Genomic DNA, 144,179 nt, shown 5'->3' with positions numbered 1-144,179 from the left:
TTATAAATCCCCATAACCAAAATCAAAGTTACTAAAGACAAGCTGGAATAAAATGGCCAAGTAAAATGGCAGAGCAAGTATGTATCAGCTTTATTTTCATACACTTGCATTCAGAACATGACTTCATTATCTAATGGCCATGTGAACTGGAGAAACTTACTTGTACTCTGAAAACATCATTTTCCCATAAGTAAAATGGGCTGAATTGTTTATGTAGCAGGGTCAGGGATAATATCTGTACATCATGACTACTTTCATCACTACAATTATGATTTTAATTGATTTGTTGCTCCATTCATTGCCCATCAATTTGAAAGGAAGTATAAAAATCCATTTTTGGCTAAGTGATATACAAGTGCACATATGTATTTAAAATTTCAACAAAGAACCAATTTGAAGATTTAATTTTACAGGGCTACATTTCAGAATTTAAGAAATCCTACTTAAGTAAGTAGTCTAGCTTTCTCAGTAAAGAGAATATAAAGAAAAACAACACAGAAAACCAAAGTGATCTTGTTGCAGGTGCAATGCAGATAGCAGTGGCAGCATCCTGCTTGTAGGATCACTCAGTTGTTTCAAGAGCCCTGGGACCGATGCTCCTACCTTGCCATTGGGTGAGGTGGAGAACCATGAGGAGAATGCCTCCAGGGTTAAGGTTGGCTACACAGACTCAATGCAGCATGGAACTGCCAGTCAACTAGGAAGAGCCAACATGAAAGTACCTGAGTGCAGCAAAGCTTGAAGTGAGGGCTCTCGACTTCACAGAATCAGAAATGAAAATTTATAGTTGATCAGGAATTAAGACCCATTGTTTAAACAGAATCCTTACATTTCCAGTGTCTAAAATAATTTTATCTATTTTGCAGGCTACTCCAATTTTAATGTCATGGCACCTAAGAAGGTAGGTGAGTCTACTCATCCTTGTCCCAATCCACTGATGCCAGATATGATTCAGAGTTTAGAATTTTTTAGGGTTTTTTGAATGGTGATATATTAATAATACTTTTCATGTACCTTATTCAACATCCCTATGAGTTCTGTGGCAGGGATTGGGTGTGAGAGGGATAATGACTAACAAGAGTTTCATATAAATGCAGTTCAGACCTTAAAAATTACCAAGGGGAGAAAGTTGGGGAGGGAGGGAGGAAAGAAAGCAGCCAGAGGGAGGGAGAAAATGAGAACTCAGTTTTCAGATTTTGCAGTATTTCAAATTAAAATTTGTTACTTACAAAATATTGTATGGAATATCGAGGAACATTTAAATGTTTAGAGAAATTTTATCCTAACTGTGTAAAAGCTGATGTGCCTTTGCCTGGAGAATTCCTTGGACAGGGAAGCTTGGTGGGCTACAGTCTACAGGGTTGCAAAGGCTCAGACACAACTGAGCAACTAACACTTCCACTTTCAATAATAAAATATACAAATACAATAACCAAAATAAATAAATAAAACTCCTCTCACCTTTGAAAGGAGAGAATTTACTCTTTCAGAGTTTATCTTCTAGATTATATATCGGCCATCCTTATTCTGTTACTATGTGTTTTTTAAGTTATGAAAACTTCAGTTTTGATACATTTTTCAGAGAACTTACAGTTTGTTAAAAACAAGTCACCATTATTGAATACTTAGAATGTACCATGCTCTGTGTTAAGTATTTTAAAGAAACTATCTTAAGTATCTCATAATTATCTTGTAAGGAAGGAATGGTAGTTTTGCACATTTACTAATAAGAAAATAGAGTTTGGGAAAGGCTACTGTACCAAGGTCATATAGCTGAATCCAGCACAGAATTATAAAATAAATATTCATCAACAACATATTTAACTGCTTCTCTAGTGCCCCTGTAACTAATCTCTGATCTTCCTTAAATGAATAAGAAAAAAATCTTGTTATATGAATTCCTTCTAAGGAAGATCAGTTTCAGCCTCTTCTTTATGTTGATTTTTGTCTTGTTTTGCATTTAAAACATGGCTTTTTCTAAACTTCACCCTCAAATCCTGAAGTTGCTTTTATCTCACAAGAATCCAATAACGGTTCTAGAACACTGCTCCTAGTTATTCTAAAACACCTAGCCACTGGATGACTCTCAAGCAGAAAGAGTTACACAAAACATCTTAGATATATATGATGGACCCAGACTACTTGAATGTCTGATTTTGCGAGAGCAGCAATCAACACCAGGTTACTCACATAATATTGTAGCCTTGATCCATATTGGAAAGGGTACTGTATTAGCCCCTTTCCATCCTGGAGAGCTGAACTGTTTGTCTTCACCAGAAGAGACATACTTGTAAAACTAGTCATCTCCTTTATGTCTGCCACTCTTCTGTCAACATCATTTTCTTGAAACTGCAGAATAACTTATCATCATATTATCCAATACTCCATATGCTGTAACCAAGGAAATCACCATGAAAGATGTAAGACATTGGGTACCATTTCTCTCGAAGGCAGAAGACAAGCATAAAATAAAACGTAGATCTCATTATTCTAGATAAAGACATACTTAAAATGCTAAAAAAATTTTCTGCTTTATTTTTATTCGCTGGACCTTATTGGCTTAAAAACAGCCACACTCAGGGGAAAAAAACAAAACAAAACAAAACTCTTCCACCATGAAGAAAAAAAAAAAGATTCCACTGAAATGAAGTTGAAGATAAGATTGCCCTCAGCCAGGTTCTCTGCCATTTCCTTCTCCAGGGCATCTTCCTGACCCAGGAATCAAACCCATGTCTCCTTTGTCCTCTGCATTACAGGCAGATTCTTTACCCACTGAAGCATCAGGGAAGCCTCTTTCAACCAGAAAATACAGACAAAATTGATGGGAGAATGTACAGTACTACACAGGGAGGTTGATTCCCTTCACCAATGGATTTAGGCTTGCTGTTACACAGCAGGAGCAAGAAAGACTGCAATGGATCTTAGAAGAACCCCATAGACATGAATACTGCTTTGTTCAAGGATAAATTTTAATGGAAGACTACAGGAATCCTGTATGTACAAAGTCATCAAAAGCTCACTTTCCACAGGAAAATTTCCAGTTGATGTACTTGCTGAGGGCAATTTGAATGTGGAGTCAGGAGCAGCAAAAGGTTACTGGAAGTACTAATTAGGCCCTTGGGGCTAGTTATAGAAATAAGAACTGTGACGCTGACCTTTTTTTGGTTTGTTTTGGTGTTCTCCCTGTATATACATCTAGTTAAAATAGTCATCTTTTTAAACTAATTTTCCACTTCATTCTTCCTTTGTGCCATTATTTGATGTATGATGGTATACTAATGACAGACTGTACAATATATTTCACAGGCTAGAGAACATTAAGACAGGATCATTATAGTGGCCATAAGAATATGCAACATACATTCCGAAGCATGGGAACTGTAACTAACCCAGCTGCTGTGTTCTGAAATACAAAACTGCATTTGTGCTGAGGCTATACTTTGCATGGACTGTCCCAAGCCAGTGACAGCTATGGCAGCAATACTAAAATAGCCCCTTTCCTAGGAGACACAGGTCTCCTCTAAGGCAGAAATTCAGCTCAGGACTCCTCAATAGCTCTGGTGAACTTTCTTTAAACTGCACATCAGTTCAGGGTGCCTCCACCCAACCTTCCTTCCCTCTTTCCTTCAATGGATGGGGAGTTGGGAGTTAACTATGACCCCTTCTCGTGATCATTCCTAATGTCTCCCAGTTGTCTCACTCATTTTACAGGAGTTTTATGGAAACTTCTTGCATTTTACACCCTGAATGATTTAATATACTTGAAATCAATGCATATTTAACCGCATCTTGTTCTCTGCTTTCCAGACTACTATAATCATCATAGAGTAAGTAGGATAAACATGGTACAGAGATGATGGATTTAGAAGTGGATGCAATAACTGATGAATTTGTGGGTAACTGTTTATTGTTTGTTTTGACTGCACCACATGTCATGTGGGATCTTGGTTCCTTGACTAGGGATCCAACCTGCGTCCCCTGCATTGGAAGTGCAGTCTAAACCACCAGGTAAGATTTCTCTGGGCTAATTTTTTTATAAGAAACTAAGAGAATGGATCACAATAAACTATGGAAAATTCTGAAAGAGATGGGAATCCCAGACCACCTGACCTGCCTCTGTTGTCAGGAAGCAACAGTCAGAACTGTACATGGAACAACAGACTGGTTCCAAATAGGAAAAGGAGTACGTCAAGGCTGTATTTTGTCACCTTGCTTATTTAACTTATACGCAGAGTACACCATGAGGAACGCTGGGCTGGAAGAAGCACAAGCTGGAATCAAGATTGCCGGGAGAAATATCAATAACCTCAGATATGCAGATGACACCACCCTTTTGGCAGAAAGTGAAGAGGAACTCAAAAGCCTCTTGATGAAAGTGAAAGAGGAGAATGAAAAGGTTGGCTTGAAGCTCAACATTCAGAAAACAAAGATCATGGCATCTGGTCCCATCACTTCATGGGAAATAGATGGGGAAACGGTGGAAACAGTGTCAGACTTTATTTTGGGGGGATTCCAAAATCACTGCGGATGCTGATTGCAGCCATGAAATTAAAAGACGCTTACTCCTTGGAAGGAAAGTTATGACCAACCTAGACAGCATATTAGAAAGCAGAGACATTACTTTGCCAACCAAGGTCCATCTAGTCAAGGCTATGGTTTTTCCCGTGGTCATGTATGGATGTGAGATTTGGACTGTGAAGAAAGCTGATCGCCGAAGAATTGATGCTTTTGAACTATGGTACTGGAGAAGACTCTTGAGAGTCCCTTGGACTGCAAGGAGATCCAACCAGTCCATTCTAAAGGAGATCAATCCTGGGTGTTCATTGGAAAAACTGATGCTAAAGCTGAAACTGCAATACTTTGGCCACCTCATGCGACGAGTTGACTCACTGGAAAAGACTCTGATGCTGGGAAAGGTTGAGACGGGAGGAGACGGGGATGACAGAGAAGGAGATGGCTGGATGGCATCACCAACTCTGTGGACATGATTTTGAGTGAACTCTGGGAGTTGGTGATGGACAGGGAGGCCTGGCGTGCTGTGATTCATGGGGTCGCGGAGAGTTGGACACAACTGAGCGACTGAACTGAACTGAACTGAATTGAAGAGAATACTATGAAAAATGGTACATTAAGTTACATAAGAATAGCCTTTTCTTTTGTCTCTTTTAAGAACCAGAAATTGGAAAGAAAGCTGTGCAGCTAGCCAAAATGACATACTTTACAGATGACTGCCAGCATCTTTAACCTCTTTTCCCTAGGTTTCAGTAAATCATCAGCAATATCCAGGTTTTGACATTAGTGGTAACAGCACTGCATGTGTGCATGTGCTAAGAAACAATATCACAAGACTTTTTAAGAATTTATCAGCAGCATGGTTGATACTCTTCTTACTGTTTAGCCATTCTAGCACCCTGAATGTGCAAGCTTAGTCATTATTCAGTTCAGTTCAGTTCAGATCATTTCAGTCGCTCAGTCGTGTCCGACTCTCTGCGACCCCATGAATCACAGCACGCCAGGCCTCCCTGTCCATCACCAACTCCCGGAGTTCACCCAAACTCATGTCCATAGAGTCGGTGATGCCATCCAGCCATCTCATTCTCTGTCATCCCCTTCTCCTCCTGTCCCCAACCTTTCACAGCATCAGAGTCTTTTCCAGTGAGTCAACTCATCGCATGAGGTGGCCAAAGTATTGGAAATCAGCTTCAGCATCAGTCCTTGCAACGAACAATCAGGACTGCTCTCCTTTAGGTTGGACTGGTTGGATCTTCTTGCAGTCCAAGGGACTCTCAAGAATCTTCTCCAACACCACAGTTCAAAAGCATCAATTCTTCAGAGCTCGGCTTCCTTTACAGTCCAACTCTCATAATCATACATGACCACTGGAAAAACATAACATCAACTAGACAGACTTTGTTGGCAAAGTAATGTTTCTGCTTTTTAATATACTCTCTAGATTAGTCATAACTTTCCTTCCAAGGAAGAAGCGTCTTTTAATTTCATGGCTGCAGTCACCGTTTGCAATGATTTTGGAGCCCCAAAAATAAAGTCTGTCACTGTTTCCACTCTTTCCCCATCTATTTGCCGTGAAATGATGGGACCAGATGCCATGATCTTAATTTTCTGAATCTTGAGTTTTAGGCCAACTTTCTCACTCTCCTCTTTCACATTCATCAAGAGGCTCTTTAGTTCGTCTTCAGTTTCTGCCATAAGGGTGGTGTCATCTGCATATCTCAGGTTATTGATATTTCTCCCGGCAATCTTGATTCCAGCTTGTGCTTCTTCCAGCCCAGCGTTCCTCATGGTGTACTCTGCATATAATTTAAATAAGCAGGGTGACAATATACAGCCTTGATGTAGTTCTTTTCCTATTTGGAACCAGTCTGTTGTTCCATGTTCATTTCTAACTGTTGCTTCCTGACCTGCATATAGGTTTCTCAAGAGGCAGATCAGATGGTCTGGTATTCCCATCTCTTTCAGAATTTTCCGCAATTAACTGTGATCCACACAGTCAAAGGCTTTGGCATAGTCATTAAAGCAGAAATAGATGTTTTTCTGGAACTCTCTTGCTTTTTCGATGATCCAGTGGATGTTGGCAATTTGATCTTTGGTTCCTCTGCCTTTTCTAAAACCAGCTTGAACATCTGGAAGTTCACAGTTCACGTACTGTTGAAGCCTGGCTTGGAGAATTCTGAGCATTATTTTACTAGTGTGTGAGATGAGTGCAACTGTGCGGTAGTTTGAGCATTCTTTGGCATTGCCTTTCTTTGGGATTGGAATGAAAACTGACCTTTTCCAGTCCTGTGGCCATTGCTGATTTTTCCAAATTTGCTGGCATATTGAGTGCAGCACTTTCACAGCATCATCCTTCAGGATTCCGTCACCTCCACTAGCCTTGTTCAGAGTGATGCTTCCTAAGGCCCACTTGACTTCACATTCCAGGATGCCTGACTCTAGGTGAGTGATCACACCATCGTGATCATCTGGGTCATGAAGATCTTTTTTGTATAGTTCTTCTGTGTATTCTTGCCACCTCTTCTTAAGATCTGCTTCTGTTAGGTTCATACCGTTTCTGTCCTTTATTGAGCCCATCTTTGCATGAAATGTTTCCTTGGTATCTCTAATTTTCTTGAAGAGATCTCTAGTCTTTCCCATTCTATTGTTTTCCTCTATTTCTTTGCACTGATCACTGAGGAAGTCTTTCTTATCTCTCGTTGCTATTCTTTGGAACTCTGCATTCAGATGCTTATATCTTTCCTTTTCTCCTTTGCTTTTTGCTTCTCTTTTTTTCTCAGCTATTTGAAAGGCCTCCTCAGACAGCCATTTTGCTTTTTTGCATTTCTTTTTCTTGGGTATGGTCTTGGTCCCTGTCTCCTGTACAATGTCATGAACCTCCGTCCATAGTTCATCAGGCACTGTCTCTATCAGGTCTAGTCCCTTAAATCTATTTCTTACTTCTGCTGTATAATCATAAGGAATTTGAGTTAGGTCATACCTGAATGGTCTAGTGGTTTCTCTACTTTCTTTAAGTCTGAATTTGGAAGTAAGGAGTTCATGATCCGAACCACAGTTAGCTCCTGTTCTCGTTTTTGCTGACTGTATAGAGCTTCTCCATCTTTGGCTGCAAAGAATACAATCAATCTGATTTCGGTGTTGACCATCTGGTGATGTCCATGTATAGAATGCTCTTGTGTTGTTGGAAGAGGATGTTTGCTGTTATCAGTGTGTTCTCTTTGGAAAACTCTATTAGCCTTTGCCCTCCTTCATTCTGTATTCCAAGGCCAAATTTGCCTGTTACTCCAGGTGTTTCTTGACTTACTACTTTTGCATTCCAGTCCCCTATAATGAAAAGGATATCATTTGTTTTTTTTTGGTGTTAGTTCTAAAAGGTTTTGTAGGTATTCATTGAACCATTCAACTTCAGCTTCTTCAGTATTACTGGTCGCCACATAGACTTGGATTAATGTGATATTGAATGGTTTGCCTTGGAAATGAACAGAGTTCATTTTGTCATTTTTGAGATTGCTTCCAAGTACTGCATTTTGGACTCTTTTGTTGACTATGAGGGCTACTCCATTTCTTCTAATGGATTCTTGCCCATGGTAGTAGATATGATGGTTATCTGAGTTAAATTCACCCATTCCAGTCCATTTTAGTTCACTGATTCCTAAAATGTCAACGTTCACTCTTGCTATCTCCTGTTTGACCACTTCCAATTTGCCTTGATTCATGGACCTAACATTCCAGGTTCCTATGCAATATTGCTCTTTACAGTACCAGACCTTGCTTCCATCAACAGTCACATCTACAACTGGGTGTCACTTTTGCTTTTGCTCCATCTCTTCATTTTTTCTGAAGTTATTTCTCCACTGATCTCCAGTAGCATGTCGGGCACCTACTAACCTGGGGAGTTCATCTTTCAGTGTCCTATCTCTTTGCCTTTTCATAGTGTTCATGGGGTTCTCAAGGCAAGAATACTGAAGTGATTTGCCATTCCCCTCTTCAGTTGACCACATTTTGTTGGAACACTCCACCATGACCCGTCTGTCTTGGGTGGCCTTACACAGCATGGCTCATAGTTTCATTGAGTTAGACAAGGCTGTGGTCCATGCGATCAGATTGGTTAGTTTCTGTGACTGTGGTTTCTGTCTGTCCTCTGATCCCCTCCCTCAGCACCTCCCGTCTTACTGGGGTTTCTCTGACCTTGGACTTGGGGTATCTCCCCATGGCCCCTGCCCCTGAATTTGGACCTGGGGTGCCTTTTCACAGCCCCCACTTCTGACCTTGGATGTAGGGTATCTCCTCATCGCCTCCATTCCTGACCTTGGACATGGGGTATCTCTCTAGGCCGCTCCAGCACCACACAGCCACCACTCTGTTATTTGTAAGTTAGAACCCTGACTATTTCCTTCCAGGTTTTTATGGAAAATAGGTTATGCATTCAATAGGATAAGTGAGGGTAGTTTAAAGAAATGCTGTTGATAAAGCTGTGGGCAGTATCAAGAGAAAACTGCTGATGCAAAGGACAGTGAAGTACTCTGCAGCTAGCCATAGCAGGGAGTTATCACCCTTAGTCTTCTGAGGAAGACAGAATAGGAAACATAACAAGAGCTGTAGCTGGAGGAGACGGCTATGAGGAGCCTGATCTTTGGGGGAGGAATACAGACAAGGAAACTCATAATGCATTGTCCTACTGGTACCTTCCACTGGGCAAACGCAACTGAAAGCTATTAAGGTGAGTGAGCCTGTTGATGTCATCTGTAAAAATTAGCAACCCAGGGTGGACAGAAGGGTGAAAATGGTAGAGATATAAAGGAAAAGAGCATACCCGGTACATTGACTGATAGAGAGTGGCAAAAGTTATTGCTTCAAGTTTAGCTTAATTTTAAATGTTAATAAGGCATTTGAAAACAAAATCCTCTAGCAGCACAGATATCATTGATTGATTATGAAATGGGCTTTTAAAAAAAATCATGCATACTTTATATCAGCGAACTCAGAAAGATTAATGATGTTATTAATTTATCTTTAATTTTGAAAAATACTTTTGCTGAATATAAAATTCTGGACTAGCTGTTTCTATAGCAAGATAAAGATGTCTTTCTCTTCTCTTTCAGTCTTCATGATTTCTGAGAAGTCAACTATCATTCATATTGCTTTTCTCCTGTATGTAATATATCATTTGTCTTCATGGTTGCTTTTAGTATCTTCTGTTTATCTTTGGTTTTCAGTATATGTAAAATATATATTGAAACATATATATATATACATATACATATAAAATTCAGTTTTAAAGTTGTTTTTGTCAGAAACACTTACCCAGGCATCCAAACCAAATTATTTTTTTATGGCAGAAGTGGAATATACATATATTTTGTAAGAATAAAAATTTTTCCAAAAATGTTAGAAGTTGCTCCAATATTGTTTTTTAATAAATCATCCTCTTTAAACCAGAATTGTATCAGATAAATAAAAAGAAAGAAAAAACTTATCTGACTCCCTTTTTAATCTCTAAACTTTGCCATTGGTATACTAATTGACTATACTCTTTTAATTACTGTCACTGTATAATTTTTTTAACATTTAATGCTTGAGTATCAAGCATTAAATAAAAGTATCATTACTCTACTTTTATTAATTTATAAATATATACTGTATATTTCTTCACAAATTTGTTTCTAGATAGTAAACATATATTCTGTTGCTAAGGTACCATTTGTGATCAGAAATCTGTGGAACATTTAGATTTTGGTGAAATTATAATATCATTCTGATTTTGATGTTTTTAACTGCATTACTTTGTTTCCCATGTGTATAATTATATCCTCTGTAGGAAATGACAGTTTTTCATTTTTTTCCCAATTTTAATACCACCTATTCTTTAAAAGGAGTCTTCCCTGATGGAGCTAGTGGTAAAAAACCTGTCTGTCAAGCAGAAGACCTAAGAGATGCAGGTTCAATCCCTGGGTTGGGAAGATCCCCTGGAGGAGGGCATGGCAACCCAGTCGAGTATTCTTACCTGTAGAATCTAATGGACAGAGGAGCCTGGCAGGCTATACTCCATAGGGTCTCAAAGAGTCAGACATGACTGTAGCAGCTTAGCATGCATGCATTCTTAATAAGAATGTAGCCTATGGAAAGGGAGAAAATATATGCAAACCATATACCTGATAAAGGGTTGGTATCTTAAAAATATAAGGAATTCTTACAACTCAATATTAAAAAACACATAACCCAACTAAAAAATGAACAAAGCAACCGAATAGATATTTCCCTAAAGAAGACATGCAAGTGACCAACAGATATATTAAAAGGTGCTCAACATCACTAATCATCAGGGAAATACAAATCAAAACCACAAGATATCACCTCACACTTGTTAGGTTGGCTCTTATCAAAATAACAAAAGATAACAAATGTTGATGAGGATTTGGAGAAAAGGGAAACTTTGCACAATATTGCTAGAATGTATATTGACGCAGCCACTATGTAAAACAGTAAAAATGTTCCTGAAAAAGTTTAAGAAAGAAATAGAGCTACCATATGATCCAGCAATCTTGCTTCTCAATATAAATACAAAAGAATTGGAATCAGGATCTCAAAAGGTTATATGTGCCCCCATGTTCACTGCAGCATTATTCACAATTGCCAAGACATGGAAGCAACTTGACTGTCCATGACTGTTAATGGATAAAGAAACTATTGTATATGCATACAATGGAATATTATTCAGGCTTAAGAAGAAGGAAATTCTGGTATGTGCAACAATAGAAATGAATCATGAAAACATTACGCTAAGTTAATAAACTAGAAGGACAAATAATACATAATAACACTTATACTAGGAATTTAAAATAGGCAAACTCATAGGAGCAGTGAGTGGAAAAGTAGTTATCCAGGCCTGAAGTGAAAAGGAGAAAGGGGAATTGTTAGTCAAAGAGCACAAAGTTTTGGTTATATAAAATGAGTAAGCCCTAGACTTACTGTACAGTATGCTGCCTAGAGTCCCAATAGTGTATTATGTAGTGTAGTTAAAAACTTTCTGAGACATTAGATTTTGTGTTAAATGTCCTTAGCAAAATGATAATAATAATAATGACAATAAATACAGGGACAAGAGGAAACTTTTGGAAGTGACGGATAAGTTCATGACATAGTTTGCAAGGAAGTTTTCACAGTTGTATATTTATCAAGTTCATCAACATATATTAAATATATATAGTTTTTGTATGTCAAAAATTTTTAGTTAAAAATCCTATACATATTTATGTAAACTGCTTTCTTTCAATGTGTTCTCAATTATTTTGATAACTTTGTATTTATTTATTCTATTCTTCTCTTCATATGGAAAGTTGGCTTTTGTTTCTATGTTTCATGTAATATATTTGTTGAGTTTTACTATCTTTATTATACTGGGCTTCAACAAAGAAATGAGGAAATTCTTCCTTTGCTATGCTCTGGAACAGAGAATCGGGGAAATGCAACTAAAACCATGGCATATCATTTTACATGAATCAGAGAAAACAGTAATTAGAATCTGTCAGCTCTCGGGTTTGGGAAAGATGTGGAAACTTGCACTCTGCTAATAGGAAGATAAATTTGTAACACTGATTTGGAGAACAATTTAGTACATTCTAATAAATACTAAGATGTACTTACACTACAAGCAATCAATTAAAGTCTTGGGAATATAACAAAAATTTTCATATTGTCTTGTAAAAAGACATGAAAAGGTATTTTTGGGTTATCCTGGTGGCTCAGTGGTATAAAGAATCTGCTTGCAATGCAAGAGACAGTCCCTAAGTCAGGAAGATCCCATGGAGAAGGAAGTGGCAACCTACTCCAGTATTCTTGCCTGGGAAATCCTATGGACAGAGGAAACTGGTAGGCTATAGTCCATGGGTTGCAAAGAGTCAGACGAAACTTAGCAACTAAACCACAATAAAAGCCATGTTTTCAGCATTACTATTATAAAGAAAAACATTTAAAGCACTTAAATATCTATCAACAAAAAAATAGATAAATCAACAGTGCCATAAGTTATATTTGAAATAAATAAGTTAAAGCTATAAATATCAACATAGTTTAGTAGGTTCATATATTTCGTTTCACAAATATAGTGTGGAAATAAAAAACTTACAAAAAGATATGCATAGTTTAATGTTATCTACATAAAAGATTTTAAGTATGCCCCAAATCATATATTTTTGGAATAGAGATGCTTTTAGTCTATAAAGATAAACATTAAATTAGTAATAGAAGATGGAAGTTATGCCCTGTTGAATTTTTAATTCCTTTTCACTTTTATGGAAATGACTTTCTTCCTTTTTGGACTAAACCCATGAAATACCTTAACTGATCCAATTTTGAAAGGTCATTGTGTTTTTGTTTTGAACCGTACATTAATGATCAAGCCTTATTTTAATGTTTCTAGACATTATCTGAATTTTTTGCATTGACTCACAAGAGAAATTAGCCTATGAGTGGTGTTTTAATGTATTTATCAAGTTTTAGGAATAGTATTACACCAACTTTATCTTTTAAAAGAATATAAAAATATTCCTTATCATCTGTGTTTCAATAAACTTAAATACACTTATTTATCTATTCCTAAAGTTTAGATCCAACCAGTCCATTCTAAAGGAGATCAATCCTGGGTGTTCATTGGAAGGACTGACGCTAAAGCTGAAACTCCAATACTTTGACCACCTCATGCGACGAGTTGACTCACTGGAAAAGACTCTGATGCTGGGAAAGTTTGGGGGCGGGAGGAGAAGGGGATGACAGAGAATGAGATGGCTGGATGTCATCGCCGACTCTGTGGACATGAGTTTGAGTGAACTCCGGGAGTTAGTGATGAACAGGGAGGCCTGGCGTGCTATGGTTCATGGGGTCGCAAAGAGTCGCACACGACTGAGCGACTGAACTGAACTGAACGGAACTGAAAGTTTCAGTAAATATACCTATAAAACCATTGATCCTTGCACTCTTTTAAGAATAGCATTTGAATAATTGTCCATTATTGTTCTCTTTGGCTTTGCATTTTATTCTCTGCTTTGGATAGATTCAGTAATTTATATTTGCTAGGAAATGCATTTAGTTTATGTGGATAGCAAATCATCGCACAGGCTTGAGCTGAGATACTTTAATTTACTCATATCTTTTGTATCAGTAGTTACATCCCCATTCCCACTTCTTACTTATGTGCTTGTGCTTTCCCTATTTTATCTTTAATTCAATGTATAATCTATTTTTATTTTGTTTTTATTTTTCAAATAATAGATTTATTATTTTTACTGCTTTTCTCTTTAGTAACTAATTTTTGTTATATCCTTATTAATGTATTTCTTCATCTTTTTATATGTTTTATAGCTGGTCACTTATAACTAAATGATATGAATGCTTAATTTACTTGTTTTTATTTTCTATTATTTAAATAAAATTATATTTTTTTCATTAGTTCAGTTCAGTTCAGTTCAGTCGCTCAGTCGTGTCCGACTCTCCGCGACCCCATGAATCACAGCACGCCAGGCCTCCCTGTCCATCACCAACTCCCGGAGTTCACTCAAACTCATGTCCATCGAGTCGGCGATGCCATCCAGCCATCTCATTCTCCGTCGTCCCCTTCTCCTCCCGCCCCCAACCTTTCCCAGCATCAGAGTCTTTTCCAGTGAGTCAACTCGTCGCATGAGGTGGCCAAAGTATTGCAGTTTCAGCTTTAGCATCAGTCCCTCCAATGAACATCCAGGATTGATCTCCTCTAGAATGGACTGGTTGGATCTCCTTGCAGTATAAGGGACTCTCAAGAGTCTTCTCCAACACCACAGTTCAAAAGCATCGATTCTTCGGCGATCAGCCTTCTTCACAGTCCAACTCTCACATCCATACATGACCACGGGAAAAACCATTGCCTTGACTAGACGGACCTTCATTGCTTTTGCTAATTTCATATGCTAGAATATAAGCCTTTCAAAATTTTACTTTCTATAAAATCTCTGGTTTCAGTTTTTATTCTCTCCATGTTCTCTTTTATAGTTTTATTAGTTTATTTATACACTGGTTTACTAATTTTTTACTGAAGGCTGTCATCTGTGCCATTTCTACTTTTTGGAATACACTGATATATTCATTATTATTTATTACAACATCAATGTTTTTAGTATCACAAGGAATGCAAACTGTAGTATATTATCTTCTCATGAAATGTGTCAGACTTCCTGCTTATTTAACTTATATGCAGAGTACATCATGAGGAACGCTGGGCTGGAAGAAGCACCAGCTGGAATCAAGATTGCCGGGAGAAATATCAATAACCTGAGATATGCAGATTACACCACCCTTATGGCAGAAAGTGAAGAGGAACTCAAAAGCCTCTTGATGAAAGTGAAAGAGGAGAGTGAAAAGGTTGGCTTGAAGCTCAACATTCAGAAAATGAAGATCATGGCATCTGGTCCCATCACTTCATGGGAAATAGATGTGGAAACAGTGTCAGACTTTATTTTTTTGGGCTCCAAAATTACTGCAGATGCTGATTGCAGCCAGGAAATTAAAAGACGCTGACTCCTTGGAAGGAAAGTTATGACCAACCTATATAGCATAATAAAAAGCAGAGACATTACTTTGCCAACCAAGGTCCGTCTAGTCAAGGCTATGGTTTTTCCAGTGGTCATGTATGGATGTGAGAGTTGGACTGCGAAGAAAGCTGATCACCGAAGAATTGATGCTTTTGAACTGTGGTGCTGGAGAAGACTCTTGAGAGTCCCTTGGACTGCAAAGAGATCCAACCAGTCCATTCTAAAGGAGATCAATCCTGGGTATTCATTGGAAGGACTGATGCTAAAGCTGAAACTCCAATACTTTGGCCACCTCATGCGACGAGTTGACTCACTGGAAAAGAGTCTGATGCTAGGAGAGATTGAGGGGTGGGAGGAGAGGGGTATGACAGAGAATGAGATGGCTGGATGGCATCACCGACTCGATGGACATGAGTTTGAGTGAACTCCAGGAGTTGGTGATGGACAGGGAGGCCTGGCATACTATGATTCATGGGGTCGCAAAGAGTCGGACACGACTGAGCGACTGAACTGAACTGAACTGAAACTAGTTTGATTATTTTAGGCCATACTAATTTTTTTTACTTTTTTAAGGTATATGGCCTCCCCTGGATATAGCTATCATTTGACATAATCTTAATGTGTTGACTGTACCCTTTACAATTATACAGAGGAAGTGACATATAGATTCAAGAGATTAAATCTGATAGGCAGAGTGCCTGAAGAACTATGCACGGAGGTTTGTAACATTGTACAGAAGGCCGTGATCAAAACCATCCCCAAGAAGAAGAAATGCGAAAAGGCAAAATGGCTGTCTGAACAGGCCTTACAAATAGCTGAGAAAACAAGAGGAGCAAAAGGCAAAGGAGAAAAGGAAAGATATATCCATCTGAATGCAGAGTTCCAAAGAATAGAAAGACTTCCTAAGTGATCAATGCAAAGAAACAGATGAAATCAATAGAATGGAAAATACTTGAGATCTCTTCAAGAAAATTAGAGATACCAGGGGAAATTTTCATGTAGAACTGGGCACAATAAAGGACAGAAATGGCATGGACCAAACAGAAGCAGAAGATATTAAGAAGAGGTGGCAACAATATACAGAAGAGCTATACAAAAAAGATATTAGTAACTCAGACAACCATGATGGCGTGATCACTCACCTAGAGCCAGAAATCTTGGAGTGCAAAGTCCAGTGGGTCTTAGGAAGCATCACTATGAATAAAGCTAGTGGAGGTTATGGAATTCCAGCTGAGTTATTTAAAATTCAAAAAGATGATGCTGTAAAGTGCTGCACTCAATAGGCCAGCAAATTTGAAAAAGTCAGCAGTGGTCACAGGACTGGAAAAGATCAGTTTTCATTCCAATCTCAAAGAAAGGCAATGCCAAAGAATGTTCAAACTACCACACAAATGCACTCATCCAACACACTAGCAAAGTAATGCTCAAAATTCTCCAAGCAAGGCTTCAACAGTATAAGAACTGAGAACTTCCAGATGTCCAAGTTGGATTTAGAAAAGGCAGAGAAACCAGAGATCAAATTGCCAACATCCGTTAGATCATCGAAAAAGCAAGACATCTACTTACTTCACTGGCTTAGCTAAACCTTTGACTGTGTTGAACACAGCAAACTATGCAAAATTCTTAAAGAGATGGGAATACCAGAGTACCTTACTTGATTCCTGAGAAATCTATATGCAGGTCAAGAACCAACAGTTAGAACCAGACATGAACAACAGACTGGTTCCAAATCAGGAAAGGAGTACGTCAAGGCTGTATATTGTCACCCTGCTTATTTCATTTCTATGCAGAGTACATCATGCAAAATGCTGGGCTGGATGAAGCACAAGCTGGAATCAAGACTGCTGGGAGAAATATCAATAATTTCAGATATGCAGATGACACCACCCTTATGGCAGAAAGCAAAGAAGAACTAAAGAACTTCTTGAGGAGAGGGAAAAGTGGGCTTAAAACTCAACATTCAAAAATCTAAGACCATGGGATCCGGTCCCATCACTTCATGGAAAATAGATAGGGGAACAATGGAAACAGTGGCAGACTTTTTATTTTTTGGACTCTGAAATCACTGCAGATGGTGACTGCAGCCATGAAATTAAAAGACGCTTGCTCCTTGGAAGAAAAGCTATGACCAACCTAGACAGCATATTAGAAAACAGAGACATTACTTTGATGTCAAAGTTCTGTCTAGTCAAAGCTATTGTTTTTCCAGTAGTCATGTATGGATGTGAGAGTTGGGCTACAAAGAAAACTGAGCACCAAAGAATTGATGCTTTTCAGCTTGGTGCTGGAGAAGACTCTCGAGAGTCCCTTGGACTGCAAGGAGATCCAACCAGCCAATCCTAAAGACAATCAGTCCTGAATGTTCATTGGAAGGACTGATACTGAAGCTGAAGCTCCAATAATTTGGTCACCTGATGCGAAGAACTGACTTATTGGAACAGACCCTGATACTGGGAAAGATTGAAGGCAGGAGGAGAAGGGGATGACAGAGGATGAGATAGTTGGATGGCATCACCGACTTGATGGACATAAGTTTGAGCAAGCTCCAGGAGTTGGTGATGGACAGGAAGCCTGGCATGCTGCAGTCCATGGGGTCACAAAGAGTCGGACATGACTGAGCAACTGAATTGAACTGAACTAAGTAGTGCTATTGGTAAAAGTATTTTTTAAAAATCATAATACATGTGATAAGAGGAAATAATGTGTTTTCTTTTTAGAGCAGCTGAGATCTGTAGTTAAAACAGTGTTCTTGTTATCTATGAGAATTATGTTCTATCTCTAGAAAATAAAAGACCAGTAGATCCAGTCATTTCTAGTATTTACTCTGGTGAGAGTAAGCAGACTTGTTACAAATAACAAAAATTAGCAGACACAATTGCAAACATACATTCCCAGGTGGTGAGTGGTAAAGAACCTGCCTGCCAATGCAGAAGACTTAAGAGAAGTGGGTTTGATCCCTGGGTTGGGACGATTCCCTGGAGGAGGGCATGGCAACCCACTCAAGTATTTTTGCCTTTAGAATTCCATGGACAGAAGAGCCTGCTGGGATACAGTCCATAGGGTCTCAGAGTCAGACACGACTGAAGCTACTTAGCACACACATACAGTTATCAATCCCCTGGATCTGCTCCCATTTGTATAATGCACTGTGTACTGGCTAGTCATTATTTACAAGACTGGCTTATGTGATGTTAGAAGTCAGAATAAGCAAGCTTTGAAAAGTTCCTTTGGTATCATGTATACAAAATGAATGAAATATATATGCTTAGATTCACTGTATATTTCCTTTTCAAGATGCACTCATTTGATCTGTGAAGGCGTTCAGATGTGGCTGCATGTTTCAAGCATGCCTTCAGTACCAACACATACTTTAGCTAATAATTGGAGAGCAAAAGTGGGGAGAACAGGATATTCAGTGTTAATGTGTTTAGGGAGGGAAAACTTTGAACTTATGAATCAGTAGAGGATAAATAACCATTTCATCACCATCTCTGAGTGACTTTGAAAAGCCACATGCTATACCTCTGTTAGTCTTGCTACCTGTATAATAGATGTGACTGCCATTTACCTATGCATGTTAACGAATTGGTTCACAAACAGTAAGATGAATTTTGGCAACTCTGAAGCCAAGAAATCTCTCAGTTCAAATGGTGGTATTGATATTATCTCCTCACCATCTCCTTAAGAACAGATAGATGTGTCTTCACCACCTGCCCCTCAAACACTTTGTCTGTTTGCATTTCTAGCAAAATAGTCTTGTGTTTATTGTTTCCACTGGAAACAGAGTTTATTTTTTTGGGCTCCAAAATCACTGTGGATGCTGATTGCAGCCAGGAAATTAAAAGACGCTTACTCCTTGGAAGGAAAGTTATGACCAACCTAGATAGCATATTAAAAAGCAGAGACATTACTTTGCCAACCAAGGTCCGTCTAGTCAAGGCTATGGTTTTTCCCGTGGTCATGTATGGATGTGAGAGTTGGACTGTGAAGAAAGCTGATCGCCGAAGAATTGATGCTTTTGAACTGTGGTGCTGGAGAAGACTCTTGAGAGTCCCTTGGACTGCAAGGAGATCCAACCAGTCCATTCTAGAGGAGATCAATCCTTATCTGAAACTCCAATACTTTGGCCACCTCATGCGACGAGTTGACTAACTGGAAAAGTGTCTGATGCTGGGAGGGATTGGGGGTGGGAGGAGACGGGGACGACAGAGAATGAGATGGCTGGATGGCATCACCAACTCGATGGACATGAGTTTGAGTGAACTCCAGGAGTTGGTGATGGACAAGGAGGCCTGGCCTGCTGTGATTCATGGGGTCAGTCGCAAAGAGTCGGACACGACTGAGCGACTGAACTGAACTGAACTGAACCAGGTCAAAATTGGGGGTTTATATTCCAAGTATATCTTCATAGAACCACAAAAGCATGTAAGGTAGCTAAAGTTACCTCCTCAGTCATATCTGTGCCTGACCTCCTTTGGCTGGTTTAAAACTTCAGATGTTTAAGAGTTAAAACTGAGGCAAGCTGCCTGTCTGTGCATATATGTCCATTCATTTCAACAGATACTCACTTCTCATATGGGAAGTGTTTGTTTTTTTAAATAAGTATTGTGTTTGGGCTCTGAGGATATATAAAATAGAGTAAGACTACACCATCCAAGAGTTTCTAGTCTATTACAATTAATCTTGCTATTTTTCTTCTCACAGAAGGCCCTATAACATAGAAGTAGTCAGGCAGAGACCTCAAGTGGGGGTCAAGAAGAAAGTGGAAGTTTCCAGGGTAATACTCACTGTGTGCTGTGCTTAGTCACTCAGTCGTGTCCAACTCTTTGTGACTGCATGGACTGTAGCCCTTCAGTCTCCCCTGTCCATGGGGATTCTCCAGGCAAGAATACTGGAGTGGGTTGCCATGCCTTCCTCCAGGGGATCTTCCCAACCCAGGGATCAAACACAGGTCTCCTGTATTGCAAGTGCATTCTTTACCATCTGAGCTACCAGGGAAGCCCAGTGTTCATTGTACCCAGCATCATTAGCTATATTTTAAAATAAATAAAACCTGCTGAGTCTTGGTGAGCCCACATGATAAGAGAAGCAAACACAAGAACTTGTGTTAAGGGGATGGCAAGGTAGCAGCTTCTGACAAGTTTTTTTCAAGGCAATGAACGGGATATAGGGAACATGAAGACAGAGAAAACTGGCATTAGGCGTGGAGTGAAGTCCCCCTGAGATCAAAACACATGCAAATAGGCATTCATCTTGTTAACTTAGTAGCTTAAAATGCGGGGGGAAAAAGCATTTTATTTCCTTTCCTATACTTGTAATTATTTGATCTGTAAAATGAAAAATACAAGAGAACCATATCCAATGATTGAGGTTCTGGTTTAAAGTGATCACCTATGTATCGTATTGTTGTAATATATTAATTTCAGTATAAAAATTTCCTCCTGAGGATATTAGCATTGTGATTGCCTAAGATGTACACTGGACCTTCATGTCACACACTAAAGTAAAATATGAAATTCTGTATGCCAAGAGCCCAGACATCCCCCCTTTCAAGTGGTATCTTCTTATATGTTCTACAGCTGTAAGTGAAAAATGGCAGAGTCTTAATTCCCTTTCCTTGGGATCTCCAGAAAGCTACAGGGCCACTCTGAATGTTCCCATCAGAGTGTGCATCACAGGAGAATTTATAAATATCAAGATATTTTCAGCTACCATGTCTGAGCAAAGATGATCTGGAAATACTTAGGTGGCCAAATGCAATGTTTCAACATCATTCTCAATATCTGTCCATTATGATTTGGGAAAATAAATCCCTTCCATTTCTGCGCAACTTCAGAAAAGCTATTTATTGTGAACAACTACTTAGGGACTCCATAATATCTAAGTGGCTGCTGTGTTCTCACATGCCTCAGCTGTTTACCAGTATCTGTGATGTGGGTGCTAAATTGGATTCTTAATACTTAGTCTCATTAAATCCACTTTTTGTGTTGGGGGTCACTGTGTTCCTAAGACTCTATTTTTTTAACATGGTTCACACATACCCAAAGCTGAGTGTTTAATGGAACACAGGAGACTGTTAACTATGTTACTCATTGAATGGAATAATCCATAAATAACTAACATGAAAACAAATCATTTTTACATTCAGATGCTTTTTTTCCCCTAACTCTCTCTCATTTCTGCTTATAGCTGCTGTTGAACATTACCCTGTCAACTCTTCAAGTATTTGACTACAAAATATGCTCAGTAAATAATGCAGGGAGATTAACTAAATGGCACATAATTACCACAAATTTAGAGTCCCGTAAAAGAATATATTTTATCCATGATTAGAAGGCTTACAGACTTTCCAAATCCATTTTAATATATTTGACAGTAAGCCATGGGAAATTTTAAACGGCAAAAGCTTATTCAGAATTCATAATAACTCAGCCTTAGATTACCATATTATTAAAGACTTCAGCACATGAAGTTACTAATTTGTTTCCTTTTCCTAAACACACATTCTCCAATCCAGCTCATTGTCACTGCTGCTGCTGCTGCTAAGTCACTTCAGTCGTGTCCAACTCTGTGTGACCCCATAGACGAAAACCCACCAGGCTCCCCCATCCCTGGGATTCTCCAGGCAAGAACACTGGAGTGGGTTGCCATTTCCTTCTCCAATGTGTTTAACCCCCATCAAAAACAACTATAAACTTTTCTATGTTGAAAGCAGCATGAAATTGAAATTTGAGTTGATTTTTAAACTTTGCCACTCTAACAAGATTCAGTTCTGGCACAGACTCAAACAGGTCAATTAAGTAAAGCAATGAAGCAGTACAGGAAACTCTAAATTTTTTCTTTTTTTCCCTTCACTTAATTGGTGCCAAGGAAGGCTGGCTGCACTATCTCTGGTAAAGGAAAATGACCATGTAGTAATTGTCTGAACAGCTTTAAAAAGTCACTAAAAAAAAAAAACTTACTCTCAGAACAGGGCTGGGATCCACAAAATTGGCATGGCAACTGGAGAGCCCCGTTAGGAACTTGCACTATTTTTTTTTTTTTTCTCAACTGATCATCAAAGGTCCCAGAACTGATGAAAATATCACGTTTCTAATTTTTTTTTTTTTCGGTACAAAAATGCACGCTTGTGTCGAAGAAGCCATCATCATCCCTAGCCCACCAAGACTGTCTGCGAGAGTTTCTTGGGCCATGGAACTGTGTTCTTTCCCATGTAGGGAAGACGACATGTTGGAGTGCTGACACCGTAAGAGCAACTCTCAGTAAATAGGAGCTGGTACATCAGCTTCCTTGCGGGTTGGGTGAAGGTGCTGGGTCTGACCTACACCATCTCCCTAAAGGGCCCAGCAAGGGGAGCAGTAACCTGCTCATTAATGCATCCTGTCATTGGCTTCGTTACCTTTCCTGACTCATTCCCCACTTCTGCTACCCGTGTTCCTTGGATCACTTACCAAACAAACTATTTGCAATCAAGTACTTGCCTCAGGGTCCCCCTTCTTAGGGAACCCAAGTCAAAGACAGAAGACTACTTACTATACAGAAGATGGATAAGAATATGGATTCTACAGTCAAAATATTTGGGTTCAAGTCTTTCTTTCCATTACAGTAGCTGTGTGATTTGGGGTAATATATTCATCTTCCTCTTTGTAAAATTCAGCTGTGGTTCTTCCATAGAAAAATGTGATTATCCCATAGAATAATGCACGTGAAGCACACTATGTACCTGGCACATAGCAAATGCCAAACAATTTTAAGTGACTATCCACTATTATTATTACTATTGTTATGCCAAACATTAGGCTAAAATTTAAATAAATAATAATAATAAATTAGCTAAATTAAAAAAAAAAAAACAACCCTGGTTTCCATCTTCAAGTTGTTCAGAATTTAAAGGAAAGGTAGACACACAAACAAAAGAATAAAATCAATTATGACTTCATAGTAGTTGTATATAAAGTACAGTTTCTTTTTAGCTTCTGTGAATATATAGATGAATTTCTACTTGACATACCTACACATGTGCCAGTCTCAAGGGGGGAATAGTTGAGTATAAACAAATTTGTGTTACTCAAGTTATACTATAGAATCCTTATAAAACTAACATGTAAAGAATCCCTGCTTTAAATTAAATATAGTAAATATAGTGTCCTAATTAATTGATTTGCATATTGTGTGTGTCAGATTCCCTTAAAATAATGTTAAAGTGAAAAACAGCTGCTCAGTTGTGTTCAACTCTTTGCAACTGCATGGACTGTAGCCAGACAGGCTCTTCTGTCCATGGAATTTTCCAGGCAAGAATATAGGAGTGAGTAGCCATTCCCTTATTCAGGCGATCTTCCTGACCCAGGGATCAAATCCATGTCTCCCACTTTACAAGCAGATTCTTTCTAAGCCCCTGCTTGAGCCTCCATTCATGTCACATCTCCCCCCACACATGAATCAGGTAAGTGAAGATGCTCCAAGCAGCAAATGATATGGGTGCTGTCTAGATTAATTGCTGTCCAGATTAATTAATTAAACCATTCTATTTTATCTGAACACTTTCATAATTTACTTCTGGAAATGCATACATAAAGGCAGTTCTCAAAGCGCCTTTCATGTTATCTCAAAGGACAGTATTGTTACAGGATGACAGGGAAGAAATGGACAGTGGAGCAAGATGACCCATACCAACCAAGATAATGCAGTGGAACAGACTGCCCCTCTGAATGTGTCCTTATGATAGAAACATACCTAGTGGAAATACCTTAATGAAGAGAGTTTGTTATCTGTTAGGCAAGACTCCAACTGACTTCCTACTGAACCTGTGCTTGGCTCTGGGATTGAGTCCAGTCTCAGATACCATGTGGTATATTCGGTATATTGGGAGAAAAGTTTAACTGTTCACTGGCCTGCATCCAGAAGTGAGTCTGATAATAGCAGCACCAGCTCTGGTTAGAAAGGAAACTTCTGTTCCTCTATTCTGTCTCCTTCACTGTGTCCAGGCACCTCAAATAATAACATTAATAATAAATTTTAAAAGAAAAAGATACAAAAAACAAAGATTTCGTGACCCTAGTTCTCATCAACACCTTGGAGCTGAGTGCCTGCAAGGTATCAGACACCAAAAAGGACACAGTATTTGCCCTTTAAGAGATGACTTTTTTTTCCCTAAGAATGTTTATAGATTGACTGTAGCTGGCATGAGCTCACAGTTGTGACTGGCTCTAGAGATGATCAGTCCCTTTAGTTCCTTTGAAAACATATGCATTTGAAGCTTTTCTTCCCTTTGAACAAGGAGCGCTGATGAAAGAAATTTTGTTGTTGGTAACAGGGAGACCTGCCGTGCTATAACTTGAAAGCCCACCTGCACTTTAAAGTTGAAACCTCAGCCCAGCCCTTAGGGAAAAAAATAAATTAAAAAGAGCAGTTCTGTTCTGCTTTGAGAAAAATCTCAAGTTCTAAGAGTGAATAATTAGAGAAAATCACAGTTCTGCCTTGCTGCTTTTTTCCATTTCTGTGTTCTCCTTGGCAAGACCTTGACATTATTGGAAACCATGGTCTATTTTTTCCTCTCAAGATTATGCAGTGCAGACTGTGGACACTCCCTAATGGCTGTGGCACAGAAGCCTCTGAGTTTGGCATCTGCACTGTGTGGCTTTAGAAACTCAGGATTTGGCAGTTCATTCTCAATGCGTGACATTCCTGGTGTGGATCACAAGGTGACTTCATTAGGATTTAATACAACTTACAAAATATTTTTTCTTATTATGACAGCATTTATTTTCCTGAGCTTCTCATTTTGAGAAAGAATTAACTCATCTTGGAACCATCCCAGATAGAACTACTTGGTATTCACTGACCAGACACTGTCTTTGCTTCTACTGTTCTCTCCATTAGAGCACTCATCTCAAATAACCTTATCCTTTTTCAACAATTTCAATATTCTATCCTTCAGTGTCTGAATCAACCGATCTTTTCCATAAAGCCATGTTGATTTTGTCAGCTAATCTTTCCCTCCTCACTGAATCTTACATCCTGCTTTTTCTTTTCTCTTTTAAACTGAATCCTATTCACTTTGCCTACACATAGAAGCTTCCCAAATTTGACTGGAAATTTATCTGTGACAGTATATCCTGAGCTACTTATATTGGCATCTGGTAACCAATAACTGATGGAATTCCTGTTGAGCTATTTCAAATCCTGAAAGATGATGCTGTGAAAGTGCTGCACTCAATATGCCAGCAAATTTGGAAAACTCAGCAGTGGCCACAGGACCAGAAAAGGTCAGTCTTCATTCCAATCCCAAAGAAAGGCAATACAAAGAATGCTCAAACTACCGCACAATTTCACTCATCTCACATGCTAGTAAAGTCATGCTCAAAATTCTCCAAGCCAGGCTTTAGCAATATATGAACTGTGAACTTCCAGATGTTCAAGCTGATTTTAGAAAAGGCAGAGGAACCAGAGATCAAATTGCCAACATCCACTGGATCATGGAAAAAGCAAGAGAGTTCCAGAAAAACATCTCTTTCTGCTTTGTTGACTATGCCAAAGTCTTTGCCTGTGTGGATCACAATAAACTGTGGAAAATTCTGAAAGAGATGGGAATACCAGACCACCTGACCTGCCTCTTGAGAAACCTGTATGCAGGTCAGGAAGCAACAGTTAGAACTGGACATGGAAAAACAGACTGGTTCCAAATAGAAAAAGGAGTACATCAAGGCTCTATATTGTCACCCTGCTTATTTAACTTATATGCAGAGTACGTCATGAGGAATGCTGGGCTGGAAGAAGCACAAGCTGGAATCAAGATTGCCGGGAGAAATATCAATAACCTCAGATACACAGATGACGCCACCCTTATGGCAGAAAACAAAGATCATGGCATCTGGTCCCATCACTTCATGGGAAATAGATGAGGAAACAGTGGAAACAGTGTCAGACTTTATTTTTTTGGGCTCCAAAATCACTGCGGATGCTGATTGCAGCCATGAAATTAAAAGATGCTTACTCCTTGGAAGGAAAGTTATGACCAACCTATATAGCATATTAAAAAGCAGAGACATTACTTTGCCAACAAAGGTCCATCTAGTCAAAGCTATGGTTTTTCCAGTGGTCATGTATGGATGTGAGAGTTGGACTGTGAAGAAGGCTGACCGCCGAAGAATTGATGCTTTTGAATTGTGGTGTTGGGGAAGACTCTTGAGAGTTCCTTGGACTGCAAAGAGTTCCAACCATTCCATTCTAAAGGAGATCAGTCCTGGGTATTCATTGGAAGGACTGATGCTAAAGCTGAAACTCCAATACTTTGGCCACCTCATGCAAAGAGTTGACTCATTGGAAAAGACTCTGAAGCTGGGAGGGGTTGGGGGCAGGAGGAGACGGGGACGACAGAGAATGAGATGGCTGGATGGCCTCACCAACTTGATGGAGGTGGGTTTGAGTGAGCTCTGGGAGTTGGTGATGGACAGGGAGGCCTGGCGTGCTGTGATTCATGGGGTCGCTAATAGTCAGACACAACTGAGCGACTGAACTGAACTGAACCAATAAATGGGCCTCCCTGGCGGCTCAGATGGTAAAGAATCTGCCTGCAATACAAGAGACATGGGTTCTATCCCTGGGTTGGGAGGATCTCCCCACAGGAAATGGCTACCCACTCCAGTATTCTTGCCTGGAGAATTCCATGAAGAGACGGACCTAGTGGGCTATAGTTCATGGGGTCACAAAGAGTCAGACACAACTGAGCCACTAATACTTTTACTTTTTTTCAACCAATAAATATTGTTTCATTTATATGTTAGAATATTAACTATGTGCGAAGGTCATGTTTGTCAAGTTTGGCCATGCAAAAGCTCACTGAAAAGCAGCTGATTATCAGGCAACAGCAAGAACCATGAGATATACACGATTCATCATCCTAGAGTTTATTTGATGGTCGGTTTGCTGGTTTTGTTTTTGTTTTTGTTTTTCATTTTGGATGGCTTAGAAAAGAATATTGTAATGTGCTCTTGGTGTCCAGCATCACATCCTCTTGGGCCACCTCTGATCTGAGTCACAGGGCTGGGAATGAGTCATGCAGGCTTGCAGCACTACCTCTCACGAAGCCATTGTGAATATCACACCCATAATTGATGGACTATCCAAACCCTTGAGAGGGGGCAACTCTCAAACAATGAGGGGCAAGAACCAACAGACAAGTTCCTGAGCCTCTCACTCTTTGTCAGGTAATTTGGGGAGGAACCTTGCAAAGGTTCCTATGGAATTGAATCTCTATTTACTACAGAAGCAAACTTGATCATGAAAAACATACAGGTTGTGTCACTCTCTCCATTCCCTCATTCCTGCCTTGAAGGATCACTATCCAAGTGAAATACTTGTACCTGACCCCTATCACAAGGAGAAACAAACCAGGACTATAGAAATGAGGCCAGGAAACAGACAGATGGCGATTATGACACTGGATCACTCTGATGCCAATAGATCTCCATTGCTAATAGTGAGTGCAGTCTTGATAACATTTGATGTGTGGAAATATCACAATTACTCTGATTTCAGCTTGTGATAGATTAGGATATAACACAGATGTAAGGGCAAACATTGGTGGATGTAACAGCTCTAGCATTTGGACAGTGCGATAGCCATTGTAAGAAGAGTGGAGTGGGTTGGCTTTTGCTGCCAGCTTCAAGCTGGGCTGTACTTAGTAGTTCAGTCATGTCTGACTCTTTGCAACCCCATGGACTGTAGCCTGCCAGGCTCCTCTGTCCATGGGGATTCTCGAGGCAAGAATATTGGAGTGAGTTGCTATGCCCTCCTCCAGGCGATCTTCCCAGCCCAGGGATCAAACCCAGGTCTCCTTATGGCAGGTGGATTCCTTACCATATGAGCCACCAGGGAAGACTGAGAGTACTGGAGTGAGTAGCCTATCCCTTCTCCAGAGGAACTTCCTGACCCAGGAATAATTGAACTGGGCTCTCTTGCATTGCTGGCGGCTTTCAGTTCAGTTCAGTTCAGTCTCTCAGTTGTGTCCAACTATTCACAACCGCAGCATGCCAGGCCTCCCTGTCCATCACCAACTCCTGGAGCCTACCCAAATTCATGTCCATTGAGTTGGTGATGCCATCCAACCATCTCATCCTCTGTCATCCCCTTCTCCTCCTGCCCTCAATCTTTCCCAACATCAGGGTCTTTTCAAATGAGTCAGCTCTTCGCATCAGGTGGCCAAAAAATTGGAGTTTCAGCTTTAGCATCAGTCCTTCCAATGAACACCCGGGACTGATCCCCTTTAGGATGAACTGGTTGGATCTCCTTGCAGTCTAAGGGATGCTCAAGAGTCTTCTCCAACACCACAGTTCAAAAGCATCAATTCTTTGGCGCTTAGCTTTCTTTGCAGTCCAACTCTCACATCCATACATGACTATTGGAAAAATCATAGCCTTGACTAGACAGACCTTTGTTGACAAAGTAATGTCTCTGCTTTTTAATATGCTGTCTCAGTTGGTCATAGAGCTTTAGCAAATTAAAGAAAATGGCAGGATTCCATCAATAGCTTCAGGGCACACTATGAAAGCAAGTTTTTGTGGGTTATTTTTTTTTTTTTTGGCAACATTCAAAAGACTTCCATTTCCTGAAGCTAGAGGGCAGTTTATTTTCTAAAATCATGGCAAGTGATAAATATAAGCCTGGCCTAAATTCTTCCAACAGTGAATCCAATAAATATGTGGATTCATGAAGTGGCCATTTCCCTGGTTCATTATACTGTCATTAACTTGATATGGAGGAAAAGGTGGACTTAAGTAAGAAATCCATAGACTTCACTTCCCAGCTGAGAAGGGGACGTGCAAAAAAGCAACTCTAGGAAAGAAACATATAGATAGATCCAAAGACATAGCAAAAAGTGTGCAGATTTTTGTGTCTCACTTCGATAGCCAACAGAGAACTTCAACTGTGGATGAGTCATTCAAATATAATGGCTCATTCAGAGGATGTCAGCCCATTTCTGTCCTCAGCCTTTCGAGGGCTTGTACAATAGGAGATGAAAGGAGCAGCCATGGTGGCAGGGATGGAGGCTCAACAAGGGCTCTTTCTCATCAAAGCTGATCTAGCCACTGCTGCTGATCCATGTTCAACCAGTCAATGTCAGTGGTTGATTGTTCAATATGGGAATATGCTTCAATAAAACCAGACAGCCATTTGGTGGCAAGGTGACTCCACTGGACTCATTCAACCCTGATGAAGCACTTATTCTTCCTTATTAAAAATAACAACTCATACAGATATGAGTTTGGCATCTTCCAAGAGTGTTCTGCCAGCCCTATCATACAAGGGCTTACAGGATTGTTAAGATGAGCCTGACTTAGTGGCATGAATCCTATAGTTTTGTTTTGGACCAATAAATTCACTTTAAAGCAAGTAAGATATGATAATGGACTCATGACCAGAGTATTGATTCTTCCTACCATGTGTTTTATCATCTCAAAGCAGATGTCCTGATAGAATTTTAATAAATTATTAAGGGCTCAGCTAAGGCACCAGCTTGCAGATGAAATGCTAATAGATAGAAGTTGTTCTCAAGACTTCTGTATATGCACTATAAAAATAATAGAATCAAAAGAGAGGCTATATCAGATTGGAAAGCAAGAGATGGATATATACTTGGTCTTTATTTTCATTTTTCCCAGAAACCAGTCCAGAGAGTTTGTGTTTTCTGGCACCACAATTTTAAGCTTTGTTGGATTAAGATTCCTGTTTTCAAACAAAGAATATTCCCACTGAGAGATGCAGTGAAAATTCCATTGGACCCAAAGTTAAAAATGCTGCCAGGTCACTTTGGGCTCTACACTTAGGAAGGCCAGCAGGCAAAGAATGATTGGTGTTCTCAACCCTGCTTATCACAAAAAGCTGGGTTGCTGTTACATCATGAGATGATAAGGATTATATTCGGAACTATGGGAATTTACTAATGTGCATTTTGGAGTATTATGTCTGGTCTGTACGTAAGTAGGATATTAAAGCCAACACAGCCTGACAAGGAAAATCAAGGAATTATCCCTAAGGAAGAAAGGTTGGCTTTAGTCACTGCAATGAGAATGAGCAAATAACCTCAGGGCTAAATTTCTCCTTGAAGGTGAGAAAAAACTAGGATGGGTGATGAGGAAGGTACAGAATGTATATCAATTTTATTCTCAGAACCAATTGCAGGAGGAAAGCTTGTAGCTCATTTTATTAAATTCCCTGCATTTTTGTACTACCCCCAGAGGTCTTCACCATGTTCAGTTCTCATAGCCAACCCCAACAACTCAATAGTACACCTTTATAATATGCCTTTATTGAATTTTCTACCTTCCCTGTCTCTCTCACCTCACTCTCCCTGATGCTTCTTGAAATGATTTCCTAAAGACACCACCCCAAATCAAGTCTTTATCTCAAGTTCTGTTCTTGGCAGAACCCAAGCCAAGCCAAACATATTTACATTTGATAAACACATACACTGTGAAATAAAATACACATGATAAGATTCCAGAATAAAATTGTATTTCTGGTCAATATACTGCATGATGGCAGGTTGCTTCCGACCAAGTCAGCCTCAATGTTTCCCTCAGCTTAGCTGAATTTTAGAAAAGTTTCTCCTGCCTCTAAGCTCCTGACCTCTTTTTTTTTTTTTTTTTTTTTAGAGCATTTACTTTAGAAACTTGTAATTACAAATTCTTTATCTGCTCCTCTGAGATGTAAATCTTCTTCCAGTCTCTTGCCAGTTTTATAACCCAGGAATGTCTTTCTCAAGGACCTGGGAGCTATCTATTTGAAATATAATCACCAAGGAAAAATAGTATCCCTATTACCAAGTCTCTGGGAGAGTAGGGGTCTAACTTCTGTGGGGGTTTTGTCATAAAACTGTCTGCTGTCACAAAGATAAGAGAAAGTTTATTTTTCCTTTCAGTTCAGTTCAGTTCAGTTCAGTCGCTTAGTCATGTCCGACTCTCTGTGACCCCATGAATCACAGCACGCCAGGCCTCCCTGTCCATCACCAACTCCCGGAGTTCACTCAAACTCATGTCCACAGAGTCAGTGATGCCATCCAGCGATCTCATTCTCTGTCGTCCCCTTCTCCTCCCGCCCCCAACCTTTAGCAAACACAGATGGCCTGAGAGTTTCCTCACTCTAGCTCTTAAAATCTCTCCAGCCTCTTGTTTCAGCAGTATTGAGTTCAGACTGCAGTCTGTTCTCTATCTCCTGATGCAATAGTGTTGAAAGTCTTCCTTGCATGTTTAACTTTGTCCAGTGCAACTTTTGCTTTGAGGTCCAAGAAAATCCTAGGACATAAATGTCCTCCCTTCTGCCATAGATCTGTTTTGGGAAATTTTACCAAAATAGCAAACAGATTTCCTCTGTAGGAAGGCACCAACACGATTTATTTCTCCAGTATGACCCAGGACAAAACTAGTGACACAATATGTGTGTGCTATGTACTTGCTAAAGAGTTTTACATTAGATCTGGCTACTACCATCTCTCCTGGGTACCTAATGGGATATTTCAGTTCTTCTAAGCCTCAGTCTTACTCAAACTAGAATCATATGCCTGGTACAATAGTTTGATGCCACCCTATCTCTTGCTCTTAAGGTAAAGCTCAAATTAACACGCTTTGCATGATTTTACATGCTCTGCCGTCATCTCACCTTCCAAGCTTCTTCAGTGATCAAATATGGTTCACTCAAGAAGAGAGCTGCACAAATGCACTGTCTTAGCACATATGGCTCTTTCCAAGTTGAAAACATTTCCTTTCCAGTCTTCATTTGTCCTCATCCTTCAGGTCTCATTACTTCCTTTGAGGAATTTTTGATCCCCACATCTGAGTTAATTGCCTGCTATGTATCATTGTACTTCACTGCACACCTTTTTGTCTTCACATCACCTCCACCCTTTCTTCCAGATTGTGAGGATCACAGAGCCCAACCTACAGCAAGCACAAAATAAATTTCTGCCGAATGAATGATTAAAACCTTTGTCTTTTTATCATGGTCATATGTTACCATGAGCTGATTAATATTTTATCCATTGGACAAGGCTTCTAAAATAATAGAGGGGAGAAAAAGGAGCTTTACTTTAGAAAATACAGCTCCATACTGAAAGAAACTGTGAGAATTTAAGGACATTTTATTTTTCTCCTATTGCTATGCCTTTCTAAAAATTACCACAACTATAGGCATCTACTTTCTGGTCTCCTCTGTATGTTCTTTCTCCTAATATACGAAAAGATTTTTTCCAAGAGACAATCACTCAATGAAGGAGAGAATCAGGACTCTCTTGCCCAACCTATCATATCCTTGGAAGCTGTTAGTCCCACCTGCAAATCAAGGTGCCTTTGATATAGGCAAGAAAAATCTTCAGTGCGTGGAGACTGAGCCTATTAGAGCATTGGTTCTCACAGAATGATAACCAGGGCTCTGAAAATCATAATACCAATCTGCTATGGTCAAGAGTCATAAAAATGACTTACATGGCACATTTACATACCTAATTTCTTCACAGTTCAACAATACCATGGGGTTTACATTATCATTCCCATTGAATAGATAAGAAAATAAGGCACAGAAAAGCTGTGAGACATGACTCTAGGTCAATGACCCCTCATCCCTGTGGCCACTGCCTGTTGGCACCTTGTCCTGAAATCTAGTTACAGTTCACTTTGGCCCTCTTTCTCAGTCTAGAATTTACATGTCATCATCAGTTCACAAGCAAGCTCTCAGTCTCAGTCCTTTGGTTACCTGGGATCAGCATTTAATTTATACCCCCTAACAGTTCAGCTTAAGAGGTAAAATCTCTCCTAAGAGATGGAAAGGTTTTGCCATCTGTCACAAGAAGCAAACAAAATGCCCCTATGAATGGCTGAAAGCAGCCCCAAATAATGTCCTTCTACTTGGTGTCAGATCAAATATCCTTATGTAATTGCTACTAGTGTTGAGATCTTTCCAAATGGCTAGAACCAAACTGCTATCCATGAAGCTGTTATTCATATCAATCAGTATGAAACAGAAGAGAAAAACGAGATGTATGAGAGTTAGGATACTCCGCAGATATTTAGGCTTATTTTCTGACATCATTATTTGCCATTTTATTTGATGACAAATGCTCATCCTCCCATGAGGTGGAGGCAGAGGAAATGTTGTATGACTGTGAGTTACAAAGGCACTATCTTTTTCTGGAAATAAGTATATACACATACAGTCCCACATATAAGTATATACACATTTATAGTATCACATATCCCTGTTATGTGCAAATTTCCTCACATATGAATATTATTATTTTCATAAGAGGTTTTCAGTGTGTTGGATACTCTGCTAAATATTTTATGTTATCCAATCGAAGTTCTCACAACCCTAGTAGGTGTTAACAAACCCCTCAGTTTATAGAAGAGGAAACTGAGGCTCAGGATGTTTAGAAAACTTGACCACATCAACATAATTAGTAAATATTAGAGATGGGTTTAGAATTTAGACTCTCCTCTACACTCATGTTATGATATTACCTAGGATCTGCTGTAAAATAGAAGAAACAAATCCTGTAATCATCAGTAATTACAAATGAATGTGTTTTTCCAACCAAATATGATTCCACTTTACAGGTTATAATGATTTTTCCTCCAATAAATAAATTAATTCTGGTAAAAATTTGGGGACTGCAGTATTAAGAGGCAGGTGTGCATGTTTAGTTGCTCAGTCATGCCTGATTCTTTGTGACTCTTTGGACTATAGCCCACCAAGCTCCTCTGTCTGTGGAATTTTTCATGCAAGAATAGTGGAGTGGATTGCCATTTCCTCCTCCAGGGGATCTTCCTGAATCAGGGATTGAGTCTGCATCTCCTGGGTCTCCTACATTGCAGGCAGATTCTTTACCTGCTCTGCCATCAGGGAAGCCCATTAGAGGCAGGGACCCTGTCTAATTCTTTTTAATATAACACTAGGCATATTGATGCCTCTTCAAATGGTAGGGGTCTAAAGCTCAAGTTGTGATGACCGAAAGCACTAGTCACTAGCACTGGGTCTGGAATTGGAACTGTTATCTAGATCTCAGCTCAGTGCTGTATGCACAAACACAAAACTGCATCTTTCAGTCAAGAGAGGTTTTCTGCAAAACTCACCTGAATGTGTGAAGTGCTGGGTTATGTGCTTTGGAGAATATACATAAGATGCAAATAAAGACCTTTTGGGAGCTTAAGGGAAAGCGAAATATCTACATACATAACTGTTGCACAATATTGAAAGTCAAATGCTAAAAAAAATAATAATAGAAGGTTAGAAAAAGAGTAGTGAACAGTTAAAGGAAGGTAGTGTTACCTCTGAAGTCATGTTTAGAGTGGATGAAGCCCTGGTCTTAGATCCACACAGATCCAGGGAGACAACCCAGATTCTCAATCTAAATTTTATATAAAGTGAAATAAGTTACTTAATTTCATTGTGCTACAATTCCTTACCTATAAATTGGAAATATCTATTAAAGTCATATATATATATATATATATCCTGGAGAAGGAAATGGCAACCCACTCCAGTATTCTTGCCTGGGAAAATCCATGGACAGAGGAGCATTGTGGGCTACACTCCATGGGATCAAGGAGTTGGACACAACTGAACATGTTCATACACACACACACATATATATACAAATATATACTCATACAGTATAGAAGTACACTATACTGTCTCTATAAAATATAGTCAGTCAGGTGAGCCATTCAGTCATGTCCGACTCTTTCCGACCCCATGGAGTGTAGCATGCCAGGTCTCCCTGTCCATCACCAATTCCTGGAATTTACTCAAACTCATGTCCATCGAGTCAGCGATGCCATCCAACCATCTCATCTTGTTGTCACCTTCTCCTCTAGCCTTCGGTCTTTCCCAGCATCAAGATATTTTCCAATGAGTCTGTTCTTCACATCAGATGGCCAAAGTATTGGAGTTTCACCCTCAACATCAGTCCTTCTGATGAATATTCAGGACCGATTTCCTTTAGGATGAACTGGTTGGATCTCCTTGCAGTCCAAGGGACTCTTAAGAGTCTTCTCCAACAAAACAGTTCAAAAGCATCAATTCTTTGGCACTCAACTTTCTTTATAGTCCAACTCTCACATCCATACATATCTACTTGAAAAACCATAGCCTTGATTATACGGACCTTTGTTGACAAAGTAATGTCTCTGTTTTTTAAAATGCTGTCTAGGTTGTTCATCACTTTTCTTCCAAGGAGTAAGCATCTTTTAATTTCAAGACTGCAGTCACCATCTGAAGTGATTTTGGAGGCCCAAAAGATAAAGTCTGCCACTGTTTCCCCATCTATTTGCCATGAAGTGATGGTATATGCAGAGTACATCATGAGGAACACTGGGCTGGAAGAAGCACAAGCTGGAATCAAGATTGACGGGAGAAATATCAATAACCTCAGATATGCAGATGACACCACCCTTATGGCAGAAAGTGAAGAGGAACTCAAAGGCCTCTTGATGAGGGTGAAAGAGGAGAGTGAAAAGGTTGGCTTGAAGCTCAACATTCAGAAAACAAAGATCATGGCATCTGGTCCCATCACTTCATGGGAAATAGATGGGAAAAGAGTGGAAACAGTGTCAGACTTTGTTTTTTTGGACTCCAAAATCACTGCAGATGCTGACTGCAGCCATGAAATTAAAAGACGCTTACTCCTTGGAAGGAAAGTTATGACCAGCCTAGATAGCATATTAAAAAGCAAAGACATTACTTTGCCAACCAAGGTCCATCTAGTCAAGACTATGGTTTTTCCCGTGGTCATGTATGGATGTGAGAGTTGGACTGTGAAGAAAGCTGATCGCCAAAGAATGGATGCTTTTGAACTGTGGTGTTGGAGAAGACTCTTGAGAGTCCCTTGGACTGCAAGGAAATCCAACCAGTCCATTCTAAAGGAGATCAATCCTGGGTGTTCATTGGAAGGACTGATGCTAAAGCTGAAACTCCAATACTTTGGCCACCTCATGCAACGAGTTGACTCACTGGAAAAGTCTGATGCTGGGAGGGATTGGGGGTAGGAGGAGACAGGGATGACAGAAAATGAGATGGCTGGATGGCATCATCGACTCGATGGACATGAGTTTGAGTGAACTCCGGGAGTTGGTGATGGACCCGGAGGCCTGGCGTGCTGTGATTCATGGGGTCGCAAAGAGTCGGACACGACTAAGCAACTGAACTGAACTGAACTGATGGAACCAGATGCCATGATCTTAGTTTTCTGAATGTTGAGCTTTAAGCCAACTTTTTCACTCTCCTCTTTCACTTTCATCAGAGATTCTTTAGTTCTTCGCTTTCTGCCATAAGGGTAGTGTCATCTGCATACCTGAGGTTATTGATATTTCTCCTGGCAATCTTGAATCCAGGTTATGCTTCATCCAGCCCAGAGTTTCTCAAGATGTACTCTGCATATAATTTAACTAAGCAGGTGATAATATACAGCCTTGACATACTCCTTCTGTTTGGAACCTGTCTGTTGTTCTATGTGTGAACATCATAAGCAAACCGAAAAGGTAAAAAAGAAAAAATAAATGTGAGTTACACGGGAGGGACATGTCTGTGTCACATTTGATTTGTGCAAAGGGAACTCAATTTGGGAAGACAGTTTAGGACCAGATAAAAGAGGACCTGATGGTAGCCTAAACAATTTATATTTGTGTAACATGAGATGTAATTGATGGACTAGAGGGATGTCACGGCATCATGTTTATGTATGTGTTTTATGGAAACAAGTAGAAAAGCAGTGTTGACGGCTAATTAGAAGAGAAATAAATTGTGGGCCAGGAGATTATAAAATCAGCCAGAGGAATATTTCAGGCAAGTGAATGAATGAGTAAATTTGGGCAATGATTGTGTAGATGAAGGAATTAGGCCAGGACAAGACAGTGGTTAAGAAAGCAAGAGAGACAGGATCAAAGATGATACTAGCACTCAGACACTAAACTGTTAGGAATGCTGTGGTATCACTAACACAAATAACTACATTGGAATGTCCTGTATGGCTGAGAGAAATGATCAGTTTCTGAGTTGGAGCTTTCAAGTTTCAGAGAAATTTATAAACATAAGGAAAAAGAAGACAGGAGGAAATATAATTCTTAGCCTAGAAGAGAGCCTAGGTTCTATAAACATTTGATTCCTATTTACAGAGAGGTCAAAATGGAAGTTTGGGGATTAAGTGAGGAAATAATAGAAATAGATGTGGTTAAGATCAGGTTTATAGAGCTTTACGTGGTAAGTACAGAAGGAGAAGAGATTTGAAAATGGCAGTAATTTTAGAAGTGGGATGAAATAACAGGATAGAATATCATGGAAGCCAATGTATGGTAGTTTCAAGAGAGATTTTCAAAATTGGATGGGAAACAAAAATGATACAGGCCAAACAGTCATTGTATTTGGTTAAATAAGATTTCACAGAAAGAGAACTATTGACTAATGATATGGAAACCAAATTGTAGAATTTAGGAATCAGATGGTGGGGATAATGAAAATAAGTAGCATGGAACACTAGTTTTCAATGAGGCAATTTTCCTCCCAAGGGACATTTGACAATATCTGGAGGCATATTTGGTTGTCACAGTGGGGAGAGGAGTGTCTACTACTATTATCTAGTGACTAGATGCTAAGGATGCTGCTAGTCATCTTACAGAGCATAGGAGAGCTCTATACAACAAAGAATAATGCAGCCCAAAGGACCATAGTGCTGAGGGCAAGAAACCTTGGTACAGTATGAAAGGAAAGACTTGTTGAGGGGTTGAGAAAACAACAAGATCAAAGATTAGGGACTGTCTGTATTTTCTTCTATTGAATTTAATGACATCACACTAGTTTCTTCCCTCAGGCCATTTCCAACTCTCTATTTTGGACTGACTCTTCCTCCTCTGTTCAATCTCTAAATATGTTTGTCTTCTATTGTATCACTTCTTTTGTCAATACATTCTCTGTTCCTCTTTGGCTGATCTCATTCAGCCAAGTACATTTGCATAATAATGAAGCTCAAATTTATAATTTCTATTTCTGACCACTTGAATAAGCTCCAAACATCAACTTACTGATTACTTGACACCTCTTCTTAGATAATTAATAAGCATCTCAGAATTATAGCCTCCATAGAAAAACTACATATTTCATCACTATCAAATGTGTTTCTCCTGCAGTCTTTCACACCTCAGTAAATGGTATCAACATAGAGGGATACAAGTGAACATCCTAAGAGTCATTCTTTCTATCTTTCATCTCCTCCATTGAATGTATCAGCAATTCTCATTAGTCCTACAACCAATACACATCTTGAACCTCTCTGCCTCATTTATAACATGTTGGACCATATTATAATTATTTGTTTCACAGACTAATTCCAGTGATCTCATGGAAATTGGTTCTCTGTTCCCCATTTTTCTGAAAATAACCCAACTGGAAAAGGTCAGTTTGCATTCGAATCCCAAAGAAGGGCAATCCCAAAGAATGTTCAAACAACAGTTCAGTTGTGCTGTTGTACATTTCACATGCTAGCAATGTTATGCTCAAAATTCTTCCAGCTTCAGCAGTATGTGAAACAAGAATTTCCAAATGTACAAGCTAGGTTTAGAAAAGGCAGAGGAACCAAAGCTCTAATTGCCAACATTTGTTGAATCATGGAGAAAGCAAGGGAATTTAAAAAGAAATTTACTTCTGCCTTATTGATTATACTAAAGACTTAGTGTGAATCATGACAAACTGGGAGAGAGTCTTAAAGAAATGGCAATACCAGACCACCTTATCTGTATCCTGAGAAACATGTATGCAGTTCAAGAAGCAATAGTTAAAACCAGACAGGAAACAATTGACTGGTTCAAAATTGGAAAAAGGAGTACTACAAGGCTGTATATTGTCACCCATCTTCTTTAACTTCTGTGCAGAGTACATCGTGGAAAATGCCAGGCTGGATGACTGATAAGCTGCAATCAAGATTGTCAGGAGAAATTTCAGAAACCTCAGATATGAAGATGATACCACTCTAATGGCAGAAAGTGAAGAGGAACTGAAGAACCTCTTGATGGTGAAAGAAGAAAGTGAAAAAGCATGCTTGAAATTCAACATTCAAAAAGCAACGATCACAGCATCCAATCCCACAACTTCATGGCAAATAGAAAGGAAAATATGAAAGCAATGACAGATTTTATTTTCTTGGGCTCCAAAATCACTGTGATGATTATTGCTGCCACAAAATTAAAAGAGACTTGCTCCATGGAACAAAAGCTATGACAAACCTAGAAAGTGTATTAAAAAGCAGAGACACCACTTTGCTGACAAAGGTGTGTATAGTCAAAGCCATGGTTTTTCCAGTGAGACTTGGCCCATAAAGAAGACTGAGCACCAAAGAATTGAGGCTTTCAAATTGTGGTGCTGGAGAAGACTCTTGAGAGTCCCTTGGACTGTGAGGAGATCAAACTAGTCAATCCTAGAGGAAATCAGTCCTGAATATTCATTGGAAGAACTGATGCTAAAGCTCCAATACTTTGGCCACCTCATGCGAAGAGCCAACTCATTGGAAAAGACCCTGATGATGGGAAAGATTGAAGGTAAAAGGAGAACAGGGTGACAGAGGAAGAGATGGTTGGATAACATCATCAATTCAATGGACTTGAATTTAAACAAAACCTGGGAAACAGGGGAGGACAGAAGACCCTGGTGTGCTGCAATCCACAGGGTCTCAAGGTGTCAGACATGACTTAGTGACTGAACTACAACAACAACACACCCATACTTCTTTGTAAATTAAGAATAACATTTGAAATTAAAATTTAATAATTTTATTATCTTCACAAAACCCTCCATTGCCTTCTCACAGCTTTGGAATAAAATCCAAACTCCTGACACAATACTCAAAGATGTCTTGACTTCTGCCCTCATTTTCTGTCCCTTTTCCTCTCCTATCTCTTTTCCTACCTCATTCTTATGCTTTAACTCTTATGCTTAGGCTTTCATCTTGTTCACTAGAATATGCTAAGCCTAAGACATTTGCACCCACTGATTTAACTCTCCAGAATATTCGGTTCTAAAATAGCTGTATGGCTTGGTCTTTAATAACTTATTTCAAGTGTCAACTCTTCAAATACTGTTTCTCCTGATAACCATATGTGAAGGAACACTAAACACACACACACACACATACACTTTTTTTTCTCTTTCTCTCATGATGGAACCTAGTTTCTTTATAACATTATTATTATTCTCCAGAATCACCTTATTCAGCTATATTTTTTAAATAAAATATATCTATAATTGTAATTTAATCTCTAAAAAATAGGGACCTGACCTCTCTTCACCCTTGTGGTATCCGAAAGACTTAGGACAGAGTCTGACAAATTTGTATTAAGGACTCTGTCATAATTCATATATGTAATTTTAAAATTTGCCCCAAAAGGAACATATATTATTTCTTTCATTTAATTGAAGAGGAGGCTTCCAGGATATATTTTTAGCAGAAATGAGGCAAAAGTTGTAGATATGCAGATTATTTGAAGTGTATCTTGGGGCTGTGTACTACTCATTTGGGTCCTTTTAATCATGATACCTAGCTTATGATGGGTACTTACTAAATACATCCTTAAAGAACTAGGAAGTGAGGAGTGGGGTCTTTTGAGGAGACCAGTGTTTAAGGAGCAGGGCTAAGATCAGAAGAATAAGGGTTGTGGATGATTTGAGAGACCTTTTGCAGCTGAGGTTGGATAGCATGGACTTGCAATAAAGCCCCAGCACCAGGAGCACCAAATGTGTACAGATCATCAGTGCAAGGATGCTTTGCTATCTCCAACAATCCCAGCATACTTTACATAAAGGAGTTCTTAATAAGGAGCCACAGCTTAAGAAAATTAAAAATTAATAAATTCACTTTCTCCATTAGCCGTCTATCGTTCCCTGAGCACCATTTTAAAAGACCTTCAAATTAAACAGAACCATCTTTCTATCTGGAGTCAATCTCAGCCTAACAATCATTTTCCAGGCGTAGGGCTGGCAGCCCCTGTGAGGTGTTTTTGTGGATTAACATCAAGCATGGCTTTCATATGTGTCCACACAAGAGTTGGCTCTAACTGGCATGTGGAGAGGAAGCACTGGCCCTAAGGACTGAATAGTGAAAGTGAAGTCTCTCAGTCGTATCCGACTCTTTGCAACCCCATGGACCGTAGCCTACCACACTCCTCCTTCCATGGGATTTTCCAGGCAAGAGTACTGGAGTGGATTGCCATTTCCTTCTCCAGAGGAAGGGATTGAACCTGAGTCTCCTGCAGCGTAGGCAGACGCTTTACTGTCTGAGCCACCAGGGAAGGACTGAATAACCCCTAGTCAAAGATGTACCTGCCAGAAGAAACTGCGGCCTGGCTGCAAAAACTAGAAAGAAGAAAGCATCTTTTGCACCTTTCAGCATTTTCAGAAAGAGGAGATTTGTCAGTTGACAAAGTTATCCCAGTATTATAAATTCCCTGGATATCAAAAAACATTCGATTGAGAAGGCTCTTGAAATTTTATCTTTGTAATCTTTCTGCTTTCCCTACCCAAGGACTTTCACACTTCCATACATGTATACATACACACAGAATTTAAATTATCTCACATGTTCAATCTTGTCCTCTATGGTTTGGGTAATGCAGAAGAAATAGAAGATATTTCCTATTCTCTAGGGATGATGATTATGAAGTTCCATATAAGGAAACTGAAGAAGAGAGAAGGTAGATAGCTCAGCCACAGTTACATATAATAAATTCCAAAAATGAAAAAGCTGGAACCCCAAAAGCAGGCATTCTAACTCTTCAGTCTATACTTCATCTATAGGTAACACTAGATCCCTAAACACACACAAACACAGACACCACAAAAGTTGTCCACAAAAACATTAATCACGTCTATCTCTTGAAAATAGGATTTGGGGGCTTCCCTTGTAGCTCAGTTGGTAAAGAATCTACCTGCAGTGCAGGAGACCCGGGTTCTATCCCCAGGTTGGGAAGATCCCCTGGAGAAGGAAATGGTGCCCCACTCCAGTATCCTCGCCTAGAAAATCTCATGGACGGAGGAGCCTGGTGGGCTGCAGTCCATGGGGTTGCAAACAGTCGGGCACGACTAAGCAACTAACACTTTTCTTTTTAGTAATCTGTACATGTTACACTTTTATAATGTCTGTGCCTCAGAGTGAACAATATGAAGGCTACAGAGCTCCAGAACATCAAATCAAAACTGCACCTTAGGAATCTTAAAAGCTAAGACTAAAATGAAACAACTAAGTCCAAATGAGGTGTAATGACCCAATTAATCTATCCATGCAGCACTTCTTTTCTGCCAGACTATTCAGGCACTGAAAATGCACAGTAAACAATAACAATCAAATCAACAAAAGCCACGCTTCCCTGGTGGCTCAGTGGTAAAGAATCCACCTGCCAATGCATGAGACATGGACTGGATACATGATCCAGGAAAACCCTACATGCCGCAAAGCAACTGAGTCCATGCATTACAACTACTGAGCCTGTGCCCTAGGGCCTGGGATCCACAACCACAGAGCCCACATGCCACAACTACTGAAGCCCATATGCCCTAGAGTCCATGCTTTGCAACAAGAGGCCCCTGCAATGAGAAGCCCGTGGACTGCAACTAGAAAAGAGGCCCTGCTCACCACAATTAGAAAAAGCTACCATGCCAACAAAGACCCAACACAGTAAAAAATAAATAATTATTTAAAAGCCACATCCCTCCTCTCCCACAGCTCTCAATCTAATGACAGGGACTGATGATAACAACTAAAATAAAACATAGTGTCAGGTAGAGATGAGTCACTGAAAGTAAAGCATGATAGGGGTTGAAGAGTGTCAAGGGGTGGTCTTAGACAGGGTGGTGAAAAAGGTCTCTCTGAGAAGGCTATTGCCCAAGACAAGCCTTTCAAGGAGCCAGGGAAGGAGAACCAGGTGGAGTCTCCAATATGGGGAACATCCTGACTGAGACAAAACCTGTGGATGAGCAAGGGGGTCAGTGTGGCTGGAACCCAGTAGGTGAGGGGAAGTGTATTAGACAACACAGTGACACTTATACAGGAGGCATGTTTTGTAGAACATGGTAAGAGCTTTAAAGAGTGTTCTAAGTGGGTTGGGAAGCCATCAGAGAGCTTGAAAGAGGAGAGCGTTGATGTGACTTTTATTTTAAAAAGGACCTTTTGGCAGCTATGAGAAAAGATGATGATTGCATGGACTTTGGCAGAATAATAGTAGAAATGCTAAACCATGGTTAGATTTGCTGAAAGGATGGATGAAAAGTATTAAAGCAAAAGAAGTAAAGAGCAATATTGAGATTTGGGGTCTGAATAACTGGGTATTTGAGCAGAATAGATCTATTCTAGAGAACTTAACTCTAAACAGGGACCTTTCTATTGTTTCTCAATGGTAGGTAGAGGCCATAAAGGAATTCTTATCATTGAATCTCAGGGGAAAATAGTGAAGAGGAATTTTACGGTTAATAAGTATTCCTTCATTTAAAATTTAAAAGCAAAAAGAAAAGGAGAGGAAGAAGATGTCAGAGGAGTAGGTGGACGTGGAATACATCACTCTCCATGGACACATCAGGAATACACCTTCAGACACAGAAGTGCATGCAGAACACCAGCTGAGAGCAGACAGGAGTACCTGAACAGCAGAAAAGAATATATAGACCCACATAAAACTGAAGATCAAGCCCTGAGCCTTTGGAGTGGGAACACTGACTCCAAGACCCTAGAGACCTCAAACACAGTAGGTTAAAAATAATAATAACAATAATTAATAATATTAATAATCAATAGTATTATATTGAATATATATTATATGTATATAATAATGAAAATAATAATATTAGTAATGAATAATAATAATAATGAAAAGGCAGAGAAATACCACACAAATGAAGGAACAAACTACAAACACAGAAGTCCAAATAAATGAAGAGGAAATAGGCAAACTACCTGAAAAAAAATTAAGAATAATGATAGTAAAGATTATCAAAAACCTTGAGAACAAAATGGAGAAAATGTAAGAATCAATTAACAAAGACCTAGAAGAATTAAAGAATAAACATACAGAGACAAACAACATAATTACTGAAATTAAAAATACTCTCGAAGGAATCAATAGCAGAATATCTGAAGCAGAAGAACAGTGAGAAGCTTAAAGATAATATGGTGGAAATAACTTCTGAAGAGCAGAATAAAGCAAAAAAAGTGAAAAGAGATGAGGAAAGTCTCAGAGACCTCTGGGACCATATCAAATGCACCAACATTTGAATTATAGGGGTCCCAGAAGAAGAAGAGAAAAAGAAAGGGTATGAGAAAATTTTTGAAGAGATTATAGTGGAAAATTTCCCCAATGTCGAAAAGGAAACAGTCAATCAAGTCCAAGAGGCACAAAGAGTCCTATACAGAATAAACCCAAGGAAAAACATGCCAAGACATATACTAATCAAACTAATAAAGACTAACAAAGAAAGGATATTAAAAGCAGTAAGGGAGAAGCAACAAGTAACATACAAAGGAAACCCCATACGCTTAACAGCTGATCTTTCAGCAGAAAATCTGCAGGCCAGAAAGGAATGGCAGGATATATTTAAAGTACTGAAAGGGAAAAATATACAACCAAGATGACCATACCCAGCAAGGATCTCTTTCAAAATTGATGGAGAAATCAAAAGCTTTTCAAACAAGCAAAAGGTAAGATAATTCAGTACCACCAAACCAGCTTTACAACAAATGTTAAAAGGACTTGTATAGTCAAGAAATACAAGAGAAGAAAAAAGATCTACAAAATCAACCCCAAACAATTAAGAAAATGGCAATAGGAACATATATATCAGTAATTACTTTTATTTCAAGTGGATTAAATGCTGCAACCAAAAGACACAGAGTGGCTGAATGGAAACAAAAACAAGACCCATATATATGCTGTCCACAAGAAACCCACTTTAGACCTCAAGAAACATATAGAATGAAAGTGAGAGGATGGAAAAATATATTCCATGCAAATGGGAAACGAAAGCTGGAGTAGCAATCTTCATATCAGACAAAATAGACCTTACAATAAAGAAGATTACAAGAGATAAGGACAGACACTACATAATGATCAAGGGATCAATCCAAGAGGAAGACATAACAATTGTAAATATCTATGCACCCAACATAGGAGCACCTCAATACCTAAGGCAGCCACTAATAGACATGAAAGGAGAAATTGACAGTAAACAATAATAGCAGGAGACTTTAGCAACCCAATCACACCAATGGACAGATCATCAAAACAGAAAATTAAGAAGGAAATACAAGTCTTAAATGATACATTAGATGAGGTGGATTTCACTGATTATCTTGAGGACATTCCATCCAAATGCAGAAGAATTCACCTTCTTCTCAAGTGCACAGGGAACATTCTCCAGGACAGACCATATCTTGGGTCACAAATCAAACCTCAGTAAATTTAAGAAAACTGAAACTGTATCAAGCATCTTCTCTGACCACAACACTATGAGACTAGATATCAATTGTAAAAAACTGTAAGAAACACAAACACATGGAGATTAAACAACATGTTTCTAAATAACCAACAGGTTATTGAAGAAATCAAAAGGGAAATCAAAAACTTCTAGAAACAAATGAAAATGAAAACACAACTCAAAACCTATGGGATGCAGCAAAAGCAGTCCTAAGAGGGAAGTTTATAGCAATACAATCCCACCTCAAGAAACAAGAAAAACATCAAATAAGCAGCCTAATTTTACACCTAAAACAACTGGAAAAAGAACAAAAAATAAAAATTAGTAAAAGGAAAGAAATCATAAAGATCCAAGCAGAAATAAATGAAAAAGAAATGAAAGAAACAACAGTAAAGATTAATAAAATTAAAAGCCAGTTATTTGAGAAGATAAAATTGACAGACCTTTAGCCAGATTCATCAAAAATCAAATTAACAAAATTAGAATCATAAGTCTACACTTATTTTAATATCAGGATCTCTGGGACCAAAGAGTGCATTTGAACGTCAAATACAACTTCATAATGCATATCATATATTGGAAAACTTTATATTCAAATCAATTTTCTCTGATGTCAGTACTAATATATTGAATTTTTGCTTAATATTTATTTAGTTTATTTTTTGCATTATTTCTGTTTGGTACGTCTCTTATAATCTGTATATGAAATGATTATTTAAAAATCTGGGACACAATTTTTTAAACATGAAAATTGAATCAGCCCATCGACAGATGAAAGGATCAAGAAGTTGTGGTACATATACACAATGGAATATTACTCAGCCATAAAAAGGAACACATTTGAGTCAGTTCTGATGAGGTGAATGAACCTAGAACCTATTATACAGAATGAAGTGAATCAGAAAGATAAATAGTGTATTCTAATTCACATATACAGAATCTAGAAAAATGGTTCTGAAGATTTTATTTACAGGACAGCAATGGAGAAACAGACATAGAGAATAGATTTATGGACATGGGGAGAGGGGAGGGGAGGGTGAGATGCATGGAAACAGTAACAGGGAAACTTACGTTACCATATGTAAAGTAGATAGCCAACGGGAATTTGCTGTATGGCTCAGGAAAATCAAACAGGAGCTCTGTATCAACCCAGAGGGGTGGGATGGGGTGGGAGATGGGAGGTGGTTCAAAAGGGAGGGGATATATGTATACCTATGGCAGATTTATGTTGAGGTTTGACAGTAAACAACAAAATTCTGTAAAGCAATTATCCTTCATAAAAAATAGAAAAAAAAAGCATTGGAGGGATATCCTATTTTCCTACTTTTCTTTCTCTCAGAATTCAGAGTAAAGGTAATTATAACCTAAAACCCTCAGAGAGGCAATAACAATTTCATACATAAATTGAACCACTGAAATGTATGTTTTTGGTTAAGTGGTGGTAGCCATTTTAAAATCCCTTCATTTCTGTGGTAAGAATGAAAATATGTTGCTTACTTAAACTCATGGCTTGGTAAACTCAGGTTTTAGCAGAAACATAATGCATCAACCTGAGCCTGGATGTGAACAGAGGCTCTAAAGAGAGCTTGCACTCAGATTACTGAACCAGCTTTTGGACAGCGTGTTCACTCAGGCTAGACGGATTTCATTTGTTCACCTTGTCTTCATCTCGCACTATCTTTCTTCCCTGTCCTCTGAGATTCTGCAAGCGCAGAAACTGATCTTCCCTGGGCTTTTCAGAACACATTTGAGGAGGAATTGTTTATAGTGTGACCCTGCTACAAGGCCCAGGATTGGAACAAAGCCCCCAGTTTCCCTCCCTGATCCAGAGGTTTCTCTTCTACTCACCGAGCCTGAGACTCCTACCAGAAAATCACACGATCTAAGCCCACCATCATTTCACATGCTAAAATGTGAATCTGTTACCTGTAATAACCTTTTGAATCTTCGTTTCTTATGTGTCCAAGAGTAACGATTTTTCTCCCAGTTCTTTCTAATGCCACTTTTATTAGTGCCATTACCGAGGTAATAGCCAGTGGAAAAGAGTGGAAGCATGTTATTTCTCATCTTTGACTCACTCTTCTTGATAGTGAATGTGGGGCTCAATTAAAAGAACATTGCATGTGTTGTAGAGGACAGTGGGGTCTTTAAGACCCCCCTCAAGTGAACAAACAAGTCTGAGTCTTGATTTTGCCCTTCATCAGAAAAACCTCGCCTATATTTTTTTCACATCACCCTTCTAGGAAATCCTGGGTTTCCAAGGGTTAGAAAACTGGGCCAGTTTTCTAAGAGGAATAGAAAGCAGTTTCTAAATATTAATCATCAAGTCACTGTTTTTATCCCATTCTGTTTAATCCAGTGAGTTCCAACCTTTGCAGCGGGGTTGGAGTGAGGGAGAGAGAAGGGAAGTGCATTGTTAAAGATTAGACAGTTGATGATAGGTTTTGAGAGGTTATTAAAAAGTAAAGCAAAGCTGTAATTGTAGATGGAAACATCACAAGTCTCTGTCCACATGAAGCCCTCTCCACTAGCCTGAGACTGTCAAATCTGACTTTATAGATCTTCACGGAAAGTTCACACACTCATGCAGTTGAGGCAACCGAGCCTTTATTCTTTGGAAAGGCTGCACTGTGCCAGGAAATGGGAGTGCAAATAGACTTGGGGCCAGGAAGCAACATAGATGAACCTAGAGATTATTGTGTTAAGTGAAGTGAGTCAAAAAAAGACAAATCTCATATGTTATCACTTATATATTGAATCTAAAATACAGTACAAATGAATTTATTTACAAGCGTAACAGATGCACAAATATAGGAAACAAATTTATGGTTACCAAAAGGGAAAGGTTCAGTTCAGTTCAGTTCAGTTCGGTCGCTCAGTCATGTCCGACTCTCCGCGACCCCAGGTAGGGGTAAATCGAGGGTATGGGATTAACAGACGCATATTACCATATATAAAATAAACAACAAGGATTTACTCTATAGCACAGGGAACTCTATTTAATACCTTGTAATAAACCACAAGAGAAAATATAGATATATACATTTATATATATGTAATATATATGTTATATATATATTATATATATATATAGAAAAGGCAGAGGCACCAGAGATCAAATTGCCAACATCCGCTGGATCATGGAGAAAGCAAGAGAGTTTCAGAAAAACATCTATTTCTGCTTCATTGACTATGCCAAAGCCTTTGACTGTGTGGATCACAATAAACTGTGGAACATTCTGAAAGAGATGGGAATCCCAGACCACCTGACCTGCCTCTTGAGAAACCTGTATGCAGGTCAGGAAGCAACAGTTAGAACTGGACATGGAACAACAGACTGGTTCCAAATAGGAAAAGGAGTACGTCAAGGCTGTATATTGTCACCTTGCTTATTTAACTTATATGCAGAGTACATCATGAGGAACACTGGGTTGGAAGAAGCACAAGCTGGAATCAAGATTGCTGGGAGAAATATCAATAACCTCAGATATGCAGATGACACTACCCTTATGGCAGAAAGTGAAGAGGAACTCAAAAGCCTCTTGATGAAAGTGAAAGAGGAGAGTGAAAAGGTTGGCTTGAAGCTCAACATTCAGAAAACAAAGATCATGGCATCTGGTCCCATCACTTCATGGGAAATAGATGGGAAAACAGTGGAAACAGTGTCAGACTTTATTTTTTTGGGCTCCAAAATCACTGCAGATGCTGATTGCAGCAATGAAATTAAAAGACGCTTACTCCTTGGAAGGAAAGTTATGACCAACCTTGATAGTATATTAAAAAGCAGAGACATTATTTTGCCAACCAAAGTCCGTCTAGTCAAGGCTATGGTTTTTCCCGTGGTCATGTATGGATGTGAGAGTTGGACTGTGAAGAAAGCTGATCGCCGAAGAATCGATGCTTTTGAACTGTGGTGTTGGAGAAGACTCTTGAGAGTCCCTTATACTGCAAGGAGATCCAACCAGTCCATTCTAAAGGAGATCAATCCTGGATGTTCATTGGAGGGACTGATGCTAAAGCTGAAACTGCAATACTTTGGCCACCTCATGCGACGAGTTGACTCACTGGAAAAGACTCTGATGCTGGGAAAGGTTGGGGGCGGGAGGAGAAGGGGACGACGGAGAATGAGATGGCTGGATGGCATCACCGACTTGATGGACATGAGTTTGAGTGTACTCCGGGAGTTGGTGATGGACAGGGAGGCCGAGTGTGCTGTGATTCATGGGGTCGCAGAGAGTCGGACATGACTGAGCGACTGAACTGAACTGAATATATATGTATAACTGAATCATGATGCTATACATCTGAAGCTAACATAGTATTGTAAATCAACTATATCTCAGTAAGAAAAATAGGAAGAAGATGTTGGGATAATTGGGAAGTACCTGATTCTGTCCAAAAGGGTGAGCAAGATTAGGGAGTTGCAGTGGAGTTTATAGATCTCCAGAGAACTCATATGACTTTTAAGCAGAAACAAAATGGCTGGAAGGTAGTATTTCCTAGAAGTGGATGAGATGGAGTATAGTTCTCTCAGAAAACCCTATGAGGTTAAAAATGAGATGACTCTGATTAACTATTGGTTCTATTTCTTACTAGGCATTGTGGCCTTGAGTAATTTACCTAATCTCTCTGAGATTCAGAATGATAATCAGTAATACTTAAATCATAGGATTGCTGTGAAGCTTAAAATACAGAGTCTATGCAAGATAACAGCAAGTCCAGCACATAATAAGCACTCATAAATATTAGGCATTATCATTCTCAATACCAAAAATAGATTCATACCAACTTTACTTTGTGGCTGGGCATGGAGGAGGGAGATTAAAAATGATAGTTCTACCTAAAATGGAAACAAATAATATAAAAAGGAAAAAAATGCAGTTAAATAATACAAAAGTATCCCCATAAATATTATAAAAATGTGGCAATGACTCAAATCTCTTGAAAGATTCTTTTATGCATCCAGTTCTCAGCAACCTTAGAGGTCACATAGTGGAATAATGTTTTCAGATAGTATTTCTGTTTTTCTGATTTTATTTCCATCATGAGGGAGTGGGGCACTAACATGTTCCAAGCAGCCCCATTTCCCAGCATTTCTAAGTAAACAGCTCATCACTACTAGAGTTGTGGTCCTATTGACATTTTACACAGTTAAATACACACTAGAGAGGAATCTTGGGACTCCTTGCTTTTCCTTCACCACAAAGTGGGATGCTCAGATTTAGGGAAAGGGCTTTGTGTAAGAGAGAGACCATCAGTTTGGGCGGCAGCAAGACAGGATTCCCCCCCAATACCCTATCACTTACTACTGAAGCGTCCTTGAGAAAATAGCATTGCTTTCTAAGACTCCATGTTCTCCTCCTGTGTGTTTCCACTGCAGGGGGCACAGGTTCAATCCCTGATCTGGGAACTAAAATCTCATGACCAAAAAAATAAATAAAAATAAAGAGAGAAAAACAAAGATATGCTACTAGTATCAGATGGAAATTAACCACAAATGTACTTTTCTGCCAGGTCAGAAGTGCATACAGATAGTACGGGGGGCACTGACCTATAAAGGACCTGGGATAGTTTCCCATTGTTGCTGCTGTAAACAAATACCACAAATTGAGAGGCTTGAAACAACATAACTGTTATCTCTTATAGTTACAGAGGTCAGAGGTCTGAAGTTCAGGTTCATTAGGGTAAAGCCAAGGTATTGGCACATGTGTTCCTTCCAGAATCTCTGCGGGGAGGATCTGGTTCCTTGCCTTTTCTAGCTTCTGGAGGCCAACGGTACCGCTTTGCCATGAACCCTTCCTCACATCACTCTTCCATCTCCTGCTTTCTCTTATGAAGACAGCTGCAATTACACTCAGAGCCCATTCAGATAGTCCAGAATAATCTCCCCGTCTCAAAATCCTTAGTTTAACCTCATGCCATTTAAGGTGACATTCACAAGTTCTAAGAATTAGGATGTGGGAGGAACATCAGTCAGCTTCCCACAGGAGCCATTTCCCTGTTTCTTCATCATTCTAGTCAAAGAAACACATTGGGCAAACATGCAGCCCAGCCTCGTGGGTTGTAGGAATAAGAAGACATAGCAGTTGTGGGATGAGGAGGGAGGCAGAGGGCCAACGTGTAGTTTAGCTCTAATAGAGACTTGGAGTGGCCTATGATGTGGAAGATGGATAAGTCATAGAGCGGAAAAAGAACTTGAGCCTCACAAAACACACTAGCTGCCTCTCAAAGTGAGCACTTTATCTCTCAAATTGCCTCCACTCTGAGTGGTCTAATCCGTGTCACTGACTGGCAGCTCTGCCGGAAGTAAGGTCATCATGAGCGCAACATCCCAGTGCTGTTCTGAAGACAAACACAGACATAAATATCACAACTAATCAATAGTTGGAACTGAATCTTCCAACAGAAGACAATGCCATGAAGATTAAGATTCTTTACAGAGAGACTGTTACAAAACAAAAACAAAAAAATAAGACCTAGATGACCATGTAGGTAAAAACTACCATATTGGATGCCCTAGGCTAACATTTTGAATTTCTAAATATTCATTTTATAGGTGCCGATAATTCTACTGCTAGTAATCAGTATCAGATACAGAGAGACAGTTTCCTTATAAAGCAGTGAGGTGACATACTTTGTCAGAATAGATCATTTCCAGAATTCAATTTCTTTGCTCTGTGCTCTTCTATTTTGACTGTAAGTCCATGTTTAGATTTTATTTTTGTTTTTTTGGGCCCATATTTTTATTTCTAATTTATTGTTATTTAAGTATAGCTGATTTATAATGTTGTATTAGTTTCAGGTATATAGCAACATGATTCAGTTTGATATATATATAAAGGTATATATGTATATATATATTCTTTTTCAGATTCTTTTCCATTATAAGTTATTTACAAGATTCTGAATATATCTTCCTATGCTATACATTAGTTCCTTGTTATTTTATACATAGTAGTGTATATCTGTTCATCCCCAACTCCTAATTTATCCTTCCCTCCATTCCTCTTTCCCCATTGGTAACCATAAATTTATTTTCTAAGTCTGTGAGTCTGTTTCTTCTTTGTAAATGAGTTAATTTGTATCATTTTTTTAGATTCCACATATGAGTAAGATGATATTTGTCTTTCACTGTCTGACTTAATTCACTTAGTATAATAATCTCTAAGTCTATTCATCTTACTTATACTTTAATAAGTGATTGGTTTACTTATCCAATGAGCTATATGACTTTGGGTAAAATTCTCTGAGTGCCAGTTACTCGTTTCAAAAATAGTAGACTATATAAAGTAAACTCTTTAGGTAGGGCTCCCAAGTTTTTTCACCTCCCAGTTTACAATGGAGAAAATAGTTCAATGACATATTTAGGTAAATAGATGAGGCAATCCATTGCTGGTGTTTCCTGGCCTAGGGTTTCCGCTCTCACAAGCCTTGCATGTTAAGTTCAGTTCAGTCACTCTCGTGTTCAACTCTTTGCGACCCCATGAACCGCAGCACCCAAGGTCTCCCTGTCCATCACCAGCTCCTGCAGTCCACCCAAACCCATGGCCATTGAGTCAGTGATGCCATCTAACCATCTCATCCTCTGTCGTCCCCTTCTCCTCCTGTCCTCAATCTTTCCCAGCATCAGGGTCTTTTCAGATGAGTCAGCTCTTCGCATCAGGTGGCCAAAGTATTGGAGTTTCATGTTCAATCCGAAAGCTAAAGGATGGATACACCTGCCACCCTACAACACATAGTGATTCAACAATACGACTGGGCCCACAAGAGAGTATAGCACTGCCTTGAAGAATTAAAAGTTTGTGGGAGTGCAGCTCTGCAATCTCCTGAACAGATGATCTTTCACAGCCTTGAACCACATCAACTCCTTAAATCCCATTGTCACCAAAGTCATCAATTACATGTATAAAAAGGAGATAGAGCACAGCAGTGCTATGTTTCTTTCAGTCTTTGTTTTTTCCACTTTCTTCGACTCATGCCAGAAGACCTATTCTGTAAGTCTTTTGCTTAACATTTAAGTTGTCTGGTCTTTCAAGTTTCTTGTTTTTATTTTTTCCTATACTTGAATTTTGGGGACCCATGTCTATTGCAAAAATGCAAGCTATTCAGAAAAGGAAAGGGAAAACTAACCCCCACCCCCCACAATTTCACTATCTGGAGATGACCACTTTTGATATTTTGGTGAAATCCTTTCAGGTTATTCTCTATGCCAACAGCATGTCTGTGTCCAGTTTTACACTCATAAGAGTCTTTACCTCTTTGTCACTTAGTGATAGTCTGTGGATGTGTATCTGTCTTCCCTTTTAATGACTATCAGATCAGTTCAGTTGCTCAGTCATGTCTGACTCTTTGCAACCCCATGAACTGCAGAACTTCAGGCTTCCTTGTCCATCACCAGCTCCCAGAACTTGCTCAAACTCATATCCATCAAGCCAGTGATGCCATCCAACTGTCTCATCCTCTGTTGTCCCCTTCTCCTCCTGCCTTCAACAGGTGTTACTTTATATAAATTATGTTGTTGTACCTTTATATAATTTCTATTTTCCCTAATTTAAGACAATGTTTCAGATAAGCATTTTGTGCATTTTTCTTTCACCCTTTTGCAGCTATGAAATTATAGATACCAAAGCCACAGATCACGTATATTTTGATAAACGATGACTGAGTTTGCTACTAAGGATGCATGAGCATGCCCCCTTGATATTTATTTTTCTGGCCCCATCCTTCTCCTTCATGCTCACAGTTGCCAAGAACTAACCAGTCAAGTTTCAGCTGTAGTGTCACTGCTCCTGGGAAGCCCCTCTCACCTCAGTAGGAAATGTACCCGTTATCTTCTTGTGTTTTCTCATAGACCCTTCTGCAGAGCCTTCTTGTAGCTCTTATCACATGCACACAACATATTCTGCATGTCCATCCTTTTCAAGGCTGCTGGTTCCCAAAGCTCAGAGATCACGGGATGGTATGCACAGCATTCTGAGATGTTTTCTGACTTTCTGGGTTCAAATATCAGCTCCGTCACTTACTACCTTAAAGGAAGACCTTTAAGTTTCATTTTCCTATTTGTAGAATGGAGACAGATGTAATATCTACTTCACAGGATAAGTAGAATAACTTAATGAGATAATGTGGTTGTATTAGTCAGGGTTTTCCAGAGGAAGAGAACCAATAGGATGTCTATGGATCTCTATGTAAATCTGTATCTATATTTGTGTCTGCTGCTGCTGCTGCTGCTGCTGCTGCATCACTTCAGTCCTGTCCGACTCTGTGTGACCCCATAGATGGAAGCCCACCAGGCTCCCCCGTCCCTGGGATTCTCCAGGCAAGAACACTGGAGTGGGTTGCCATTTCCTTCTCCAATGTGTGAAAGTGAAAAGTGAAAGTGAAGTCGCTCAGTCGTGTCCGACCCTTAGCGACCCCATGGCCTGCAGCCTACCAGGCTCCTCCATCCATGGGATTTTCTAGGCAAGAGTACTGGAGTGGCTTGCCATTGCCTTCTCCGATATCTATATCTCTGTCATCTATTTTCTACCTAGAGATTTATCATGAGGGATGGGCTCACACCATTTTAGAGCCTGAGAACTCCCACAGTCTGCTGTCTGCAAGTTGGAAGCCCAGAAAAACCAGTCCAAGTATAAAGGTCCAAGAACCAGTGTAGCTAGCCAACAGTCTCAATTCCAAACTCAGGTCAGAAGATGAGATGTCCCAGCTCAAGCAGCAAGCAGAGAAAAAAAGGAAGAAAATCCCTCCTTTGCCTTTGGGTTCTATCCCCGCCTTCAAGGGATTGGACAGTGTTCACCCACTTTGGGAGAGGGATCTACTCTGCTGAATCCACCAATTCAAATGCTAACTTCACCCAGAAACACCGTCAAGGACACACCTAGAAATAATGTTTAAACTGGGTTTCCTGCAGCCAGTCAAGTTGACATATAAGATTAACCATCTCATGTATACCAAGCGTAAAGTAGTTAGACCCAGTGATGAAAAGTACACAATATTGAGTACTCATTTGTGTCAGGCACTGTGTTTACTGTATTTTTGATCAATAATATTCATAATTTCTGGGTTACTTTAATAGCAGCTTGTTCCTTAACTTCCAAAGTGAAAGTCACTCAGTCATGTCTGACTCTTTGTGACCCCATAGACTGTAGCCTGCCAGGCTCCTCTGTCCATGGAGTTCTCTAGGCCAAAATACTGGAGTGGATATCCGTTCCCTTCTCCAGGGGATCTTCCCAACCCAGGGATCGAACCCAGGTCTCCCACATTGCAGGTGGATTCTTTACCACCTGAACCACCAGGGAAGCCCTAACTTCCAAAGTTAACACTTGAAATCCATTGCTGCTTATTTGATCTTTCTGGTGCATTTTTTTATCCTATTGCCCTTCAGAAGGAATCAGGCTCTCCAGATGAATGCTCCTTCTGTTTCTATGTGTTGCTGCACTTAAACCCTCCAATCCTTTTGCCCGAAGGCCTTTTCCTGTCTCGGCATCATAGGTCATCTCTGCATGTCTAAACTACATCCATCTTTTGAGACATTCCTCCATTGATTTTTCCTTGACATGCACCCAAATTTCTGTTTCCCTATTAAAATGTAAAGTAGTTAACATTTTCTGTCTTGTATTTTCAATTTTTACATGCAGTTCATGTCCTCCGTGGACTTCTCAGGTGGTGTAGTGGTTAAAACAAAAAATGGCTGTCAATATAGGAGACACATGAGACGTGGGTTTAATCCCTGTGTCAGGAAGATCCTGCAGAGTAGGAAATGTCAACCTGTTCCAGTATTCGTGCCTGGAAAACCCCTGGATGAGGATCCTGGTGGGCTATGCTCCACAGGGTCACAAAGAGTTGGACACAACTGAATGAGCAGGCGCGCACACACACACACACACACCCTTCCCAGTAAATGTGAGCCCAGAAGACCAGAGACTGCGGACCACACTTACCCACATTTTATCCTCCTACATGACTGGCAAAATTACTAGAACATGTCAAATGTTTATAAAAGAATACAAGCTATTCCTTAGATGTAGTGTTTACCATAATAACACATACTAATACTTTTTGAGGACTTATTATGTGGAAGATGTTGCTAAAGACTTTCAATAAATATCTTCTATACTCGTCTCCATAGCCCTCTGACATGGTTGCTATCATCTTCACATAATCTTTTTTCTAGATGACTAACAGAGAGGTTATATTGTTTGCCCAAAGTTACACAGTTGTTAACTGGCAAAGGCAGTATTTAAACCAAGTCAGTTTGACTTCAGAGACTATGTTTTAGACATGGTATTTCTGTGCAGGACAGCCGACAGAGAATAGTGCTGATCAGAGATATGTTTTTCAGGACAGTCCATCAAGGCCAAACAACACACACACATATCGAGAAATGAAAGACAGTTCTCCCTCAGAGAGTTTACTCCAGGGGAACTTGACCTCAAATAAACAAGCCAAAAAGTCTACTCCCAACAAAGACGGTATTATTCTTGGTACCTTAACCCCAACACTTGGCTTTGACGTGTCCCATTAATAACGCCTAAATGCAGACCCTTTAACGAAATTAGTTCAAATCATAGTTGTTACATTTTATAAAACACAAAGAAATCACTTCTATAGAGAAATTAAAAGTAACAATTTCTTTCTACTGTTCTCTTTATTGACTAATGACTAGAATAATAGAACCATGCCAGTGCATGCCCAAAAGGCCACCTCCATCTCCAAACTGGTTGTTGGACCAGCTGCCTTCATCCTGTACACACTTTAAATCCACAGCTACATCCCATGTTTTGGGGACTTCCCTGGTGGCTCAGATTGTAAAGAATCCGCCTGCAATGCGGGAGACCTGGGTTCGAGCCCTGGGTTGGGAAGATCCCCTGGAGGAGGGTATGCTGAACAACTCCAGTAGTCTTGCCTGAAGAATCCACATGGACAGAGGAGCCTGGTGGGCTACATACAGTCCATGGGGTCACAAAGAGTTAGACACGACTGAGCAACTAAGCACATATCCCACATTTTTTGTTAGAAGATAGCAATAAGTAATTATGCCGTTGGTTTTAGGAAACATATTATTAGCCTTAATGTAGGATGATTTGTTCCAAAATCTAAGAATTATCAAAGTACTTTACAATGAGTCATTGTAACACTCCCCCAGGACACCTTCCCTGTGACATGAAAGACAGTAGCAGATATGCTAGAAATTACCTTAGCCAAACTCAGGAATTACCCTATCAATAAATATTTATTCAGTGCTATGGTCTGCTATAACTGAAATGAGCACTGTATTAATAAACTAGTCTTTGTGGGCTAGTGCTAGGGCTTTTTATACTATGAAATAAAACAGAAATTTACTGTTTGTGGAGTTCTGGGTATCATGCCAGGCACTTCATATGCACGGTTTTATTCCATTCTCACAATTGCCTTATGCGATGGTGGGTTTTTAATCACTATTTTGCTAGGGAGGGACCCAGGCTTTGTACCCTTCAAGGTTTGGTGAAGGAACTAAAGACCCTCCAGTTTCTCTAAGCAAAAATATTTGTATATAGGAATTCAGTTCAGTCAGTTCAGTCGCTCAGTCGTGTCCGACTCTCCGCGACCCCATGAATCACAGCACGCCAGGCCTCCCTGTCCATCACCAACTCCCGAAGTTCACTCAAACACATGTCCACAGAGTCGGTGATGCCATCCAGCCATCTCATTCTCTGTCGTCCCCTTCTCCTCCCGCCCCCAACCCTTCCCAGCATCAGAGTCTTTTCCAGTGAGTCAACTCGTCGCATGAGGTGGCCAAAGTATTGCAGTTTCAGCTTTAGCATCAGTCCCTCCAATGAACATCCAGGATTGATCTCCCTTAGAATGGACTGGTTGGATCTCCTTGCAGTATAAGGGACTCTCAAGAGTCTTCTCCAACACCACAGTTCAAAAGCACCGATTCTTCGGCGATCAGCTTTTTTCTTTTGACTGTGTGGATCACAATAAACTGTGGAACATTCTGAAAGAGATGGGAATCCCAGACCACCTGACCTGCCTCTTGAGAAACCTGTATGCAGGTCAGGAAGCAACAGTTAGAACCAGTCATGGAACAACAGACTGGTTCCAAATAGGAAAAGGTGTACGTCAAGGTTGTATATTGTCACCTTGCTTATTTAACTTATATGCAGAGTACATCATGAGGAACGCTGGGCTGGAAGAAGCACAAGCCGGAATCAAGATTGCTGGGAGAAATATCAATAACCTCAGATATGCAGATGACACTACCCTTATGGCAGAAAGTGAAGAGGAACTCAAAAGCCTCTTGATGAAAGTGAAAGAGGAGAGTGAAAAGGTTGGCTTGAAGCTCAACATTCAGAAAACAAAGATCATGGCATCTGGTCCCATCACTTCATGGGAAATAGATGGAAAAACAGTGGAAACAGTGTCAGACTTTGTTTTTTGGGCTCCAAAATCACTGCAGATGCTGATTGCAGCCATGAAATTAAAAGACGCTTGCTCCTTGGAAGGAAAGTTATGACCAACCTTGATAGTATATTAAAAAGCAGAGACATTACTTTGCCAACCAAGGTCCGTCTAGTCAAGGCAATGGTTTTTCCCGTGGTCATGTATGGATGTGAGACTTGGACTGTGAATTAGAGGCTTGTAAAACCATTAGAATATCTTTCCAGGAAAAAAAAAAAAAAACAGGAAAGAAAAGCAGGGAAATCATTAGCAAAATCCCCAAATCAGAAAACCTGTGCATAGAATCTCACCATCGGTGGCACCAAAGCAAGAGATTAAAGATTAAAGATGTTCACTCCAAAGGAGCTAAAAACATCAACAATCACAGGAAAAACCCTGTTGAAGCTCTCCACTACCTCACCCCCTTCTAAGGGCTCCTTCTAGCACCCTGCTGCTAGGTCACTTCAGTCGTGTCCGACTCTGTGTGACCCCATAGACGGAAGCCCACCAGGCTCCCCCGTCCCTGGGATTCTCCAGGCAAGAACACTGGAGTGGGTTGCCATTTCCTTCTCCAATGTGTGAAAGTGAAAAGTGAAAGTGAAGTCGCTCAGTCATGTCTGACCCTTAGCAACCCCACGGCCTGCAGCCTACCAGGCTCCTCCATCCATGGGGTTTTCTAGGCAAGAGTACTGGAGTGGCTTGCCATTGCCTTCCAGCACCCTATAAGGCTGCTATGATATTCACATCTGCCCATGTTTCTGCCTGTAATTGCCACTGGAGAATAAGGACTCTGAATGAGATTTTTCAATGTCTTAATTTTTTTTGGCTGCACCGCATAGCATGTGGGATTTTAGTTCCCCAACCAGGTATCATACTGGTGCCCCCTGTGTTGGAAGTGTGGAGTCTTAACACCTGGATCACCAGGGAAGTCCCTGAATGAGATTACCGAATGTCCAAATCTTACAATTGGAGTGAAGTTGAACTTGGAATATTATGAGGGAAAGACTTCTAGCTCATGTTATTCTCCTTCTATAAAGAGGACAACGTAGAATGAGCTGGTAATGATGCGAAACTGACCACAGAAATTCAGAACTATGTTTATAAGTGTGAGAAACTTGCTTACAGGCATATATTAATAATAGGCAATTATTAGCAGACATATCTGGAGAAGGAAATGGCAACCCACTCCAGTGTTCTTGCCTGGAGAATCCCAGGGTCAGGGGAGCCTGGTGGGCTGCCATTTATGGGGTCGCACAGAGTCGGACAGGCTTCCCTGGTGGCTCAGAGGTTAAAGCATCTGCCTCCAATGCTGGAGACCCGGGTTCGATTCCTGGGTCGGGAAGATCCCCTGGAGAAGGAGATGGTAACCCACTCCAGTATTCTTGCCTGGAGAGTCCCATGGACAGAGAAGCCTGGTAGGCTACAGTCCACGGGGTCACAAAGAGTCGGACACGACTGACGTGACTTAGCAGCAGCAGCAGCAGCAGACATATCACCTATGTATCCGCAAAGGTCTCATTTTAACGTGTGTTCTACTGACTTATGTAACTGCACGAGAATGTTACCCTAGGTAGCCACGGAAAGCTTCAAGGAGGAGACACAACTGGAGTTGTCAATGGAAAGATGGGAGAACTATGAATATTCTAGAAATGGCCTGAGTAATCAGAGAGGACCACGCTGGTGAGCAGCAAATTATTTGAAGGACAATAAATCTAAATATATTTTCTGAGCATTTCTGGTCCCTGTCTCCAGTTCCCAAACCACCCCAGATAGCGAATGAATAATTGCTGAAATAATGATAATGATCTGTAACCAGTCACGTTTCAAGATATCTGGATCCCTTCAGATAGGCGTGGAGGACTGAAAGAGGCACATGGCATCCTTCTGCCTTCTACTATTACTGGTTAAAAAAAAAAAAACAAGGTGAACAGAGGGGAGAACTCTGGGACCAGCAAGATTTAATGAGTGGCTTCTAGTCTCAGAAATCAGTAGCTTAGATGAAGCTGAGGTATTTTACTTTTTAACATGTTTTCTCCTGTTTATCCTGTGTTGACAAAGATCCGACAGGGTGGGAGATGGAAGGAACAAGATAGTGAACAAACCCGGTATTTAGATGTAAATATAAAACCCATATTGTTCTGCATTTCAGAGGCACATGATTTGACAGTCATTACCCTGAACACAGCTTTAGCTCACTGCAGACTTCCTCTCTTCTCTGCCCATTTTCAGCAACAGAGCCATCATAAAGAAGGATGTTCAAAGACATCACATCTATAACCTTTGCCAAAGGCACACACAATCTTTCGAAGGAAGACTTTTATTTTCCCTGTCACCTTTAATGCTGGATATACCAGATGAAAGCTGAATTCCAAGTATAAGGTCACTGCATGGAAGCTTCCTAAAGACACAGAGCTTGAAAAGAAATCTTTTCGGAATGTCACTCCTCTTTCAGCTCACACTTTCCTGATGCAGCCCAATGCACTAATTGGCCTTGCTGTCGATGACAGGCAAAGAAAAAAAAAAAGAGAGAGAGAGAGAGAAACAACAACATCATTTGTCAGCATCTTATTCATGCCCATAATGAGCCCAGGTCTCAGTTCAGAGTAATTAATTGAGATGCACCCAGGAAATGACCAAGGAACAGCTTCTTTGTTCACATGTTGTATGAATGCCCGTGTTCTTTCCCTGGAAAAGAATCCTGTGCATTTTCTCCCATTTGGGTTTTGAAAGAACCATTTGGAATTCTCAATTACGATAATCAGATGGCTAAGAGTTTACATTTTTCTCCAAGGTTTTAGAATTGGGCAGTTTTATTCTTTTATAAAGGGCTTCCCTGGTGGCTCAGAGTTAAAGAGTCTTCCTGCCAATGCAGGAGACCCAGGTTTGATCCCTGAGTCAGGAAGATCCCCTGGAGAAGGAAATGGCAACCCATTTCAGTATTCTTGCCTGGGAAATCCCATGGACAGAGGAGCCTGGTGGGCTACAGTCCATGGGGTTGCAACAGTTGTACATGGCTAAGCAACTGAGCACACACACAAGAAAGTAAAATAAAACTTGGGGGCCATTTTCTTCTCCAGGCAATCTTCCAGACCCAGGGATCGAACCCAAGTCTCAAGGGTCTCCTGCATTGGCAGGCAGATTATTTACCACTGAGCCACCTGGGAAGCCTTCATTCCTTTTCTTGGTTTAACCTTGGTTAACATTTCAGTTTGTACCACTGCTGTATACTGGGATCCGTCATTTCCAACTCTGCAATCTCCTGGACTGTAGCCTGCCAGGCTTCTCTGTCCAAGGGATTTTCCAGGCAAGTATACTTGAGTAGGTTGCCATTTCCTCCTTCAGGGGATCTTCTCAACACAGGGATCCAACCTGTGTCTCTTGCATTGGCAGGTGGATTCTTTACCACTGGGCCACCTAATCCAGCCCAACAAACACTGCTATTTCCCTGAGCTTCACTTACCTTAGGAATATGATGAGGACATCAAAAATAAAAACGTAAACCTTTATTCCCAGTTTGTTAATCCTAATAGACAAAATTTTCATTTTCACCAGCCTGGATTATATTTTGAGTATCTAGTTGCTTTGTGACCTGCCAGAAAATATTGACTTCATAATAGTGGATGAGTAAAAACCATTGACATGCTTGGTTATTAGTCAGTGAAGGATCCCAGATTTGCTTTGCTTCAGAGACTCACTGAAAACTGTCACATTTATTTCTTTGTTTTCTGGAGCTCAGTTATTTTGTGACTGCATTGTAATCTCCTCCTCAAAGGGCAGGAAACTGGTCTCAATGTAAAAGTTAAGTCAGAGCAAAAGAGAGGGATCTCCAGGCCCCTGAAGCCATGTTTGATCACAGGGAAACCCCTGGCTAGAAGGAGTGTAAAGTGAGATCTCTCCCAGGAGTCATAAAGTTTCAATCACCATTCAAAGCCAGATCCTGCCTAAGGAGAACAGCATTAAATGGCAGTCCCGCTGAGTAGCTTCCAGGCTGATGCTATGTAAAGCATCTTGGTGCTATGAAACCATGCTATGTAAAGCATCTTGGTGAAACTCTTCATTACCATTTGAAAACATCGGAGGCTTTAGAACTGCTTCAGGTCTTTCAAAAACCCATCTTGCACTCCTGCTAGCAGGAAGAGATTCAGTCAGCCCGAGTCACTCCTCAGCCCAGACTCAGAATCTTGATGCCATGTAGTGGCATCTTGCATCTCTTTAGAACACCCAAAGTTGAATCGTCTAATTGTTCATGCTCAATCTATTTGTGCTCCTTGGCTGCCTTCACATGGGCAGCGCGGACAGTCTGAAAGGAGGGCAGAGTGTAAAAAGCATTCCAATTAGCAACTGGTAATTCCAGTAATTGAGAAATCAGCCTTGAGGTGAAGGTATTGATTCATTTTGATAATATTATATATGCTGTGAAATTCTCTAATAGTTAAACTGCCACTGAGATCTACAGAGGTAATAATACGTGCTTAATAATGTTTCACACAACACTACACATCTGAAAATGTGCTTCACGACGTGCACTTCTCGGCTTCACAGTGAATTAGCAGGCAGGGGCTCTTTGGACACTGCTATCAGCACAGAATCTCAGTGTTGGGCCAGGGAAATTTTCCTGTCAATATCTTCAGATTGGATAAAACTGTATGCTTATTTCCTTTCATCAAAACAGCTCTTAAGACACAGTTAATCTTCTCGGGACCCAGACCAGAACTGCCATGGTCATTTCTGAGCTTTGGTAGAAAGAAAAACAAAACTATGGGCTTTCTCTAGATACTTAAGACTAGAAACTGGCTTTGGCTGTTACAGTGAAGGTTTAGCCTGTAGCAGTTACTGGCGTTTGTTCCTAAATAAGTGAGGACACTAACCTGGGAAACTGGGGTAAAACACATGAAGGACTCAGGAAAAAAAAAAAAAAAAAGCAACTGTGAATATATTACCCAAAATTTGGGAAATATTTGCCAAAACAATGGAAGAGCCCACCTCAGAGAGGGCACAGGAGCCTAGGGCAGCCCAGAATCGGGTCTGATTTGTGTTGAATAAGTTGCAAAGGCTGACCTTGGCATCTGAAGCCTTGGTCTCCACCTTTAACTTTGATTCCTGCTTGCTGGCAGGGACTCATGCTCCAACCCTCTCCTAGGGACAAACCATGCCACCCTGCCTGCCTTCAGAATTTGTTCCCAGACTTCACTGCTTCCTATAGAACAATCCCATCAATCCATGGATGAGGCTTTCCTTTCTTTTCAAGCCTGGCTCTGCCTCATTTCCTTTTCCAGAAATCTTTCCTGCAGCCCCAGGCCTCACTCCCTTCCTTTCCTACCTTGTCTGACCACTGCTGACGCTGACCCACCTGGGCACAAGGCCGGTCTCACACTGCAGTCACCTTGCTGCCCTTTGCAGAGCCTGAGTGCAGCTGACTGTCTTTTCTGGAGGAAGCATATGGTTTTGCTTTTGTTCTGTTCTTGCTTCTTTCTGTTGGGGGGGAAAGACCTCTGCACATCATTCAGAGGTTTTGATACTTCACTCCCAACATTTTAAAAGCAGCAACATTTTATCCGGCCAATATTCCTCAAAACCAGGAAGAAGGAGCAGGGGAGAAGGTAGGGGCATGTGTTCCAGACCTTAGCAGTATCTCAGGGGGAGGGCTTAGATGCCCAAGTCTGTGCAAACTTAATAAATGAGGGACCTGGGAATAAATCAGGGCAACTCCTCGAAACACCCCTGCTTCTGATATGTCCTAAGCCTGACCATCAAGGTCAAGGCAGCTTATTCACAAAGGCAAGTGTAAAGCCTCCATGTTTTGGATAAGATTTAGCATTGATAGGGCTTCCCAGGTGGAGCTAGTGGTAAAGAACCCACCTACCAATGCAGGAGACAAGAGACGCAGGTTCAATCCCTGGGTCGGGAAGATCCCCTGGAGGAGGAAATGGCAACCACTCCGGTGTTCTTGCCTGGAGAATCCCCATGAACAGAGGAGTCTGGCAGTCAACAGTCCATAGGATTACAAAGAGTTGGACATGACTGAAGCAACTTAGCATACTAACACAGATAGTTCGTTAATTCAGCAGGCACTTCTTGAACATCTAATCTATGCCAGAGCTCATCTAAGTGCAGGAGGTTAGAGCCATTCACAAGGCAAGCACTGCCCCAGCCCTCATTTACCACCCATACCTGAGTCAAGAATGTTCCACATGAATGGGAGAGGAGTTTAGTTTCCATTGTGCCTCTGGGATTCAGGTTTTACAGGGTGAATAGGAGTTTGCCAGGAAAGAACAGGATGCATAAAAGCATGACATTTTGAAACCATGTGATTTCCTTAAGGAAATGTAAATTGAGATTCAAAGATAAGAGCAGAGCTAAAATGGCCCAGACTCCTTTCATGGAGTGCTTCAAAATCCCATGAAATCAGAGCACTGCAGAATCATATCTTGGCATGAATTCACTGTAGCCTTTTCATTGGCTCTAGATTAAAGCCCAAAATGAATTAAAAAGGTAGCTACTCTCCTTCTGTGTCCACTCTGGCTTCAGAAGCAGCAGATAGTAAATGATAGACATTATGAGAGTGGGAGGGACCAGAACTTCTCTTTCCTGAGGATTACCTCCCACCCCCATGACTACCCTGGGGTCCTGCACACGGGGATAAAATCATTGCCAGATCCCCGAAAGCAGGCACTGCTGATACATAGCAAGGAAGGAAAAGGACTGTCAAATACATCAGCAGATCACACCCACCTTTCTGTGAAGCATTCCTGCTGGAGAAACTGCTCCCCACATGTCCTCTGATCACCACCAGTACATCTTTATGTCCTGGGGAAAATGCATTATTTATCTTATCCGACTCCTGTGATATTTATCTCATCACGTTAAATTTGACCATTCCAACAGCTTTGTTTATGGTAGGGTGCAGGGTAAATATTTTATTTCCTGATGGGTGCATGGGTTTTCTTTGCCAGCATTAAAATCAGGGTACGGTGACAGGAGATAGGAATCTGGATATTTACCAGTACAAGGAGATGATACACAGATGCTAATGAAAACTCTGAGGGTAGTTTTCCGGGCTATTGAATGTAATTTCTCACATCTCCAAATGGTTATAATAGGGAAACACCCTGAAAAGAATTCTCTAATGGCTGTGCGTATATAGCAGGGGATCATTGGAAAGCTAATCAGCCATGAAAAGCAGATCTTTCCTCTTTCATTCATTCAGCATGGTGGACTGTGTCAGACTGAACATTGACCCTCAGTGCCTCTCTCATTCTGCTCACTTTGTCTCTTTGCTTCAAATCTCTGCCAAGTTAGCTTTCCTTGAAAAAACAAGACTAAAACTCTTATCTTGCTTTCTCTTAGCAGCTCCCCAAACCTCTCAGACTGAGATATCTCGTCTTCTCTGTGTGTAACAGCAACACAGGTACACCTCTTTTATAATAATTAATAATTTAAAATTAATGTTGTGTCTACCTTATTGCATAATTCACTGGACTACGATTCTGTAAAAATGGAAAGCATACTTTATTTTTCACTGTATTTACTTCAAACCACCTTTCAAATGTGCCCTGACTATGGCAAAGATCTCAGCATCTATTAATCAATCTTTTCATTCTTTCTGGCACCTAATACATGTTTGGTTAATGAACAAATGAATCAACGAGGCAGGAGACCTTGGTTGACTCTAAGAAAATCACTTTATTTTTTTCCCTGTATTCTCAATGAGGAAATTCAGTAAGTATTGTGTTTTGACCTAGAAGGCATTCATGTATTCATTAAATCATTTCACAAGAATTTAATATGTCACTAATAGCAAGCAGGACACAGGGAAGAAGAAAGTACCTAATCTCAAACTTCATAGAATTCTAGCGGGAAAACTGGGCGAAGCCATGACTAAGTACCATAAAAGAATGTTGCCAAAATGGTTTCTAGAAAATTCAGAGAAAATGTAAAGTAAGGGCAGGATCAAGACACTTTAATTGTCCTCCTAACTTCCTAGGACTACCCATTGACTCCAGGAAATGGTTGGCTACAAAATTTTGCAGACTCAAGACTCAGAAATGTGCTGCTATTGATCTTTCTTAATTCCCAATGTGAAATCTGGCACCAAGATAATTTTTTTGTATGGAGTCAGCCTAGTGCAGTGAAATCTCAGTTGTTCAGCCTAGACTGAGGCAAAGGCTCCAGTCAGAGATCTAGTAGCTGGGCTGAGATCTCCGAGCCTCATGCCTGTGTGTACACAGTGTAAAGTGGGGGCAATTCTTTCAGGCTAGATCATACTGCTTTCACCCAACATACTTTAGGTGGGTTCAGTGCTCTTGAACGAAGTTCTTCTGTCTGAAAATGCAGATCTCTGATAATGAAGATCTCTGCTCTAGTCTCCATGAAAAGCCTTACACACTATACTAGATCCACTGCATTCCTAGAGACCATTCATTACATATACCACACAGTCCCTCAGCACGAACACTGAGGCTGTTAACTACAAAGGAAGACAGAACTGAGTGACTGACAACACAATCCTAAGAAAAATTAATCATTGCACATCAGATTTCCACTTAGAGCAAAGCGTGCAGCAACGTCACTGTCTATCCTCTGCCCCAACTTTCAAGCAGTAACGTACCCTACCATTTCCATACTGAACAAGCAATTAGCTGAACAACATACTGCAAGCCGAGCAAATCTTGCCATGATAAAAGAACTGGTTTCATGTTATCTTCTCCTTTGTATGCCAAAGATTAGAAAATACAAATTCAAGGGACTGAAGTATCTACAGTACAAACTGCTGATGATTTATTGATGTTCCCTCCTCCCCCATGTGAGAAGGAGAACAGTAAGGAAGCTACAGTAGCTGTTACCTGGAGTAACAAGCAAATTTGGCCTTGGTGTACAGCATGAAGCAGGGCAAAGGCTAATAGAGTTTTGCCAAGAGAACGCACTGGTCATAGCAAGCACCCTTTTCCAACAACACATGAGCAGACTCTACACATGAACATCACCAGATGGTCAACACCAAAATCAGATTGATTATATTCTTTTCAGCCAAAGATGGAGAAGCTCTATACAGTTAGCAAAAACAAGACCAGGAACTGACTGTGGCTCAGATCATGAACTCCTTATTGCCAAATTCAGACTTAACTTGAAGAAAGTGAAAGGTCACACCGACCGTGGGCGGGAAGTACAGGTCAGAAAGCGCCGGCAGAAGACCCCCGCCAGAGGAATCCAAAGGCAGGCCCCGGAGATAGCCCTCCACCAATCAATGGTCCGCTGCCAGGGACACAGGGGCGCCAAGACGCCGGCCAATTACAAACCTACAGGAGGCCATATAGACCAACCAGCGCCCCAGGGTCCGATTCCTTACCCTATGTGGGAAGGGTCTGCCACATCCTCAGTCACCGGGGTATAAAAGTGCCGCCCTCCTTTGCCCAAGTCGCAGACTCCCGCCCCTGCCTGCTCGCGCCTGGGAGTTCTGCCAGGGAGCGATTGCCCAATAAAGCCTCTTGATCACCCCCTCTGGCATTTTCACTGTCTTGCTGCGGCGTATTCTTACAGAAAGTAGGGAAAACTACTAGACCATTCAGGTATGACCTAAATCAAATCTCTAATGATTATACAGTGTAAGTGAGAAATAGATTTAAGGAACTAGATCTGATAGAATGCTTGATGAACTGTGGACAGAGGTTCGTGACATTGCACAGGAGACAGGGATCAAGACCATCCCCAAGAAAAAGCAATGCAAAAAAGCAAAATGGCTGTCTGAGGAGGCCTTACAAATAGCTGTGAAAAGAAGAAAATCAAAGGAGCAAAAGAAAGATATACCCACTTGAATGCAGAGTTCCAAAGAATAGCAAGGAGAGATAAGAAAGTCTTCCTCAGTGATCAGTGCAAAGAAACAGAGGAAAACTATCCAATGGGAAAGACTAGAGATCTCTTCAAGAAAATTAGAGACACCAGGGGAACATATCATGCAAATATGGGCTCAATAAAGGACAGAAATGGTATGGACCTAACTGAAGCAGAAGATATTAAGAACAGGTGGCAAGAATACACAGAAGAACTGTACAAGAAAAGATCTTCATGACCCAGATGCTCACAATGGTGTGATCACTCACCTAAAGCCAGACATCCTGGAATGTGAAGTCCAGCCTTAGGAAGCATCACTAAGAACAAAGCCAGTGGAGGTGATGGAATTCCAGTTGAGCTATTTCAAATCCTAAAAGATGATGCTATGAAAGTGCTGCACTCAATATGCCAGCAAATTTGGAAAATTCAGCCGTGGCCACAGGACTGGAAAATGTCAGTTTTCATTCCAATCTCAAAGAACGGCAATGCCAAAGAATGTTCAAACTACCACACAATTGCACTCATCTCACACACTAGTATGGAGAAGGAAATGGCAACCCACTCCAGTATTCTTGCCTGGAGAATCCCAGTGATGGAGGAGCCTGCTGGGCTGGCTGTCTATGGGGTCGCAAAGAGTCGGACACTACTGAAGCGACTCAGCAGCAGTATCAGCAGCACATGCTAGTAAAGTAATGCTCAAAATTCTCCAAGCCGGGCTTCAACAATTCGTGAACCATGAACTTCCAAATGTTCAAGCTGGTTTTAGAAAAGGCAGAGGAACCAGAGATTAAATTGTCAACATTTCGATGGATCATCGACAAAGCAAGAGCATTCCATAAAAACATCTATGTCTGCTTTATTGACTAGTCCAAAGCCTTTGACTGTGCAGGTAACAATAAAATGTCGAAAATTCTGAAAGAGATGGGAATACCAGACCACCTGACATGCCTCTTGAGAAACCTGCATATAGGTCAGGAAGCAACAGTTAGAACTGGACATGGAACAGATGGTTCCAAATAGGAAAAGGAGTACATCAAGGCTATATATTATCACCCTACTTATTTAACTTATATGTAGAGTATATGATGAGAAACACTGAGCTAGATGAAGCACAAGCTGTGGTCAAGATTGCCGGGAGAAATATCAATAACCTCAGATATGCAGATGACACCACCCTTATGACAGAAAGCAAAGAACCAAAGAGTCTCTTGATGAAAGTGAAAGAGGAGAGTGAAAAGTTGGCTTAAAGTTCAACATTCAGAAAACTAACATCATGGCATCTGGTCACATCACATCATGGGAAATAAATGGGGAAACAGTGGAAACAGTGTCAGACTTTATTTTTTGGGCTCCAAAGTCACTGCAGATGCTGATTGCAGCCATGAAATCAAAAGATGCTTACTCCTTGGTAGGAAAATTATGACCAACCTAGATAGCATATTAAAAAGCAGAGACATTCCTTTGCCAACCAAGGTCCATCTAGTCAAGGCTATGTTTTTTCCCGTGGTCATGTATGGATATGAGAGTTGGACTGTGAAGAAAGTTGAGCACCGAAGAATTGATGCTTTTGAACTGTGGTGTTGGAGAAGACTCTTGAGAGTCCCTTGGAATCCAAGGAGATCCAACCAGTTCATCCTAAAGGAGACCAATCCTGGGGGTTCATTGGAAGGACTGATGCTGAGGCTGAAACTCCAATTCTTTGGCCACTTCCTGAGAAGAATTGACTCACTGGAAAAGACTCTGAAGCTGCAAGGGATTGGGGGCAGGAGGACAAGGGGACAACAGAGGGTGAGATGTCTAGATGGTATCACTGACTTGATGCACATGAGTTGGGGTGAACTCCAGGAGTTGATGATGGACAGGGAGACCTGGCGTGCTGCGATTCATGGGGTCACAAAGAGTCAGAAACAACTGAGTGACTGAACTCAACTGAGCTGAATCCTAAAAAGAATTAGAAAAGAATAAAGACCGAAACATCTCTGTCCTGCCTGCATGTGTATTTTAACAATAATCCCTGACCGCTAAAGAGATGTTTATGATATCTGTTTAATGCTGCTTACATGGCCTTCTTCAAAATGGCCTATTCTTGGTCCCTTTGTATATAATATATTTTTTAAGAATTATTAACAAGGGGTGTGATTTTGCCTTCAGATGTGGCTCCTGGTTTATAGAAAAACAATTCAAGAGCAAACAGATCCATGTTATGACGTCTAAAGAAATACTCATCCTAGAAGCAAACAAAGTATTAGTCAAAAATTATAGAGAAGGTCCAAAGGTTTTTAACAGTTGTTTCATGGGAACAAAGTGAAAGAGAAGAAAGAGGCTGGGAGTTGTGAGTGGGGGTGACAGAGGGAAACAAGGAGGGAGAGAAATAAAAAGCTTATCTCTAGAACTCCTTCCTTGTACAGATTGGCTTTCCTATCCAGAGACTTCTAACTATTCTACCTATATAACATGGATCTGGGATGAAACCTACTTCAAGCTCCATATTCCTATTGGAAACTTCTCTATTTCTGTATATGGTCATCAACTTAATGGTATAACAGACTTTTACTCCCTTAAGCAATTGGGTTCTGTCTCTTTAAGAACTCCATCATCCAAAACTATATTTCAACATGACTATTGACTGTAAAAGAACAGAAATTAGAGGAAAGGTAAACATAACAAATGACCAATAAATGTCAACTATGATGATAGCAATGATTGATAATGATGATCAGAACCATTTTTGCTAACAAGTGTCTGAAAAACAATTGATATTATGTGACTTATAATTTCCATATGCGTGTGTATATTTTTGCCTAATTAATTTTAAAGTCAGTGCACAATTTTGTTTGTTTTTCACACACACAGTCTATGGCTTTGATACTTCCAATTAAATATTACACAAGAGACTTAAATTTGATCATTTAACTTTCTTTTTGCCCTTTCTACCCTTCTACCACCAACAGAAAAAGTAAATATTGACTCTAAAGAATCAGTATTCTCCAAATCTCATAACTCAGCCAAGACTCTTTCCACTGCAAACCAGAGGCCTCCCAATATGACAGTGCTCTCATGCTGAGGAAGCTCACATTTATCTATGAGGATCTTGATCAGAATGTTTTTCTCCTTCCTAGGAGAGCTAGCAGAAACCACATTGTTGGGGCAGGTCAAAGATTCTAAAAACTCTATCACTACCAAGACTTGGCTTAAGTCAGACTGTGTTCACTTAAGCACCTGGGAGTGGCCGTGGGGAACTAGCTGTACTCCTTTTTAAGGAAAGGGGGATGTTTCATGAGTTCCACTGTGCTGTTGTTCCACTGTGTCTGCTGTTTGTTTATTGCTTATGTGTTTCACTGTGTTGTTTGTTTATTGCTTTTTTAAAAAAGCAATCTAATGTGTTTCATTGTGTTGTTCTTCATTCCTTTTTTAAAAAAGCATATGCAAAATCGATTAGACAAATACATCAAACAAACAACTCTCAGTTTTCTCTGTATCTGCAGATCCTAGTATAGCATACATGATAGACATCCAATACCTGATGTTTAACCATCTATTAATGAGTTTGTGGCCCTAAAGAATCTCATTTGCTAATTATATCAGGTGTTTAGGAAAAAAAAAAGGAAACAGGATCTTGAACACAAGCACTGTTAAAAGATGAACTGAGGCATGTTAAAATTTTATTTCAGTAAAATTTGATGGGAACTGGGCAGTGCCAAACTGGAAGTGGTTAGGAGACCTCCACCCAGGGAAGCTCCAGGAGAGATTTTTATAGAGAAGAGACAGGACAAATAAGGAAATTTTTCACTCAGTCAGTTCAGTTGTTTGTGATCAGTTGTCCTGAGGTTTGAATTTTGTAACCTTGAGGCATCTTCATGGTTAGAATTTGGTTTGGTAGGCACCACGTCAGTCTGTTGGCCTCTTTGTTTAACTAATTTAATAGTATGGACTCTGAATTTATGAGCAAATAAAATAAAGAGGGAGTTTGTTTAAAACAGAATCCACATTCATGTTCCTGTATGGCTCCTACAAGTCAGAACAGGAACATTGTTGAGTTAGTTAGACTATGAGCAACAGAGTCCTAAAAGGATGACAAATACCTTCTGATTAGTTAGTTCAGTCACTCAGTCTGACTCTTTTCAACCCCATGGACTGCAGCATCCCTGTCCATCACCAACGCCTGGAGCTTGCTCAGACTCATGTCCATCGAGTCAGTGACACCATCCAACCATCTCATTCTCCGTCATTCCCTTCTATTCCTGCCTTCAATCTTTCCCAGCATCATGGTATTTTCAAATAAGCCCATCAGGTGGCCAAATTATTGGAGTTCCACCTTCAGCATCAGTCCTTTCAATGAACATTGAGGACTGATTTTCTTTAGAATGGACTGGTTGGATCTCCTTGCAGTCCAAGGGACTCTCAAGAGTCTTCTCCAACACCATAGTTCAAAAGCATCAGTTCTTTGGTGATCAGCTTTCTTTATAGTCCAAGTCTCACATCCATACATGACTGCTGGAAAATCCATAGCTTTGACTAGACAGACCTTTGTTGGCAAAGTAACGTCTCTTCTTTTTAATATGCTGTCCAGGTTGGTCATAGCTTTTCTTCCAAGGAGCAAGAGTCATTTAATTTCATGGCTGCAATCACCATCTGCAGTGGTTTTGGAGCCCCAAAATAAAGTCTCTCACTGCTTACATTGTTTTCCCATCTATTTGCCATAAAGGGACCAGATGCCATGATCATAGTTTTCTGAATGTTGAGTTTTAAGTCAACTTTTTCACTCTCCTCTTTCCCTTTCATCAAGAGGCTCTTTAGTTCTTCTTTGCTTTCTGCCATAAGGGTGGTGTCATCTGCATATCTGAGGTGATTGATATTTCTCCCAGCAATCTTGATTCCAGCTTGCATTTCATTCAGCTCAGTGTTTCTCATAATGTGCTCTGCATATAAGTTAAATAAGCAGGGTGACACTAGACAGCCTTGACGTACTCCTTTCCTGATTTGGAACCAGTCTGTTGTTCCATGTCTGTTTCTAACTGTTGCTTATACCTGCATACAGATTTCTCAAGAGGCAGGTCAGGTGGTCTGGTATTCTCATCTCTTTCAGAATTTTCCACAGTTTATTGTGATCCACACAGTTAAAGGCTTTGGCATAGTCAATAAGGCAGAAGTAGATGTTTTTCTGGAATGCTCTTGCTTTTTCGGTGATCCAATGGATGTTGGCAATTTGATCTCTTGTTCCTCTGCCTTTTCTAAATCCATCTTGGACATCTGGAAGTTCATGTACTGTTGAAGTCTGGCTTGGAGAATTTTGAGCATTACTTTCCCAGTGTGTGAGATGAACACAAGTGTGTAGTAGTTTGAACATTCTTTGGCATTGCCTTTCTTTGGGACTGGAATGAAAACTGACCTTTTCCAGTCCTGTGGCCACTGTTGAGCTTTCCAAATTTGCTGGCATACTGAGTGCAGCACTTTCACAGCATCATCTTTTAGGATTTCAAATAGCTCAACTGGAATTCTATCACCACCACTAACTTTTTCATAGTGATGCTTCCTAAGACTCACTTGACTTCGCATTCCAGGATATCTGGCTCTAGGTGAATGATCACACCATTGTGATTATCTGGGTCATGAAGACCTTTTTCGTATAGTTCTTCTGTGTATTCTTGCCACCTAGTCTTAATATCTTCTGCTTCTGTTAGGTCCATAGCATTTCTGTCCTTTATTGTGCCCATCTTTGCAAGAAATGTTCCTTTGGTATCTCTAATTTTTTTGAAGAGATCTCTAGTCTTTCCCATTCTGTTGTTTTCCTCTATTTCTTTGCATTGGTCACTGAGGAAGCCTTTCTTATCTCTCCTTGCTATTCTTTGGAACTCTGCATTCAAATGGGTATATCTTTCTTTTTCTCCTTTACCTTTAGCTTCTCTTCTTTTCTCAGCTATTTGTAAGGCCTCCTCAGACAACCATTTTGCCTTTTGCATTTCTTTTTCTTGGGGATGGTCTTGATCCCTGCCTCCTGTACAATGTCACGAACCTCCGTCCATAGTTCTTCAGGCACTCTATCAGATCCAATCCCTTGAATTTATTTGTCACTTCCACTGTATAATCTTCTGTCTATGCATAATAAGTATGGAAAATCCACCCAGTAGAGGGGGCTATAGGCCTAAGAGTTCTACCTGCCATGATATGCAAATGAGGCAGATTTTAAGATTCTACTAATCTTTGTATCCTTAGGAGATATTTGCTATGGCAAGAGATGTATCAAATATATCTATATATCCAATGTATCTTTTTATCTACTCTTCTACTCTATACTTTTATAATAATCATCATAATACAGAAATTAGATTCTGAGTCAGGGCATGGGTATGGAGACTAAGCAAATGTAAGGTTGAATTTAATTCTAGGAATTGATATGGGGGAGAAGTGAAGGGATTAGAAAGAACTATTTGAAGTACTTTTCCAGAAGCCTGGAAAAGTTGGAAGTTTTACAACAAGCTCATAAATCATTAGAGTGAGTCAATTTTCTTGTTCGGTGTGAGGTTGTTAGCAAGCTCATACTGTGCTTAAAAAGTGTTGCCTTATTTTGCAGTGTGGTCTCCAGAGTGGGGGTAGAGTTGCATGGGACTTGATGTGGGGCAGGGGGGTTGATCTGCGTATCTATTTTCAGAAACTGCACTGGTAAGTGCTGCTCAGGTTGTTTTGCACATGACCCAAAGAGCCTCTGGGAAAATAGTAGAGTTCATAATGAAGTACCCAGGACACAAGGACAAAGACTCCACATAAATAAGGGGACAAAATAGACTTATCCAGAAAAATGATTGGTACAATGCTTGATGTTCTGAAGGCTGATTTTCAGTAGGACACATTATTTTGGCAATAACAGTTATCTGTCTTCTGACTCCCACATAATGTATTGACTACACTCAGTTCACTAAGGATATAGAAAAAGGCAACACTAAGATGAAGTCATAGGAAAGTCACTAATAGTTATAGCAATGACAGGGAGATGTTCCTTTTTCTCCTAGCTTCAGGCAACGAAACCCCAAATCCATCATGACTAGGATTTGGAGGCTGGAGATATGACACAGCTAATGGTAGAGGCTCTTGAGCTGCATTAATGGGTAAGGCCAAGAGGTGTCACAATGGAGGCCAATCAACCAGCTCTAACTGGACCATTTGGATGACTCCCAAAGAGATTGTATAAGGGCCCTGCAGTCTTGTACTGCAGGAGAGAATTTTAAGACCTGGTAATTCCAGTGGTGGTAGCTCAGAGTCAAACAGATTCCAATCACACTCGGTAATATAATTCTTGCTATTTTTTATTAAAAATTCTCCCCTGGTTACATCTAAATAAAATAAAACATCCCAACATGATAAATTGATTTGCTGCAGGTTCCTGGGTTACCTTTGCCAGTGAAGACATATTACTAGTTTACTTTGTAAACCTGCCACAGGGGAAGTGACCATTTCAAAATATTTTCAGTGGGTTGGTCTTAATAGAAGAACAAAATACATGAGATTTGCAATGACCTTCTCATTTGCCTTTAAGCATTTTCTTGAATTGACCAGCTAACGAAATAGCCAAAACTTGCTGTATTATTCAGCATGACTGCTTTCACCGAGTAGGATATCCACCTTCTTGCTCCCTGCCCCCACTGTAACAACATTTCATTACACTCTTCAGTGGCCAACATTTGGCAATATAAATCTATTTTAACTTAAACTGTCGATCCCTTAAATATATGGAGCATATAGGTTCATGCAAAGGATGAAATAATTTTAGAGCTAATACAGACTTTAGAAAATATGCAGTTAATACAACCATTTCATAGGTTGAAAACAGGGTTATGGATATTACTTAACTTTTCTAACGAGATTCAGCAGAGCGAGAAGCACATTTTAATTTCTGAACTTCAGTGTTCTATTTTTTTAAGGTTAGTGTAAGTTTTATCTTAATTAAAAATATAATAAGAATAGTACTATTAGTAATTTTTGTGAAATTTTGGTTACTATATTTTTAAATGCTTTCAGATATTAAAGTCTTTAAAGAAAATTGGCTAAGCTTCTGGTCTTAGGTTAAAACATACTCACAATATCACAGCCTCTGAGAATGTCCTTAAGGATTGGGTGAAGATGGCTTAAATTTATGAAGATCAGCAAAATGAATCAACGTAACTCAATAATTTGGACTGTTCAAATAAAAGTTCATGGTTCACCTCAGAAGGCTTTGAAAGGTAGAATAGCTGTATACTTTCTTAAATTAATAGAAATATAGATCAGAAAAGGAAGGGAGGAAGAAAGGGAGGGAGAAGAAGGAAAAGAGAGAAGCAAAGAAACAAGCGTTGGGCTCTTACAAGATTTACCATTATTTTTCCACAGACCAAAGAGTATGATACTGAGGGTCACTCCAGCAGATCATTGAATAGAAACCCAGTATGGAAATAAATTAGACAAACAGTACACAAGGCAGTACACACACTGCTTTCTCTGCACCAGCCCCATGATTGAGTGGGGCTAGATGAGCAGTCAGCCTATTCAGATTGAAAATAGCGCTGCCTTTGACCCAGAGGAAGAAAAATGAAGTCCCTTATAAGGTAAGGCAGCAAAAAAAAAAGCAAGAAGAAATGTTAGGCCATAGCTCCACCGTGCACAGCCAATGAGTTCAGAGTCATAAGAACAGTGTGATGGGGGAGAGGGAACATTACAGGAAGATTCTCTTCTGTACAATTATGGTCAGGGAATAGAAACCTCTTTGCTTCTTTAACCTTTTTCTTTCCTTTCTACTGCCAATTTATTTAATCCAAGTAAAAATGTATAGACCAATTAATTATGCAGATATAATCCCCAAACAATTATAACCCCAAACAGGGTACAGCATAAGTGTTATAATACATCTCATTTATTTATTTCTTAATTGGTGTGCAATGTAATGAAGATCCACTAAGTATAAGGCTAGTCTCCTTGATGGGGCTATAGGGTATGATGACTATTTCAGTTCTCTTGAAGTTGAAAGTCCAATTAGAAAATAATTTAATAAATGTATGTTTGTGGTTCAAGAGCCTAGTTTAAGAAAGATTACCTGGGTAAGTTTCAAATTGTAATCATTGTCATTTTGGAACTTATAAACACTGAAAAATAAGAGAGTACTCAACAAACTAAAAATATTGAAGTCTTTCTAAAAGGTGGACAGGTATAAACTAAATGAAGGAACAGACCAAAATAGAGGGGGAAAGATTACAAAAGGAAGGCATAATTTCAGAGGTTGTTCAGATTGGATTAGAGAAAATAAGAGGGCTCTGGGGACTTCACCAAGGTGCTTAAACTGAGAAACTCTTCTTAGAGCAGCAGACTGGTTAGAATCTTCTCTGTTTTATGCTTTTCTGGACAGGGACTGTACCACTGGGAATGAAAAGCAGGGCAGTGTCTCAGGTGACTACCCCAGAAGGAACAGAGAGGTTCTTCGCCACAAATACAAAGCATTAGGCACAACTTCTTTAGGAGTATATCCTGCCCAAGATTCCACAAACAGACTTCTGTAGTCAGAACTGGCATTCACATAAAGGAGAGCTGGGATTACAAGTGGAAATTATAACCAAACATATGAAAAGAACCAGTAACTCAAAGGAATGGCGATTCATTCAACAAGAGGAAGAACTAACACCCACGGATTGGTTCAGTTCAGTTCAGGTCAGGTCAGTTCAGTCGCTCAGTCGTGTCCGACTCTTTGCGACCCCATGAATCACAGCACGCCAGGTCTCCCTGTCCATCACCAACTCCTGGAGTTCACTGTCCATCGAGTCGGTGATGCTATCCATCCATCTCATTCTTTATCGTCCCCTTCTCCTCCCGCCCCCAACCTTTCCCAGCATCAGTCTTTTCCAGTGAGTCAACTCGTTGCATGAGGTGGCCAAAGTATTGCAGTTTCAGCTTCAACATCAGTCCTTCCAATGAACACCCAGGACTGATCTCCTTTAGAATGGACTGGTTGTATCTCCTTGCAGTACAAGGGACTCTCAAGAGTCTTCTCCAGCACCACAGTTCAAAAGCATCAATTCTTCGACGATCAGCTTTCTTCACAGTCCAACTCTCACATCCATACATGACCACTGGAAAAACCTTTACTAGACGGAGCTTGGCTGGCAAAGTAATGTCTCTGCTTTGTAATATACTATCTAGGTTGGTCATAACTTTCCTTCCAAGGAGTAAGCGTCTTTTAATTTCATGGCTGCAATCAGCATCCGCAGTGATTTTGGAGCCCCCAAAAATAAAGTCTGACACTGTTTCCACTGTTTTCCCATCTATTTCCCATGAAGTGATGGGACCAGATGCCATGATCTTTGTTTTCTGAATGTTGAGCTTCAAGTCAACCTTTTCACTCTCCTCTTTCACAGGTTGGTACGAAACACTAATACACAGAAACAAAATATTGATATTCCAAAAGACCAAAAACATGCTGAACATTTCCAAAGAAAAACTAATAATCAAACAAAAAAGAACATTTGCTTACAAACACAATACACATCAAAGTAGCAACACCATTAATACGCAATACAAGATAAAATCTGTAACCACTCTAAATTCTACCCATTAGTTTTAGTATGGGAGAGAATAATAAGCTAATTGGGGGCATCAAAAGTCTCAGAAGGAATACTACCTATCAGTCCATTTGGGAAATACATATATTCCAGGAGATATTGTAACAAGATTTAAAAAATGAATTTAAAAATGAAAAAGACTCAGGTAGTATTGTAATGATTAGTATTTCAGTATTACTGTATATAATGATACTCAAAATGGTGACAAGAAAGACTTCTAATTAATTCAAGAATGATTTTGTTGTATTGAATAATATAAAGATATTATAACATCTATCAGTAAAAACTTAAATCAATGTATTGGAAAAGGCATTGAGGGAGAGCACTAATGACTCTACCATGACCCATCTGTCTTGGGTGGCCCGATACAGCATGGCTCATAGTTTCACTGAGATAGACAAGGCTGCGGTCCACATGATCAGTTTGACCAGTTTTCTGTGATTGTGGTTTTCATTCTGTCTGCCCTCTGATGGAGAAGGATAAGAGGTTTGTGGAAGCATCCTGGTTCCAGAGACTGACTGTGGGGGAAACCAGATCTTGTTCTGATGGGCGGGTCCATGCTCAGTAAATCTTTAATCCAATTTTCTGTTGATAGGCGAGGCTGTGTTCCCTCCCTGTTATTTGACCTGAGACCAAACCATGGTGGAGGTAATGAAAATAATGCCCTCCTTCAAAAGATCCCATGCCCACTGCTTCATCAGTGCCCTTGACCATGTAGCAGGCACTGCCAACCCACACCTCCACTGAAGACTCCTGGACAATCACAGGCAAGTCTGGGTCAGTCTTTTTTGGGGTCACTGCTCTATTCTCCTGGGATCTGGTGTGCACAAGGTTTTGTTTCTGCCCTCCAAGAGTCTGTTTCCCCAGTCCTGTGTTAAGTTCTGTAATCAAATCACACTGTCCTCCAAAGTCAAATCCCCTGGGGGTTCTCAGCCCTTCGCCAGATCCCCAGGTTGGGAAATATGTTGTGGATCCTAGAACTATCTTAACAGTTTGATAATTTATTTGGCATAATTGTTCTGCAGTGGAAGTGACAAATAGATTCAAGGGTTTAGATCTAACAGACAGAGTGCCTAAAGAACTATGGATGGAAGTTCATGACACTGTACAGGAGTCAGTGATCAACACCATCCCCAAGAAAAAGAAATGCAAAAGCCAAAATGGTTGTCTGAGGAGGCCTTACAAATAGCATGAAAAGAAGAGAAGCCAAAGTTAGAGGAGAAAAGGAAAGATATACCATTTGAATGCAGAGTTCCAAAGAATATCACGAAGAATAAGAAAACCTTCCTCAGTGATCAATGCTAAGAAAGAGAGGAAAACAACAGAATGGGAAAGACTAGAGATATCTTCAAGAAAATCAGAGATACCAAGGGAATATTTCATGCAAAGATGGGTACAATAAAGGACAGAAATGGTATGGACCTAACAGAAGCAGAAGATATTAAGAACAGGTAGCAAGAATACACACACAAAAAAAACTGTACAAAAAAGATCATCATGACCCAGATGAACATGATGGTGTGATCACTTACCTAAAGCCAGATATCCTGGAATGCAAAGTCAAGTGGGTCTTAGGAAGACTCACTATAAACAAACTTAGCAGAGGTGATGGAATTCCAGTTGAGGTATTTCAAATCCTAAAAGATGATGCTGTGAAAGTGCTACACTCACTATGCCAGCAAATTTGGAAAACTCAGCAGTGGCCACAGGACTGGAAAAGGTCAGTTTTCATTTCAGTCTCAAAGAAAGTGAAGTGAAGTCGCTCAGTCATGTCTGACTCTTTGGGACCCCGTGGACTGTAGCCAACAAGGCTCCTCCATTCATGAAATTTTCCAGGCAAGAGTACTGGAGTGGGTTGCCATTTCCTTCTCCAGGGGATCTTCCCGACCCAGGGATCGAACCCAGGTCTCCTGCGTTGCAGGCAGACGCTTTACCTTCTGAGCCACCAGGGAATCCCCGATCTCAAAGAAAGGTAATGCCAAATAAAACTACCACACAATTGCACTCATCTCATATGTTAGCAAAGTAATGCTCAAAATTCTCCAAGCCAGGCTTCAGCAATACATGAATGGTGAACTTTCAGATGTTCAAGCTGGATTTAGAAAAGACAGAGGAAGCAGAGATTAAATTGCCAACATCTGTTGGATCATCGAAAAAGCAAGAGAGTTCCAGAAAAACATCTATTTCTGCTTTATTGACTATGCCAAAGACTTTGACTGTGTGGATCACAAAAAGTTATGGAAAATTCTTCAAGAGATGGGAATATCAGACCACCTGACCTGCCTGCTGAGAAATCTGTATGCAGGTAGAAGCAACAGTTAGAACTGGACATGGAATAACAGACTTGTTCCAAATCAGGAAAGGAGTACATTGTCATCCTGCTTATTTAACTTATATACAGAGTACATCATGAGAAACGCCAGGCTCTATGAAGCACAAACTGGAATCAAGATTGCCGGGAGAAATATCAATAACCTCAGATATACAGATGACACCACCCTTATGGCAGAAAGTTAAAAAGAACAAAAGAGCCTCTTGATGAAAGGGAAAGAGGAGAGTGAAAAAGTTGACTTAAAACTCAGCATTCAGAAAGCTAAGACCATAGCATCTGGTCCCATCACTTCATGGCAAATAGATGGGGAAACAATGGAAACAGTGACAGACTACTTTTTTAGGCTCCAAAATCACTGCAGATGGTGACTGCAGCCATGAAATTAAATGACTCTTACTTCTTGGAAGGAAAGTTATGACCAACCTAGACAGCATGTTAAAATACAGAGACATTCAGTTCAGTTAGTTCAGTCGCTCAGTCATGTCCAACTCTCCGCGACCCCATGAATCACAGCACACCAGGCCTCCCTGTCCATCACCAACTCCCGGAGTTCACTCAAATTCATGTCCACAGAGTCGGTGATGCCATCCAGCCATCTCATTCTCCGTCGTCTGCTTCTCCTCCCACCCCCAACCTTTCCTAGCATCAGAGTCTTTTCCAGTGAGTCAATTCATCACATGAGGTGGCCAAAGTATTGGAGTTTCAGCTTTAGCATCAGTTCTTCCAATGAACATCCAGGATTGATCTCCTTTAGAATGGACTGGTTGGATCTCCTGGCAGTACAAGGGACTCTCAGGAGTCTTCTCCAGCACCACAGTTCAAAAGCATCAATTCTTTGGCGCTCAGCTTTCTTCACAGTCCAACTCTCACATCCATACATGACCACGGGAAAAACCATTGCCTTGACTAGACGGACCTTTGTTGGCAAAGTAATGTCTCTGCTTTTTAATATGCTATCAAGGTTGGTCATAACTTTCCTTTCAAGGAGTAAGCGTCTTTTAATTTCATGGCTGCAATCAGCATCTGCAGTGATTTTGGAGCCCAGAAAAATAAAGTCTGACACTGTTTCCACTGTTTTTCCATCTATTTCCCATGAAGTGATGGGACCAGATGCCATGATCTTTGTTTTCTGAATGTTGAGCTTCAAGCCAACCTTTTCACTCTCCTCTTTCACTTTCATCAAGAGGCCTTTGAGTTCCTCTTCACTTTCTGCTATAAGGGTAGTGTCATCTGCATATCTGAGGTTATTGATATTTCTCCCAGCAATCTTGATTCCAGCTTGTGCTTCTTCCAGCCCAGCGTTCCTCATGATGTACTCTGCATATAAGTTAAATAAGCAAGGTGACCATATACAGCCTTGACGTACTCCTTTTCCTATTTGGAACCAGTCTGTTGTTCCATGTACAGTTCTGACTGTTGCTTCCTGACCTGCATACAGGTTTCTCAAGAGACAGGTCAGGTGGTCTGGTATTCCCATCTCTTTCAGAATTTTCCACAGTTTATTGTGATCCACATAGTCAAAGGCTTTGGCATAGTCAATGAAGCAGAAATAGATGTTTTTCTGGAACTCTCTTGCTTTCTCCATGATCCAGCGGATGTTGGCCATTTGACATTACTTTCCCAACAAAAGGCTGTCTAGTAAATGCTATGGTTTTTCCAGTAGTCATGTATGGATGTGTGAGTTGGACTATAAAGAAAGCTGAGCAGCAATGAATTGATGCTTTTGAACTGTGGTGTTGGAGAAGACTCTTGAGAGTCCCTTGGACGCCAAGGAGATCCAAAAAGTCCATCCTAAAGGAAATCAGTTCTGAATATTCATTGGAAGGACTGATGCTGAAGCTGAAACTCCAATACTCTGGCCACCTGACACGAAGAATGGACTCACTGGAAAATATCCTGATGCTAGGAAACTTGAAGGCAGGAGGAGAAGGGGATGACAGAGGATGATATGATTGGATGGCATCACTGACTTTATGGACATGAGTTTGTGCAAGCTCCAGGAGTTGGTGATGGACAGGGAGGCCTGGTGTGCTGCAGTCCATGGCGTTGCAAAGAGTCGGACATGACTGAAAGACTGAACTGAACTGAACTAATGACTCTCCCCTAAAGGGGTTGACCTTATCAGCTTTTGCAGGTAAGGTAAAAATAATGACTCCACATAATTGTTGAAAGAAAATATAAAGTGATTATTGAGTAAAAACTTGAGTCACCACTAGAACAGTAGTTCTTAAAATGATGTGCCTTAACCAGAAACATCATTATCACCCAGAAATTTTTTAATAATGAAAATTCCTGGGTCCTACCCCAGAACTAATGAATCAGAAACTTTGAAAGCAAGGCCTAGAAGCCACTGTTTTAACAAGCCCTCCAGATAATTCTGATGAATTCTGAAATGTGAGATACTCCACACTCAAGTAATAGAAGGAGAATTTACAACTTGAAAAATAATAGTAAAGAAAAAAATGAACTACAAAAAGTGCCAATCAATCCAGTAAAAACCAGATTAGGCTGGGGCTGGGGGAAGCCCATAATAACATGTAGTGACCAGAAAATGTGATTGAAAGAGTTCAACACAGAAAACTGATCACAATGAAAAGGCAAAGTAAAATTGATTTACTTTTAGATTGAGTAAATTGTAAAAATAGACCCAGGTGCATTCTGGTAACAGATGACACACCAAAAAAGTGAGAGAAAAATGGTTTAAGAATCAGAGAACGGATAAAAATCTGGCAAATTCATACATTTAAAAAAAGGAGGTATAGCAACATCAACATCCAACCAAGCAAAATTTTAGGTATATGTGTTAAATGAAACAAAGGGAGATTATTCTATTTGATGAAAATTAAATTTGTCATAATGATGCAAAAATGAGTGTTCAATGAACCTAACAGCATGGATTTAAAATATATAAAGCAAACAGTGGTAGAAATGTAAGAAGAAATAAATCCAAAATTATACCTGTTTTAAAATATTGCTCAGGGAAGAATGGGATTCTAGGGTGAAGAAAGTACCTTTTACTTTCAAATGAATTTACAGGTTATAAATTACCAATCCTCATTTTAAAAAATACAAAAATCTAATATTAGAAATAAAGTTTCTCCTTGATCACCTATTCTGATCCCAGTTTTCTCTGTTACTCTATGAGTTTAGTATTATCCTTCTAAATGTTGTATTTTTTAATCACATTCATCCAATAAATGGATCTATAAAAATACACAATTTTGTCTCATTTGCTTTGAGTTTGGCTAAATTTATATAAATGAAATGTTTACATATTAATATGCATACTTTTTTTGCTGTTGTTGAACTCTTGGAGTGAAAGATCTCTCACTTGGAGATCTTTCCATGTCAGGATATAAACCTATCTCATTTTATTTAATTGTTCCTTATCCCAATATGGGACTTCCCAGGTGGCGCTAGTGGTAAAGAATCTGTCTGCCAATGCAGGAGACACAACAGTCAGAGTCCCTGGAATAGGAAGTGGCAACCTACTCTGGTATTCTTGCCTGGAAAACCCCATGGACATAGCAACCTGGTGGGCTACAGTCTCTGGGGCTGCAAAGAGTCGGACACAATTGAGCACATGCACACACTTAACCCAATATACTACTGTTTATCTTACTATTTCCCTATTGATGAACAATTAAAATGAAAGTGAAAGTGTTAGTTGCTTAGACATGTCCAACTCTTTGGGAACCCATGGACTGTAGCCTACCAGGCTCCTCTGTCCATGGAATTCTCCAGGCAAGAATACTGGAATGGGTAGCCATTCCCTTCTCCAGAGGATCTTTCAGACCCAGGTCTCAATCCTGGGTCTCCCACATTGTAGGCAGATTGTTTAGCATCTGAGCCACCAGGGAAACCCTATATTGTTTCTAAATTTTAGGCCACTGTGAATATCTTTATGCTCACATACACATGATTTATTTCTGTTGGATACACAGATACCTGGAAGCAAGATTATTAGAGTGAAGAGCATGTTCATTTAAAATATTAATGAATTGTGACAAATTCCTCTCCAAAGTGTCTTATATATTTACCAGTATAGCACAAGAGTTCCTGTTTCCCCAGAGGTTTATTAACACTCCATATTAAATAAAGTTTTGCCAAATAATGATTACCTTATTGTTGATATAATTTGCACTTCTCTTATTGGGAAATGAATCATCTTTCATGTTTATTGTCCTTTTGTATTTGCCCATTTGTGAAATGCCTTATTGTATATTAGATTTTTTATTTTTAAATTCTGTTTCACTGATTTTTATCCTGTTGAATTGTAGGATTATTTATATATTTGGTACATTTGTATATTACTTTTATGGCAAATATTTTTGCAAATATGACACTTGTTCTTTAACTCTCTAATGATACATGGATGTTCTCTCTTTCCAAATATACAGTTTGTATTTTGCACATTTTTATTCATGTATTAAAAGTGTCTTTAAATTGTCATTGCAAAAACTGCAAACCTGATGACAAGGGAATAGAGATGAAGGAGGATTTATTCACTCCTTCTAAAGAGATGAAGAGAAACTTTTCAGGGAAGATAATGCTGGAGTTATCCAGGTTTCCAAAATAGGATGGACAGGTGACAAGAGTCTAACTGCAGTGTTGGGGTAGAGCAAAATCTCTATTCAGGACACCAGTGTAGATTGATTACTCAGGATATATAAGGATATGGAGAAAAATGGTGTTGGAGGGAGGGCAGGGATCTGATGAGGATGCCTGGTTCAGCATTTAGACTCTTTTCAGTATCCAGAAACAGCAATTGGGCTTCCCAGGTAGCTCAGCAGTGAAGAATCTGCCTCCCAATACAGGAGATGTGGGTTTGACCCCTGGGTTAAGAAGATCCCCTAGAAGAGGAAATGGCACCCCGCTTCAGTATTCTGGCCTGGAAAATCCCATGGATGGTGACTATAGTCCATGGGGTTGTAAACAGTCAGACACGACTGAGGGAGCACATACCCATATTTGACAATGTCACTTCAGGAGTAGAGCCTACCTGGTAATTACAAGGTAAACATTGGCCTCCAAGTAGAAATTTTCTTCTTCAAAGAAAGAAGACCAATTAACAAAATGTTTTGTGGAATGAATGGAATGGGAACTCACACTCATCCGTGTAGCCCAGACCTGTGGCAGTTTAGGTCTAAGTTACATCTGAGAAACCCACTGTATGTACTCACTATACTTGACTCTTTGGCCTTTTCCACCACCAGCCTTATACTTATCTGGTTTTAGAATGCCTGAGTGAGAAGGCTCAGATTCAAATTCCAATCTGGTTACTAATTAGTTATAAACTTCAGGCAAGTTACTTACTCTCTTGAGATCAATTTCCTCATCTGTGAGATGAATGCCTAAGTAACTTAGTCCTAAGTTTTCCTCCTACCATAATTTCATGTTTCAAATGTTTTGAATGTTGAATACAACAAGCCATAAAGAACACTTTGCATTTAATAAACAATATAAAAACTGAAGCCATTGTTAGTTTTTGAGCATCCAGCTTTCTTGATACTTACTGAACAAGAAGAGAATGTGAAGCAGTGTTTATTAATGCGTCTGATTTGCTATCAAAACTGAGAGGCAGAATAGACAGCTTTTCAAAGACAACATAGAGATGACCAGCAGGCACAGGAAAAGATGATTAACATCACTAATTATCAGAGAAATGCAAATTAGAATTGCAATGAGATACCACCTCAAATATACCTGAATGGCTACTCTCAAAAAATCTACAAACAGCAAATGTTGACAGGGATGGGAAGAAAAGGGAATACTAGTACACTATTGGTAGGAATGTAAATTGATTCAGCTCCTATGGAAAACAGTATGGAGGTTCCTCAAAAAACTAAAAATAAAACCACCACAAGACACAACTGAGCAACTGAACTGAACTGAAGATCCAATAGTTCCACTCCTGGGTATATATTTAAAGAAAACAAAAGTACTAATAAAAAGTACATGAACCCCAATGTTCATAGCAGCATTTTTTACAATAGCCAGGGAATGGAAGTAACTGAAGTGCCTGTCAACAGACAAATAGATAAAGATACACACACACGCACGCGCACAAACACACGCACACGCGCACACACCCAGAATACTACTCAGCCACAAGATAAAGAATAAAATTAGCAATTTGCAACAGCATGGATGGACTAGCAGAGTATTTTGCTTAGTGAAATAAGTCTTTGCGACCCCAGAAACAGTAGCCTGCCAGGCTCCTCTGTCCATGGCAAGAATACTGGAGTGGGTTGTCATTCCTTTCTTCTGGAGATCTTCCCAACCCAGGGATTGAACATGGGTTTCCTGCATTGCAGGCAGATTCTTTATGATCTGAGACATCAGGGAAGCCCAAGTCAGACAGAAAAACAATTACTGTAAGTTATCAATTGTGGAATCTAAAAAATAAAACAATTGAATGAGTATAACAAAATAGACACATTGATTTAAAGAACAAACTAGTAGTTGCCAGTGGGGAGACAGAAGGGTGGAGGGGCAAGGTAGGAGTAGGAGATTAAGACGTACAAAATAAATAAGCTACTAGGATATATTGTTGGAGTAGGAAATGGCAACCCACTCCAGGATTCTTGCCCAAGAATTCCATGGACAGAGGAGCCTGGTGGGATACAGTCCATGGGGTCACCAAGAGTCGGGCATGACTGAACGACTGAGCAAAGGATATCCTGTACACCACCACAGGCTTCCCTGGTGGCTCACACAGTAAACAATCTGCCTGCAATTCAGGAGACCCGGGTTTGGTCCCTGGGTCGGGAAGATCCCCTGGAGAAGGGAATAGCAATCCACATCAGTATTCTTGCCTGGAAAATTCCACAGACAGAGGCGCCAGGTGAGCTATAGTCCATGGGGTTGTAAAGAGTTGGACACGACTCAACGACTAACATACACATACATATATCCTAAGGTATATTGTATAGCACAGGGAACATAGCCAATATTTTATAATAACTTTAAATGGAGTAAAATCTGTAATCACTATATTATATACGTGAATTTAATATAATATTGTAAATCAACTCCACTTCAATAAAATAAATTTCTGTAGGGAAAAAAAGAGAAAAGAAAAGAGAATAATATAATTTTGGCAATGAAATTAAGAGAAAAAAATCTGAAGTGATTAAAACTACAGATCAACCACTGAAAGCCAAAAAGGGGACCATACAACCCCTCTTTTTAATGCCTCCAAATAATCTCAAAGGGGGAAGAAAGATAACTGTGACAGGAGGGCCCAAGAGCAAGTAGCACAGATAACAGAATCAGGCTTGACAAGGAGAATGGAAGCCTCCTCCCCCTCTAAGAAGAAGTAAGGACAAGAGATCTGATGTGGAAACAGAGGTAGGGAGGGGAACAGGGCAACAGGCAGGTGATAAGCGGTGAGGCTCACATACAGGGTCCCAGATTTAGCACATACCAAAATAGGATACCCAGTCATACATGAATTTCAGATAAGCAACAGATAATTTTTTAGTGAAAGTATGTCTTGAACAATAAAAAGTCCCTTCCTCAAGTTATTGTTTACCTGAAATTCAAATGTAGCTGGACATCCAGTATTTTATTAGACAATTCTGTTCAGTTCAGTTCAGTCGCTCAGTCATGTCCGACTCTGCGACACCATGGCCTGCAGCACACCAGGCCTCCCTGTCCATCATCAACTCCCAGAGTTTACTCAAACTCATGTCCATTTAGTTGGTGATGCCACCCAACCATCTCATCCTCTGTCATCCCCTTCTCCTCCTGCCTTCAATCTTTCCCAGGGTCTTTTCCAGTGAGTCAGTTCTTCGCATCAGGTGGCCAAAGTATTGGAGTTTCAGCTTCAACATCAGTCCTTCCAATGAACATTCAGAACTGATTTCTTTTAGGATGGACTGGTTGGATCTCCTTGCAGTCCAGGGGACTCTCAAGAGTCTTTTCCAACACCACAGTTCAAAAGCATCAATTCTTTGGTGCTCAGCTTTCTTTATAGTCCAATTCTCACATCCATACATGACTACTGGATCTGATCTTAATAGTGATCTAAGGGCAAAACAAGTGATGAAAACTTGGGGCTCTAGTTCAAGATGGAAAAAATGTCCAGCTGTCAACTATACATCTCTTAAATGACCCACAGGCTCTTCTTAATAAATAAAAAACTGAACTCCTGAGTTACCCAGGTGAAAAATCTTGCCCTGATGTGTTGTTCTACCTGCTGCCAAAATCTAGTTCATGAGCAGATGGGTACAGATCTATTTCCTCAAGATATGTCTCAAACTCCTTACATGTCTCTCCATCCCCACTTCCACCACTGTTCTTCAGGACACCTAGATCTCTGGTCTTCATGTGCTATGCTCAGTCATGTCTGACTCTTTGCAACCCCATGGACTGTAGCCCACCAGGCTCCTCTGACTGTAGAATTCTCCAGACAAAACTGGAATGGGTTGCCATTTCCTATTCCAGAGAATCTTCCTGACCCAGGGATCAAGACATCTCGCGTGTCTGCTGCATTGGCAGGGAGATTCTTAACCACTCTACCACATAACTTCTGGCCTGGGTTAATCCAATTGACTAGAATGGACACATACCCTCTCCAACCTTTTCCTCATTATGAGTGAATCATTGTATTTCCCTGCATATAAACCCTTGGTTGCATCCCCATCAATTTCATACAAAATCAGACTCTTTACTATGGCCCACAAGGCTGAATGTATCCAGCCCCTGCACACTTCCCTCCTCTGCCCTCAAGCTACTTCTCCACTCAGCTCACTTGAGTTCTTGAATATGCTGATCTTACCTTGTTGGTGCATTTGCACTCATGGCTACCCTTGGTTTTCTTTTAGGTTTTGTCTAAATATGAACTCTGTAGAGACACTTTTCATGCTGACCTTCTCCAAAGTAGGTCAAGCAAGCAGAGCACTGATTTGATTTCCTCCAATGAGAGAATGAGGTGGCTGGATGGCATCACCGACTCGATGGGCATGGGTTTGGGTGAACTCTGGGAGTTGGTGATAGACAGGGAGGCCTGGCGTGCTGTGATTCATGGGGTAGCAAAGAGTCAGACACGACTGAGCAACTGAAATGAACTGAACTGAACTGAATGACATCTCACACTCTAGTAAAGTAATGCTCAAAATCCTCCAAGCCAGGCTTCAGCAATACGTGAACCGTGAACTTCCAGATGTTCAAGCGGGTTTTAGGAAAGGCAAAGGAACCAGAAATCATATTGCCAATATCCGCTGGATCATCGAAAAAGCAAGAGAGTTCCAGAAAAATATCCACTTCTGCTTTATTGACTATGCCAAAGCCTTTGACTGTGTGGATCACCATAAACTGTGGAACATTATGAAAGAGATGGGAATCCCAGACCACCTGACCTGCCTCTTGAGAAACCTGTATGCAGGTCAGGAAGCGACAGTCAGAACTGGACATGGAACAACAGACTGGTTCCAAATAGTAAAAGGAGTATGTCAAGGCTGTATATTGTCACCCTGTTTATTTAACTTATATGTGGAGTACATCATAAGAAACGCTGGGCTGGATGAAGCACAAGCTGGAATCAAGATTGCCGGGAGAAATATCAATAATCTCAGATATGCTGATGACACCACCCTTATGGCAGAAAGTGAAGAGGAACTCAAAAGCTTCTTGATGAAAGTGAAAGAGGAGAATGTAAAAGTTGGCTTAAAGCTCAACATTCAGAAAACTAAGATCATGGCATCTGGTCCCATCACTTCATGGGAAATAGATGGGGAAACAGAATCAGACTTTATTTTTTGGGGCTCCAAAATCACTGCAGATGCTGATTGCAGCCATGAAATTAAAAGATGTTTACTCCTTGAAAAGAATGTTATGACCAACCTTGATAGCATATTAAAAAGCAGAGACATTACTTTGCCAACCAAGGTCTGTCTAGTCAACGCTGTGGTTCTTCCAGTGGTCATGAATGGATATGAGAGTTGGACCGTGAAGAAAGCTGAGTGCCGAAGTATTGATGTTTTTGAACTGTGGTGCTCCCTTGGACTGCAAGGAGATCTAACCAGGCCATCTTAAAGGAGACCAGTCCTGGATGTTCATTGGAAGGACTGATGTTGAGGCTGAAACTCCAATACTTTGGCCACCTCATGCAAAGCGTTGACTCATTGGAAAAGACCCTGATGCTGGGAGGGATTGGGGCAGGAGGAGAAGGGGACGACAGAGGACGAGATGACTGGATGGCATCACCGACTTGATGCACATGAGTTTGGGTGAACTCCAGGAGTTGTTGATGGACAGGGAGGCCTGGCATGCTGCAATTCACGGGGTCAAAATGAGTTGGACAGGACTGAGCGACTGAACTGAACTGAATGACACCAATCTTGAGAAATGATAGGAGTGACTTTGAAGGGCATTTCTGAGTCCCAGGCAGATGAATCAAAAAAGGACTATCTGGTCTCTAGCCTTTCTTATATTTCCTATAGATTTTCTATTCTAACCAAACTAGTTTACCTACTTTGTCAGTTCATTACATGTACAAGTATTTGCACATATCCTTCCCCTATTAAATTGCCTTCCCTGGATTTTCAATGGTCTTTGTGCCATTTTCTTTCAAGTTCACCTTAAGTTCTACTTCCTTTATTAAATTCTAGAGCATCCCTCTAGCATTCCCAACCTCCACCTCCACTGTGCTGTGTTGTGAGGCAGAGAATTCTGACACACACCACCTGTACCGCTGACAAGCTTAGTGACTTAACGTCTCAGAGCTTTAGATACCACATCAATGAAAAATGGCTTAAGTGATGATTCTTACAGTTTGGGACAGAATAAAACATGATATAATAGCATAGTTACTAGAACACAGCAGACAACTTACATGTGTTTCCATTTTCCTTTCCCTTTCTCTTGTTTGATGCTTAGAATACACGACCACAGAATCTAACAAATCATATACATTGATAAAAGCAAACTGATAAGGCAGTAAATTAACAGAGTCCCAGAACCAGCAAGAAATTTGAAAATCATCAGGTCCCTGAGTAGCACCTCCCTAGGTCTTTCCAGCCCAGGGCACTTATTTTTTTCTTAAATGCTTTCAGGATGATTGCCGGGAGCCAGCGAGGGAAATCCTACCCATGGCAAAGGTCAATTGGGGAAGAGGCCTGACGGGCAAAGGCTAATCAGGACTCGAGGAACCCCCTGGACTTACCTGAGCATCTACCCCAAAGAAAACCAGAGTCTGACTTCTTTACTATATTACGCCTCTTACCAAGTCCTCTAATATTTACGGGGGCTTCCCCCCAACCACCTTTCTCTGAAAACATTAATTCAGAGCTGTAGTTTAAAAGTTCTCCTCGGCTTAATAGAAGTGTTCCAATGGTCCCATCACTTCATGGGAAATAGATGGAAAAACAGTGGAAACAGTGTCAGACTTTGTTTTTTTGGGCTCCAAAATCACTGCAGATGCTGATTGCAGCCATGAAATTAAAAGACGCTTGCTCCTTGGAAGGAAAGTTATGACCAACCTTGATAATATATTAAAAAGCAGAGACATTACTTTGCCAACCAAGGTCTGTCTAGTCAAGGCAATGGTTTTTCCCGTGGTCATGTATGGATGTGAGAGTTGGACTGTGAAGAAGGCTGACTGCCGAAGAATCGATGCTTTTGAACTGTGGTGTTGGAGAAGACTCTTGAGAGTCCCTTATACTGCAAGGAGATCCAACCAGTCCATTCTAAAGGAGATCAATCCTGGATGTTCATTGGAGGGACTGATGCTAAAGCTGAAACTGCAATATTTTGGCCACCTCATGCGACGAGTTGACTCACTGGAAAAGACTCTGATGCTGGGAAAGGTTGGGGGCGGGAGGAGAAGGGGACGACGGAGAATGAGATGGCTGGATGGCATCACCGACTCTGTGGACATGAGTTTGAGTGAACTCCGGGAGTTGGTGATGGACAGGGAGGCCTGGCGTGCTGTGATTCACGGGGTCGCGGAGAGTCGGACACGACTGAGCGACTGAACTGAACTGAACTGAACTGAATCCAAGCCCCTCTGATAGCTTTCTAACTTGCATGACAAGTTTGTCCGGGCTCTTACAACTATGAGTGTGACTGTTTATAGCCTCCCAGCCATGCAAGGACAGAAAGCCTAATATTCTAAAATACAGAAATCTGTTGAAGAAGTTAAAATCATTAGAATAGTACTAAAAAGATTTCATTGTTGAATCAATGCTTGCTGCAAAGTTTCCTCTATCTATTGTATCCTTGGAAATATATTAATCACATATAGAGAATATAAGTAGTAGCCGTTGATTTAACCACATCAGATCTTAAGTTAATAAATTCCTTTCTTGTAGCTCACTACACCTGTGCCTTATAGGAATGTAACTTTGTCATGTGTCTAGCACCTGATTTTAGGAAAATCATCTTAAAAGAATATAAGACTTTTTCTAGCTAACTAACCTTTGTTAGGAGAGAGGGCCATAAACTGTTAGCAGGCCACCTGGCCAGAAGATGATGTAAACCACCCAAAACTTTTGTATATCACGAGACATACAAAAATGAGCCCTGATCCTGATAAGGGTCAAGACTGCTGACCCGCGTGATTTTGGCGTGACTCTATACCTCTCTTTCTCTATTTTTTATGTGCACAACTTAGGGTATAAAAGCAGCACTGGAAAATAAAGTTTTGGGCCTTGCTTACTGAAGCTTGGTCTCCCCATGTTGTTCTTTCTCTTTTTCCGTCCTTTTCTCTATTCTCCTTTTTCTGGTTGAGATCCTTGGAGAGCTGGGCCCTCTGAGTTTACTTATCTGCCTGGGCTTCTAAGACCCACTCGAGGGGGTGCCCTGGTGGGGTACCTCCAGTGATTCGAGAGGGTGCCTGCGGCCTACGTAAACAGAGCAAACCCCGTGCTGGGGTTTTATTGGTTTCCAGCGCAAACCAAGGAAGCATCAGCCCCTGTCTCTCTCTCTTTCTCTCTCTCTCTCTCTCTGACGCCGACGCCGTTCATCCCGAGGATACCCTGGGCCATATCGAGGCTGGTCCCCGATAGATGATGATGCTATGAACTCAGCCCTAAGACTCTCCAGAAAGAATTGTACGCTGAGACTTGTTCATATCTCATCCCAGAGACACTTGGAAGAAGAATATTCCTGCCCCTTTACTCCCTAAACACCTATCTGCTGCATGTCCAGCATCAGAATTTGTTGGCAATGTTGAAGATTTTGGTGAACTGGAAAAACTTTGTTCTAGGTGTTTATTCTTTAAGACAGATATCTTTAAGGTAATGATATTAATATCAATTGATATCCATCCTTGCTTCTAAACTATATTTGCTTTCATCTAGAATGAAAGACTTCAGTTTCCAAAAATGCTTCACTTTCAATATATAAAAATTATTTTGAATTTTTTAACTTGAATAAAACTGCTTACATGTTTTTCTATCTTAGCAAGAAAAGATTCTCAATGAAGAGGAATAAAAAGGCCTTTTTTTGTTTTTCTTTTCCAGAAGTATCCAAATTTTGGAAATGAAAAAGAGCATGCATTTTAATTCTCAAGAGATGAAAGTAGAGTGGATATAAAAGTATTACCTATGACATGACTACAAGACACAGTACTGCAGTTTAACTGGTGTGAAGTATTCAGTTCTCATCACTGTCTTGCTACTGCTGCTAAGTCATGTCAGTCATGTTCGACTCTGTGCGACCCCATAGACTGCACCCCACCAGGCTCCCCCGTCCCTGGGATTCTCCAGGCAAGAACACTGGAGTGGGTTGCCATTTCCTTCTCCAGTGAATGAAAGTGAAAAGTGAAAGTGAAGTCGCTCAGTCACGTCCGACTCCTCGCGACCCCTTGGACTGTAGCCTACCAGGTTCCTCCGTTCATGGGATTTCCCAGGCAAGAGTACTGGAGTGCGTTGCCATTGCCTTCTCCACATCATTGTCTTATGTAATCACAAAATGAAATCTGGTCAGAGAATTTACAGTCCTACCTGAATGCATCCTTCAGTTTCATTGGAAGTCTTTGGAACTTTCAAGCATCTTCTCTTTCCCATCTTCCTAATGGTCCCTTTCTGGTCATGGTACAAGATCCAGAGCCTTCTTGCAAATCAGATTCTTTCTGACAGCAGCTGTACAACAGGTTGAAGACTTCAACATTCTTTCCCTTCACCGTCTCTATCCTTCCAAGCAAAGATTTTTTTCATCAGCAGGAAGGTGGGAGAATTGGAATCATCCTTCAGGTTCTGTTTGGCAAGTAACGTGACTCTGAGTGGATCCAGATTAGTAAACTTGAAAGAGGAAACCCTATTTCGCAAGGGGATTTGATTCTAATCAGTTTATTCATTTCTGCAGAGAATTATTTAAGTGGCAGGAAGGGGACGACTTGATCAGCTAGAATGGGGCACTCTCACAGCCTATCAAAGAGTTTAATTTATTTGTATTTATTTTACATTTATGCTCAGCAGGGGAACCTCTTGAGGAAAGTACACTATGCATACATACTGAACATCAGTTACATCGGTTTCCAGGTTCTGTCTCCTCACAAAACATGATTGGAGCACAATAAATATGAAAATAGGAAATACATTAAAATAAAATGTTATTAGTTAAAGCAGCTATCGAAACTTCTTACACATAATCATAAAGCCCTGGCTCTCATGATGACAGCAGACAGGATGTTTCAGGAAATTTTTCCCATGGAGACCAGAAAGGCTGCAGGCATGATAAAACCCCTCTGTTCATTTAAAGTAAATTTATTTCAGCTGCTGAGAAGAGCTAAACTATCATCACCTCACAGGTCTTCTTTGATAGACTTAGAGGGGAGAGAAAACAAGAGCCAACAGAGAAGTTGGGCCCTCAATTTAAGATTTGTGTTCACCAACAAATGCAGAAGACAGTGATTTTCTAGTTTTTATCATCTCTATAACATAATCATGAAAAAAGAATAATGATCCAGTTTATACATTTTTACCTATTTCTTCAGAGAACAGTTTGTGACGTGACCTTGGGCAAGCTGTTTATCCTCAGTAAGTTCACTCCTACCCCCATAATATAGAACTAAGGTGGAGTCTACAGGGAGGTATACTCTTTAAAGTCAAATGTACCTGAGTTTGTAACCCCCACGCTATGAATTAATAACTCAGTACCTTCATGCAATTTATCTAACTTCTCTGGCACTTTTTTGTTTATACAGTTTAGATAAATAGGTTGGTAAGTAGGATGATAATGGGTGTCTAATGAATATTAATGAGGCAACATGTATAGCAACAGATTGAGTAGTTATTATTATTATAGCATTTACTGTGCATCATGTACACACAGAAACACTGGCAGAAGATTCAGTTCAGTTCAGTCGCTCAGTCGTGCCCGAATCTTTGCAACCCCATGAATCACAGCACGCCAGGCCTCCCTGTCCATCACCAACTCCCAATGTTCACTCAAACTCACCTCCATCGAGTCGGTGATGCCATCCAGTCATCTCCTTCTCTGTCGTCCCCTTCTCCTCCTGCCCCCAATCCCTCCCAGCATCAGAGTCTTTTCCAAAGAGTCAACTCTTCGCATGAGGTGGCCAAAGTATTGGAGCTTCAGCTTTAGCATCAGTCCTTCCAATGAACACCCAGGACTGATCTCCTTTAGAATGGACTGGTTGGATCTCCTTGCAGTCCAAGGGACTCTCAAGAGTCTTCTCCAGCACCTCAGTTCAAAAGCATCAATTCTTCGGCGATCAGCTTTCTTCACAGTCCAACTCTCACATCCATACAGGACCACGGGAAAAACCATAGCCTTGACTAGATGGACCTTGGTTGGCAAAGTAATGTCTCTGCTTTTTAATATGCTATCTAAGTTGGTCATAAATTTTCTTCCAAGGAGTAAGTGTCTTTTAATTTCATGGCTGCAATCAGCATCTGCAGTGATTTTGGAGCCCAAAAAAATAAAGTCTGATACTGTTATTACTGGAAGATGAATCCAAAGACGTTAACTATCTGTATTTGCATATAGGGCACTACTGAAAGACAAACACAGGACAAAACGTTTTAAATTACAATGCATGATATTAAATCTTGGCCCTTCGGTTTCTTTGAAAAAGAAAACAAGTCTGATCCATGTGACAAAATCAGAGAGAAATAAATACTATTGGCATTGCATATATGGTATCTAGCAAAGAACAAAGTTGGATCACTGCATTGTAGCAGTCAAGCAAGACTTCATGAAAAAGATGACACCTAGGGGAGAGGAGGGTTGAAAGAAACCAAGAAGGTTTAGAAAGCTGTGTCAGATAGAATGAAGAGCATAGGTGAAGACCTTGCATCAAGAAGAAAACAGCGGCACATCTGGGATTCAGGGAAGACGTCACTAAGGCTGAAGTAGAGACTTCATCTAGGTATTAGCAGGAAGTCAGGCAGCTGGGGTTGTATTTGAAGCCACATACATTTCAGAGCTGCAGAACTTCTCTAAAATGGGTGGGGGGGGGGGAAGGAGGTAAGAAAGTAGAGTCTGGTGTCATAATAGGTAAACCTCATTTATTAGTTGTTTCAATGTGATGAAGACTCTAGCAAAAGCCACCTAAGATGGTGGTTAGAGAAGGGAAGATGCTGGAAAGGGATGGCAGGGGGTGAGAGGGAGGGGTTGACAGGGCCAGGTTTGCTGATCTATCCTCTAATTATTCCGTTTCACTTCCAAAGGGACACATCCACCAGGCATCCACTGGCAAACCATCCTCCACCATACTTCATGGGTTCAACGATTAGCTTAAATTATTGAACAGGCAAGCTAAGCCTCTTCTTGCATCCCTAACGAGGAACACTGCTTCTTTTCTACTTTCCCCTGTACAAAGATTTACGCTTTCCTTTGCCTGATACCATTAAATCTGTTCTCTTTCCGGAGAGCTGAAGAAAATTCGCTTTTCACAAGCCCATAAGAGCGAATCGGTTAAACTGCCCCTAGAGTGAATGTGTTACCCAACTAACAAGCTCTGTTACTCACCACCTCTCAGGTGAGCAAAGAGCCTTCCTTCGTTGCTAAAAAGAGGACGCGCCAGAGGCAAAGACTCAGCTGTGGGTTGGCCCTGCACGCTCAGTCTTTGTTTGCGAGGTCTGACAGTTTACTTTGCGCTATGATTGGGTGGAGCTGTGCAGAGCAGTGTAAGGTGGCTCCTGAGACTTGAGGCGTCATTAGAAAGAATGCAAGGAAGAAGCGAGGCTTGCTGTTATTGTTGTTATCACCGGGGGCTCCTGCAGGAAAGAGGCCCTCAGAGAGAGCCCAGCTGTGCAGATGGAGCCAGCCGGAAAGAAACACGAATGCTTAGAAACACAAGAGGTAGCAGAGAAAAACCTTGGAGACTAGCAGGGTCCTATCTGGTCTTTTCGCTTAAGGCAGCGGTTCTCAAAGTGAGACCACAGGGTCAGCATTTGCAGCTTCACCAGGGAACTCATTAGAAATGTAAATTCCTCCCCGGCGCCCCCCAACTCCAGATCGACTAAATCACAAAATCTGGAGGTGGAGTCTGCTGCTACTGCTAAGTCACTTCAGTCGTGTCCGACTCTGTGCGACCCCATAGACAGAAGCCCACCAGGCTCCCCCGACCCTGGGATTCTCCGGGCAAGAACACTGGAGTGGGTTGCCATTTCCTTCTCCAATGCATGAAAGTGAAAAGTGAAGTCGCTCAGTCGTGTCCGACCCTTAGCAACCCCACGGACTGTAGCCTACCAGGCTCCTCCATCCATGGGATTTTCTAGGCAATAGTACTGGAGTGGCTTGCCAGCCTAGCAGTCAGTTTTAACCAACCCTCCAGGTGACTCTGATGCAAATGAAAGCTTGAGAACTTGCCTTAGGGAATAAACTCAGCCCCCTGAGAGCGTTTCCTGTCTCTGCGAAAAATCTTAACCCAGCAAGTCCCTTGCCTAGAAAATCGCATGGACGGAGGAGCCTGGTGGGCTGCAGTCCATGGGGTAGCTACTAGTCGGACACGGCTGGGCGACTTCGCTTTCACTTTTCACTTTCACACATCGGAGAAGGAAATGGCAACCCACTCCAGTGTTCTTGCCTGGAGAATCCCAGGGACGGCGGAGCCTGGTCGGCTGCCTTCTATGGGGTCTCACAGAGTCGGACACGACTGAAGCAACTTAGCAGCAACCCAGCAAGTGAACTACAGACAGTTAAAATCAGAATTCAAGGCTCCTGCTTCCTGTCCAGTGATCGTTTGATGAGTCTAATCCAACAGTAAGTGAAGGCTGTCCATAAGAAAAATTAGAGGAATCATTCTTAAGCATCCCATCTGTTATGGAATTGCTCCTGAAATCCCACTGTGTCTTAAAATACAATTAGAGATTTCAGTTCATTTTAGGCATTGTGTTCTATAATAATAGGCAGTTAGGAATGATGCAATCTTTTATACATTTTTTGGAGACAATCATCTAATTGATTTTTATTTTTTTGTCTCATCAAAGCAAATGATATATTTTTCTAGACTGAGTAATTAGATGTTCAGAACAAGCCTGGTCACATATACTGGCTTGCTATCAAATGGCCATTTCCAGTTTTGACCCTGCTGTGGATTGACAGTCACTCAATCAGCATTAGTTTATTAAGAGCCTTCCATCTGCACAGAAATGTGCCAGGCTTAGTATTATACATAACTAAACACAAGACCTCTGTCTTCCAAGAAATTTGGATTTATTTAGGGGAAAATGTCAGAAGATATTCCAAACTATATGCAAAGATAAATGATATGGTCTAGACTGGAAATCCAACAAGAGGTCCCTGCTGCTGCTGCTGCTAAGTCACTTCAGTTGTGTCCGACTCTGTGTGACCCCATAGATGGATGCCCACCAGGCTCCCCCGACCCTGGGATTCTCCAGGCAAGATCACTGGAGTGGGCTGCCATTTCCTTCTCCAATGCAGGAAAGTGAAAGTGAAGTCGCTCAGTCGTGTCCGACCCTTAGCGACCCCACGGACTGCAGCTACCAGGCTCCTCCATCCATGGGATTCTCCAGGCAAGAGTACTGGAGTGGCTTGCCATTGCCGTCTCCTCAAGAGGTCCCTAGAAGTCCTTATTTTCACTCGGTTCTAATTGGAGAACTGTTAGGGGAAGCACACTGATTGAAACCACCCACTCTGGCCAGGCACCATAGTAACCATTTGCACAGGGTTGTTTTATGACAGGAGATACTGATTAAGGAATATGGAACTAATAAGCCATCACCAACCGGAAGAGTTTGGGAAAGGTGGAAAGGAGACACCTGGTGTCCATCCACTTCCCAGAATCCCCCTCACTAGCATCCATCTTGACTGAGCGATGTGTGTGCCACCAGGAAAGACTCTGAGTCAGAATGATTGGCCAAAGACCACCCGGAAACTAATCCCATCACCATAAAACCTGAGACCCCAACCCACGCGGCAGAGCAGTTCTCCTGGGTTCCCTTACCCTACTGCTCTCCACCTGGGTGCCCTTTCCCAATAAAATCTCTTGCTTTGTCCGCACATGTCTCCTCGGACAATTCTTTTCCGAGTGTTAGACAAGAGCCCAGTTTTGGGCCCTGAAAGGGGTCCCCTTTTCTGCAACAGAACTAGACTGTGAGTTCTCTTTTTTCTAAGATATAAACATTGCCTTCTGAAATGATTCTTCCAAAGCTCTGTATGTTATTCATGCATTTTCTCACCTGCTTTTGCCTAAGAGTCTTGATTCAAGTCTACCATTTATTCCAATTACATTTCAGAAATCAAAAGAGCAGCTCTCACCCTAAAAAAAAAAAATGTGAAGGTGGGGGTTTGAGAGTGGTATATGCAGGTAACTCTGCATGAAGCAACTGATGCTTTTCTATAATAGGAAATGGAACAAGATGTGTTTTCCCCAGTCCTCTGGGGAAATCATTCAAATATACCACTTATCAAACTCCAATAATGTTTCTGCTTCTACCTGTTTGCTTTGATGAAGATGATAATAACAGAAATCTACATTTATTTGCATTTTTCTACTAGAAGTCACAGAAGCATCCCAGAACATCATTTTAAGTGCAAATGCCTATAAGTGGCAAAAAATATACAATGACACATAAATGCAGGCAGGAGAATTCAACAGTGGGATTCATTTCAAGAATGAGCTATGAGCTTGCTCTCCTCTTCTTGGTGTCCTGACCTGGAAAACAACATGAGGAAGTGTGTGTAAATACACATGGGATGTATTTCTTCCCAGCAATGTAACTAATGTTTCCTCATTTCCATTTCTAACTATTCTCTCCCTGAAAAAACTAATGGAAATCATATGCTTTGGACACAAAACACACTACCCAAGGAAATCAATGAAAAGGAAGCTCATAGTTTACTCTATTGATATAGAGGGTTTTATAGATCATCTACACCACTCATTTCACTTTACAGATTTGACAAGTATATCACAGAGAACTTAAACAACTTTCCCAAGACCACAAACCAGTCCCTACTGCTTTCCACTTCAGCACCTCAACATCAATAAGGCATTGCCTTTAGGCTCAAGACTCCTATTAGTTGAATTTTCAAATTCCATTTTAAATTATATACTCTTTTTGATGCAAGTCATCTTTTTTAACTTTGATTGAATAATAATGAAAGAACACTAGTGCTTCCCAGTCCTACAATATTGGTATTCTATGATTCAGGGTAATTTAGGTGAGTGAATTCTAAGCCTTCTACAGGAGATGAACCAGGACAAAAACATCTTGGTAGTTTCAGAGGCAGATACTTTCTTCCTGGACATTTGTAATTTTGTGATTTATATTGTAGGTCACATTGTACAATGCTCTGGTAGGTTATAAAGAGAAATAATTTTAAAAACAAACTGGAGGAGAAACTTTGGAAGAAAACTTACAAAGAAAAAAAGCAAAACCTGTGTTAGTTCAAGAAACAAAACTTTCTTCTACTACACAGTTACAGGAAGTCTCCATCAGTTTTTCAGCTGCATTCACTCACAGATATTCTCCTATGAAACACAGAAAGCATGGTGGACTGTGTAGTTCTGGAGCCCAGCACCACCACTTAGTAACTGTGTGCCTTCAGTGAAGTTACTTAGCCATTACTTGAGAATCTTCGCCTATGAAAGGGACAATAGTACACACTTACCCATTTGTTGTTGGGAGTAGTGAGTTCCTACATGTAAAACCCTTAAAACAGCAGATGGAACAATAAGTGCTCAAAGATGTTACTGATCTTTTCAGTTGTTATTACTGTTAGGTAGTTAGAATAGGAAACAGGAGTCCAGAATGGCAGTGGCTAACATGTAGGAGGTGCCACAGTTTATTTAACCAATCACTTGTTGAAGGACATCTTGATTGTTTCCAGTTTGAAGTTATTACAGATAAAGCTGCTACAGCATTGGTGCAGGTTTTTGTGTGATGATGAGTTTCCATTTCTCTTAAATAATGTCTAAGATAGCTGGATCGTATGGTTCAACACATACAAGAAACTGCCAAACTGTTGTCTCGAATGGCTGTACCCCTTTACATTCCCACCAGCAATGTGTGAGCTATCCAGATTCTCTGCATCTTCTCCAGCATTTGGTATTAACACTAGTTTTTATTTTAGCTGTTCTGATAGGTGTGTGGTACCAGCCTGTGGTGGTGTTTTCATTTGTGTTTCCCTAATGGCTCATGCAGAGAAGGCAATGGCACCCCACTCCAGTACTCTTGCCGGGAAAATCCCATGGATGGAAGAGCCTGGTGGGCTGCAGTCTATGGGGTCGCGAAGAGTCGGACATGACTGAGTGACTTCACTTTCACTTTTCACTTTCACGCATTGGAGAAGAAAATGGCAACCCACTCCAGTGTTCTTGCCTGGAGAATCCCAGGGACAGGGGAGCCTGGTGGGCTGCCGTCTATGGGGTCGCACAGAGTCGAACACAAGTGACTTAGCAGCAGTTAGAATAGGAAACAGGAGTCCAGAATGGTAGTGGCTAAAAGACAAGGAAGAGAAAAGCCTGCAAAAATAGAAAAAATGAAGGTCCGAGGACCAGAGTGAGAACCTCAGGTAGAACAAACAGCACTCCTGGCTAGCCCAATTTACATAGGGCAGGCCCAGGGGGAGGAAAAAGCATATAAAAAGAGGAGCCAAAGGGCGGGGGTCTCTCTCTCTCCCCCGCGCGCTGCCGCGCTCCCCCACTCTCTTCTCTTCACATCTTTGGGTCAGCATGCCCTCATGTCTCGAGGATGGATTTTCCTGCTATTTTCTAAATAAAATAGAGCTGTAACACAGAGCTGTAACACTGATCTTAGAGCTGTAACACGGTCTATCTAAGAGCTGTGACACACTGAGAGCTCCAACGTCCGTCGCTTCATATTTTTGTTGAGATGAGATAGAACTGAGGAGAATACACTAGCCTGCCATTACCAATGCAAAGTATAATGTGTTTCAAGTTGCAAGAACCAGTTTTCTGCAAAACAATGAATACTGGAACGGATATGGTTATTTCCAGTGCACAAAACCTATTTCTCTACTTGACTTTGTTTTCACACATCAGACTTTGAGAGCAAAGGAAAGGTCATTATTATTCTTATTTTATCATATAACAGACTAAAAGATGAAAGGAAACATGCCCAGATTTTACATCGGAAAATGACATTAGAATTCCTGACTTAAACCCCATGTTCTTTGCTCTTACCATGCTAAATATCTAAGGCAACATTCCAGTTTATCTCTAATTCCTGAGTTGAACTAGGAGTGAATCTTCTAAAATTAAGGTATAGGTTGCTGATTGCATGGACTAATACAATGCATTATTTATATATTATTGACTATTTCAAAATTATTCTTTCTTCAAAATTATTATTATTGTTATAAAATTGAAAGTAATATGAAGACAAATATAAAGCAATATAGTATATCTGGCAACCATCATTGGATTCCAACCTCAGTGACTTTGTCTAAAAGCAAGCAAAATTATGCTTTTATAATAAATTCACGTAGGGATAAGGGTGCCATATATAATGTTCTGCAACTGGTTGCTTTGTTTGGATACTTGTTTTGCTGTTGTTTTGTTTTTATCTCGGCAATATGTCTAGAACATCATTTCATACCATCCTGCCTATTGCTCTCTGATTATTTTCAGTGGTATAGAATAAAACACTGTATGGGCTGTATTTTAATCAGTCTTTTTCCAAGTCTTTTACTGTAACACAAAATGCTGCAAACATCCACCTTAAATATTGTTAGAAACTTGACTATCTTTCTTTTTGAAGTTTATATCAGACATAATGTGTTCAATTTTCACATTGCCGCAACTCTTGTTTCATGATTGACTCTCTCTGAGAAAGTCTTTGAATATTCTTAGATTTTGGAAGCCTTCATTTTTCTCCTAGAGGAACAAAACAGTCATTAACCAAGAGGGCAATGAAAGGATAAAAATTGCAGAGAAGGGCTTTTTTTTCTGAGTTTCAATCCGTTCATGATGACAGGGTCAACTGTGGGAGAACAGAACACTGTAGACATATATCTGATTATTATTGTGAATAGAGATATGCTACATTTTCTTTTAGGGCCATTTGAACACCATCCAACAGACAAAAATGATGCCAATAGGTCTACATTTTTAAAAGCCATATGAAATATCCTGCAATCAAGTCTTTGTCAATGTTAAAGGAACTCCCTCAATGAAGGATGCAAAAATTTTTCTATCTAAGATGATTTACCTATCTCGAGTAGAATTATCCTGTTTATTTTACACTCTCCCATCTTTATATAAATAATAATATTTTACTGTGATTTTCTTTAGTGTCATTTTAAATTTTATACATATTTGGTTTCTTACAGTTAAACAGCTAAGGATTTTTAGTTCTATCCCTCAAACATCCCAAAGCTTTTTACAATCTTTGCTATACCACCATTGCTGAAATCCTCCCAATATAATTATATCACTTTTGGAGAGACTTAACCAAATGTTGGATTTTTCATTATTATAATTATTCGCACATTTACTGCAAAACCAGAGTGTATATGATTACATTTTTCTTTCTAGAATCCTTTCTGCCTTTCATTTGTTCAATAATGGCCATCTCCCCCCTTAACTTCCTGTGTTCTCTTACCGACTTGTCTTTGTTTTCTCTTTAAAATATTCTGAGAGTTGTCAAATGCCTATAAATGTTTTTGTCCAAATGCTCAATATTTCCAAAAACACCCTCAGTTCACATTTATTGTTTTCCTTGAATTCAATTCTCTTGCTGTTCCTCAACTTCCTGCTTCGATCTAAACTGGCTGTTTTCTCAGTGGACATGGGATTAATCTTTCGCCTCTCATTTAGTTGAGATTTCCTCTCTCTAGATACTAAGTCCCATTCTTTTTCCTTTGTGTTGCTGAGTACACTGTGCTGTTCTTAGCCACTCAGTTGTGTCTTTGTGACCCCAGGGACTGTAGCCCACCAGGCTCCTTTGTCCATGGGATTCTCCAGGCAAGAATACTGGAGTGGGTTACCATGCTTCCTCCAGGGGTTCTTCCCAACCCAGGGATTGAACCCAGGTCTTCCACATCGCAGGTAGATTCTTTACTGTCTGAGCCACAAGGGAAGCCCAAGAATACTAGAGTGGATAGGCTATCCCTTCTCCAGGGGAACTTCCCAACCCAGGAATCAAAATGGGGTCTCCCGCATTGCACTAGCTGGTAGCTTTCTAAGAAACAGTGCTTGGAAGTACGCTTTCTGAGTCTTTTTACAATATAGAAATACATCAGTTATACCTTGAACCAATAGTGGTGGCTGGTGGAGTGAAGAATTCAAGTTTGGAAATAACTTGCTGTCAGCATTTGGCAGGCATAACTCTGCAGTCTCCTGGCTGCAACGCTGGAAGTCTGATGCCGTTCTTATTCTTGAACCTCTGGAATCTTCATTCAGCTACTGGCATTGCAATAAGGCATGATGAGGGGGTTGGGTGTGGATTTATTTTTTTTCACCCAATGATCTCTTTCAGTGATGAAGACACATACCTTCCTATTATGAGAATTTCCTTTATGATTTATTTGATAATTCCTTAGGCTTTATTTCATCGATTCTCTCTTTCTGGGGGATTTTTGTTTAAATTCTGCCTTCCAATCCCTTTATTGATTGGGGGAAGGGCTTCCTTTTCTTTTTTTTTAAAGCTTATTTTCATTATCCCTACTGCCATTTATAGCACTCTGTTTTTAATTTCAAGTCTATAGCATGTTCTCTTAACTCTCTAAAATAATTAAAAACTGATAATATTTTTGACATATCATTCTGTTGCCTGTGTTGAATCAGTTTTTGTCAACTTTCTTTTTATCAGTTTCTATTGAAGTTTCTCCTGGAGTATCTGGAATATCTGGTACTGCTTGGCTCTCAGTTTGTACTGTAGAGTATGGCATTACAATAGCTAATAGAATCTCCAGATGCTGATGCCAGGGGAGTTCTTTCTAACTAGAGGACTTCACTGGAGAGGGATTGGGTGACCAGTCTAATTCTTACTATAATTCCTTCAAATACAAATATCTGCATTCTTTACAGTTGTTTTATATCTCGTAAGAAAATGTCTCAGTCTTTTGCCTGAGTGTATGAGGGTGTAATGGGTGGGTAATATATCTCACTGATCTTACACTAGAAACAGCCTAGGGTGAGTTATGATCCACTTTTCATGCTTTCCTAAATGCCCACATTTTCTCTCTGGTACCTCAATACAACTCACTACCAAAAACACAAGGACCATCATGAGACCCACGGTAAAAAAAAAAAAAAAAAAAAGATACAGAAAAAAATTAATAGGGTTCATCATTTAAACAAAATATTATTCAGTTCAGTTCAGTCGCTCAGTCTTGTCTGACTCTTTGCGACCCCATGAATCACATCACCCCAGGCCTCCCTTCAGTTCAGTTCAGTTCAGTTCAGTTGCTCAGTCATGTCCGACTCTTTGCAACTCCATGAATCACAGCATGCCAGGCCTCCCTGTCCATCACCAACTGCCGATGTTCACTCAAACTCACCTCCATGGAGTAGGTGATGCCATCCAGCCATCTCATTCTCTGTTGTCCCCGTCTCCTCCCACCCCCAATCCCTCCCAGCATCAGAATCTTTTCCAGTGAGTCAACTCTTTGCATGAGGTGGCCAAAGTATTGGAGTTTCAGTTTTAGCGTCAGTCCTTCCAAAGAACACCTAGGATTGATCTCCTTTAGAATGGACTGGTTGGATCTCCTTGCAGTCCAAGGGACTCTCAAGAGTCTTCTCCAACACCACAGTTCAAAAGCATCAATTCTTCGGCGATCAGCTTTCTTCATAGTCCAACTCTCACATCCATACATGACCATGGGAAAAAACCATAGCCTTGACTAGACGGACCTTGGTTGGCAAAGTAATGACTCTGCTTTTTAATATGCTATCTAGGTTGGTCATAACTTTCCTTCCAAGGAGTAAGCGTGTTTTAATTTCATGGCTACAGTCAGCATCTGCAGTGATTTTGGAGCCCAAAAAAATAAAGTCTGACACTGTTTCCACTGTTTACCCATCTATTTCCCATGAAGTGATGGGACCAGATGCCATGATCTTCGTTTTCTGAATGTTGAGCTTTAAGCCAAACTTTTCACTCTCCTCTTTCACTTTCATCAAGAGGCCTTTGAGTTCCTCTTCACTTTCTGCCATAAGGGTGGTGTGATCTGCATATCTGAGGTTATTGATATTTCTCCTGGCAATCTTGATTCCAGCGTGTGCTTCTTCCAGCCCAGCGGTTCCTCATGATGTACTCTGCATATAAGTTAAATAATCAGGGTGACAATATACAACCTTGACGTACTCCTTTTCCTATTTGGAACCAGTCTGTTGTTCCATGTACAGTTCTGACTGTTGCTTCCTGACCTGCATACAGGTTTCTAAAGAGGCAGGTCAGGTGGTCTGGTATTCCCATTTCTTTCAGAATGTTCCACAGTTTATTGTGATCCACACAGTGAAAGGCTTTGGCATAGTCAATGAAGCAGAAATAGATGTTTTTCTGGAACTCTCTTGCTTTCTCCATGACCCAGCGGATGTTGGCAATTTGATCTCTGGTGCCTCTGCCTTTCCTAAAACCTGCTTGAACATCTGGAAGTTCACGGTTCACATACTGCTGAGTTTCAATACTATAGCAGCAAAGTATTTAACAAGTAAGGGTCCTTGTGAGTATGGGATTCTCTGTTATTATACAGGTTGTACAATCATGAACATGATCCAGACACACACACTGTCCCCCACTCTGCCTGGACCAGTTTCTCCAGAAAAGAATGAACATTCTGTCTTCCAAGAAGTAGGAATTGGGTAATTTTTTGGCTAAAAGACATGATAAAGAAAATCTGGGGAATGAATTTTAAGCCTATCTACAAGCTTTTCATATTAGATTAATACCTCATTCCCATTTTTCATAGCATGATTCTTGGAAACACTTAGAATCTAGGCTTTTCCGGTTTCTATGGGAAAGTCATTTCTCACAATTTCATACATGGAGTTTTCTCTTCAAAATGAGTTACTTTTCTTCTTTTCATCTTTTCCAACCTTGATGATATTTCTTATCTTGTCTCCTCTCCCATTCTGCTTGTGCTGTTGTGTTAATACCTTTGTGTTTTTAACTGTCATTTGGAGGGTATATCAGATGGAATACATACATGTATATATACACATACATACATATAAAGCATTTTGTTTAAGTCACCATTTTAACCAGGATCGTGGTAGAGTTTTTAGCCATTTTCTTCTTATATTAATATAACTCATTTTACCCTCCAATTACTTCATACATTTCCACCTTTTGCTAATAAAAGGATAAATTTTACTTTGCTGAGTCATTTAGTATTTTGAATTCTAACACATTTTGCTCTCAAATGCCCATTTCTATTGATACCTTTTCTTCCCTATCCTTAAAAAAAAGCACATTTTTTGTAAAATAAAGTATACTATGTTGTATTCTTATTGACCCAAATATTTCAGGGCAGGGTATATATTGTTCCAGCCAAATTGCTTCCTGAAGAAGATAAGATATTGAGTTTTTAATTGAAAAGCATTATAAAACTAGCTGTTTTGTATTAACTAACATATAATCAGTGGTTAACTATTTTCCACTGGTTTCAAGACAAAAGCCTCAAATTTAATTAGAACTCTTAAGATACAGTCAAGAACTTAGTGACTGATAATCATTCTGATGAAACTGAAGCTTGAAGAAGTTGGATGATGGTAGAAAATCTTCAGTCTTAATGAAGGAATGGATTGTGTTGAGCCTACAGTGTGTGTATATATACAAATACAACACCATTTTAAATGGGATTATTGGTTCAGACTGGAAGCAATGCTATTTCACTGTGCCTTTCTAGAGCTTCACTGTAAATTAATACCAGTGTGCTGTGTTAGTACCCAAGTGTCTAGCAGAGCTGAAAAGATAGCAAGCTACCAAGATAATTAATTGGACCAGATCCAAGTTCTCAATTATCTCAGCCATCGCACAATCATAGAAGCCAAATAAAATCCAGATCTCCCAACTGGTAGTGTATTGACCGTCTAATTAGGAACCAAAACTGTCCAAGGTGATTTAAGATCAGGCCTCATTCTACAGTGAGATAGATGTCTTGTCAAAAATCTGATAAAATATTCATAACTACAACTTATTTGACTCAGATATCACTCAAGCCTAATTGTGGAATGAAGACTGGAAATAAGGCTTTACGTTTTTCTTTTTTTTTTCTTGTGAATATTTGAAAAAATATTAAGCATTTTTGTCTTGTTTTATTTCCTTGGGACTATAGGAATGTCTTCACTACATTTCTTAGAGTTGGAAAATAAATGACTATCTATGAAGAAATGTAATTCATTTTGTCAGACAACTATTTTGGAGGGAGGCAATTAAGATGTACTACTTGTAGTTTGACCTGCTCTACCATGGCCTTTCTTGAGAGAGAGAAAGATGGAAAGAAGTGGGATTCTGAAGTTACAGATCTTATTAGCCCTGATCATAGAGAACTGAAGACTCTTAAGAGGTCATTCTTTGCATCTATCCACCTGACAATAGACCTCCCAAGTTTATTCTCATGAAATTGAAGGTTACTGACTTTTAATCTTATAAAGTTAACTTGTCTCATTTTATTTATCCAACAATGGAAAATAATTCTAATTACTCTTGGCTCAACAGATTTAAGTTGTAAAGTGAATTTTCTTTATCTGACTTCTCTAATGAGTAGTATTTCACTGACAACATATATCTTGATGTTCTCACAGGTAGAGTAAACTTGTGATAATGTATAAAGAATACTAAACTAGCTGGAAATTCTAGTCTCTAGTTCAGGTCTGTGATCTACTGCATGGACTTGAATAAATTCCTTAGATTCTTTGAATTCCATTAACTACTCTCTTTAAATTGAGAATAATATCATTTGCCCACTTTTAAAATCTGAATTCATTGTGCTTCTTCTGTGTCAAGCCTTCAGCTACCTGTTTAACCTGATCTACCTGAAACTAGAGCTATTATCTTATTTTTGGTCCCTATAATAATCCTACTATGAGATGAACCATTAATATATGGATCAGAAGGTAAGTTACTTGAAGGAGACCACATAGTTCATAAACAAGAAAATCAGAATTCATAATTAAATCAACATGATGACACAATTTATAACCTCCTGTCATACTACTGTATTTGACTATAGACAAACCATTTCATCTCATTTCAATACCCAAGTCCTAATCTATATACTGGCATGAAAAGTAGGGCTATTCATAGGTCTATGATAGGGTAAAATAAGACAATACATATACATAGCAGTAAGAACTGTGCACCTATGAAATGAAATTATTGTTATTATAATGATTAATTTAATATGTTACTATTAAATGTTTTGGGCATCCCCAGGGCTTATCATTTAGGTTCCATTGTTACCCATTAGCTGGCTGGAAAGTTTCTAAATTAGGAATAGGTATGACTCTGCAACAGGGACTAACATATTCCTCAGAAGACTTGGAGGCTCAACATGCCCCACTGTCTTCTAGGAGTTTATTCAAACCATTATCAGATGAAGGCTGAGCAGTGCACATTTTCTTAGTTTATATCAGCAAGAAGAAGCCTTCCCTATTAGCCAAAGCTCCTATTCTAACACCAGAATGTTGAGACCATTACAACTGGCTTTTCTCCTCCTGGGTTTCAGGACATCTCACAAAGACTGAACAGATATACACAGTTAGGACTTAGAGACAAAGAGTAAGATTTGGGACAGCTTGCTCTTATGGCTCAGACAGTGAAGAATCTGCCTGCAATGCAGGAGACCTGGGTTTGGTCCCTGGGTTGGGAAGAGCCCTTGGAGAAGGGAAGGGCTACCCACTCCAGTATTCTTGCCTGGAGAATCCCCATGGACAGAGAAGCCTAGCAGGCTACAGTCCATGGAGTCACAAAGAGTTGGGCATGACTGAGCAACTAACACTTTTACCACTTCCAAAATCTATCATTAATGTTAGCGCCTTTGTTAGGGGAACCATTGATTGAAACAGTCTGCCCTGACCAAGCTAGTAACCACTTGCATGAGTTACAGTAGCAGGTCCTGGTAAGGAACATAGAACTAACAAGCTGCTACCAACTGGAAGAATTCAAGAAAGGTCTAAAGAAGAGAGGAGATACCAGACCATATGTCCTACCAACCTCCCAGAATCTTCCTCTTTGGAATCCATCTTGGCTGAACATATGCACGCCACCAGGAAGGACCCTGAGTCAGAATGATTGACCAAAAACAACCCTGAAACTAACCCCATCACCACAAAACCTGATACTTTCAGCAATGTGGAAGAGCAGTTCTCTTGGGTTCCCATACCCTGCTGCTCTCTGCCTGGGCAATCCCTTCCCAATAAAATCTCTTACTCTGTCAACACATGTTTCTCCTCGGTCAATTTATTTCTAAGTATTAGATAAGAACCCACTCTGGGCCCTGAAAGTGATCCTCCTTCCTGTAACAGCTTCCTTGCCTTATCATGTAAGCATTGTTGTTTTTTTTTTTTTTTTTTAACACTTGTGTCTCCAGACTACTGGATGATTCAGTGCATTATTTCTCAACAAGCTAAATGCTATAAGACAGTTACAGGTGGAGTGATGTGCTGGTAACCAGAACCCATTCTAACTTTCTGCAAGCATGGTGGACAATTCCTGGAAGTATTGACCTGGTGCTACAAACAAAGACTTGAGGTCATTTTGGATTGACACGTATGCATTTTCGCAGATTAGGCCTTCAAAACCATCATCAAGTCATCTTACAGTGTTCAGTTGCCGTTCAACTCTCCCCTCCCCTCTTGCCATCCCTCTCAACCCCCTACTCCCATGGTCTCCCCATCACTGTCTGGAACTGCAATCTCATCTCATTGAAACAAGCAGCCACACAGGCCCCTGGAAAGCCTGCGATGTATTAAAGCTTGGTCTCTGCAGCACGGCCCTCAGGGTGTCTGTGCAGCTGTCAGGGTTGATGTGCTTTAATGGTTTTCTTGCAAGAAGCTGCCTGTGTGAAGCAGTTGCCTCTTGAACTGGTCGAATACTTGTCACTGGTCTCTCCTGCTGTGTGAGGTAGAGTGACCCCTGACAGATGAATAAGAGCCTGGGTTAAAAGGAAGCCTCTTAAAATAAAAATCATTCCTTTTGCCTTTCTCTTTTAAAGTGCTGTTTTGCAAAGGGCCTCAGGCTTCTCATCCTTGGCCAGGTTGCAACATTCCCCGTAATGAACTCCCCACATGAAATGAGAATATATATGTGTCGGGCAGGAAGGCCTGCCCCTATTTTGGGAGAGCAGAGTGACAATGCTGCTTATTTATTTTGTATTACTGAAAGGGATGAAAGATGCGCCTGCAACAAAACCCCAGAAGAATTACTGGGGAGAAGGATAAAGCCCCAGAATAAATCCAATTTTATGGGATGATAAAGATGGCTAATCAAGGTGTTCTTTAGAAGAAAAGACGATAATCAAGGCATGCTGGGACTTATTTTAAGTTTGTTTAATCTATATATGTGAATTACAAATGTTGCCTGCCGTATCAGTAAACAAAGGATGTTGCAGCAGTCAGCAACTACACTCACCCTGATAGTCAGCCCCAGGGAGACTCAGGATGGGAAAGAACAGAATACTGGCCTTAGATGGCAAAGGTGCATATCAAAGAAATGGTTTCAATGACCCCAAAAATAGAAAAGTGCTCAATTCATTGACTTGAGAAATCTGGTTTTCTTTAATTAATGGTAATCTGTTGATGTTCCAACTACATGATCTTTGTTGTGAAAACTCCTATATATCCTGGTTCCTTCCTTACCTCTTCTGAGCAGCCCCTCAGGGCTATTTGCGAAGCTGCCTCCAGAGCATCAGTCCTCAGCACGTCCACTAAATAAAACATAATTCTCACCTCTTAGGTTGTGCTTTTATGTTGTTGTTCAGTCGACATGTATTTCCTCCCAAAGTCAGAGTTTGCAGACTAGTTTCCTACTGAATTATGTAAAGGACACCAAAGCCCTATATGAGGAAGTTCAGAGGTAAAAACTGAAGATGAAGTAGGGACAGGAGACCTGCCATAGTATTGGAAGTGGCATTTAGAAGAACAGACTTGAAGAAGGGCAACAGATTAAAGGTGGTATTGTGTTGTCAAGTCACTAAGTCATGTCCAACTATTTTGAACCCCATGGACTGCAGCCCACCAGCTCCTTTATCCATAGGATTTCATCCAAGCAAGAGTACTAGAGTGGGTTGCCATTTCCTTCTCCAGGGAATCTTCTTGACCCAGGGATCAAAGCCACATCTCCCACACTGCAGGCGGATTCTTTACCACTGAGCCATCTAGGAAGCCCACAAGGAAAAAGTAATAATAATAATAATAACTGATGTATTATGTGGGTTTACTTTTGTTTCCCAGTTTTAGGGTCATAGTTGAGATCTTGCTTTAAACATTTTTTGCTTTAGTAGGTCCCAGTCATAGACCTAGTTTAGTTATTTTAACCAATGAACCATTTCAGGTAGTAAAGTCATTGGTCCATTTAGTCAGGAAAAAAGTAGGAGAATGGAAGCAAATACAAAGTTATGGTAGCTAGTCAGGCTAGCTAAAACAAGAAGAAAAAAAGCACTTAACCAACCAAACTTAGAACATATACATGGATTTTATTAAGGAATTTCTTCTAAATAGCCTTGTAGTTTAACTACAGGACCAACTGTTGCTAACAGCAATCACAATGGAGAAGACTTTTGGTCATTATATATAATGTATATATTTCACACTTCTCTCGCATCAAAGGTGGAATGCTGTGAATATCCAAAAGTGTTAGAGGCCCATGGTTTTCTCTGGAGTATTTTGAGTTCATTTGTGCAACAATGACCTGCTTTAGAGGATTTAAAATGTATTTTCAATTTAAAACATAGGTGGAAAATAACTTCTTTATTTTCCTCCCCTCTTCAGCAGGTCTGTGTTTGCTGAAAACCAATTTCTAATATTATAGATGTGAATTGGTTAAACTTTTAAATTTGGGGATTTCAATTATAAGGAGATTACTTTGGATAAACAAAACTTGACTGCAGGTAACAGTATTTGGTCTCAGCAGATTTTACAAACGAAAATAAATTAGGTTCATTTCACCAAATAGCTATTTCTTATTAAGTATCTTTATTTATTGGGAAATGATAGCATCTGCTAATCCATAACACATAAGGGCTCTTGATAATCAAAACAGCAAAACACTTTTTAAAATATCATTTGCTAGAACATGATATTTTAAATGAGTTTCTGATTTAGCAGCTCCGTTTTACTTCCTGTTGTCTAATTGAGATCTCATCTGGGGCCCTCAATTTACTTATCTTAATTTTGGTGGAGGTGGGCATCTCTGACAATTTTATGCATTAAGATTTCAACAAGAAAAGACACGTATTAAAGGATTTTGTTTTCCCATGTACTGACAGAGGTCTGGTGGCAGGTTGAATGATGTTGTCTTACACAGTAGGGTAAAGACTTTCCAAGGGGATCAGATGTAGACTGATGAATTTAGGACTGCAAATTGTTTTTTGTTACAAGGAGGTCTACCATGCAGCAGCTGGAACCACAGGTTTTAATTAATCTGCATAAACAGTGGGCTTTGACAAATGATAACCATCAAATTAAACGGCTTTCTGGGGAGAAAATCTTCCAATGTGACAGTATTGCTTTTGAGTTTTGTGAGGGATTATACCTAATAAGCTGTCACTGCATTTCTAAAGGCAGAAGCAGGGATGGAGTACACGTATTGAGGAGTGGGGGTGGGGTGGGATTTGAATGGGAGACTCAAGTAACATTGGAGCTAAATGGGACTTGGGGAATCATTTCCACGATCCCTCCCTTTTTAGGTCCAAAGAAGAAAGAGAATTGATTGGCAGAGAGGGAGAAATAGAGAGAGGCAGAGAAAGATAGAACTAAAGCAAAGAGAGAGAAAACATTCATTGACAAAGTTATTCTTTCATATCCATAAAATGATTGGTTATAGTGATGGGGATCTATATCCAGTACATTCTACTTACTAAAAATAAGATTATAGATAACAACTTTAAAATCACAATAATAAGATTTTGAAGCTTCAAATAGCTGGATAGTCCACTAATCTGTTGTATCTATGATGTCCCCAGAAGTTTGAGATGATAAAGTACCAATGACCTATGTCCTTCTATGGGCAGGATTATTATCAAATGCATTGTTCCCAGGGATCTTTGCATCAAAATTTAACAAAGTCATCAGATTCCAATATACACTGAAGTGGGGGCATTACATGTATGTCGCCACTGTTTGCTGTCTGTGGACTTCCCTATAGTTTGACCTGAATGGACTTTTAATAGTAGTATAAGCAGCCTGGAGAAGGAAATGGCAACCTACTCCAGTGTTCTTGCCTGGAGAATCCCAGGGATGGGGGAGCCTGGTGGGCTTCCGTCTATGGGGTCGCACAGAGTCGAACACGACTGAAGTGACTTAGCAGCAGCATAAGCAGCCTAGCCTATTATGACTCTGCCCACACTACTAATCTCTCTGACTTTCATATAAAATCAGAGAAGAAAGCCCCAGATGGCTGTTCCTCCTCCAGGGAGGAACACACATTCCCCAATCTTGGGATGTGGGCTATGAGACAACACCAGTAAAAATTCTAACTGGTATTTTCCCACCTTCAGTCACTTCCTCAAATTCCAGATGTACCTTTCCATTTGTGAATGAAATCATTAACACTTTTGCTAAGCTATAATCAAGTTGAAGGATAATGGCCAAAATCTCGAGTGGAAAATAAGCTCTTTGATAGGCCAAGGAGGATGCTCTAAAGGTGCCATAATCTCTGTATCTAAACTTCCTTTCTTCCTTTAAATGTTAATTTTTACAAATTTTCTCAAATTTTTATTTCCTGAGATCAGCAGGACTTTGGTGTATCCCCAAGTATTTAAGTTAGCATTATTGTAATTTTTATTCCAATAATCCTATAAGAAGGATACAAATGTATTATTGGGTGGTAAATGTGCTAACTAGAAGTGTCAGGACACTTGTCCAATTGTCCAAGTGTCAGGACAAATTCATTCTACGTGAAGTGTCATGGCTTCTGTTCTTAAGATGCACATAAAATACAGTTGCAACTCTTACAAGTTTTTTTTTTCCCTCCTACATGGCAGAAAGTGAAGAGGAACTCAAAAGCCTCTTGATGAAAGTGAAAGAGGAGAGTGAAAAGGTTGGCTTAAAGCTCAACATTCAGAAAACAAAGATCATGGCATCTGGTCCCATCACTTCATGGGAAATAGATGGAAAAACAGTGGAAACAGTGTCAGACTCTATTTTTGGGGGCTCCAAAATCACTGCAGATGCTGATTGTAGCCATGAAATTAAAAGACGCTTGCTCCTTGGAAGGAAAGTTATGACCAACCTTGATAATATATTAAAAAGCAAGACATTACTTTGCCAATCAAGGTCCGTCTAGTCAAGGCTATGGTTTTTCCCATGGTCATGTATGGATGTGAGAGTTGGACTGTGAAGAAAGCTGATCGCCGAAGAATCGATGCTTTTGAAATGTGGTGTTGGAGAAGACTCTTGAGAGTCCCTTATACTGCAAGGAGATCCAACCAGTCCATTCTAAAGGAGATCAATCCTGAGTGTTCATTGGAGGGACTGATGCTAAAGCTGAAACTGCAATACTTTGGCCACCTCATGCGACGAGTTGACTCACTGGAAAAGACTCTGATGCTGGGAAAGGTTGGGGGCGGGAGGAGAAGGGGACGACGGAGAATGAGATGGCTGGATGGCATCACCGACTCGATGGACATGAGTTTGATTGAACTCCGGGAGTTGGTGATGGACAGGGAGGCCTGGCGTGCTGTGATTCATGGGGTCGCGGAGAGTCGGACACAACTGAGTGACTGAACTGAACTGAACTGAACAATCAGAAGAAGAAGGATATAGAGTATTCTGTATAAAGGAGGAATGGCATTGGTGGGGACGAGTATAGTAATTAGGGTCTGAGGCTACTGATCTATAAGGCAGCACTAGATGAAGAAGGTAATCCAAGAAATCATCTTTAGTTACCTCCTGTTTTTCATGAATACTCCCATCCCACCCTATCTCCCATGTCAAGAGATGCTCACTGGGAATATATGCTACCCAACATTTGCGATAGTGCAAGCATGTGCTCGCATACACGCACATAGACACCCCTGTAGCCACATCATTCGTGTACCGAAAGATTCACACATGTCTTTCTTAGCAACATCCCACATTCTGTGCCTTCCTCAAAGCCAAATCTGGCTTTCTCCCACTCCCATGGAATTATCTTGTTATCCCTTGGGTATTATGATGAAGAGCTAATAAAAGAGCTCTTTCACAGACATTGATGAAAACTATGAAATATTGTCAGGATCTTCTGTAGCATTCATTCTGTGGCACCATTCCTAGAAGCTTTGCGTTCATTAAGTTTTGAGGGGTATTGGAGAAGAAACATTTAGTTAAAATTGAGACCCAGAAGGGCAGTCTGGCTCTTCAGTACTTGGGCTGATGATTGCTGCCCCCCACCCCACTGGCAGGAAGGCAGCTAGTCGTTCTGCATTCCTCATGCTTTGCTCAGTAAAGGGCATCCCTGCGGAGAGTTTGAAACCTGTTCTGACAACAGGCAAAAGCCTTCAGCCAATTGTCAAACACTTGGAGATGGACTTATAATTGAATGTGTGTGTATATGTGTGTGTGTGTGTGTGTGTGAGAGAGAGAGAGAGAAACTTGTTCGTGCCATAGAAAAGCAAAGAGAACTTTCCACTAGCAGAGTTTCCATCAAGGCTTAAGCAAAAAGAACATGATACACAGTATCTCCTACCTCTTCTTAAAAACACAGGCAAAATGCTTCCCACACTATTCTGTGTGGTCACCCTCAGGTTTTGTGCTCCATCTTTAATCATATTCTGAAGCATTCTCAGAGCTATTTTCATCTGTGAATAGCCAAGTGTCATTTTTATGGGAGTAGAATGGCTTAGACCTCCCAGTCTGCCATCTTGCAGACATTAATCTGTTATAAATTTGTAATGGTTATTTTAATGGTTATACAGTATTCCAAAATGCGTTTTTTTTGCTAATTTTCAGTATTACAAATAAAGGTGTAATGATCAAGTTTTTTTAAGATTCAGTAAAAACTCTGAATACAACTGTTAAATCAAAATTATTGAGTTTTTACTAAGTAAAATGTGGCATTCACAAGCAAATTAAGCAGTCATCAGTGAACAGAAAAATTAGAGGAATAATGCAGATAATGTGGATAAGGTGGTTTCAGAGAATTTACACTCTTTTGAAATGCAAAACTCAAGATGTCTTCAAATGTTCCCTGCTATAAGTATCAATATTTACTGAAACTCACCAGTTTATAAGAAGTATCAGTATCAGCTTCACTGCTTTGGATACATGTGACTAGGCTTAAATAATAGCTATAAAATAAATTTTGAAGTTATTATTTTCAAAAACATTAAAAAAATAAAGTTATTACTTTCAAAACCTATAGTGATAGTTGCTCAGTCATGCCTGACTCTTTGCAACCCCATGGAGTGTAGGTTGCCAGGCTCCTCTGTCCATGGAATTCTCCAGGCAAGAATACAGGAGTGGGTTGCCATTTCCTTTAACTTTAAACAAATATTTCTGGGTAAAATCCTGGTGGATCTTAATTACTTGATAACTAGTTATAAATAACAGTACTCTGAAGCGACTTAGCAGCAGCAGCAGCAGCAGCAGCAGCAGTACACAACTAATTAGTGAATTTGAATCCTTAAAAATAGTTGGTTCCTTTTAGTGGGTTAAATATATCTCTATACAATATCACTTATACTAAAATACTCAGCAAAACTTTTCTTCCAAGCAAGAGTCTACGATAACTTTGAGCCTGAGCTAAGTCAAATGATAACTCACCACTTAGAAGAGGCAGGAAAATTAATATTTCTCAGTATGGCACAGTGAGAGGAGGGAGGATATATAATTATTTGCTTCCTAAGTGACTTTGATTTATTTTTTATTTTCATATTTAGCAAGCACAAGTTCTGAAGCTTGGCTGCTTTTCCTGCTCTCATTTTGTCCTGGATATTTCCAGGACCCTGTTGGGATTGAGATAGACTCAAAGAGCCTTTGCTTCCTGTTATGCCTTCTGTAATTATCATAGCTCAAGTAAGTCTAGTCTATCTCCTATTAGAGCCAATAAAAATTGCAACAAATATTGGGGAAAAGACAGTTGAACTTCAACTCATGATGTCCTCTTAGTAAATGTAGAAGTGACCTTTATTTCATTGTTGGTCCAAATTGTGAGAAAGATTACCTTGTGTAAGTTGGTGGGATATTCTCATCTCCTTCCTTCTTGGGTATGCTGTTAACATAAAATGTGGCCCTATATATAGCTATATAATATAGTATGGTAAAATGGCATCAGAAGTGAGATTATCCTCAAAATGCATGTCATCTGCTTCCTTTGATGATGATGATGGTGATAAAGACAATAATCATTATTAAGTACATACTGTCTTCATGGCACTCATTTAAGTGATGTATATGATTTTTCAGTCTTTAATGCTCAGTAGCCTGCTGCTGCTGCTGCTGCTAAGTCACTTCAGTCGTGTCCGACTCTGTGTGACCTCACAGACAGCAGCCCACCAGGCTCCCCCGTCCCTGGGATTCTCCAGGCAAGAACACTGGAGTGGGTTGCCATTTTGAGACCAGTGATTTTTCTATGCCCATTTACAGATCAGGAAACAGGTTTAAGCTAACATTATATAGATGTTGGCAATTTGATCTCTGGTGCCTCTGCCTTTTCTAAAACCTGCTTGAACATCTGGGAGTTCACGGTTTACATATTGCTGAAGCCTGGCTTGGAGAATTTTGAGCATGACTTTTAAACTGTGGAACATTCTGAAAGAGATGGGAATCCCAGACCACCTGACCTGCCTCTTGAGAAACCTGTATGCAGGTCAGGAAGCAACAGTTAGAACTGGACATGGAACAACAGACTGGTTCCAAATAGGAAAAGGTGTACGTCAAGGTTGTATATTGTCACCTTGCTTATTTAACTTATATGCAGAGTACATCACGAGGAACGCTGGGCTGGAAGAAGCACAAGCTGGAGTCAAGATTGCTGGGAGAAATATCAATAACCTCAGATATGCAGATGACACTACCCTTATGGCAGAAAGTGAAGAGGAACTCAAAAGCCTCTTGATGAAAGTGAAAGAGGAGAGTGAAAAGGTTGGTTTGAAGCTCAACATTCAGAAAACAAAGATCATGGCATCTGGTCCCATCACTTCATGGGAAATAGATGGAAAAACAGTGGAAACAGTGTCAGACTTTGTTTTTTTGGGCTCCAAAATCACTGCAGATGCTGATTGCAGCCATGAAATTAAAAGACGCTTGCTCCTTGGAAGGAAAGTTATGACCAACCTTGATAGTATATTAAAAAGCAGAGACATTACTTTGCCAACCAAGGTCCGTCTAGTCAAGGCAATGGTTTTTCCCGTGGTCATGTATGGTTGTGAGAGTTGGACTGTGAAGAAGGCTGATCGCCGAAGAATCGATGCTTTTGAACTGTGGTGTTGGAGAAGACTCTTGAGAGTCCCTTATACTGCAAGGAGATCCAACCAGTCCATTCTAAAGGAGATCAATCCTGGATGTTCATTGGAGGGACTGATGCTAAAGCTGAAACTGCAATACTTTGGCCACCTCATGCAACGAGTTGACTCACTGGAAAAGACTCTGATGCTGGGAAAGGTTGGGGGCGGGAGGAGAAGGGGACGACGGAGAATGAGGTGGCTGGATGGCATCACCGACTCGATGGACATGAGTTTGAGTGAACTCCGGGAGTTGGTGATGGACAGGGAGGCCTGGCGTGCTGTGATTCATGGGGTCGCGGAGAGTCGGACACGACTGAGCGACTGAACTGAACTGAACTGAACTATATAGATGTTATGAGGTATAGCCTGGGTTGGATCCCAGGCATCCTGTGAGGGAGGGAGAAGGAGAAAAGAGAAAAAAAAAGCTCTCTGGTATCTGTTTTTATATACGCATTACCACCATCATGAGGGCCCCACCCTCATGACTTCATCTAAACCTAATGTATGAATCAGGGTTCTCCAGAGAAACAGAACCAATAGTCTACCTCTCTCTTTTTTTATATGTTCCAACCATACCTTGCATGAAATGTTCATTCAAAATGGATAAAGCAATATTTAGAGGCAAGATACTGTTTTTCTATTTATTTGGCCTCAGGCAGATGGAAATTCTCCAGACCAATGGCACAGTTCTACTTAAGTTCTCAGGTGCTAGCACCAAGGATGGAGGAGGATCTATCAGGTTTCTATACCCAGCTGTGCAAAAGAAGGGAGACTCTCTATATTTTAACAATCACTTATGTGGAAATCTTTAATGGCACCAACAAAAGCCCACTTCTAACATTTGTCATGTTCTTTAACAAGTTTGCAATTTAATCAATAAAATTTATTTCTGAAATTGTTCATTAGTGAAGCATTTGCTTTGTGCTGGAATATGAATAACAAAAATGCTTGAAGTAATGCACTTCCTGATTAGATGTTTAGCTCAATACTCTGAGAGTATGAATTCCTGTTGAAAGTAAAGAAACCAAGTTGCTGCTTAAAAAGAAGCCACACATATAATATCAAAAACATGCATATACACATAATACTGCACTGTCACGTTCAAGAAAAGATGAACTATAAAGCAAGGAATGCTACTCATAGTTCTAGGAAACATTTGATGATATAATATATGTAAACATTTACCAAAACAGCTAGTAAAAATAATACTCAACTTGAGAGGTTTTCGTATTTCACTGAAGAGAAGACATTGATTTTGAGATGCACCAGTGTTCTATATATTTGAGGAAGAAAACCCAAACTGCCCCATATGGGGAGATTAGTAAGAAATGGTGCTTAAAGCCATAATATAAAAGGACTTTATGCTCCTTGAAATAGTTACTGGCAGGAAACCTACCATGCCGAAAGAGACCCCAAGGAAGCCTGCATGTCTCAAACGTAGGGAAGGAAAATCTCCTCTGAATATTTTTTTCTAGCCAAGGATATATTCATTCAAGTCTAAAGTCTAAAGACTAACAGTGTAGTTCCAAAGACTGAATTTAATTTAAAAACATCTCTTAGGTGGGTAGTGGCCAACCTAAGGGGCTGACTGAAGCCAGTGTAAATTCTCTCTGAAAAAAACAAAACAATTTCAATTCAACCAGAAGACAGGCAGCAGTTGTAAGATACTGCTAATTTTAAGGCACATTCTAATTCCAGAGAAATGAATTAATGTGAAAATATGAGCATATTATAACCAATGAAAATATGGTTAATTTATTACTTCATTTGCTCACTTGAATTAAAGAATCTCTACTCAATGGCTTTCCTTTCAGTGGGCACTGCAATACTATAAAGCAGTTGAGTAGATTCTGGGTATGGTTAAATAATGTTTGACTATTTATATTTATTGTGCCAAAGAAACTGTTGCTGCTGCTAAGTCGCTTCAGTCGTGTCCGACTCTGTGCGACCCCATAGACGGCAGCCCACCAGGCTCCCCCATCGCTGGGATTCTCCAGGCAACAACACTGGAGTGGGTTGCCATTTCCTTCTCCACTGTAGAAGGAGATAATTTCAAAAATCTCTTCCAATACCTCACTACCATCAAACTCACCAGGTTCAAAGAGAAAGGCTTTTCTTTTGTTGACTTATCATCAATCTTCTCTAATGGAAAAGAAACCCTTTGGAGAGCAGGCCTCTAGGAAGCCTCTTTTATAAAATTAAGTTCTTTCAGGTTCATTCTTTGATTCTCAGTAGATCTCTAGCAGATGTTTCTGTACCTCTGAAGTACAATTGCTGGAGTTTTAACTTGATTAAGCTGTCACTCAAGATTGTTGTTTATATCATTGATCCAACATCAAAAAGCTGCCATGCCATGGATCTGATATCAAAAAATTTTGGAATGACAGCAGGAGCAGATGGAGTATTATATCCTGAATGCTCATCTCTAAAATCACTCTAAGGTTTCCTCCTCTGGAAATAAATCAGGGCTGCTGCTGCTGCTGCTAAGTCACTTCAGTCATGTCCGACTCTGTGTGACCCCATAGACGGAAGTCCAACAGGCTCCCCCGTTCCTGGGATTCTCTAGGCAAGAACACAGGGCTAGCTGTGGGTAACTCAAATCCTCAGATTAAGCCCAGGACATATACAGAGAAAATCGAATGAATTTTTTGAGTTGGGAGATATTCTGAACTGGTAGGCTTCTCAAAGTTGCATTTGAAAACTATCAGAGTATTTTGTCATTTTTTAATTTCTAATAATTTTATATTCAGAAAAAGTTGCAAAGATCATACAGAGTTTCTAGAAACCCCTCACCAAGTTTTCCCTTGTGAACTTAAAGTAAGGTACATGACATATGTGCTGTGAGTTGAAGCTTTATTCTCGGTCTTGCTGAAAACTATAGCTGGTGAGACCACTTATCTTGAAGGAAACTGCCCTAAAGAGATTAGGGAGAAGCCAGTTTATGTATGATTTTTGGCTAGGGAATAGATGCAGTCAAGCATACTTCTTGGTAAAGGCTACTGCTAATTACTAAGAACAGATATCTCAAATGAATAATTTTAGTACTTTTCTATGTAATAAAGATGCAAGAATATGGGGTCATTAGAATTCTTAAGATATGCATCTAAATATCTAAGGGTCCTGCTTGTCAAAGCACAGGGCACCTCATTCTGTTATCTTAATTTACTCTCAGAGTGCTAGTCAGAGGTTGTAGTGAGCTAAGACTTAACCCTTAACAAATAACCTACTGTATAGCACAGGGAACTCTATTTGGTGCTCTAGAGAAGACTCTACACATGGACATCACGAGATGGTCAACACCGAAATCAGATTGATTATATTCTTTGTAGCCAAAGATGAAGAAGCTGTATACAGTTAGCAAAAACAAGACCAGGAGCTGACTGTGGCTCAGATCATGAACTCCTTATTGCCAAATTCAGACTTAAATTGAAGAAAGTAGGGAAAACCACTAGACCATTCAGATATGACCTAAATCAAATCCCTTATGATTATACAGTGGAAGTGAGAAATAGATTTAAGGGACTAGATCTGATAGATAGAGTGCCTGATGAACTCTGTATGGAGGTTCATGACATTGTACAGGAGACAGGGACCAAGACCATCCCCATGGAAAAGAAATGCAAAAAAGCGAAATGGCTGTCTGAGGAGGCCTTACAAATAGCTGCGAAAAGCAAAGGAGAAAAGGAAAGATATAAGTATCTGAATGCAGAGTTCCAAAGAATAGCAAGGAGAGATAAGAAAGCCTTCCTCAGTGATCAGTGCAAAGAAATAGAGGAAAACAACAGAATGGGAAAGACAAGAGATCTCTTCAAGAAAATTAGAGATTCCAAGGGAACATTTCATGCAAAGATGGGCTCGATAAGGATAGAAATGGTATGGACCTAACAGAAGCAGAAGATATTAAGAAGAGGTGGCAAGAATACACAGAAGAACTGTACAAAAAAGATCTTCATGACCAAGATAGTCACAATAACGATATCACTGAGCTAGAGCCAGACATCTTGGAATGTGAAGTCAAGTGGGACTTCGAAAGCATCACTACGAACAAAGCTAGTGGTGGTGATGGAATTCCAGTTGAGCTATTTCAAATCTTGAAAGATGATGCTGTGAAAGTGCTGCACTTATACGCCAGCAAATTTGGAAAACTCAGCAGTGGCCACAGGACTGGAAGAGGTCAGTCTTCATTCCAATCCCAAAGAAAGGCAATGCCAAAGAATGCTCAAACTACCGCACAATTGCACTCATCTCACACGCTAGTAAAGTCATGCTCAAAATTCTCCAAGCCAGTCTCCAGCAATATGTGAACTGTGAACTCCCAGGTGTTCAAGCAGGTTTTAGAAAAGGCAGAGGCACCAGAGATCAAATTGCCAACATCCGCTGGATCATGAAGAAAGCAAGAGAGTTCCAGAAAAACATCTATTTCTGCTTCATTGACTATGCCAAAGCCTTTGACTGTGTCGATCACAATAAACTGTGGAACATTCTGAAAGAGATGGGAATCCCAGACCACCTGACCTGCCTCTTGAGAAACCTGTATGCAGGTCAGGAAGCAACAGTCAGAACTATACATGGAACAACAGACTGGTTCCAGATAGGAAAAGGAGTACATCAAGGCTGTATATTGTCACCTTGCTTATTTAACTTGTATGCAGAGTACATCATGAGGAACGCTGGGCTGGAAGAAGCACAAGCTAGAATCAAGATTGCTGGGAGAAATATCAATTACCTCAGATATGCAGATGACACTACCTTTATGGCAGAAAGTGAAGAAGAACTCAAAAGCCTCTTGATGAAAGTGAAAGAGGAGAGTGAAAAGGTTGGCTTAAAGCTCAACATTCAGAAAACAAAGATCATGGCATCTGGTCCCATCACTTCACGGGAAATAGATGGAAAAACAGTGGAAACAGTGTCAGACTTTATTTTTGGGGGCTCCAAAGTCACTGTGGATGCTGATTGAAGCCATGAAATTAAAAGACACTTACTCCTTGGAAGGAAAGTTATGACCAACCTTGATAGTATATTAAAAAGCAGAGACATCACTTTGCCAACAAAGGTGCGTCTAGTCAAGGCAATGGTTTTTCCCATGGTCATGTATGGATGTGAGAGTTGGACTGTGAGGAAAGCTGATCGCCGAAGAATTGATGCTTTTGAACTGTGGTGTTGGAAAAGACTCTTGAGAGTCCCTTGGACTGCAAGGAGATCCAACCAGTCCATTCTAAAGGAGATCAATCCTGGGTGTTCATTGGAAGGACTGATGCTAAAGCTGAAACTGCAATACTTTGGCCACCTCATGCGATGAATTGACTCACTGGAAAAGACTCTGATGCTGGGAAAGGTTGGGGGCAGGAGGAGAAGGGGACGACAGAGAATGAGATGGCTGGATGGCATCACCGACTCTGTGGACATGAGTTTGAGTGAACTCCGGGAGTTGGTGATGGACAGGGAGGGATGGCGTGCTATGATTCATGGGGTTGCGGAGAGTCGGACACGACTGAGCGACTGAACTGAACTGAACAGAATTACCTATATGCAAATGAGGTTTGGAAGAGAGTAGATATATGTGTAAGCATGGCTGATTCATTTGGTTGTACAGCAGAAACTAATGCATCATTGTAAATTATACTTCAATAAAAATTTTAAAATTAAATACACTTTAAAAATGACTTAATCTTTATAGTACTTGGTGGTGAATGATGCTCTCTGCTCTTATCTAAAGTTAGAATCTTAGTCTAACGTTTGTTAGAACTAAGAAACAACATTGATATATTTGAACAGTTTTAATTTTTTTTTAAAATCTTTTAAAAATACACTGTGAAGCTCCAGACACTACATGAATGTACATGAAATTATACATAAAATAACCAAGCTTTGGATGAAAGCTAAACTGAATTTATTTTTCACTTTGTTTATGCTATCCCTACCCTACTTACTACCTCTTACTAAAATGTAGATAAAGAAACTTCTTAATTCTGTCAAGGCCAAATTTAAGGCTCAGTTCTTCCATGCTCTGTTCCCACTGCTATGGATTTATTCATCCCCAAACTTCTATTATGTATACTAGGTCTACATAAATTCAGACTCAGTCATATTTCTGATTTGCATAAATAAGTTTTTATTCATAAATATATTATAAACTTAGAGTTTGAAATATAAAAGACCTGGGTTTGTATCCTGATTCCTTCATCATCCATAGTTATGTGATCTTGAGCAAGTAGGACTAATATTATTGTCATCTGTCTGATAAGATATGCTAATATTAAGTAATTTTTTACATAAGCTGCTTAGCATAGTCCTTGGGACATAGTACCGAGACAATAAGTATTAGCTATAACTACTAACACTGCTACTTCTGTGCAAATCTGGTGTCCATGAATTACGACCCATGGGTCAAAACAGTCCCACTGCTCGTTTTGGTATAATCCATGAATTAAAAATAATTTCAACACTTTTGAATGATTGTGGAAAAAATGAAAAGAAGATTATTTTGTGACAGTTAAAAATTATATGAAATTCAGACTCAGTGTTCACAGATCATTTTATTTCAACCTGTTCATTGGTTCAGAAATTGTCTGTGGCTGCTTTTAAGCTGCAGTGGCAGAGTTGAGTAGTTGAAAAGGATACCGTATGGCCCACAAAGCCTTAAATATTTACTATCTTGTCATTTGCAGAAGTAGATTACCAATCCTTGCTGTAGAAGTTCTGTTTACTGTCTCTCATCTGTTCTCTATAGAAGTATAGCGATAGCGATGCCATAATGCTTTTTTAATTTTACTTTATTTCTGTATTTATTTTTAGCTTTGGACATTACCCAAAAGGAACTCTCCTTGTTCCATGAGAGGATAACTCGGTCAAAGACCCATTCTAAACCAAAAGTTCTTTATCTTTAAAATGGGATAATAATAAATAATACCTATCCTCTAGACTTAATGAGGATTAAAATGGCAGAAAGTAAAGAGGAACTAAAGAGCCTCTTGATGAGGGTGATGAAAGAGGAGAGTGAAAAAGTTGGCTTAAAAACTCAACACTCTAAAAACTAAGATCATGGCATCTAGTCCCATCACTTCATGGCAAATGGAAGGTGAAAAAGTAGAAGCACTGACACACTTTTTTTCCCTGGGCTCGAAAATCACTGCAGACAGCAACTGTAGCCAGGAAATGAAAGACTCTTGCTCTTGGAAGGAAAACTATGACAAACCTAGACAGCATATTTAAAAGCAAAGACATCACTTTGCCAACAAAAGTCCATATAGTCAAAGCTACGGTTTTTCCAATAGCCATGCATGGATGTGAGAGTTGGACCATAAAGAAGGCTGAAGGCCAAAGAACTGATGCTTTTGAAACGTGGGGCTGGAGAAAACTCTTGAGAGTCCCTTGGACAGCAAAGAGATCAAACCAGTCAATCCCAAAGGAAATCAACCCTGAATATTCATTGGAAGGACTGATGCTGAAAGTAAAGCTCTAATATTTTGGCCACCTGATGTGAAGAGCTGATTCACAGGAAAAGACCCTGCTGGTGGGAAAGATTGAAGGCAGTAAGTAAAGAGGGCAGCAGAGGACAAGATGGTTAGATAGCATTACTGATTCAATGGATACAAATTTGAGCAAACTCCAGGAGACAATGAAGGACAGGGAAGCCTGTTGTGCTGCAGTCCATAGGACTGCAAAGAGTTAGACATGACTTAATGACTGAACAATGACAACAAATAAGAATACGTGTGAAGTGCTTGTCAATATTTCAGTCACAAAGTGCTGAGCGAAGAGTTTGTTTTGCTTGAACCCTTCCCATCTGATTTCTCTAGATAATGGAAAATCCTTATCAGAGAGTTCAGCCCTCAGACAGCATTCTCTTAAGCTGAACTTCACACTCTAACAATGCCAAACCAGGTTTCTGATATGTATAGACACTAAGAAGCTGATTAAACATAGGTTCTAGTACAATGCTGGGCACAAGGTAATATCTCAATTATTACCCACTGGTTAAATCATTCTCACATCTGAGTGGCTCATGAGGGACTAATTGGTAGAAAATACCTGCTTCTTATGTTAACTGAAGTTAGTATGGTTCTTGTTTTAACCTGATCACGTACCTGAGACACTTGTGTCTATTTAATTCTGGAATTTGCAAAAGACTTAATAATGTTTTGTTATTTGGAAATATTTATTGAGCATCGTACTAGGGAAAGTGCTATGTGCAGAGGATAAAACAGTGAGCTCAAACAGACATGATGGACCTTACAGTCTGGCAAGAAAACAGGCGTGATTGATATGTTACACATGGACATGCTACTGTGTCCCTAAGTTAAATGTGTGGGGAAAAAATAAATAAATATATATAGGGAGCTGTGAAAGCATTTGAGTCTGTCAAGAGAGGCAATGAAGGGTGAGTTGGAGTTGATTATGCTGCAAGTGGGACAATTTAGAGTAGAAAGAACATTATATACAAAGGTTTTGTTGGAGGAGGGAGGAGAGAATATAAAATATCCCTGGTGTGGGGCAAGGGGTGGAGGACTGAAGTCACTTAAAGGAAGTGCTAATCATTGATGGAAATGGACATCTAGCCAGGGCCTGGACCAAGTATTAGATTGCTCTTTTTTGATCATAAAAGCAGTTGATATCAGGTACTGCTATCACCACTCTGGTATCTCTGTTGTAAGTAAGAAAAATCATTTATTTAATACAAATTTAATAAATACCTCCTGTGTGTCAAGTATGGTTCTAGGCACTGAGGATGCAGCTGTGAGATGTTTAAAAATCTGTATGCTCATGACTCAGCAATTCCACTGCTGGGCATACACACTGAGGAAACCAGAATTGAAAGAGACATGTGTACCCCAATGTTCATCACGGCACTGTTTATAATAGCTAGGACATGGAAGCAACCTAGATGTCCAACTGCTGACGAATGGATAAGAAAGCTGTCGTGCATATACACAATGGAGTATTGCTCAGCTGTTATAAAATTGTCCTTACACTATTTATTTTCCTGAATACATCTGAATCAGTTCTAACAAGGTGGATGAAAATGGAGCCTATTATATAGAGTGAAGTAAGTCAGAAAGAAAGACATCCATACAGTATATTAAAGCATATATATGGAATTTAGAAAGATGGTAATGACGACCCTATATGTGAGAGAGCAAAAGAGACACAGATATAAAGAACAGATTTTTGGACTCTGTGGGAGAAGGTGAGGGTGGGATGATTTGAGAAAATAGCATTGAAACATGTATACTACTATATGTGAAATAGATCACCAGTCCAAGTTAGATGCATGAAACAGGGCTCTCAAAGCCAGTGAATTGGGACAACCCAGAGGGATGGGATGGGGAGGGAGGTGGGAGGGGGGGTCGGGATGGGGGAGACATGTACACCCATGGCTGATTCATGTCAATGTATGGCAAAAACCACTGCAATACTGTAAAGCAATTGGCTTCCAATTAAAATAAAATTTTTTTAAAAAATCCATATACTCAAGGAGCTTAAACTCCAGTGGAGCTCTACATGAGACTTAGGGAAGTATGATATAGAACAATATTTGCCAATTTTTTTTTCATGACCCTCTTCAACAAACATGTATAGAACCTTTTAGATATTTTTTTAAAATCTAATTGTTCCCTTCATCAAATTTAAATACCATAGATAAGCTGTTTATCTGTTTATCCATGTTTAAACATAAAACAAGTAAGACATTTCACCCCAATTTTCACCCCATTAGAGGCAAGACAACTTGCATTAAGAATGTAGACTATTCATGCAGGGACTTGTGATCTAAAGAGAAATTTTTATTTAGGAATAGTTGGCCAGAACTTATCTAGGAGAAGACTTGGCAAACACTAGTTCTGCACATTTGTCACTGTCTTGATTAAAAATGATAAATTAGTAATGTTTGTGTTAGCATCCTGTCCTTACACAATTTATTTTCCTGACCCATTTCTCAATTTTGCCTTTTTTTTTTTTTTGCCCTAATATTGCCTTTAACTTTCCCATCATCCTTACTACCTTATTTAAAAAGACTTTATTCTTAGCTCTATTTACTTGAAGACCTACTTTCAAATTATTCACTATTAGAATAAACTGACAAGGTTTAGTGATTCCATACGCAATCATATCATCAGTCTAATTCCAAAGCAGAAAATGTCCATTCATTCCATTTAGTTCATTGGCTTTCAAAAAGAATTACAGTATTACTAAAGAAAAGAACACATAAAGGTCATGACTATGGGTGATTTCAGTGATAGAGAAAACTTTAGGAATGAGAGTAGTCCATTTGTATGCAAATACAATAGTCATTGTACATATTTCAATGAAGAATTAGTAAATGACTTCATTAAATACAAGATAATTGGGAAATACCAAAAAAGGGTGAATTCTAAATTGTTCTGCAAACTCTGCATAGACATGCTGAACAAATCATATTTTAGGCTGTCAGTTTTTACTGCTGCAAAATGTTTTACAAAGTGCTGGTCGTATATCTTGGATTTTGTTTTCTCTGTGCAGAATTAAATTCCAGATTTGCTTTGATCTCACTCTTGTATTTACATCTTACTCCTTTGTTTAAACTGTCTGCTTTAATTTACAGTATGCAGAAAGGGAAGCAGGTTTAAGTCCAATTACCATAATTTCTGCTTGACTTATGTGCACTTAAGCAGTTTAAATCTTGCTTAGGTGACAGGAGATTTTTCCTTCAGGATTCCTCAATAAATCCTTCCAAACCTGATGAATAATTTGACTCACAATCAGTCCCTTCAATGCACAAAATACTAGGTTCCTGAGTGTCACTGAGTTTGAGGAATAAGCCTTGGATCGGGAGCAGAAATATCATTTGGCTGTGCCAAGTTTGTGCTGGGGCAAAGTGTTGTCAACAACTTTATTTTCCTTTGAAAACTATCACAAACTGTCAATGCAAACTCTTTAGCATAAAGTTGCCTAAGGCCCTCTATGAAGTGACTTCCAACATATATTGTCTACTCTCCTATGACCCTCAAATCAAATGTTTGGCTTCAATGGGATCTCTCTCTGTTCTTTCTCCATGCTCTTGTTTGTTCTGGTTTCTCTACTTGGATTACTATTCTGTATCTCCCTATGAAAATCCTGCTCTTTAGTCAATGCCTAGCTCAAATTTAAATCTCTCATGGCCATATCAGTTCATATCCACCTGTCTCTTCTCTAAACTCTTACACAAAGGTATTGATAGTCACATTCTTTGACTTTCCTCTCTTCAAATAGTGAACCAAATTCCAATCCCTTTGAGTACATGCTGGACTCAGTGACTCATTTCTAATGAATAGAATATAGCAAAAGTGACAGCATATGAAATCTGAGACTAGTTTAGAAAATATGGCTCCTAATTTGCTTTCTCTCTTAGATAACTTGTCGGGAAAAAGCAGCTGTCATGTTGTGAGGACACATAAGCAACCTTGAAGCAAAGTCCATATACTGAGAAATAGAAAGCTTCCTGCCAATGGGAATGTGAGTGAGCCACCCTGAACAAAAATCCTCCCATACAGGTCAAGTCTTCAGATGTCTGAAATCTCAGCTGACATCTTAATAGCAACCAAGCTAAGTCATATCAATATCCCTAAGCCATACAAAGATCAAAACAACAAACTTTTGTTTTTTAAAACTGATATATTTGGTGAAATTTTGTTACACAGTAATAAATAATAATAGTGCTAGTAAAACATCCATTACTCATCCTTTCTTTCAACTTTCATGTACCACCTCTCTGTCATCAAGGCCTGAATATTTTTTTTTCTCCAAATATATCTAAAAACTGTTAACTTTTCTTCACCACCTCTGCAACCACCTTTGTCAGCCATCATCATCTTTCACTATGGCATTATCCTCCAACTTTTACTTCTGCTTGACGCACTGCCCAGTAAGTCCTTTACATTACAGCCAGAGCCAGATGGATCTCTTTTCAACCTGCAGTGATGCTCTCCAAGGGCTGAAGAGCATACTGCAGTAGGCAGAACTCTAAGATAGATCCAGTGATGCTTGGTCCCTGATATATTTGTCATGTATAGTCTCTGCCCTTCCAGGGCAAGTAGAACAGAAAGGATGAGATTCACTCCTATGATTAAGTTACATTGCATGGCAATAGTAAAGGGATTTTTCAAACGATATTAGGGTCTCAAATCAATTGATTTTGAATTTATCAGAGGGGATTATTCCAAGTTGGCCTGGCATAATCAGGTGAATACTTCGAAAGACCTGGGCTCTTCCTGAAGGGGGAAATTTAAGGATCAGAAATTCATTTGCTCATTTTGAAGGAGTGAGTTGCCCTGTTGTGAAAAGGTTCACATTCTAGGGAACAGTGGATGTCCCTGGTGAGGGCTCAGCTCCTACAACTATAAAAAACTGAATTCTGCTAATAAGTAACAGGCTTGGACAAGGATCTTTTACAAGGATCATAGCTCTGGGTGACACCTTGATTTCAAGTTTGTGAGACTGGTATCCACTAGAGTAACTCTTGTTTGACATATTTGATTCAGCAATTCCCTTTTCACACAACTGCACCTGAGTACAAATTGGAAATGTATTTATTCCTCCATCATCCCATTCTGCACAACAGACTCCCGACAGTGTTCCAGGCACTGAGGACGTGCTTTAGAAATATGACCTTGATTAATAGTGAACTTCCAGATGTTCAAGCTGGTTTTAGAAAAGGCAGAGGAACCAGAGGTCAAATTGCCAACATTTTTTTGATCATCAAAAAAGCAAAAGCATTCCAGAAAAACATCTATTTCTGCTTTATTGACTATGCCAAAGCCTTTGACTGTGTGGATCACAACACACTGTGGAAAATTCTGAAAGAGACGGGAATACCAGACCACCTGACCTGCCTCTTGGGAAACCTGTATGCAGGTCAGGAAGCAACAGTTAGAACTGGACATGGAACAACAGACTGGTTCCAAATAGGAAAGAAGTACGTCAAGGCTGATCGCCGAAGAATTGATGCTTTTGAACTGTGGTGCTGGAGAAGACTCTTGAGAGTCCCTTGGACTGCAAGGAGATCCAACCAGTCCATTCTAGCGGAGATCAATCCTGGGTGTTCATTGGAGGGACTGATGCTAAAGCTGAAACTGCAGTACTTTGGCCACATCATGCGACAAGTTGATTCACTGGAAAAGACTCTGATGCTGGGAAAGGTTGGGGGTGGGAGGAGAAGGGGACGTCAGAGAATGAGATGGCTGGATGGCATCTCCGACTCTATGGACATGAGTTTGGGTGAACTCCGGGAGTTGGTGATGGACAGGGAGGCCTGGCGTGCTGTGATTCATGGGGTCGCAGAGAGTCGAACATGACTGAGCGACTGAACTGAACTGAACTGAATGTATGTATGTATGGATAATGCACATAATGTATAATAGTAATTAATAACTGTAATTAATGAACTTATTATAACAAATGTACCTTAGTAATATAAGATGTTAATAACAGGGGAACCATCTGTAGAAATTTATAGGACCCCATACTATCTTTATAATTTTTCTATAAATCTAAAATTATTGCAAAATGTTTTTTAATTTATTTATTTTAATTGGAGGCTAATTACATTATTGTATTGGTTTTGCCATACATTGACATGAATCTGCCCCTGGTGTACATGTGTTCCCCATCTTGAAACTCCCTCCCACCTCCTTCCCCATCCTGTCCCTCTGGTTCATCCCAGTACACCAGCCCCAAGCATCCTGTATCATACATCGAACCTGGATATTGCAAATTTTTAAAAAAATTATTTAAGGAAAAAAGTCAGTAAAATATCCATATCATTTTTATTTTCTTCACTAAAAGTTATGAAAACAGACTGAAAAGTTTGAGAGGCTTACCAAGGTCAAATAGCAATTGAGGAGCAGAACTGTGACTTGAGCCCAGTCCCACTGTATTATAATACTGATGTATGAGCTATTTTCCAGTGAAGAATTCCCCCATGAGAATTGGCAAGTTCTAATAGAATTGCTAGAGTCCCCAAAGGAGGAACTCATTTTCCTTATATGTTGCCCCTAGTGTTTTAGGTGGCTAAAAGCATACACTGAACCTTAAAAATAGATGCTAGAAAACTCTAGGAAAGCCCAGCCAGAGTAATTTATAAAAGAAATAAACATTTACAACAACAAAGCCCAGAACATTTAAAGCATATTGCCTGTTATTAGGTATTTGCTAAGATCATAAACTCCATGTGAAAATGTTAGTTGCTCAGTCATGTCTGACTCTTTGAGACCGCATGGACTGCAGCCCACCAGGCTCCTCTGTCCATGGAATTTTCCAGGCAAAAATATTGGAGGGGGTAGCCATTTCCTTCCCCAGGGGATCTTCCCAACCCAGGGATTGAACCCAGGTTTACCACACTGCAGGCAGATTCTTTACCATCTGAGCCACCAGGGAAGCCCATGAACTAACTCCATGAGGACTCTAAAATTTTGACTCTGACTTACAACCCCAGCAGAAATCTAAAAGTTTACTATATATCAGAGATACTTAAAAATGCTTATTGATTGAATACATCTATCCTAAATGTCACAAGTGGTAATCAAAGACTGAGATATACAGTAAAAAAAAATCCAGACTAAAGCCCAGAAATCACACTTTCAGTCTGAGATACTTCACTCACTCAGATTTTGTTGGCTTTTTTTTTTTTTTTTTCTGTTCTCATACACTTGAAAGAGTTTGTTGTCATAGTACAAATCAAATTCACTTTTTTTTTTTTTAGAAAATAATGTCTTTATATATATTCTTTTTCTGTAAAAAGCCAGGAAATGAATTTCATTCTGTGCCTTAAAGCATCGGGGTTCCTCTTGGGATACTGCGTGCCTGTAGTGGCTGCCTTCTGATACCTCCCTGGCCATTCTTGTATAAAAGAGTAAGTTTTTCCATGGATTCTATCAACGACCATTTCAGACTGCTCATTCTCTCTCAGGCTCCATGATAGGCACTAGAAATACAATACTGACAAAGATACAGCTTCTGCTTCACAGAGTACAGCTTTTTGCAGGGCAAAAGACCATTCACAGATGACACTCAAATAATGATACATGGCCATTGTGACAAATGCCCCAGCAGAGGGAGAGGGGGAAAGAGGAGTGCTACAGAGACCCTTGGGAAAGAGAGGTGTAACTAAGCTGGACAGTGTGCCTTTAGTGGGCAGCCTAGATAAAAACCTCTTCCCTTCTGTGCCTGAGAGTAAGTGCAATTGAGGGAGGTTAAGATTGCAGCCATGAAATTAAAAGCTGCTTACTACTTGGAAGGAAAGCTATGACAAACCTAGATAGCATATTAAAAAGCAGAGACATTACTTTGCCAACCAAGGTCCGCCTAGTCTAGGCTATGGTTTTTCCAGTGGTCATGTATGGATGTGAGAGTTGGATTATGAAGAAAGCTGATCACCGAAGAATTGATGCTTTTGAACTGTGGTGCTGGAGAAGACTCTTGAGAGTCCTTGAGAGTCCCTTGGACTGCAAGGAGATCCAACCAGTCCATTCTAAAGATCGGTCCTGGGTGTTCATTGGAAGGACTGATGCTAAAGCTGAAACTCCAATACTTTGGCCACCTCATGCGATGAGTTGACTCACTGGAAAAGACTGATGCTGGGAGGGATTGGGGGCAGGAGGAGAAGGGGATGACAGAGAATGAGATGGCTGGATGGCATCACTGACTCGATGGACATGAGTTTGAGTGAACATCGGGAGTTGGTGATGGACAGGGAGGCCTGGCATGCTGGTGATTCATGGGGTCGCAAAGAGTCAGACACGACTGAGCGACTGAACTGAACTGAACCGAAGAGTTGGAAAGATGAAAAAAAAAAATTAAGTCATGTTAAATAATAGAAAAATCCTAAACCTACAGGCCTCAGTAACTATGGTTACAGCTCAGTGTTTCGGTGGACAGAGAAAAACAGGTCTGTGGCCTCTACTAAAGGGTAAATCCCAAAAGACAAAGGGAAAAAGAATGGTTAAGTCACACTACACAAGTCCAGTTTTTCCTCTCAAATTTAACAATCAGATAAATACATCTTTCACTCCAAGGAGAGAATGAGTGAGGCGACAGAAGCAATGAGAACATCATTCCAGGGAAAGAAAAATGAGGAGATGGCAAGAAAAAGAAGATTCCTTGGAGAAAGTCAGTTATGATGGATGAATAGTAGTTTGAGAGCCAAGTGGGGAATTACACCAGATCATACCAGTACCTTTTAGGTTAAGATTTTTTTTTTCTTGTAGCCTAAATGTAAATATAATTTATAATTTGTAAACAGGGTACGCCTAGCAGGTTTGCATTTAGAAAGTAGTTCTTTGGCAAAAGAATAGAAAAATGTGATGCATTTCTGTGGTTCCATAACAGATGATGGTGGTTTATACCAGAATAATGATTGTGAGACTCCAGAAAATTTGTCACATTTAAAAATTATTTTCAGGGAAAATATAAAGACTAGGTAGAAGGCAGGCAGTGTGTTTTATGCATTAGGATCTTGGAAGAATGACTTCAGCTTCTCACTGTTACTAGTTTCTGGGTTGCCTTGACATCCTCTGCCGGGAGCCAGTGAGGATAATCCTACCCGTGGCAAAGGTCAATTGGGGAAGAGGCCTGACGGGCAAAGGCTAATCAGGACTCGAGGAACCCCCTGGACTTACCTGAGCATCTACCCCAAAGAAAACTGGAGTCTGACTGCTTTACTATCTTACGCCTCTTACCAAGTCCTCTAATACTTACGGGGGCTTCCCCCAACCACCTTTCTCTGAAAACACTAATTCAGAGCTGTAGTTAAAAAGTTCTCCTTGGCTTAATAGGAGTGTTCCAATCCAAGCCCCTCTGATAGCTTTCTAACTTGCATGACAAGTTTGTCTGGGCTCTTACAACTATGAATGTGACTGTTTACAGCCTCCCAGCCACGCAAGGACAGAAAGCCTAATATTCTAAAATACAGGAATTTGTTGAAGGAGTTAAAATCATTAGAATAGTACTAAAAAAGATTTCATTGTTGAATCAATGCTTGCTGCAAAGTTTCCTCTCTCTATTGTTTCCTTGGAAATATATTAATCACATATAGAGAAAATAAGTAGTAGCCTTTGATTTAACCACATCAGATCTGAAGTTAATAAATTCCTTTCTTGTAGCTCACTACACCCTTGCCTTATAGGAATGTAACTTTGTCATGTGTCTTTGGAGAATAGCACCTGACTTTAGGAAAATCACCTTAAAAGAATACAAGCCTTTTTCTAGCTAACTAACCTTTGTTAGGAGAGAGGGCCATAAACTGTTAGCAGGCCTCCTGGCCAGAAGGTGATGTAAACCACCCAAAACTTTTGTATATCACGAGACATACAAAAATGAGCCCTGATCCTGATAAGGGTCAAGACTGCTGACCCCACGTGATTTTGGTGTGACTCCATACCTCTCTTTCTCTATTTTTTATGTGCACAACTTAGGATATAAAAACAGCACTGGAAAATAAAGTTTTGGGCCTTGCTCACTGAAGCTTGGTCTCCCCGTGTCGTTCTTTCTCTTTTTCCGTCCTTTTCTCTATTCTCCTTTTTCTGGTTGAGATCCTTGGAGCACTGGGCCCTCTGAGTTTACTTATCTGCCTGGGCTTTTAAGACCCACTCAAGGGGGTGCCCTGGTGGGGTACCTCCAGTGACTCGAGAGGGTGCCTGCGGCCTACGTAAACAGAGCAAACCCCGTGCTGGGGTTTTATTGGTTTCCAGCGTAAACCAAGGAATCATCAACCCCTGTCTCTCTCTCTCTCTCTTTCTCTCTCTCTCTGACGCAGACGCCGTTCATCCCGAGGATACCCTGGGCCATATCGAGGCTGGTCCCCGATAATCCTCCATTTGGCTCCTCTGCTTTTAGTTATCATCCGTGTAATCAAGTCAATATACTAAGTTTTCTTTGACCAAGATAGCTACGGTGTTATCTGTTTTATGATGGGCTCATGATGAAGGTTTAAGTTTGAGCGCACAGGTGTTGCCATACATACACAAATCAGATGAGATGAGGAAAGCCAGAAAAGGCATGGAGAAAGTCCAAGAAGAGAATGAAAATCTAAAGTTTTTGGTGTCATGGAAGTTGAGAGAAAGCACTATTTCAATAAGGGACTTGAAGCAAAGATATTAAATGATGATGAGGAATAAAGGTCTCCTGAACTTGGTAACTTGGGTGTCATTGGCAATTTTAGCAATGGCTGACTCTGTGCCATAGTGAGGGCAGAAGTCATGTTTTGAGTAGGTAAAAGACAGGCATGAGAGGGAGAAGACAGGGTAGGTATGTTCATAAAGTTATTTTGAGTAGTTTAGTTATAAAAGGAGAAGGAATGAGAAAGGTTGAGGTTAAGAGACTGAGGAGGGGGAGAGTAAACAATACATTGCATTTGGGAACATTCATTCCTTTCCGTGTATTTGAGTTTATTGATTTCATTTAGTTAGTCTTATTGGTTTGATAGCTGACTTCTGTTTGCAGCCATGAAAAATTATCACTGACTTAAATGGCAACCCACTCCAGTGTTCTTGCCTGGAGAATCCCAGGGACCGGGGAGCCTGGGTGGGCTTCCGTGTATGGGGTCGCACAGAGTCAGACACGACTGAAGTGACTTAGCAATCAACTAATTAATGTCATAAACTTAAACTAAAAAACTAGTACATCTTAGCACAAATGTATTAGGTTCTGTATGTAAGGTATCTGACTTGGGTCTCATCAGGCCAAAATTAAGATGAACACAGGGCTGCTTTCCTCCTTGTAGATTCTGGGTATGATGTGTTCTTTATCTTTCCCATTTCTAGAGTCTCCCATTTCCCTTGGCTCAGAGTCCATTCCTTTCATCTTCAAAGCTAGCAAACACATATTGAGTCATTTTCACAGTGTATCACCCTGACCCCTTCTAACTTCTGTGTTCTTTTTCAATGACACTTGTGACTGTGCTGGGCCTGCTGGATAATCCAGGATAATCTTCCCATTTCAAATTTGGCTAATTAGCAGCTTTAATTCCATCTGCTGGGTAAACTCATGGCCATATAACCTAATATATTCACAAGTTTCAAGGATTAAGACACAGATATTGGGGAAGGCATAATTCTTCCCACCACCAAAACCTTTATGTGCCAGGTACAAAAATATAAGTGCTGATGAGTCATTTAAAGGAAAAAATTAAAAACATGAGAAAAAGGATAATCAAAGACTAGGTCTCCCTCATCTGAAACACGATGCTTACCAGAATACAATTTCTAAGCATAAGTGGTAGGGGAAAGCTGTCATTTGATAGTTTCTCTTTTCTTCATGCAACTTGAAGTCAAGCCATTGATTGAAGGAAAGAAAGTGGAAGAGTGGGCTCAGATGGCCGAGGAGAGTGGACCCATCACTGGGGAGAAATGCAAGAGGCAGAGAAACAAACAAGGAAACAGAAGTTTGCAGAAAGTCAAAAAGCTGATTCCAATCAAGCACCACAACCAAAGAAACAATTTTACAAACTTTTTAAGTTTGATGTTTACTTTAATACAGATCAACCTAAGTTATACACAAAGTACACCTTAACTTTGTGAAGCACTAAGGTAAGACAGTTTTTTTTAAAAGAAAGCTAACAGACTTTAGCTTTGGTGATGGACAGGGAGGCCTGGCATGCTGCAGTCCATGGGGTCTCAATAACCTTGCTATAACCGACTGAGCAGCTGAATTGAACTGAACTTAACTGAACAGACTTTAGAGGGACGTACATGATGCCCCATAATTATAAAATTGAAATAAAAGAAATATATGTACACAAGGGAAGAAAGCATGGGAAAGGAACAGGTTCGAGTTTGATTTTAAATTCTGAGAAATTTATGATCCAGAGATCTGAGTATCTTGAACTAGTAAATAAATGTTTTTTTAGGGGGGAATCCAAGAAAAAAATGCCAGAACAGAAACGCAAAGAAGGGTTTCTCCTTTGCTCTCTCTAGCATTCTCCAGCTTCTGTTGAATTTCCTGTCCTACAATTCACTTCCACTAATTAGCTGTGCTGGTTTGAAAGCAATGACTACACTTCCCGATCACTGACATAGCCCTTGCCTACATAGCCAAATCTATAAAACAGGTTTGGCCTCAAATCCTCAATAACATTGAACAACATCAGCTGCATGCCGTTGAATCTTTCACTGAAGGGAGGATGAGTTGTTTCAAAGCCAGGAACCTGGGAAAAGAAAGGGAGAAAATGATGGAACAGAAGGCCGACAAAGTTCCTTTGATGCAGTTCCTGCTGACACCCTGGGCAAGATGTTCCTTGTGTGAGATAGATCACAAAATGCATTAAAAGATATTATGCTGTACACTCCAATTAGCATCACTGGTATCCCTTTGCTAGCTCACCATCCAAAAAATTTACTTTATTGCTTCTAGAACTTTGAACAAACTCATATAATCCTTCAAGCAGATGTATGACACATTAAAACCCACAATTACATTACTTCAAAGCCATAATTAAAAAGTTTGGTCTTATTTCCAGGCCTGCCATTGATTTCTAAGAGAAACACACTTCAGATCTGATGTAAGCTCTAATAAATTACCAGCTTTGAGCAAAATAAGTTTAGTTTCCCATAAAGAATAAAACGGGGTGTTTTATTGTGGGAAAAGGGGAAGACTAAATGATTGTAAATTTGTATTGCATTTTTATATCCACTTGGGTTTGAAGTCAAATATAATTTGACATTTTATTGATATTTCCAGTGTTTAAAGCTGACAAGAAGTACATTAAATTTTACCATGTAAATCTGATATGACGATAAAAAGCCTTTCACACTTCTCATTGAAATTGTTGCAGTAAAATGAAATAAGGAGTACTATAAAGAAAATGAAAAAAAAATTTTTTTTTCTCTAAATTGCTTTTTTTCTTAAAAAAGAAAGAAAAAGTTCTGAGTTGTCCATAGTTAAAGTGTCCTCCTTTCTATAGGGTTAGACTTTTTCTCCCAATTAATGATCTCTCCCAACATGTGCAGGTAGGCTCCAAGATAGATCTGAAACCTTGGATACACTGCTCTTCTGATGACAAGTGATGATAACAATCTGTTGAAAACAACAGAAACGTATGGCTTTATAATTCTGGAGGCTAGAAGTCCAAACTCAAGGTTATAGCATGGTCATGCTCCCTCAGACATATGAAGAGACACTTCCTTGCATATTCCCAGTATCTGGGGGTTTACCAGCAATTTTTGATGCTCCTTGGCTTGCAGCTGCATAACTCCAACCTTTGCCTTGGTTGTTACATGGTGCTTTCCCAGTGTATGTCTGTCTCCGCATGGCAATCTTTTTATAAGGACACCAGTCACACTGGAGTAGGGGACCCTCATAGTCTAGTATGATCTCCTCTCAATTAACTGTATCTACAAAGACGCTATTTCCAAGTGAGGCCACGTTCGGAGGCACCATGGACTAGGACCTTGACATGACTTTTTGGGGATACAACCAACTACATCACAGTCTTTATTGAAAATCAGCATTACAGAGACGTCAACTGCCAGTGCAGTGCTAAACAGTTGTTGGGCACTAATGGAGGTCTCCACTAAACATGTATTGCTCTCAAGATATTTGCAGAAGTATATACTTATTAAAACTAGAACTTGTCTCTTATCTTATATGGTGTTTGCATCCTGTCACTCAGCCACCTACTTGACACCATACCAAGAACATCATTTGACATTCCTGAAATTAAACATCAAATAGGAATGTAGTGCCATATAATCAGCAAGAGGTTCCCCCAGAATTGGCCAGGATGTAAGACTTGAAGGATTGAGCAGAATCAAAAACTGCACTTCTATTTTGAGTGTAAAAGTAATGCTACCGTCCTTCCATCAAGAACAATGACAAAAAAAAAAATATCTATCCATATAATACGCAGGACTCCCTGATAAATTTCATTTTCAGATGAGTGATAGTCTTTTAATACAGTTTAAGAAGTCCTTGTTTGTCTGGGAGGGGGGTTCAGGAGGGGGAATTTATGTAAACCCGGGGCGAATTCATGTCAATATATGGCAAAACCAACCAATATAATATTGTAAAATTAAAAAAAAAAAAATTTAAAAAAAAATAATAAAAAAAAATAAATTGCAGTTGGCATTCTCTATTTTTTTCTAGCTAAATCAGGCAACCCTATTCATTACTGCCCAGTAGGTGTTTCTGAGCTGTTTTCCTGGTAGCCATTTGGAGCTTGGAGGATAGAGGAAACAGGCACGCGGAGAAATGAGTAATGCTAGGTTCCCTCATCTCTTATAATGTTTCAGTTCAAAAGTCACACATTTACCATAGGAATATAAATGTTTGTGTGTGTGTGTATGTGTGCATAGTGTATGAATTGTTTTCCCCGAAATGCATATGTCAAAGTCCTAACAGTCTATGGGACTGTATTTGGAAATTAGACCTTTAAGAGGTAATTAAGGCCAAATGATGTTAAAAGGGTGGGACCCTAATCCCACAAGGACTGGTATCCTTAGAGGAAGAGACACCAGAGAGCTCTTT

This window comes from Moschus berezovskii, chromosome 12 (genome assembly GCF_049115385.1).
Source record: "Moschus berezovskii isolate FMDL1 chromosome 12, NW_MosBer_1.0, whole genome shotgun sequence".
Lineage (NCBI taxonomy): Eukaryota > Metazoa > Chordata > Mammalia > Artiodactyla > Moschidae > Moschus > Moschus berezovskii.
The sequence above is the reverse complement of the archived record's forward strand: the minus strand, read 5'-3'. Positions refer to the sequence as shown.